This window comes from Strigops habroptila, chromosome 8, assembly GCF_004027225.2.
Source record: "Strigops habroptila isolate Jane chromosome 8, bStrHab1.2.pri, whole genome shotgun sequence".
Lineage (NCBI taxonomy): Eukaryota > Metazoa > Chordata > Aves > Psittaciformes > Psittacidae > Strigops > Strigops habroptila.
The window spans coordinates 14,502,512-14,631,481 of NC_044284.2; the positions used below are offsets into that span (position 1 = coordinate 14,502,512).

At 36.4% G+C, this 128,970-nt stretch overlaps 1 long non-coding RNA gene across 6 annotated transcripts; it reads left to right on the forward strand.

Moving 5' to 3' along the window:
• The first annotated feature begins 51,269 nt into the window (after positions 1-51,269).
• On the forward strand, positions 51,270-115,612 carry LOC115611449. 6 transcript variants are annotated; one of them, XR_003992589.1, is made up of 8 exons: positions 51,272-51,743; positions 82,255-82,368; positions 92,553-92,665; positions 102,079-102,189; positions 110,805-113,555; positions 114,212-114,285; positions 114,370-114,441; positions 114,526-115,612. It is a non-coding gene; the product is annotated as an uncharacterized LOC115611449 (long non-coding RNA). The 6 variants fall into 6 exon arrangements; XR_003992585.1 differs by having other exon boundaries at positions 51,271-51,743; positions 110,805-114,285; XR_003992588.1 differs by having other exon boundaries at positions 51,271-51,743; positions 114,212-114,441.
• The last annotated feature ends 13,358 nt before the right edge of the window (positions 115,613-128,970 follow it).

Here is a 128,970-nt window from a genome sequence, read left to right on the forward strand (position 1 = left end):
ACAGTGACCAGAAGTGCTAAATATTTTAAAATGCTTCAGAAAATTGTATGACGTGTCCCCTAAATGCCAAATAAAACCATATATGACTATGTATACCAAGAAAGTAAGGCACGTAGTCTTTAAAAGCCAGCAACAACAACAATAATAAAATGAGCTCTTCTATAGCAACAACTTAAACTGTGAGCTTTTTTGGCACTGAGCACATGAGAAAAAAATGAAGCTCAAGCATCTCTAGCAGTGTTAAGTTTTCACAATTTGGAAATGCAGTCATCAGTTCTGCTGAAAAACAGCCACCAAATCAGGCTGTGCAGAACAGCGCTTTTGTTGCAGTTGGTATGCACTGACAAAAGACTAATTCTTTGCATTGTTAGAAGGACTAGCTGCTTCAGAACAAAACACTACTATTCCAACTTCTCAGAATAAGCTTGGAGAAAACTAGATAAGAGCACTTGAGTGATCTGTACACAGAGACAATTGAACTGGAAGTGAAGTTACATACACGAATGAACTATTGTGTGGTACAGATTTAATTGTCTGAAACAATTCCTTGGTCTTGTTTGTAGCAATGATATTCTGTTTACTAAAGCTCTTATTTGATGGATGTTTCAGGGCATACAGCTTGAATGCTAGTGTTCTTTAACAAATAGTATGCTGGCAACGTGTGATGACAGGTACTTCACATACAGTATGGAAATATTCGTTTCTGAAATACGCAAGCTTGTTCGAATTTAGTTTAATATTAAATGTAGTAATTTATGATTTTAAATAACTGTGCCACACAATAATCCCTGCACAACACATGACATTCAGGAATGGCTACAGATGGAGCTTTCCCTTACAAAAACCAGATCATTATGTACTGCACCTGTTGCTACCAGCCGGACAATCTTGCACTGTAATTATTATGTTGCACTAATAATTGTCAGATTAGTATTTAACTGTTCTTCCCCAACAGTTGGTACAAAGTGAGGCACATACATCCTTCAGATTTGACCCAGCAACAGCCTAAGCACACGTGTTGCTGCATGCATACTTGTAGTCTTGCTGGGATGTCAAGCAAACTTTGAGCATAAAAGAAAAAGGTACATTCATGTAATGGGGAGCCACCTTTGTATGCCTGAAGGTCTGGCTGGAAGAGACTTCCAGGGAAAGTGAATTTTCTCCAAATGTAAGATAAGGGTGGAGATTTTTTTTTCAAGTGACACAGAAAGAAGGGAGGTGGGGGAACTCTATGACGATGCTGTGAATCTAGATTAGAAATTAAGATTTAGAAATAAAGCATAATGACATGCACACAATCAGCCAAACAGACTGACCCAGATAGCGTAGGTGAAAATGAACATACAGGATCAGATTAACAGAAGTGGTCTTTTGGGGGACAGCTTTCCAGTAAGAGGGCTCTAAAATGCATAATCAGAAATACCAATACTAAACAAATATGCTCCTTCTGGTATTGTCTATGTAGTTAATTCACTTCAGTAAAAATAATAGCTGTCTAATCCCATCCAATATTTTCTGATATCAAATCATTACCAGTTCTTCCTTTTTAGCAAGTACTAGCTCAATTAGTTTTATATTATGTGTATATATCTAACTCCGGTTCATATTTATCTGATTAACACTTATAATATTTTCTACTGTCCAGGTACTAACACACACAATTGGATCAAATAACAGATTTCATGCATCAGCACTTCCATACCAATAAGTACTTCATGCTTATTTTCATGCTTGGAAAAAGACTAAGAATGTCACTTGAACATCTGAAATGTTATGTCAGTAAACATCTGTAAATAAATACATAATACTGTATTATGGCCAAAATGGGCAAAGAGTGCTGCACAGAGAAGGGTGATAGAATTAAGTCTATTAGAAAGTACGTTCTGTGCTTGATGGTTTTACTCCAGCCTTAGGAAATAACATCAGACACTTGTTGGGTTTCTTAAGTTCTTCAGGAATTTTCATTTTAGTTATGAAAGGCTAATTCCCTTGCACAGTATTTCTTAGTATTTTTCTTACATGGTAGATCAATGACATAAATGCTGGGAGAACAGCATGATTAAGCAAATATATGTTTTTATCATTATAGCTATTTTCACGGAATTGTAGATGAATTATTATATTTTTAAGGGTAAAAAAAATACTCCTTGTGTAGAATTCCACATTCATAAGTGAGGTTTGCTTTACAGAACTCTAACACTAGTTGTGGTAGGGGTTTGTATCTTAACAGTTGACATGAATCTTCATCCAAATTAAATACTAATATGATTTAACAAAAATTAAACTCTGATCTTATGTTTTATGCCAATTCCTTTTGTGATTCTAATTTGCTTTTATCGTGGGAGCATAGTAGCTGACAGCTTATTCATGAATTAGGTCCTGCATACTGTTTGCGACAGCTGTAGACTTGAATCATTCCCTGTGTGAGCAAAACACAAATTTCCTAGACATGCATCAAACTGCGTTCAACCAAAATGTGAGACGACTGTTAAAACTACAGCCCCCAAGCCTTCAGCAAACATAAAGCCTGTCATGTGAAATTCAATGTGGATCTTAATGTGTGGTGTTCTATTGAGCTACTGTACTTGATTCGAAACTAAATTTAGGTATTAGAGAACAAAATTATAAATCACAAAACCTTAAGGGGAAAAGAGAGAACACAAGAAGAAAGCAATATTTTCTTAATGTAGTGGTAGTGAAGAAACATTCCATATAAAGATAATGCCTTTTTGTCTCTCCTCCATAAAAATCTATAGCCAAATTTATTCCAGATATTCTTCAATGACCTCGTTCTTGCTGCTCCTGTAGTCTTAGCTGACATTGCTAGCATTTACCACCTTTGAAAAAAACCAGCATCTTGGTTCATACATGAAATGAATAGACTTAGAAAGGGAATGAAAAAAACCAAACCCTACCTGAATTTAGTCATAGTGGACAAAAACCTCAGGGATCAAAATGTCTACTGAAAGGCAGGTTGGAAAAGTGTTAATGCACAAAAAGAAACCTGAGTCAACTTTCTGAAGAAACCCTGAGGGTTTCCAGAATATAACTCAAACCTGAGATACAATATACAATCGTAAGATATGGTATAAACTTTCATTGGTTTATGGCTATATTAAAGTGCACAAGAACTTTGCAAAAGTTTACTGAGGCTGGAAACAACTGAGCTTTCACAACTCTGATTCATTTACTCCGAACACTAATTTCAGATTAAAAACCCTGCATAAATTGTAAATATATTTCAGGTTTGCTTTGTATTTATGTGCTTTTAAAATTTTTGAGACATAAGCTTATACTATCATTTACACTATACCCATAGTTACCAAATGTATTAATAATTCTGCAGAATTATTTTCAGCCCAGCAAGTTTAAGAGACATGGAGATACCTGGCAGCATAGCAAAGGGACCAGGGATAACGATATAGGAAGCAGAGAAAGTGAAGGGATACAGAAGATAAGGGCAGAAGGAGTTCAGTGATGTGGGCTGTAAATCCACTGGATTTACAGGATCCACAAAACTGGACTCTGCTGTTCATAGAATGACTTGTTTGGGTTAGCCATATAATGGATGGCATAGCTTCAAATAAGTCAACAGGTATATATCCTGCAAAATGCACCAAACCACACTAGATCTATGCTAGCTATAACTTCTGCTCCAAAGCTATTTCCACCAAAACTCAAGAATCACTGTCTTTAGAAATGGAAAGCAGCCATTGTAAAATTAGAGTTGGGCGATGTTGGAGTCCAATCCCTTTCAAATCTTAGCATTTGGCCTTTTTTTCTACAGTGGGTGAGCTGAAATCCCAAATGGAGATAGCTTCTCACACACCGAAAGTCTGGAATCAGAGCTGACCTTTTGGGATCTTGATCTTACATAGTTTGTGAGCTGGTGTAGAAAGGATATAATATTATTTAAGACAAGGATCATAATGGTATTACTATTCTTTCCAGTGCTACTGAAACATTAATTGCTTAAGATAGTGATTAAAAAATTCCCGTTTGAATGTAAAACCATTGAGTTATATAGCAATTCATATGAGAGCTGAGAGGATTAAAGCCTGGAAAATGCCACAGTGAGATACCGACCCAAATGGATTCATGTAAAAGAACAACTCCTTTACCTAGCAATTCCATCACCCTCTGTCAGACAGTGCATTAGGAATGTTTTCCCATCACACTTCTGCAGGATGCTGTATCCCCTTAAGGTCTGAGGAACATTACTCGTAAGTTAGTCTGATTCAAGCTTCTCAGGCTGCCAAATCATGTTCACTCTCTGAGCATACACACAGAAACTCCTGTCTCAGTCCTCTGCTTAAGAATATACTAATGCTAGAATCCATATAAGGCTGGGATTAAGACAGTTGGATTAAACAGCAATATATCCATCAGAAACTGAAATTAAGCCTCTTCGAATATCTTAAGCAGAAAGGAAATGAGTCACTCAATTATCTATGCTTAAAATTGGGCATTTAACTAATATCAGCTTATATCGAATTCTTTAAATCATTCATGCAAATTCACCAGTAATTCAAGTTAAACATCTGAAGTAATGAGAATTAGGCGCCTAGAGACAGACATGAATCAAACACACATCGGTTAATAAACAGGTTTTGATTTAACAATCAAACATGCATCAGAATTTTTAAAGGTAAGTTCAAATTACCTGTGTTTTGAGAAGAAAGGAATAATGTCTTCTGTTTTTCTCAGACCTATGCAGCTGAGAGGATTAAAAACAGGCTCTCAGAGGAGAGCTAGGCTGTGTGGCACCATCACATTCTCAGCACCACATGTTAAGTTGTAACAGAGAAATGAGAATTCAAAGTGCCAGGTATTAAAAGGTGCTCAACTTTAGTGTTAATGCTACAAAGGTGTTGTTAATAAAAGCCTAATATATGACCTCATATTACTTTTCCTTAAAGTTCTGAGTAGCTTAAAAGACCAAAGCCAGGCTAACAGATATTAGTTTCAGTGAAGAAGTATCAATTAAAACAAGCCTATATGATTAACATATGTGGGATAAATAACCACCTTGGATAATTGTTTTGGTCAAACATTATTTACTCAGAAACAGGCTGCTCTCAAAGGAAAATACTTAATACTTACATACCTCAAATTTGCTGTTCACATTTATTTTTGGCATTTTTATTGCAAGAGTATTTTGGGAAATGTTTAATGAGGAGACTGTCCTAATGATACAAGTATTCTTGAATTCTGTGTTTTGCTTTATTCAACCATAACAGAAGTCAGCTGCTGATGTTAGATGGGGATTGGCTTTGATCTTTACCAAACAGGAGAAGAACCCTTTCTATATTTCTTTTTAGTTCTATACCTCACGGTCAACAAAACCCAGGGTGCCTCATGTGTCTGACCTAACTGGAAAGGGGTACAGAGCACATGAGGGGCAGTGCTCTGCAGACACAGAGCATAGGTATACCGAGTGAGGGTGGTAACAAGACGGGTCAAAAGGACATTTGCATTAAGCTTGTATGTATGCCCCTCTGCTTCAGCAATCTCACTGATTGCTGCAGGATCTAGCAGCTTTTCTTTCCATCACCTACTCTCCCCCAAGGTGACATATTAGCTAACTTCTGGGGTATTTTTCTGAGGAAACATAGCTGTAGTTAAAAATAGGAACAGAACACGTTGGCTGATATAAAAGTCCCTGAAGCTTGTGTGATGCTTGGCTCAAGCATTTAGAGATTGCCAGATTGCAGCCAGGAAGAAATTTCCCCCCAGGGCTGCCTGGCAGAAGTGCCTGGGCTGTTGGTCTCCCCTGCTAGCACAAACCCTGCCTTGCATCTGAGGCTCACCTGGAAATTTCACTTAGCAAGTTCCCTGCTACTGCCGTGTCCTGTGATACCTATAAAGCTTCTGAGGTCTCCTGCCTTCTTCCTATGGCACATTGTAATTGTGACCACAGATCTTTTATCATGGGTTTAAGCTTGTTACAGGGTATTAGAAGTGCTGCGCAGCCCCTGGGAGGAGGAGCAGATGATGTCCCCTGGGCCTGCCTGGATTAACTGCTTGTTACACAATTGTCAGTCTGACAGCCCAGTTGGTCCTTCTTGTGCTCAGGTTTCTAACATGTAAATGAGGAACCCACCCTAGTTGCAAGAAAAAAGTTGATTTTTTTGTTGATTTTGTTTTGTTTTCTCTTGGCAGTACCTTCTCTAGATCCACTTTCTTTTTTTTTTCCTCCTGCACAGCAGTTCTCTTCAGTGACAAGTCACAACCAAAATCAAGCTTAAGCCCCCCCCACCCCCAACCTGTTCTATTTAAACAGATAGCTTAAAAACTATGGCTTAAAATGTCTTATTAACCAATGTAAAACAACCTTTTTAAAAGGAAGAGATACATTTCATACCATTACACATATCTTGCAGAAGCACAGAAACTGAAGATGGAATCCCATCACATAAATTATTCATTCTCTGCCAAGACAGTTCCTTGTAAGGATTGAATAGATGAAAAGTTAAAAAGGTTTTAGAGTTAAAAAAGTTTAGAAGTTAGAAAGGTTTTAAATACTTGTAAATGGATGACAGAAATCAAGCATTCCCTAGCTTCTCAGCAAGATAAACCATATGGATATTAAAGCACTATTCTAGTCTCCCTGTTTATGTTTCTGTCTTGGACTGTTTATTTTTGCTAAAATATAGTCTTTACTCTGAAGAACTGAGATTATTTTTTGTTACTTTTCTCATAACGATATAAGTGAAACATTTGTATGCGATAAATTTATGCTGCCTTCTCAAAGGAGGGGTAGTTTGGACATAGAATTCAAGAAATGGAAAAAATACAAACTAAATTGCGGACTTCCCTATTTGTGATGAAACGACACACATCAGTAGACCAGACATGCAGTTTCCTATTTGTTTCATTTCAGAGGACAAGGAGATTGACGAACATGTTTGTAAATATAATAATACAATGTTAGTCATCTTCTATCATTGAATGTTTTCATTCAATATCATGTAACTATATAATGACAAAAAAATTCAGATCTGAATTTTAAGATCTTCAAATTAAGATCTTAATATTAAGATTTTAATAGTCAGAAGAAATGATACTGATATGACATTTGCTTGCTACCTGCATCCTTTGTATACATATCTATAACTTTTGCTCCATCTTTATAACATGCATTTCTGCATTGCAAAGACCATTTGCTTAATAAAATTCAAATTTCTGTTCAGTGAATAATAAAACTATATGTTCACACATTATGCAACACAGTGGCCAAACGAATCCAATTTGGATAGCACCATTACAAAAGACTAAATCACAGCTTTGCTAGTGGTCTGTGAAATTTTGTATATTAAGAATGTTTCTGAAAAGTTTCTGAGTGTAGATTTTGAAACTGTGCTGTAAAGAACCCGTTCCTCTGGTTAAGAACAAACAGTCTTAAGACAAAGCACAAATCATTTTTATTTGGCAAATATCACTTAGGGGTGCCGATGAACAATGTATACTTTATGTACTATTCTTTCAGCAGAGGCCATGCCTACTGCAGAGCAGTGCAGACTGCATAAGGATCTTCATTTCAGAAGCCAAAACGTTTCAGAAAATCATATCTTTGAGGCCATCTCTTTCTCCTCTAATTTCAATTAGAGGGAAAAAAAAAAAAAACCAACAGGATTTTCAGGGCAACAGAAAAGAAAGATTATTCCATTTCTTAAAAACTTCAGAGCCACACAGCTTTTTAACATCTCCCTACCTAGTGGGTGAGAAATCCTGAGCGACGCATAACAGTCAGCTTCTACTTGATCTGTACCTCAGTGCCTAACTAGACAGTTTCATTTTGGAAGAGCTTATGCAAAGACAGAGTAAAAACTATTGTGTTTGGTTTTCTTCACAACTACTGTAGCCAAACACGCTTCTCCCTTGTTTTCCATGCAGGGAAAACAAGTTTGATCTACCTGTCTCTCCTGATCTATACAAGTTGGAATCAAAATCCTCCCTTGATACCTTGTAAAACCTGGGAAATAAAGGGTGAGAAAAGAGCTGGTAGTACTGTACATTTCCCCCACTATTATATAGTGGGGGAATATTTCACATTCTGGTGAGGGTGAGGCTGCATGGCTGCCCCTCTGCCTCACTTCATGCATGGTCAACACTGAGCACCTCGTATCCTCTCCAGCAGTAAAGCAGTGACCACCTAGTGTCTTCCTACATCCTTAATTCTTCTGCTCTAAGCAGGAATTGAAAGTTTTCCTTCATTCAGTTTATGTAGGGTGATACCAAGGTTTGTTTGTTTGTGTTTGGTTTTTTTTTCTCTTCCCCGACTCTTTACTGCTCCATTTAGAATTGCAGCACAGAGACTGTATGTCTGATATTAATTATATAGTAGAATTTAATGCCCTTCCCAGACTTGTTACGTGACTGTTATCATGAAAGGGAACTTTATGTTTGCAGTCTTGTGAAGACTGAATAAAACTGCAGATTAGGTCAAAGAGAAGGCTTGTTTTAGATAAGTTCTGTCATTAATTCCCAGCAGCAGTGAGCATGCTCAAATATGTCAAGTAAATTCCCTTGAATTCTCAGTAGGGTAAAGAGGAGTCTCCATGCAATTGCAATGGTTAAAACACATAAAAGATGTTTGATGTCTGTTAGAAAAAAACAGTAAGTATCTTTCCTGGATTTTCTTTTTCAGGCTATTTATAATTCAAATACACTTTCCTTATTCACTTCTTTAAAAACAGGGGCTCCATCAAAAGGAAAAAACACACTAGGAAGAAGCACTGTGCTACATAATCAGAGTTCAGCTGAGACTTCATTTACCATACTGAACTAGTTTCACACAATAAGACAACCTTATGACCAAATGAGACAAAAGAAAATCCCTTGTGGGGATGTAGCACTGATCAAGGGAACTTCTTTTGCCAGAAAAGACAGTTTCATCATGGCAGTTAGGGGTTTTCTGACTAGAAAGAAAATTACGTTGGACAAACAATTCTGCTAGAATTGCATATACCACATTGTTATGACAGGGGCTTTAATGTATTTTGTGCTCTACTGTAGTGTAGCTCCACATAACAAAAGAAAATATTATGGGATATACTTATATTCTAATACTGAAAGGAAATGACATCTTTACATGAAATGCTTTTCAAGTTAAATATATATTTCGATTCCACTGTGATAAACACTATAAATTGTCCTTATATTTGAAATAGTCTTTCAGTTCTTCAACTTAAAAAGCTAGATTTAAATAGCTCCAGACACAAAGACCCACAAAAATCTAAGTGATCCCAAGTTTTGTGACAGAATCCTCCTTCACAGCATTCCCATGGTAGAAGACAGACACATGTTAGAGTTTATCATTTCAGACTGCTTCAACCTTTGCTGCAAATTTTAGTAAACATTCAGTTAAGTTGCTAAGGCTTTGCTGGTGGGGACAAACATTTACCATGCCCAATGGGGAACATTTCACTTTCTAATCTTAACAGAAACACTAGCCCGCACCACAAAATAAAACTCATAAAAAAAAAAAAAAAATACATATTTTATTGTAGGTTCCCATATTGTTTCTGTAGCTACATCACAACAATGAACTTTATATTCTTTCATCATAGCATATTATCATGCTGGTCCTAGCTCTTGGAAAAAGGGAAATACAGAATACACATGTGATATAAAAGAAAAGACGTATGCTTTAGATTAAGTCGATCTCAAGATGTTAAATCCCAGACCTGCTTCATAGAGAAGGAAAAATGGGTATTAGCACTGTATGATAAGCATTCAGTTTAGGACTAGACCATAAATTGTAACATGGCGTTTTTCCTAGATAGTGCATCCTAATTTGGTTCCATCTTACTTCTGAAACACACCATCTCGTCAACATTTATTCAGTTACATTCATTACACCAGTAAGAAGTGCAGCTATTTTTCTGGCAGTCTGCTGCTCCCTCCTTTTATCCAATGCTGAGTGAGATCATTGTTCTCATTTGTTGAGAGCCAAGCAGTGAGCTACTTATGTCTCTTGACATTAAATATTTACTGGGCTACAGAAGAAGCTGATTCTATAGACACCTTTGGTTTGGTGTAGATGTGGAAGGTTTAAATAATATTTGACATTTCTATAGGTAAAATTTTTGGTTTAAGTTTACTTTGCCCTATCTATTCTTCTACTTTGCTATAGCTGAAGAAATATGTTAGATTTTCATAACTTTTCTTACCATATGGATACCCAACCACAAAAAAAAAAAAAAAAATATTACCTTCATTAAAATTCTTCTGATAGGTTTTTATATTTTTAATTGAGACTGTAAACTGGCTAGATCACTACTATATTTATTAAATGCTCTTTGGAGCACTTCCCTCTCAGTCCAGCTTTGAGTGACTTATAAGATCTAATCTTCCTAAAATAGTTGTGAAACAATAGGTATATATGTATATCGTAAGAACTCATGTTGAAGTAACTAATAGATGTTCCTAATTAGAATGACATAATTTGCAAGAAATATCATTAAACGATTCACTAGCAAAGAAGAGGAGAGGAAAAGAAATAATAGGATTATATAAGATCTAATGTTTTCCCCTAACTAGGTCCAGTTGAATATGTCTGGCAAGAAACTAAGATTACCAGGTTTACAGGATTTTCTGATGTTCCATAATTTGTTTTGTTACACATCAAAATAAAACGGACCCTTCACAATCAATTAAAAATACAGGAAGTTGAAGAGAGTGGTTCACTTGTTTTCTGGATCAAAGCTTGGACCTTAACTTGTGTCACCACATGTCAGGCAATTAACCTAAATACCTGGGCCTTCTGGGCTCCTCTGTTGCCCTTTTCCTTATTTCCAGCATAAGTTCCACCAAAGTCAAGAGTTTCCCATGAGAAATTCTGTTTTCAAGTAACCAAGGCTTCTGGACAGGGGAATGTTTAGTTAAAATACTTCTGACATAGAACAGTTTAATTTGGAAAGATGCTCTGAAGATCCTCTGGTCCAATTCCCTGCTCAAAGCAAGGCCAATTTACAGCGGCTTGCCATCTTATTGGTTTAAATGTAAATGCTGGTAATCTTTATGCAGTCTTTTTACTTCCTCAGCTATGTTCGATAATTGTGTACACCCCTTGAAACTGTAATTATCAGAAATAGTCTGATGACTATCAGTAGGTCATTTCAAGACAATACCTACGCAGAAAATCAGTAGAAGAGATTATATTTCAGGTAACACTACATCACAAGTTTCCCCACCGAGTTTATTAGAATTATTGGTGCAGTCAGCACTTTTCAGTCACTCAGCAACTCTCCAACTGCTCCATCAGGGTACTGTAAGGAACAGTTTGTACTGTGTTCGAAGGGGTGTAAGAAGACACATTGGTGAAATTGGCCCCAACCTAATGTTACACACTCACCTTCTATCACAGAGCTGGCCCAACTTTTGGACAGTGCTCTACAACATTATTACTCCGCAATATTTATATAGCATTAAAATAAATTCAGCCCTTCAAAATGTGACTATTTTTCCTGGAAATGTTCAGAATTTTAGCGAGGTGTATATGTTTTCCAATAGATCCATGTGTGAAAGGGAACAACCACATAACAAATTGCACTGCCCAAAGTTTATGAACTGTTTGCAAACAATACAGCAAGAAAATTATTTACCCTATCTATTCAGTGAAATTAAGGAATAATAAATACATGTGCAGAAATAAAACTCCTTTCCAAGCAGGCCGTTTAATTTTTTTTTTTTTGATTAACGACTAACCAATTCTTCAGATAGTATAGTGACTTTAACAAATGAATATCAGCAGTTCAAACTGCTTGACAGCCTAGCTACTCAGACTTTGAGATTTAAACATGACCTGCCTAGAATTTAAAAAGATAGTAATAATTAAAAAAGCTTCAAGTACTAAAGCGTTGTTTTAAATGACAAATTAGTGGGATGGAATTCAAGACACTTAATTATCACATTAGTTAGCCAGATGGTTTATTTGAAATACCAGCCGATGAATATCTGATTTTTGCTTTAAGTTGGGCTCAACAACTCAGCAAAGGCAAAGGACAGCAATAGTATGTGACTTCCTTTTGCTTGCTTTAACAAATAAAATTTTGTCTGCTCATTCCCCTGAGCAATGTTTCAAAAAAAAAAAAAAAAAAAAAAAAAAAAATTTCATAGAAATAGTGGTAGCCAAAGAAATATGGATGTTCCATGACTTTTCAGATATCTTTGATCACTTAACAGTCTTGCTAGCTCTCTGACACAAACTTTCCACTAACTTTTTCAAAGAAAGGGATTTAAAAGAAGACTTCCATAACAGTGGAGGTATTTTTTTCTAAACCTGAAAAGTAGTTTAAATAGTCTACACCATCTTTTTAATCTCCCCTAAATGTTTTGGAAACAAATAAGATTCCTTGTTGGATGACTTCAGGGGTGGTGTGGAGGAGAGAAGTCATACATCAATAATCACAGACTAAGAACTGCTGGTATGACTTGGCTTAACTATGCTGTTTCAGCAGTTAGCTCTCTAGTGGCTTGTTCAAATGGTCTCAGCACATTCACAAGAGTTTCCATTAGTGTCTGCTCCAGACGTGAGAAGAATCCATCAATTTCATTTTCAAAATGTCATAGCATGTAATAACTGCCTTTGCTCAAACAGCTTCTCTTAATAGAGAATGTTGAATTCTGTCTGGTAACTACATCCTGAATAAGTTTGTCTTGGGGAACAAGTCATTATTCTTGGAAGAGTTTCAGAAGTTTTTTGGCTTTCACAGGCTGCCTGAACTATGGACGGATACCATCTGCTCTTATAACAATGTACATCTCTAGTGTATCATCATACTCATGTATGAAGTATATAGACACAGGAGGGCAACATCTTAAATCCCATCCCCACTGTGAAAGTAAATGGAAAAAATCTTGGTACTTGCTTTCTTTTAGTGGTTGAATTAGAGGAGTTGAGAAATTAACAGCAATTAAATGCCTCCAAAATATTTCTCAGATGACCCTTTAAGAACAGAAGTACCTGATGTACCTAGTTAGGTGCAGTCCTTTACCTAATCTCTTCTCTAAAGTTATAGTACTGGTACAATACGTGGGAACAGGATGTCTGGCAAATAACGCAAGCAAAGATATTTTGCATACAACCATAAATACAGTAGCCTCTGTAACGTGATATTTCCAAGTAGAGAAATATGACGACATGCCTTTCCTTAGTGGAGATGTGAAGAATAGAAATATTAAATGACTTTTTCAAAATGACATATGTCTCTGTGGCACAGAAAAGAATCATGCCTTGTTTCCCATGTTTCAGACCACATACCTTTGGGATATCTGCCCAAAGAAGTTAAAACTCTTGTTTTATGTATTGTTCTGATGTAGTAATTGGTGGAATTTGAAAAAAAAAAAAAGAAAACCCAAACAAAACAAAATAACCAACCTCAAAAATTCAAATCCCAGGGATTTTCAATGAGACTAAAATTTTTTAGTGATGAAATACAAGTACTTTGAGGTGTTGCCCAAGACGAACAGCACATGGAAATATTAACACAAGCAAAACATTAACTAGGATTTCCAGTAAAGACAGCACAGTCAATTCAGTTCTTGGTATCAAATAGCAACATCTGTACTATGGTAGGTGTATATTACCCCCAACACTTTTTTATTTCACATAGAATGCAGATTGCCAGTATGAGAGAGAGTACTTCTGGGCAGGACATTAAAGTCAAGCTAATGCATACCAAATGCATCATCTGTGCATTTTTATAGTCCTGGGGTTGCCTGCGTAGTGAAAAAGTTGTTTTTCCTAAGATTATTCTTGCAGAGGCTAGGTATCATGGAGAAGAACTGTAGACTATACCATGTCCCTTCTTCCAAAGGGGGAGTTCTTCTTTTCAGTTAACATACACGTGCTCAGTTTTGCCTAGTCACGACAAAGTTTTTTCGATTGCTATCACCCTTCAGGAGTTTTATTCTGAATGATTGCAGCATGCCCTCCCAACCCCAAAAAGACATATCCCTGTAAAAGCAGTATTACCTAAAACCCACATGTGCCTCACTTACTGTGAGCATAGTTTAGGAATAACCAAAGTAATCTACAGCAAAACTATAGATTATTTGCAAGCAAAGTTCCCTGAAAGGCCCCTGTCTATTATTGCCTTGAGATCCTGAATTCCAACAATGACCAAATTAATCCTGTATGCCATCGTTGGGTTTCCCTTTTTCAGATAGGCCCTCCAACTCCTGGCTGTAGCACAATTTGCAACTTTGCACCTGTCAACGTGTGTGAACTATCATGTCTCTACCTTCTTTTTCACCCTTTAGCATATGAAATTATGCAGCCTACTCCTAGCATGCAGATTACTCGTAGATAAAATCTATACCTGTTAAATTAGAAACGTGCATCAATAAGAGATGTCACAAGTATCTTGAAACAAAATATTCTAAATTAATTTATGGAAATATGCAACACAGAGAAACCTGAAGCTTGCAGTATAGAAGGAGGATAAAAAAAAAACCCAAAAAACCCAGTTTTGTTTAATATTTGAGACTGCTATAAATCTTAGACTATAGTTGATTAGTTTTTGGAGAATATTTTTGCACTGTGTTTTGCTTCAGAATGTCTCTACAAACACACTACCCAGATGCAGCCTGGTTTTGCTATCCATGAAGAGAAGCAGCTCTCCAATGTGTTTAAGAGACAACTTGATTTGGATGTCCCAAAGAACAACAGGACGTAGCTTCTACCTAGAGGTAGAGGGAAGACAGGCTGTTCTTTACAGAACAATGTCACTTTAAACTGTTCCTGAAAAACCTGTTTTTAAACCTGAAAAATAAGTGACCAAAAGTGGGACTGCAAGTCTTGCCATCACACATACACAAAGACACCTTCACTACACAAGACAATTTACTAAATGTTACTTCAAAATATACAGACTAAAAAAGCAGTGACCACCCTTGCCTTGGAAAAGACAAAAGCAGAGATTAAATGTCTTGTCTGTGATGATGTAACAGGTCAGTAACACAAGTAGGACTATAAAATGCACCATCAGTTAAGTGAATCATGCACTACTCCTATAAACTATCATATTGCTTCCCTTAAATCTTACTTGAAAGAAAAATACTAGTTTAAAGCACATGCTGGTCTGCTTTGTCTCCAAATACATACTTCAAAGAAAACTGGCAAATATTTATTCCAAGGGTGCTAGTGGGCAATATTTTTGAACCAGAATAGCTACCAACAATATGTCATGCGAAATAAGTGTTGAAATTACTTAATGGCAGAACACTGGACATTTATATGGGAAAAATAGTCTATCTAGTTTTTGAGACAGACTAGGGGGAAGAAAGCGGAACTCTGAGCTGTCAGCTCACAACCCTTCTACATAACTGAATGACTTGAAGTCAGAGGGAAATCTTGTCCAGTCCTTAAAGCAAAATGTAATAGCTGAAAGAGCATAGAAATCACATGACTGGGTGAAAAGGAGTTACTATCATAAATGGTTTTAAATGTCATTTTTGTACAAGTTTCACTGGCTGTTATTTTTTGGCAAACATGTTTGTAATAAATTATGGAGCTATGTTCTTTTTCAAAAATCAAGGATCCACTATTTATCTTTCACATTTTGTAATTTTCTTTGCAAAGCTTGAAGGCCGTCCTGTAGAAATTTGATTACGTATTTCCAATTTATTGTTTCCCTACTGTTAAACACATCTTTTCTGTGAAAATGCTGAGCCTTTGTGAGAGCTGTAAAAAGACTACAGCTAATCAGTCCTTTTTCTGGAAGGAGTCTCTCAGCTAGAAATGAGGTATAAGATCTGTGGCTTTCAAGTTCTACTGTCTAAATTGTTCTTCCGCAACAGCTGGTGAAAATGCTTTCAAGAGTTTTATGTTTCTTCCTGTGTGGTGATGCAGCTTTCCTCTAACGACTATTTCCCATCAATACCCACAGACACCTACCTTCTTAACCACTGGTTTAACGGTTTGTTACCACTTCCACCTTTCCGGAAAGAAAAAAAAAAAAGACAAAACTTGTTTGGGAGATGGTTTACAAATATCTGCACACCAGGCTGTTGAAGGAGATAATATCTCAAAGAACTTCAAATTAGGTATACAATTCTTGTCTGAAGAAAATAAACCAAAACTGTCCTGAATGTGTGCAGACAGCAGATGTGATCAAAATGATCAGTATATACTCTTTCCCATGCTAAGACTACAGCGGCCTTTACTGAAAACTTCACAGCAAGAAAAAAGAAGGGACCTTTTTCCATAAACGTAATTATAAGATAAATAGTTAATACAGCGAAGTCCGCTAGTCTGAATTTTCCCATATTCTTCTGAATTACAAGAAAGTTTAAAAAGTAAATCTTTCTCAAAAACAGCAAAACACGTCAAAGCTCTGTTTTTTTTCCAAAAGCCTCTTGGAAAGCTGCTACTGACTTGTCCGGGAAATCGAATGTTTGCTTCGTTTTCCAGAAGACTCTGGAGATCCACCCAATCGACTTCTTAAACTCACCCTGAATTTACAAACGTATATTTTAACCTTCTTAGGGTAAAATTTTCACCTACATGTTTATTAAAAATTGCAGTGAAATGTTTAGCTAGCTGCTGTTTCTTTAGATAGTAACTGTGTGTACCAAAACAGCCCCACAAATCGGTGTGTTTTAATACCAACATAAACAATATTTGTAATAATTAAGAGTATACTCTCACACATCTGGTTAACTTCTTTGTAATAAAGAAAAAAAATACACCTGCAGCAGAACAGCCTGTACATGACAGAGTCTGGTAACCGTTCATAAAGACCACTATTTCATGGAGCATGCCTAAACTTCATTTAGGGTCAAAGATGTTTACATGATTCAAAAATTGTAAACTATCATCTGTTTTTAGGCCTGCCTCTAGTGAAAATACAAACCATTTTCCATACACAATGCTAACAATTGCCCCCCTTTCAAAAAAGAGAAGCGTTTTTATTTAAATCAAAACCTGCAGACTAAGAGTGATGACAAAATGTCACAGAAAAGCTTTTATGCCTTTATAAAAACCAGTCAAGCAAAGGCTAATTAAAAAAAAAGAGTATAATATACAGTCACTGCTGATATCCTCTGATCTCATAAAACACAGGACTGTTGACATCACTAAGAGAATGGTGAGTAGACAGTAAAGACTAAAGCTGAAAAGTGCTAGTATTTTCTAAATAGTAGGGATATTTTCTGCAATCAAAGGGAAAATAAACATTAAAATATCTATTTAAAAACATTTTTCCAGCTGAAAGTAGAAGGTTGTTCACAACCAGAGGACTTCAGTCAGTCAAATTAATCATATAGAGGAGTGGATTAAATTTCAATTAAAAATAAATTCTTATTATCCAGGAAAGTCAGTTCTGAGACATTAATGAACAAGACAGCAAAATGAATGATCAGGGTTTACAGAGAATCTGTAAACATCTGATCTGTGCATCCACATCCAAATAGCCCAGTACTCTGGCATTAAAAATCATGCCCAATCCAGAACCTCAACTACAGCCCAGTGACTACTCAGCTACTGCCAGTATGACAGCTGGGAGCACTATCAAGATTGGTCTCTGTGGCTCTTACAAGACTTAAGGGGGAAAAGGGCATCCTAATCAGTTCATGTTTTTTAGCATCACTTGATTATGGAATGTTTGCGCTACTGCTTAAACACAACAGTCAGCATATCCTCTCCCTCCAACAAAAAGCATTACAGCAAAAGTTTTAAACAATGTATCTTAATATTAGAAAAAGATGCTGCAAATTCAGTTTGTCAGGCTAGAGCATGGATTCAAAATTATTAATTCCATTACTGTAAGAGCTTCTGTATTATAAGAATACAGGAAAAACAAAGAATGAAATTTATATAAAAGACAAGACCAAAAGTTAGGTGAACTGTTCAAATCTAAGTGGAACTTCACAATTAATTGAATTCTTAGAAAGATTTTTATGGCCTAAGAATGAGAACCATTTGTGCTTGCTTGCCTACTACAGCAGTTCAGAAAGGTGTGTTGGATACTGATTTGGGAGACTTAGAGAAAGGACTAAAAAACTTGTAGTAGGAGGAAAAGAAGAACAGTACCCAGAATCTCACAAAAAAGATTCAGCAAAGGTAATAATATACATAGGTGACTATTTTTATGCCCTCTACTTATTTAGGAGGGTATCTTGAAGAAAAATACTGAAATCCCAGGTTTGTATTTTTCACAAGAATTTTTATCATGCAAAAATCTGAAGATGATTAGCAGTAATGTTTTTATAGCACTTAGTGACAATAGCTTTACTTCTACTTCCAGTGCATAATTAGAATTATACAGTATGATGTCAAGATCGTTCAGCTACTCTAATGCTTGTGTTAAAACATCAGACAAGTTCATCTTATTGTTTATGTTTTCTTTTAACTTTTCTAATTCTTAAAACATCTCATTTATTGTTTTCATGCCAGAAATTCAGATGAGATATTTAGTAGAACTGATACAGAATTTTTCTATTGCAAAAATCTGTATAATTTTCTGCATTTACTACTCTCAAAGAATGCAGTTGATTATTTAATATTTGCCAGTTTTATATTTTTACATTAACTAAAGTTATGGGTATGACCTAAATTCAACAGAAAGTTTTAACTTAGACACTAAGACCTTGTTTGAACGGTTTTTTTAACTTAGAAATTTTATTTTATAATCTTTTTCAGTTAATGAGAGCATTTGCCACTTCTAAAAGACAGCAAAGATCAAAAAGACATTTTTTCTTGCAAAAATCTTAAAATTACCACATTTTAATCAAATTGTGCATGCAGCAAAGACTTGTAAAGAAACAGCCATTTTATACAGTTTAGTTTCATTTTTTAAATAATGAAGTTATAAAGCGCTAAAATTAGAAATAGCTCATCATTTTGTGTAGAAACCATACAGTTTTAACAAAATGAGAATCAGTTAACACACACATTCAACAGTAAGTAAATATACGCCCTTTTCAGAATCATTTGAAAGTTTAGCTTTATACATCGCTAAGAGCTTATTTGAAAATTTCTCATATACAGATATGCATATATTTGTCAGTGCAGACACTAAGCACCAGCTTCTTAGCTATCACTTTTCCCTGCCTTCATGACAAAATGTGTGCAGAAACAAATGGACTCTTTCGTCTCTCTAGCTCACCAATGATCTGCCACAACACACTTGTCAGAGCAAAAAATCTAGGTTTCATTCTGCATTTCCAGACTTCGTGTAAACTCATTTTGCAATGTTAAGATAGAGTTTAGATTTTGTAAACAAAATTAATACAAATAATGTTAAGATTACAAGAATGTAGAACAACCTTTTCTCATTTCTGTGCCAGCAACTGCAATAAGATGAGGAGCTTTCACTGACACTCCTTTCAGGCCTTGTTCACTGCTCCCATACACTGTGTTATTCACAATTTATCCCTGCTTTCATGGGTAACAATAGCATCAGCTGATAATATGCCAAACCAATGGAGTCTTATTTCATTTACTTTGGGGTAGCTTAAAGTCTTAACTGGTGGTTTTTTGGTTTGGGACTGAGAAAGTGGGGTGGAGGGGAAGGCTGGATTTTAGAATTCACATGCTTTCTTTTGTATAGGTGGTAGAGCATTAGCAGAAACCGAGCTGCAAGCATTTTTGGAAAGTAAAAAAATTAACATACATAATCCAAAGAGACAACACAATAACTTGAATAGCATCCATTCACACAGAAAACTGAGTAAAGATAATCTGCCTATACTGTAGATATTCTATGCCTCCATCTGTATCTGGTCTTTCTATAGATGGCTGATACACCAACTCCTATTTGCACTTCTCTAAAATCTCATGGCAGAGAGAAAACTTTATGATTTATTTTCAGCTCTCTCACTAAAGCAGTCTGGAGACAGCTCCATACCTTCGAAACTGTTAAAAGATACCTGTCAACATCACTGCAGTTTTAAGGTGATTTGTCCGAACGGTACCAGAAGGAACATCCATAAACAAGGTGTACAGCTGCCCAAGGTACAGGTGCGAATACATCTCATAAGCTTAGACTCCGCTAGGATACAAGCATGACAAATTACAAAATAACTTGCTGTTAAGCTTCCTTTGAATGTATAATTTCAAGTTGAAGCATTCAACCTTTGGTCATTCACACTGGCAGCTGCTACTTTCAGCTCTCACTGTATGAATCAAGTCAGGACTGAAACATTTCGTGTTACTGCCTGCCACCACAAGAAGGACTCAAATCCAGAGGCATGAAATTCCTAATAGGGAGGATCACAAGAGTTTCTGCTATTCTACTGTATATTTTACATTAAATTTTCTGCCTTAATTTATTCATCTTTGGTGAGACAAGAGGTTGGTGGTAACATTTCACGAATTCTCACAGGTCACCAGGTTGGCATATACAGCTGACAAAATACATAGTTGCCTTCCCCCCCTCCTCTCTTTTGAATATAAACCAAAAATATTACCTTTGTATTACACAAGCAATCCCTTTCCTGCACAGTCTAGAGCTGTAAGCCTTCCATCAGTCTTTTTCACCATACTTTTAAAGCCACTTCAACATCAAGGAGCTCCATAACTACATGGCAACTGGCTGGCTGCCAACCAGCTGCAAAACAAACGCCCCTTGTATTGACATTAGAGGTTGCTTGATCATATTCAATAAAGCACCTTTGATGTTAGCACTATTGGCTAATATCATCTTACGGTCTTGAGGGAGAGCTTATCGAGTCTGTAAGACAGATCATAAAGCCAGAAAGGACCCTCTAGTGTTAGATTAAAACAAAGTTTGTGTCTCGTGAGGTAAGAATAGTATTTATAGGTGAGAAAATGTCAAAACACACACATCACCTATTTTTTACGTAACATTTGGTGAACCACAGATCCCACCTTGTCTAACAAATACCAAGTCATTTTCTCTTGCTATCCAACCTTAACAGAGAACTCCCCACAGGACACTAAACAACCAGCCATGCTTGGGTGCCTTTCTGTCACTTCATATCCCTCCAACTGTCACCCCATATCCTCCTGACCTTCCCTTTGCTGTAGCAAGGCAGCTGCCTCTTTCTTCCCCTTGCTGGCACGCTCTCAGAGCAAAATCTGTCACCCTGCCCACAGTGTGGGACTTCAACACTTGGCAGACACAAAGCAAGATTTCTAGTGCTCTGGCACTGTGAGCTGTCCGATTTAGTGGCGCCTCTTTAAGTACGTGAAATTGTAAAAGCAGTAAGACTGACAAACCTCCTAAAAAGAACACTGGCCCAGGAAATAAACAGACACAGTGCCTTGCTTCAGAATTCTCTGTGTTGGGGAATGACCTCTGGAAGTGTAGATATCTTTTCTCATCATTTACTGAAATATGGAACCTAGAAGGTTTTGGTGGTGGCAGAGTTGGCTTTATTTCCCTCTTGTTTCATTACCTTGCATGCCCAGCCCTGTAGTAGAAATCATCTCTACTGACAACTCCATGAAATCATCATCTTTCCCTCTCATTTTCAGTTTTCTGTTCTGCTGTGGGAAACATCCCAAGGGTACAGGCTTCTTGTCCTCTTTTTCAGCTATTGCAAAATTCCACCTTTCCCAGCCCTCTAGACCTGGAACAGCACCTAGCTAAATGTTGTTATCTGGAAGATCCCTTCTAGTACTAAGCTGGAGAAAACAATTTCCCTAAGATACTAGCCATATAATTTTATTCTGGGCCAGGTCTGTTTTTAAGCAGATAAAATGACCGTAATGGAGGAAGCCAAAGAGTTGTGGCTTCAGGCCTGCCTCCAGTACTGCTATCAACAGATGTTAGTGAGCAAGTACCACAACTATAGTTTTTCTGTTATACACTTCTAGCTTGCAATAACCAGAGGTTTATTAGCTCACAGATATATTAAAAAAACCGAACGTCTTTTCCTTTTTGATAATAGAGGAAAAATTCAGAAAAAGGCGATCACAGATCATTTACATGGGAAAATAAGACATTCATTTTTGTGAAACTGCACAGACACAGATGGAGATCATCATCATCTATTAAATGCTGGATTATGCTCTCATATTGGCCTGATTTATTCAGCAATCCATAGTCATTCTCTGTCATTACACCTAGTCCCATATGAAAAAATTGACATTATTCTATTCCTTGGGCCAGTTCCTCCCTCTTTCTCCTCTGTCTTCCTAGCTTAAGGGCTGCTGCTTTTTCAGTCCCACCACCTGTGCACACTCAGTGATTTTTTCACAACAGGCTCAGCACCTTGTGCACATGTGGGTCCACTATACTTCTCATCCCAGGAACACTGATAGCACAATGCTGTTCACTTCTCAACAACGGTGAGTAAAACCCTGGGAACTGCATGCTCTGAAATATGACTCACTCTCATATGTCACAAAAACACTAGAAATGGACTTCCAATAATAAAAATATTTCCTTATAAATCTGCACACTGCGAGGGGCACCTGTGTATTTATTTACCAGCTTCCTAGATGAGATGTTTATCCTAATTGATTTCATGTTATCAGGCAGATATTGTAAAACAAATAGCAGATGTATACACTTCAGACATGAACTGTACAGGTTACCGCATTGCATCGAGCCAACATCCAAGCACTGTCCCATGAAATAATCTTACCAATGAGGAATTTCCCAGTGCTACAGTCTCCAAAAGAGGTTCAATATGTCTCATTCGTGCATTTTTGTATGATTGTGCTCCTTCTTCAGCTGCATTCTTCAAGTGAATATGGTTTTGTGAGTTATTTTACATTCACTTTGGTAAGATTTTCTTAACATGACATGCTTTCTTTGAAATAGAAAACTGCAGAATAAACAGAATAAACTATGACCATACTACAATTAAAAATACTTCTATACTGCAGAAAAAATAAATCTCATAAAAGAGTAAAGTTTCTAATTTCTGAAAGAACTGAGTAGGTACTCATCTCCACAAGGAAGTTAAAGTGTAAGATTACCCAAATTTTTTATACCATGGCTATGACTCAGTTGCCTTTTAACAGTGTGCATTCATTAAATCATTAAAAGTTGTCAGTTCTTATTAAAATTCTTCTCTTAAAAAAAAAAACCAAACAAACCAAAAAACCCACCAAAACAAACAAACAACAACCACAACAAACCCCCCACAACACTCAACAAACCAAAAGGAATAAAAATCTTCCTGAGATTCAAAAGCAAGTTTCTTTAGAGAAGGAAGAAAGGAGACATTAAGAGTAGCCAGCAAATTATATAGGTTAAAAGAAAATCAAGTAGTACACCCAACAGCATTAACCCAACTTTATAAATTAATTTTAACCACCGTTTCAAAATATTCACTTTAGAAGTGACTACTTGAGAGGAATGAATTCACTGAATGTTCTCAATAGCTAAGCACTTGGGTGTTGTTTTTTAAAAATTAATCTTAGATTTCGTCCATGTCCTCTTGGCAACCAGGTCCATGTAATAGTCTATGAGCCTTTAAGCTCAAATGCTTGTGGAAGAAAAGTTCAAAGGCACACATGTAAGTATTCAAGGAAGGTATTCAGGTTCAGCAAAAGTATTTGCAACACGAGTACTTATCCACTTGAAAAACAGAAGCTTTGTCACAAAGATTAGCTGACCATCCTAATTGCAACAGTACACACCAATTGCTTGAACAGAACACCTGATGGTTTATTCAGACAAACAGGATATTGCTCCTAAACAACTCTAATTCTCTCCCCAGAAATCCATACATTTTGGTAATTTTCTGAGCATTAGAAACACTTTTGGTAGAGAGGAAAACCCTTAGAAGAAGGGAGGGTTGTAGTTGAGATGTAGTGGAAAAAAAGGGTTAAAGAACAGGAACCTCTGGAATTGTCATTTTCACTATATTTAAGAAGGGGTACAGAGGCATAAAAAGGGGAAAATCCCATGACAGTATCAAATTACCCTGACCTGCAATAATCATTAATGATTTTAACTATAAAAAACTCAAACGCGCATATACAAAATAATCATGTCTCTAATAGTTGGTCCCCTTTCTAAAGTTAATCAAAGGTAAATAAATTGCATAGCTTAAAGAACATTGACTACTACTTCAATTGTGAAAGCTCTTTAGAGATCCAAATGAATAGATGAAAAGTCTAAAGAACCTAAAGAAAGGTATTTCCAAAGGCAGCCAGTTTCCAGGGGAATCAATGACAAAAGAAGTTTGGCGGAGTTGGAGTCCTGATACTTCTAAATAACTTGACAAATTTGAGTTGAGCCAAAATAGAGCAACCAGGGTGCTTTCAACATTGGGTGAATAAAATTAGATCTTTTAAAAATACTGAAAACGTTGCCTGCATTTTGAGCATTTCTAAATCTGATTTGTAGTATATACTAAGCTAATATTTTTATAATTCTGGCTTTACACACCTGATCCCCACTGCTGCTAAGACAGAAAGGAAACAAAAGGATCCTCCTCATGTTAGATAGGATTTGGGTAAAGGGTTAGGAGCAGAAAATTCATAAAAAATTAGTAAAATGGGATAACCGTTTTAAGCATTACTGTTCCAGGAAATTCACAGGTGTCTAGCTTATATGAGACTTGTCTGTCATTACAGGTATTACATGTTGAGGATAAGATGCCTACTCCCTGCTTTCCTTTTCCTATTCAAGTCTTTACGATTTATTTATATTTGTATTTTTTCTTTTGTTTTCTTTCAATAATCCTATAAATTCAAAGAGGTATCAGTGATTTAGCATATTGCTTATATCTAGCAAACTTTAATATGCAAGAAATAAATGGTATTTGAGAACTATTTGAGAACATTTTAACAGCTAGAAGGATCTGCAATGTGGACATTCAGTTCTTCACACTTTCGAGAACCAGTAAAATTCCTTTTTAGAATTACAATTTAGTATGACAGTCATATTCCTGTTTACAAACCACACTTAAATATTAAATACTAATGTCATTAATGGAATTTTAAAAGATAGCACACTTTTATTCACTTATGTAACTACATTAAAGGTGAAGATTTTTGCTTCTTTAGTGCAAGACGACTTTTTGGTTTGCAAAATAAAAGGCTGAAGCCAACAACCTGGGTTTTCTTTTCAAACCTACCATATGTTTTTCTAAAATAACAAATTTAACCTTCAAAGAAGAGTATGGCATGAAAGAGGCAGTCAACTGGTAGTTTACTTTGCTTTTTATAGACACATTACTCTCTATTTTCACTGAACAAGGCCACACAGCTATTTTAAAGCCTGATGACACTGTCTTTTTTAGTGAAAACCCTCAGCCCCTCCCTGCCTCCTCCCCAGATCCTCAGACTGTCTGGTGACTTGAACAAAGTATTACTTTTTCTGCACAAGCGTCTCTCTCCGAAGTCAACAGCTATATACTGATCCAAGCACCGCAGCCTAGCCTATACCCTGGTGAAGGTAGCTTGTCATTTCCTGTCATAGGATACCCACCTAAATTACCCTTTGCTTTTTAAGAGTTCAGAAAATTGTGCTTCAAGAAATGACCATTTGTATTTCCTTTTTGATTTAACATGTTAAAAACAAACACCAGCCATCCTTCTTGTTAAATCCAGAGCCAGATGAGGTTATTGTAGATCAAAAATAAGCACCAAATCATTTCTTCTCCCAGCTATAACAACTTACATTTGAAGTTGCAAAAGAATGCAATCTTTAGGCTGGATATTTTCAAAGGTATACAGAAAAGTAGAAATGGTATTTGAATAAATTGCAGCAAACTATTTCCCCTACTTTTAAGATTTTATGTTGGAGCATGCATTCTTGATTGATAAAAAACAAATGTCTACAAGAAAGCTTAATATACCTCAGTTTTAATCTTTAGTAATCCAAAAGGTGTTGAAAGTAAAAACAGTTAAAAGTTACAGGCTTTCACACCAAGATGTTTTGCCTTAGAGTTCACATGGTTTTAGACTCAGATGAGGAATTGCCACACATGCTGTACAGTTTTCACAATTTTCATCTCAGAGGAAAAGTTTCAGCCTCAAATTCCAAGCAATGAATTTGAGAACGGAACTTTGTGAAAAATGGCTCTCTCGGTAGGGTGGCCAAACCAAAAACTTTTAAGCAATAACAGATTTAGGCCAAATGGTAATAAAATATCTTCCTTTATTTGCAAATTAACTAACCTTTATTAAAACTTCATTTTGACTGTAGACAGTTTCAATCTATTAATGTCCTTTTTAAGCCTGCAAATACTTAAAAAAAAAAAAAATAAAAAACAATTCAAATCATTACAGCAAATCAGTTATTCTTTCACATTTTCCTTGACAGCAAAGTCAGGATACCTCTTGACCCATTTTATTACCAATTTACAGGTATCACCAATTCACAGGTAACAATGCCAGCTTGCTAGAAGACAGCTGGGTAGCGTGCTACCCGGCCAGGCAGACCCAGCTGCAGCAGAGCCAGCTGAACTTGTCAGGATAGGAGTTGGCCTGTGCCTCATAGTTTGGTGTGCAAACACTCATTTAGGACACATGCTTGGCCAGAAACAAGACATCTTATACAATCCTAAAAACATCAACACGGCAAATTGAGGACTTTGGTGCAAGTTTCCTATCTGTGCAGTTCTGGTCATGCAAATATGCTAACACATATTTAGCCTATTACTTATTTCTTAATTATTAGCCTCTTTTTTATTTCCAAAGTTAAGCACATGCAGATTCTGATCATCAGTTTCCATACACAGTTAATTTTATGTCTGTCGAGATAATTTTAGAAATATCTATGGTTTAAAGAAAGTCATTAGTAGACATCCACCCAAAATTACAGCTTTAAAATATTTGCTCTGAGGATTAAAATGAAAACAGAAAGTGTTCAAAGTTCTCCCATTTCTCAACTCTATCCAATGATGTAAAAATAATATTACAAAAGTTGTCTTTTTTTGTTTTCTAGCATCCCTAATTTCTGATTTTTTTTTTTTCATATCTGTTTTATATTGACCTTTCACTATGCTTGAGATTCAAGTGTGGTTGTGGGACTAAACAAATGGTCATTCTTTCTTCTCTAAATCATAAGGCAAAGTATTGACTCTGCATAAATTTTGTAGTCTGTTTGGGGGAAAAAGAAAGGACAATAGAAGTTCAAATCCCTCTACAATCTACTTCAGCACAACAGCATCAACATGAATAGTAAAATGTCTCATGCCAAAACAAATACATGTGTACATTTTAAAACAGAAATGTTTTCCACAGTCTCTAATGTACCTCATTAGCTCATCTAACTTTTACTGTTAAGCCTGCTTTAGTGCTTTGGTCAGTTTCTGAGGTGTCTAACAAGGTCTCCCACCACAAGAGTGGAATTTTTCTTAAATTTGTTGAAGGTTATTGAACGTTACTCTGACTGTGGGAAATTCCCTGTTGTAGAAAAGCAAGTGAACAATTTTCCAAAAGTAAGAAAAAGCATGGATTTACTACCTGTTGATTTAGGTTAAGGAAATCTGCAAACGTCCTAAAATCAGACCACGACTACAGTCGCGTTATCCACTTTTACTGGATCTCTCTGGGTCTCACACATGACAGATCTTCATTACATTGGCTACTCCTTTATTATTAATGAATGCTCCAGTTTTATCCTTGCTTGTATAAGAGAGGCTCATGAACTTGCAGAAACTGCTTTTCTTCCCTGAGATAACCAAGGTCATTACTAGCACACTCAGAGTAATGCAGTGCCCTGTATACTTACTGCCTTTGCTTATGTTTGGTGGTGTTGAGATTTCAGTAAAAGCATTATTGGTGCAACAGTAAACTCAGCATAGGAAAACATGATCATGGTGTTTCTTTTGATTACGAAGTGAAAGAAAGGCTTTAGGGTAAAATATAGCTTTTCCATTAAGCTCCTTTTCCAACTATTCAAAAATGATGCTGTAAAAGCTACAGTGGCTTTTGCTAATTCAGTGACTGTTAATTTACAATCAGACCAAAAGGTAAGACTAGGTGTTTGAACACTTTCTCTTTCCCCACTGCCATATCTTAACTAATTCCATCAAACGAAACATCAGCCTTACTTAGTTTAAAATAACCTCATAACTTGCTAAAAGAAAAATTGAGTAGTTTTCTATTTGGATCCAAAGTACGATGAGGTCAGTAAAAATACTCTCATTAAATTTAAACAGGTTCTGGTTCAGGCATTTGTATGGTAGCAACTGGACAACCAAGAAAGATGGATGTTTTCTATAAAGCTGAGAGCATTTTACATAAGCTTTTTGCCATTTAGCATGTTCACATATGGATATCAATGACTTGGAATACAAACAAGAGGCATCACAGTATTTCATTGAAGGGATTAATAGCTATTGAAGCTCTTAATTGATTTGATGAGGGGTCTGCATTTTTAAAACTCAGGAAACCTAAACAGATAAAAATCCTGTTGTAATATATGAATGAATATGGTCTTAAACTCAGAATAAGTGCAGAGACATTCACAGATGCCTTATATTTAACCATTATCTTTAACTGTACAAACCCCAAATGTTCTGCTGATTGTTTCTCTCCTTCCATGTTCTCAGCTTTTCCTCTACACCGAAAGTCAAGCGTTAATTTCAATAAGGTTTAATAAGTGAAAATTCATAACTTTGTTTTTTGTTTTGTTTTGTTTTTTGAAAATTCATGCCAGACTCAATCTGGATTACAGTAAATTTTAAAATGTTAGAAGATCTAGTTTTGTTTCTGAGCATACTTTATCTTTGATTTTTAATTTCTTCAAGAGAGAATTTTGTATTAATATTTAGACAAGTAAAAACTTGATGTGGTCCTTAATTTTAGATCATGAAAAATGCCTTTGACTTTAATAAAATCCCACATGCAATTAAGACAATAACTGTGCATTACACATCCTAGATTGTCACAAAGTTTCATCCTAATACTGCATGTTTGCAGTAAGCCACTTACCCACGTTGACAGATCAGGTTACTGTTGGCTTTTTTCTTTGTTCATGCATGCAAGTACGTAATTAATATCTTTAAATTAGTGCAATCTACAGTCATAAACACATAATGTTTTCCACACCTATATTACAGCAAAAGAAGCTGTCAATGCAATGTTAATGAATGCCTTCTAGTATGGCCAAAATAATTTCTGAAATTATGGAATGTGCGTTAATAGGTATCACTGTGATTTGCATAAAATGGCTATAGACACCAGCTAGAGTGAGCAGAGGGCTTGGACTATGATTCAGCGCAGCCCTGCGGAGAAGGACTTGGGGGTGTTGGTTGATAAGAAACTTTAAATGAGCCAGCTTCAGTGTGCACTCACAGCTCAGAAACAACCTTATCCTGAGCTGCATCAAAAGAAGTGTGACCAGCAGGTTGAAGGTGGTGATTCTTCCCCTCTACTCTGCTTTTGTGAGACCTCACTTGGAGTATTGTGTACAGTTCTGGTGCCCTCAACATAAAAAGGACATAGAGCTGTTGGAGCAAGTCCAGAGGAGGGCCACGAGGATGATTAGAGGGCTGGAGCACCTCCCGTAAGAAGACGGGCTGAGAAAGTTGGGGCTAATCAGCCTGGAGAAGAGAAGGCTGCGTGGAGACCTCAGAGCAGCCTTCCAGTATCTGAAGGCAGCCTACAAGGATGCTGGAGAGGGGCTCTTCATCAGGGACTGTAGCAATAGGACAAGGGGAAATGGGTGCAAACTTAAAAAGGGGAAGTTTAGGTTAGATATAAGGAAGAAGTTCTTTACTGTGAGGGTAGTGAGGCACTAGAAACAGGTTGCCCAAGGAAGTCATGAATGCTCCATCCCTGGTGGTGTTCAAGGCCAGGTTGGACGGAGTCTTGGGCAACATGGTCTAGTGCGAGGTGTCCCTGCCCACGGCAGGGGGCTTGAAACTAGATAATCTTAAGGTCCTTTCCAACCCTAACCATTCTATGATTCTATGATCTAACAGCATTTGCCATAGACTAATTCACCTGCTGCTAGCCACATACCAATAAAAGCACTAACATGGTAGCTAGACTTTCAAATCCATAGTTCTTCTGCATAATCCCCTCTTGCACTGCCAGCAGTGTGCAAAATAAATATATAAAAGCTTACTATGATTAATGCTAGTCAGAGGAAAAAGGATTTAAAAGAGTGGAAGGGCACAATCAACAAGCTTTAGACTTGAGGAAGTTACCTGCAATCTGCTAAGTGAACTTTTTATTTCAATTGTGATTTAAAATTATTGGTAATCAAAACACCAAGCTGCCAGTGTGCTCCTCTTCAAAGAGGTCCCAGAAAGCATATAAACACTTGCTCAAAAGCTTTCACTCACTGTCATCCAGATTTCCTTTTCCTGTCATACTCATTTTATACTACTCCTCCAGTTTTCAGGCCTCCCACTTTTCCTCCTTTATGGCTGTAAATCCTCAGTGTCCTGACATTTTCTTCCTAGTCATCACCCTTTTCTACTGAGAGGTTTCTCATTACCTGTAAGGCTCACTCTTTGCACAGATAGCTCCTGTGCCATCCCCCTCCCCCCCCCCCGCCCCAACCACAGTGCCAGTCATCTGTGCTAAATCCAGACATTCCAGATGCCACAGATACTTGTCCATTACATTATCCACCTTCAGCCCATCTGCTAAAATCAAATTTGCTGGATCGGGGACTAAATAAATGCTTCCCCTTCCCTGGCTTCTGGTAGTACTAAGCCAGTTTAGGGTCAGTAACAACAGCAGAACTTTAAACTCTGGGCTTTTGGTTTTGCCTGAAGATGACCAACTCAACAGATTAAAATTAAATGAAAAAAATGAGCTCTCTAGTCATTTTAAGTACTGTTATTTGTTGAAAAATATTTCCAAAACCTCATCCTTGCACTGTACTAGGATGTAAGAGGCCTAATGTTCAAGCCCTAGAATGGAATCAGAACTTGTTAACAAATAAATAGTGGCAGTATTTATCAATGCAGTCAACTTCATAGTCCTCAATAACCACACTGCTATTTTGTACACACATGCACTGCATACCATCTGCTGATGTTTATTTTAATTCACCAGGAAAGGCCTGTGTTTAAGTTGGAATTTAAGTGACAGAATCAGAACAAAAGGAAAAGGGCAGCAGAATAAACTGAATAAATTCCAAATATGACTTGTAAAGGCAGACAATATAAAAGCTATAATCTTAGTTTAATCCCCACACTTTTTAAACATAGTAATTACTAGACATCTGCTGGTAACACAGCCTCGCTATTGGATAACCTTAATTACCCTGTAATATTTCCTGACACTCCCCAAAATATGCCCTATGGATAATAATTCATTCACGGTTCAGCCCCATTATTAGCTACTAATTCAAACAATCAAGACAAAGACAACGAACAGATGACCTTGAACAATTACCCACTTACTGAACGGAATTTATTTCATGCTTTTCAAAGACTTTACTGCTTTCCCGGCTTCATAAGCAGCACTCAAAAATTAACAAAATGCAAGCAAGAAAAGAGCTGCAGAATGAAAGGAGATTTTCTGGGGTACCACAGTTCCCTTAAACATGATTTTCTTGCATTAACAACATAATGGCTACTGCAATAGATTTCATTTTCTAAGGTTAAATAGGGACCTAGGCAGACTAGGTGCAAAACCTAAAAATTGTTTTATTACACTGGATTTTTAAGCTGTTTAGTTATGTGCAAGAAAGGCATTGGGAAACTTGGAATTAAAAAAAAAAAAAAGGATTAAATGCATATAGGTAAAATGAATGGAATTCAAGCAACTGTTGCAGAAGCAGAAACAGTATCATTGACTTCAGTGCTGAAACAGACGGCTGCAAATGTATGAGGCTTCTCTGTGGGATGCCCAGGAAATATTTCAAGCCACAGATCACACTTTTTCCTCATTTGAGCTGCCACAACTTCATTCCCTTCTTTCTGATTGTATAGATAAAATCAAGTGCTGTTAATAGACCATTATTGCCAAATAAACCTAATCCCTAATATTTTGGATGATTGTCTAGTTTATTTTGAGAAATTATTGTTTTAATGAACATTGAAGGAGAAATGGCTTTAAAAATTATTATTATTGTAATCAGGTTTTGGACATTATTTCTTGAGATAAGGAGAAGGTATACCAAGGATTGTGAAAAGTGGTACTTTTCCCTGTACCTCAGTTCATTCTTTCTTTGAGACTTTAGGAGGTCCCTTGCAGTCCATCTGAAAGCCAAACATTCAGGTTCAGCTGGAAATAGGACTAGAATTACTGAACTGATAGGAAAATAAGGTTAAAGCAAAATCTAGGAAGAAAAGAAAAAGTAATTGAAAAGTCAAAGTCAAAATGACATCATGATTTTCTGAAGCGATTCTGAGAATGACATTGTCATTGTAGGAATATAGTTGAATTTCTTAAACACTTAAAGTGAATGGCAGAAAAAAGATATTAGAAATAAAATAAAAACATAGATGCTACAAAATTTCCCCTTGTTAAAATCAAAACTATGATAAAAAATAACTTCTAAAACCAATTTATTTATATGCACAATTCATGATTACTTTAAATGTAAGATTTTTTAAATGTAAAGTTCCTAAAACCAAACAACATTATGAAGCTTAGAGCAGCATAGCTAGTCCTAGTTCCAGCCAATCTGAAAGCCACAGGTAAAAGGACAGCTATAGTTCTCCTTGATCTTAAAAGTATGCAGTCTGCAAACATAAAGCACTCCAGGAAAGGTGTAGTGGAAAAGGATTTTCTTCTTCAATGAAAAACACGAGACTGCAGTATCTTCAAAGAAAAATATTTGTGTCCACATGGCTTTACAGACCACTTGAGGCTTCTTGTTGAAGTTATGGTCCCTGAGCATGCCTTGCTTATCAAGAGTGCCTAATAAAACTTCGCAGATTTAAAAGTCCACCTCCCAGAAATGAGGCACACGTGATGAAATTTCTCTTCTGGTTCCAAGCAGATTTGATTTTCAACTTTTCTACTACACATCTGAACATCCTTTTCAAGGATAGCATTGAATTGTTAGCACACCTCCCTACAATGTTGTACTTTTTTAGTGCAGTAAATATAAGAGTGCCTCCTTCATGAAATCCTCACTTCAGGATTAGACATTCTTCTAAATGATAGTCTTGGAAGCATTTTTAGTAGCAATACACTGGATTAAAATTGGTCTAACTGCTCCTGGCCTCAAAATTCATTAATTACATCAATGTTTCTCCTGAACTTCTTTTCTTTTGGTCATTACGTGATTCACATCCCAACATTTAGAATTTTCATTAGGAAGTACATATTTAATATCTAGAACTTCTCTAGAAATGCACATTTGACATTTCCTTTCTTAGATCAAGAGTAGCCTTTCAGGTCATAATCAAGCATCTAGGAAACAAACTTGTTATCAAGCCTCTGTAAGAACAGTATGCTCTGTTTATGTTTCAAAAATCACTCATGTAATAGATTGTCAACATAAAATATTTTCCTGTGGATAAGTCAACAAAATAATCTCTTGGCCATGGGTCAGGAATGGCCTTTTCTAATGCATAAATATTCAAATGATTATTTTTTATGGTAAAGTTTGAAGTACAGTTGTTATTAATTTCTATACACACCAAATTAATGCAACTTGCCTGAAGCTCATGTCCTTGTTCATTCAGGAACTGAAATGTCATGTACAGAAGATACTCTTTTCTTCTAATTAATGTGGTCATGAGACAAATGACACACAATATGCAAATAAGGGCTATGATGATTAAATAAAATGTTGTCCCTCCAGGAACAAAACACTCAAACTAGTTTCATATAGTTGGTTTTGAAAGGCCCATCTGTTAAAACTGAAAGTATTTTGCTTAAATTACATCTGGTTACTAATAGGTACTGTGTTCCAGTTATTTCAGGGAAACTTAAAAGACAAAAGTCTCTGCTAGAGCTCAGGTCCAGAACGAACTGCACAACTGGGTTCTTGTGTGTTTAGTCTTTGATGTTAGGCCAAGCTCAAAATTAAATTCACATTTCTGTTCACATCTAAAAATCCTCCTAGCAAGTCAATATCAATCTAGATAATTCCTCTAAACAAATGTTATGCAGCCAAAAGACACATTAAAGAATACAGAACCTCATTTTTAAACCCTTAATCTTATGATTGCCACAGAATGCCTGCCACAATACCAACACAAAACAACCAAACTTATTTACAGAGTGAAAGATCCTTGCAAAAATAGGATTCTAAGAAAAATTACCAGCTTGCTTCAGTGATTCCACTATTATTTAGCATGTTTGACCTAGTATTCTGGAGCACATAATAGTGAGCATCTTCACAATTATTTTAGAAAATACCTGTTTATTAATTAATGTTAGAAACAGGGCAGAGAAGTGACCAGATTCACAACCAAAGAATTCTGATTCAAGCATTTATTTAGCCAACTACTTCAACAAGTGATGGTGTCCCCTCAGACTGGACAAGGTCAAGCTAGTTACTAACATCTTCATATCAGAAATTAGACCTTCCTCCATGTTATCCAGTGTGAATTTTGATGATGGATCTGCAAGCAGTTTCACCTACTAAACCCTTCTGGGGTGGCACATCACATCCTTGATAAGTAATTATCTGCTCCTCACTAAAGTTTCAAAGAAAATGGCTCCTTCATCCTGTGACCCTGGAATTATTTATTTTTTTAAATATTCCATTTCAGTGATCCCTTGATGAAAACAAGACAATGGAGAAGGCAACCATTTCCTCCAGAAAATCTAGGAAGCCAGGCCAGTTGTCTGACATGTAGGAAACTAACATTTCCTGGAATGAATCAGGTACAATAAAACCTGGCATGCAACTTTCTCCATCATAATCATTTGTTGTTACGACCAAGCTGTGCTCTTAATTAGTTTCATCAATGTGGACACAAAGACCTTTTTGAATACAATCTCCATCAAAACTGTGATACTCCCATGAGAAGTATTAATGTCAACTTATTGGTATTTTTCAGTAACGTATACTTCTGCTTAACTGGATTTTTCAAATGAGAGTACAAAGCCCCTGGGAAAGTTACAGGTACAGAAAATAGTACTACTGAAGTGATAAATTAATCATCATCTCTATGGGCAAAGACGATATTCTAGCAAAGTACACCTTTTAGACACAAGAGAGCTGTCCAGACCCAGAAAATACTTTGAGAGCAGCACAGTTTCTTCTCAGCTGAACTGTGAAGCGATCAAGGCTTCAGACCCACTAAGGCCTAATCCACACAATTCAATGAAAGACCTGAACTTCAATTGCTACCACCTGCTTTTAATTTTTTGGTTTTGGGTTGTTTTTTTTTCCCCAGCTCTACTTCACATGAAAGCTTATTTTTCTTTCTTAGACTCAATGTTTTTTCCTGCTTATGTTTTGATTCTCCTTCCTGGAGTCATGACTGTCTGCTTTTATCTTCAATGTAGCCAATTCCTAGTTTATACATAAGGCTTCGACTACAATGTATCCTTTTTTAATGGATTTAAACAAACCTGTCTGCTTTTTCGCTTCTCCCTGCTTCCAATACCCCCTCAACAGTGCCCAATTCCTTCCTCTTTTCTTAATTTCTACATTTATATCCTGAAAAAGTCATTTGCTATATCATGTATACCTTTATTCCTTATTATCTCTATTACATTTTTCTCCCCACCTTTATTTTCATTGTTTCCAATGTCCAAATTTGTTTTAGATTTCAAAGCTGTTTGGTTTTTCATGTTTGTTCACATTTGTTTTTGTTTTGGTCTTGTTTTGTTTGTTTTCAAAAATAATACTTTCAATTCCTTGGCTTCATATTGAAGCAAAATATGTTTGGTTGTTTGAAATTAGCAAATATCATCCCACCTTCTGAATGGTGGATACCAGCCTGAATCATTCAATCTTTCCTCTCTGAAGCTGACTGCTAAAATTTCTGAAGCATATTTAGAAGTTGTATCTTTTAGTTTTGCCACAGATATATTACATCTGTGTTTTCTAGTTTTTTATTTGATATGAAGTCTCCTATATACCAAACATTCGTAATTTTAACCTATTGAAGTCTGACTTCAAACATTTCTTTCTGAAGATTTTTACATCTGCTCAGTGAAATATAACCTGTACCACTGCAAGGGACAGAAATTGACACTGTCAAATTTTTCTTTGATATATTTTCTATGTGAAGTAACAATTATAATCATGTATAAAAAGCCATTGCTGGTATAAGGAGGCAGTTTTAGCAAAACCAATGGTTTTTCCACTGCTATGTCACCCACTGAAGCTCAAACATTGTCTGGCAACTATCCTCAAGGGCAATTGTCTGGCCAACTTAACAGTGGGCCCCCTGCCATCCTAACAGATGGGCACCAAGTGTAAGTAGCTATAAGACCATATAAGTGCATTTAGTGTGAAACTTGGGGCATAATTCCCAGCCTTGATCACCATATGGCTTTTCCATACTGGGTTTGTGATAAATGGGATGTGCAGTGCTAACTTAACTTCAAACATGAACAGCATTAAGTAAAATAATAACAAGAATGGCTCCCACCATGTGATATGCAGGGACTAAGTTTGGAATTAGCAGGAGCAGTAGAAGACTAGGGTTATTATACACCAACATCTTTCCCCACCCTTTTATTTCTGTTGATCCGCTAAGCTTTCCATGAGAATCTCAACTTTTGAAAAGCAAGGGAATCTGCTCCTTCACTTCATCCATACTCCTTTTCAGGGAAAGATAATGCAAAATTGTGAAAACTAGTGCCTTCAAGAAAAAACCTTGAATTGATTCACTTAGTCTTGTAATTGAACTGAATCTACATTGCACGGTAACTCCAATCTTGAATTCTACAGGTCAGTTTTACAAGAGAGGCTCAGGATATCACAGAATCATCTACCATCCACATATTAATGCTTCTACCATGTACACTTATTGGATATGGAAACCCAATCACATCCCTTCAGCAAATGTTTTTTCCGATAACTGCCATGTCTGATGATCATGGAAAAAGGAAAGCCAGTATAACCTATGAGTATGTTTCTGCTCACCATCTTTATTCTAAGTAATTCCAAATTGTGTATGCCTCAGTGTGGATTTTAGTTACTGCAGCAAAATTCATTTGGGTTTGTTAGCAGGAAGGATTGAAAACAAACAGTAAGTAGTGAAACAGGCATTTAGGTCCAGGAATGTTAATCTTTTAAAATTTACACATTGGCTTTGAGTACTTTTAAGCAGCACTTCCGAGTTTCAGTTACTGTAAAAAAAAGATGCTGTTTGTGACCTTAGAAGAATGAAAATAATGTAATTATATCAAATCTTAAGAAAAGAATTGGAACTCTGATGAATGATTCATTCAGATTTAAGAGTTTAAATGAGAGGAAATCATATGAAAAAATTTATCTGTTTTTGTTCTTGCCTTTTCTCTCTATTACACTTTAGGGCAGAATTCATGGTTGATTTATGCCAATTCAAAACCTTGCTAGCAAAAGCAGAAGTCCCACTTCTCCCATCCCCAGTTACATATTTCTGATGGAAAGGTCAGTGCTGGCTTTCAGTGAGGCATGACTTGAGTAGCTTCAAGTATTTACAGAACTATTGCCTTAGATAAAAAAAGAGAGGGGTTTAATCTGGTATGCATTAATACAGATGGTGCTGGAAAGTTACAAATGTGCAGCTAAAGGTCTGATATATAACACAATATATCTCTCTAGGTTCAGTTCCTAGACCAGAAAGAACAACATCTTTCATGAATATTCATCTAAATTTACTTGCTTTCCAACTATATTCAAATAATCAACTCTGTCGGCATGAACACTTCCAGAAAGCAAATGTCAAAGTTGCTGATGTGAGCTTTTCTGGAATAAAAAAAAATAAATCTGGCCCTCCAAGAATGTTGGTTGAAGCATTTATCTAATTAGGAAGAGAGATAACTGACAGCCAGTATTTCATCAGAATCCTGAAGCAACCATAATAGACTATCAGTCTCATGCTTTTGGTTGACATATATGAACCCTTTCTGAATTAACTTCCTACTTACCTGAAAAAAAGAACTAAATTAGTGCCTATTAATGTACTAGTTACTTAGGCTAGCAATATTTTTTCTCTTATGTGGTTACATATGACTAGGGTTCATTATGTTAATTTCCTCTTAAGAAGATTGGATCTTTCCATTTTCTTTTTAACTATTAACATAGAAAGTCTGAAGCTGAATCAGGTTATGTTTTGAAAATCTGAGAACTAACTGGGCAGCATTAAATGGTATATTTTTGCAGACCTATGCATCAACAAGAGGCTTCAAATATTTATTCAATAGTTGAACGGGTGGGAGAGATGAAGCAACCATACCAACAGAATACGTCCTAGTCAGCATCAGAGTACAATTAATACTGTAATATCCCTTTGGAAATACAGAATCTGCAAGCACTGAGAGATCAAATTCACAACAAAGACAGTATTTTTGTGTTTCAGTTCTGGCTGTGTTGAGAAATGAGTCCAAAAGTGTCACTGCTTCCTGTTTATTATCTTTCAGAAACTTCCAGGTCTGATTCACTAAGTTTATCTGAAAAATATATTTCTCAGTTGTCAGCCCTTGAAGACTGACCTTAAATATGAGTCAAAGCATGGGCTGCTTCTGATGAGTGGAACTATGAATGCAGCACTGAAAACCATAGTTGGAATTACTATTAATCCCCTTTCATGATATTAATTACTCAATAATCTGTCCGTTGTGAAGACTTAAATATGTCAATTTTGTTATGCAGAAAGAACAACAGAAAAAGGACTTGACTAAGATCAAACTAGGCATGAGTGAAGTAAAAATAAACAGCAAGAAATGCTGTAATAGGCATTTATCATCCTATAAAAGCAGAAATACTGTACGTCCGATAAAACTGAAGTTACACAAGTTCTCTTGGTTACAAAGAGAGATACTTTTCTTACAGCATAACTAACCCGCAGAACTCACTACCTACAAGTGATTAGGCAAACCAAGAGTTTAACTTTTTAATGGCTCAGTTTCTTGTCTAGATAGTGAAATTAAAGAGGGTCTTTACAACAAGAGAAAAGTGCTCATCAACACGCTGCTTCATGCCATAAATCACAAGCTTGGGTGAGGCTAGGGCTGAGCATAAATTTCCCCAGTGGACAGCTGATATGCAGAATTTTCCAATGTTGGCAATTATAAGAGCAGTGAAAGCCACACACTTCTTGGCTGCATTTACAGAGTTTCAATTTCTTCATATTCCTCACTTAGCTGAGGTGTGCAGCTTCACTGCCAGCACAGGTCATGACACAGAGCAACCCAGGAGGTAGACAGTCCTCTGTCTGCACCCTGTTGGTCATTTGCAACCCAGCACAGGGCACCAGCATTTGCAAACCAGCACAGTGCATAGCTTTCCAATGTCCGTGTGACCTCAGGGGTCCAAAATCAGAATTAAAGTTACAAACCTACTACAAAATTAAATTATAAAATATTGTGTGCATCTTTAAAGGAAGTAGATTCTATTTTGCAGCAGGTACATTCAGAATATTACCCACATTTTCAGAATTAAGCAGCAACCAAAGTTCTTAGAGAAAGCAATACATCTTTGAATGAAATTGCATTGCACTCAAAACGATCAGAAACACATTCACAAACTTGTGGTAATTGTCTCAAAATTGCCTTATTTCTGCTTACGTTTGCTGGTGTGGTTTCAACCTTTGTCAGCCAAAACAGCGATGCATTGCAATTTAAGCCTTTAACTGCTGGGATCCCATCAATGGCCCGCTAACGCTGACTCGGCTGCTCAGTTTGCTCCCCCTCACGCCACAGCTGTATCGAGGGGCTCCTGAGCGCTGCTCGTCTGACCCTTGGCACAGCCGGGAGCTGCAGAGCAGGGGGGGCCCGAGGGGGCTGCGCTTGTCTGGCCGGTGGCAGTGCTGGGCCTGGGGCTTTCCCTCCCTCTGCTGCCCTCCTCCCTGCACCAGCGGTTCACAGGAGCACAATGTCTCCTATGCACGCCTACATCCAAAACGCTGTAGGTTGCTGCTATTCCTCACAGGTCTTCTGATACAAAACATAGTTTAACCCTCATCAGGCAAAACTAGATTCATAATGGAAAGAATAAGGGTATTCTAGTGTTTGTTTCCTTGTTTTGCAGTATTCATCTCAGGTCACGGTTTTACGTAGACTGCTGAATAAGCTGGTGTCCTCAGCCATAGAAAACAGGAATTAAACTTCCTAAAGCCCTTCTGAAAAATTAATTTAAGAACTAATACTTCCTTATTGCCCACCTTATACTAAATTGGCAACATTTTAAAATGTGTCCAGATTTTTCCCTAATAAGTTTTGGTGTAAAGTATTAAAGACACTGAAATGAGAAATTAATGCAATAGAAATAAGTCTTGTTTTGTTTTTTTAATTATGATTAAGTTTTTCTTCTTCTTTCCAAAATATTTTATTTTCAAAGGTATTGATCATTTTTTCAAAATTGCAAACTGGACAGTGTAGTGCCCCTTTCAGATTCCACTTTTATAATCCACAGAATCTTTGTGTTTAATCTTTTGTTAGACCCTAAAGTTCTTTGATGCATGCACATTATTTTCTAGTGATTGCCATCACATGAAAAGGGTGTTAATCCTCTGCTAATTAACAACTTGTTGAGGTCGACGGGGGTCAGCACTTTACATTTTTGGACTTGGTGAATTTTTCGTTCATTGGAACTTCTTGTTCTCATCAGTTCAGCTATTCCATCATTATTTTCTTGGTGTATTTTGTTCCACGTCAGTGATAACATCTGCCTGCGTTCTTAGCCCACTAAGAACATACTAAAAGCTTTCGGTTTGACATGGGATTCAGTTTCTTTTTTAACATTTGAGTAACCATAGTACCTATTCTACAACTACTTTGATTACAAAGCCTGTTGCTTCGTGCAGTTTAGGTGTTTTGTCTAGTTAGAAAATGGAGTTTCCACTGCTTTTAGTAGTCATACTATGGATACATTTCACTGCGTACAACATTTCTCAATAAAACTATAACAGAATACTTCCACAGAATCTTTAACATATTATAGAAAGCATAAAAAAAGTTCCCACTGATAGAACCAAAAAATTTAAAGGTCTTAGCTTTTTTATTTCTTCAGTGATATTTATTTATATAAATATTTATTACTTTATTAATCTGAATTCAGTTTAAGTAACTTCAGATTATTTCCTTTCACCATTGCCTTCACTGAGTGCAATGGCTTACACAGTTGAAATTCTATTAATCTGATTTCAAGAACAGACTTATTTCTCTTTTCACCTGTTATCAAGAACAAAAAAAATGCTGGCTTTCTTTATGGAAAAAATACATGGCAAAAGTGTTCTTATATAAGAAACATTAACAAGATCTACCTTTTTTTTTTTTCCATAACATGTCGGTGAATTGTGCTTGTTTTCTAAATGACCACATAACAACCTTTCAGAGTACTAGTGAAAAATAACTATGCTGCCCTGTCTGTGCATATTCTTAGAAAGATTCTGCAATTTGAAGAAGTGTAGATAGCAAGACAGTAGATGTTTTGTTTTGCATTCATTTCTCTCAAACTGGAAAAGATACGTGAGAAAAGGCATCATAGAAACAGATTAACAAAACTTGTTGGGAGTGGGAGAGACTATGAATGAATGAAGAACAAAATTATAGGACATCAAAACTATCCATATCTATACAGTAATGAAGAAACAGGTCTAGCCTTATTAATCTTGCCAGTGAGTTCCACAATTTAATCACACATTGTATGAAAGAAGAGTTCCTTTCCTAACAATAGATTTTGATTTTTCTATCTTCAGATTAGATGGAAGACCTCTCTCATCCCTTTGGAGAGAGACAAGGAACACAGGCATTCCCCATCTCTCTCCTCTACAAGCTTCAGTACTTTGCAATTTTATTTTCCTCATGACTCATTTTGATTCTTCTGTCTTCTTAAATAATAAATCATAATCTTTGCAGCCTCCTTCACCTAAACCCCCATCCCACCCACATTTACTCGATTGCTTTCATCACTCTTTGAATACGTATATTTCTAAAATACCCTAAAAAGGATCAGGAAATTCTCTTTGGAAACATTGTTTCTTGGTTTAGCTTAAAATAAACAGAAACTGCTTAGAAAGAAAAACAAACAAACAAACCAAAAACACCAAAACAAAACTCAACACAGCCCTATGGCTTTCACTCATAATGCCTTCAAAAATGCTTTAAAAAATACTAAAATGTCATCTAAAATTGAAGTACAGACATAGCCACATGCCTGCCTAGACACTGTGACTAATTACATGTTATGTAAACGGTATCTCACAGACAGCACTGTATAGATGATAGACCATTAAGACAGTTTACAAAGGGAAGTGAGTGATCTCACCCTTTAGAATCTTGATTAAAGGAAAAAGAAAATTGTATAAATTGCTTGGTTTAAAATGATTTTGTTATCTGAAGCTCAGTAAAATCTTAGCACAACAGAGGTGATTCATGATCCAGATTATGCCCTTTTCTGTTTTTTGACAAGAGAAATACCTCTGGGATGCTGAAGTTCTGTGACTCTTACTCAGGCATTTGAACAATGAGAGGATGAAGGTTTCCCTGAGGTACCTCTTACTGAGTGCACACCTTTGGCTCTTGTTACACCAAAGCACTGATTATCTCCATAATTACTTTTGAACAGTTATATTGACTGCTGAGAAGCAGCAACTTCTGAGATTCCATTTATGCAGATACATGTGAAAATGAAAACAGGTGAGGAAAACACACTTGTCTTCCTTTTAGTATTCTCTTTGCAGAACTTAAAGAATTTCCCCTTTTTATTATTAACATCACTTTTTATTTGTTCAGCTATTCATTTGTAGTAATAGATTTTCACACAATAAACTAGTAGTTCACTTGAAAGTTAATTCTTTCTTTTACCTGTTGACAAAGTAAGGAATTTCAGTGCAAATATTTGCATTAAAACAGTGCTATAATTTCAGCATTTTAGAAAGTTTCATTACTTGAGGAATTGAAGTATTAGATAAAGTTAAATTAGGCCACAAGAAAATATATATTTTTTTTTAAAAAAAGACGATGACCTAAATGGTGAATTGTGACAGCAGCCAAGTAAATAACTTAACAAGAAAAAGCTTTGCAGAATATTGATTTAATGCATCACTTACGCAACAGAATATCTCAAACCCGCATTATCCATGCTCTATTTCCCTGTACCTTTGACAGTTTATCTATTCACCTCTCTCAAAGGAACAAGCACATATTTCTACATGAATTGTTTGTCTACGATGTGCAGTTCTTAACAGTATGATAATCTTTAGTAGAATTCTACTTTTGTGAAGGATACTCCTTTATACCAATTTTAGCATACTGGAATTAAAAAAGCTACAGAAATTTAGCCAAGATACCTTATTATCATCTTTACTCTGTGAAAATTTATCACTGCAAAATAAGGATTTTCACTATGTCAAAGGACTGTAAATTGCATTTCAACTTCATTGCACAGAGTTTCTAAAAAGGCATTAAAAGAACGCCAAAAATCTGATACAAAATTACACTGATTTTAAATTATGGCTTGAAATGTTACATTCAGGGCAAAGACTGTAGGGGCTGCCTCACAGAAGGAGGGACAAAAAGCAGAAAAAAGTACTTACTGTTTTTTTTTTTGTTTGGTGGTTTTTTTTATTATTAAAGAATTTATTTTCTTTTTTAATAAGTCTGTTTTATTACCTAAAGTAAAATCTGTTTCTGTAAAGGTTTTTTCCAGCTGAAATTGCCTTTATCAGTGTTATGCCATTCAAAATGTATGAATGACAGCTTGATAGCTAGAGAGGCATCCGATCTGAACTCTCTGGTTTCCTTGCTGTGGCTACAGAGCTAAAGCTACTACTGCCTGGCTCCATGTCACCCAGCTGTCACATCAGGTTCTGCACGTAGACAGGACTGTTCTGTCATCATACACTTACATAGTTCCACCAAAGTCCTGTATGGATGATGAATGAGACCGTTTCCTACATGTGTGTCCTGAAGAAGCATTTAAACCACCTTTTATCCAATGGTTTCAGTTTTCCCTGATTAAGCACTCAATTTTATGGAAAAGGGGCTAAAAAGATAGAGTTACTCAGCAGGTGGTACAGGAATTGAACAGGGTAACAGAAACCCAAAGGAAACTATAATTTTCATGGCATTTTGCAAAACCATGAGCGGTCAGAACGTTTTCCTCAGAACAGGGTTTGACTCTCTATCTATTCATAACATCTTCAGTAATTTCCATCACTGTCACCTAGTCTCAAAGATTTCTCCACCAGAAACCAGCAAAGAATATGGAGGTAAAGTCAGTGCTGATGAAATGAAGAGCAACTCCCATTTCGCCAATAGAAAAACTGGTTTAAATTTTCAAGTCTCTTCTAACTCCTAGAGGAGGTACTCACAAGATCTTATTGATTTCCCTCCCCCTCTCCCTCCATGCTGTGGTAAAAAGCTCCCAAGCTATTTGTATTCTACCCTTTGTGATATCTGCAAAGTAGATTTAAGGAATTACAGAAGTTACCTCCTGGCCAGTTTTATTTATCTTTTACAGCTAAAGGATGCTCCAAGAGCATTGTTGGAGCCTATTTGACCACCCTTAGCGATTTCCCCAGCTGAGAAAGGCAGGGAATAAGACTCATCTGTTCACCTCATGTTGATTTGTCATTTGACATCTGTGTCAGAACAGCACCCTCTAAGAGCAGACACTTTGATGCCACTGCAGCTTTATCTCTGTCAGAACTAGAGCTGGGTGGACTGTTTACTGTGAATAATTTATTCAGCAGATTTCACCCTTTCTTCAGTTTAAGAGTTCTCTATACACATCCTAATTAAAAGAGATAATTGGCTTAATACTCAAGCACTTCATTCTTACTTGTTCTCTTTGTCCAGAGGTGTCCTGAATAAAGGCAGGGGTGAAATCCTGGAGCCACTTAAGACACTGAAACCCACTCTCCTCCTTGATTTCACTAAGGTCAGGATCTCAGTCAAGGTCCCTCAAGCTAGAAGCTTCCAGATTAGATTGTGATATGATAGAAATGAGGTCCATAATTAAACAGCGGGAAGGAACAAAAGAAATGGAGCAAGGGATGCAGTAATAGGATATTTAGATACCATCATGATGGCTATACTAAAAAAAAAAAAAAAAAAAAACTCAAACCCAAAAAACAACCAAAACCAAAAACACAACAACAAACAAACAAATAACAAAAAACCAAAACCAACCAAACAAAACCCAAACCCAACACTATAGAGATTACTTAAAGCAGGCAAGTAGGAGAACATTTAGGAGGGCTCAGGGTAGGATTTTACTCCCATACAAGAATCAGACAAATGTGTGAGAATACTTTGGCGACTGCAATTATTTGAACAAGTGCAGTTTGAATTGACTTCCACCTCTGCCTTCCCACCTTCCTTCCCTCTGCCTACAACTTACTTTTTAACTAAGATCAAAACATTCTTGCTAAAGGAATTCTGTGGTCTTTAGTATATAATAAATTCATTAATCAATATAGAATATATAATGTAATACATAATTAAAGATAAAAAGTCATTACTAGAGTAGCAGCTCTGTTCAACTATTCTGTTCAACTAATAATCTGTTTCTGAAAGCATCTCTACCCTGCATGCACCTAGCAATGATCAGTGCCTGAAGGCAGTATTGAACTATATTCTCTGAAATGTCTAGTGTTTTGCTAGCAATTTCAAACTCCTCTGTTCTTCAACATTCAGTCACTAAACTATTCTGCTTAAATTATTAAATCCTTTTAATTTAAATTTTCATAAGCTACTAGAGGAGAAATGCACATCCTTAAAGTAACAGGTCTGGCTTCTTGCAGGAAAACTATGGTATTAGTATTACATTTATGCAGTATTAACTCCCCTTAAGAACAAAATAAATTATTTCATTAAGGAGTAAAATGTGGAGGGCAGATGCTTAAAAAAAAAAAATAAAAAAAAATCTTTTTGAAACTATCTTGGTTTAGGACCACCCAAAATTGGAACAGAAATGGTACAAACTAGTTACTATCTAATCCCTAAAACACTGAGATATCAGACAAGAATTATGAATCAAAAAATGGCAGATCTCTTTAGATCAAAATTATTGAAAAAGAAGAAAAATAATTTCCGAGATGTATTATATTGGTCCCCAAGCAAAAGATGACTTTGAAAAAAAGTTGTAATATATTTTAGCTTTAATATATACCAAAGAAGATGTTGCAACTGCTAATGATGTGTTCCCTTGCAATGCTTGAATCTCACCTATAATACTGCACTTCTGTTGCGACAGTACTGTAGGGGTAGGACAATGGAAGGATTACTCTATTAAATTTTGTTACATATAGTGTGAAATACATTCATCTATTTCCTCAGTGAAGAGAGAGATGATTTATCTTATGGAATGATATATTCAATAAAAAAAAAAATCTTCAAAATAAGACCACCTATGGCTTTTGGGTCAAATGACTCCTCCATTTAAAACATGAACTGCTAAATACTGTAATTATTCACTAAATAGTGGATAACACAAAATATTGATATATTTCATATTTTGAATCCAAGAGAATATCTTACAACAGAAGAAAATTAGAATATAAAATGCCAGTTGCAGACTTCTATGAGGAAGTGGCAGTTTGATAATTTATAAAATATATACGTTTATGCATTATTATGGTTAAATTGGGAAAGAACTTACTTGAAAGAAGAAAAAGCTATGTAACCTGTAAAAGTAGTCTAAAGGAAAAAGACCTGTTATGGTCACCAAGTCAGACTGCCCCTACAAAGTCAGTTTTTTGTTGTTGTTGTGAAAATTGGGCCAACTGAGTTTCAGGCCTGTGTATTTTAGGGCAAACAGTTTGTTTATTGTGAAAGGAGTTATAAGAAAAAAGTGACCAAAGAAAAAGGAAAAATAAATAAATAAAAGGAGCATTATTTAAAAGAAATCATTAAACTTCCTGGAATATGCAGATGTGATATAAAAATTGTTCAAGTATCTTTCATTTCGATAGTACCTTAATGGTTACAAGGGATTTTATCTATCTTAAACTTGAGGTATGTCAGCTTAAAAGCATGGCTGATAACCAGCTTTACTGATCAGATCTTTCTGGACATCATAATTCCATGGCACCCTAAATTCAGCCAAGCTTTCAAATGTTTGTATCACAATTTCATCTGAGCAATATTGCAGTTACTAATCCACTATTTACATACCATTCTATCTAGAAATTTTCTCCTCAAATACAGTTGTTAACAGATTATTTTAATATTCACTTGTATAAACTTGTAAAAATTTTAGAATCAATTAGCTGAAAATCCTGGATTTTTCCTAGTGTTATCAGTTCATCTGAATGAGATGTTGATGAGATTTGAATTTGCCACCAACAGTCCCGTAACCAACACCAGATTTATAAATACAAAACAACTACTAGCTCAAAATATACATGAATTTTAATACATAAAAGTCAAGAACCCACTGAATCTGATACTTTTTTTGTAGTAGTTATATTACACCTAGATTACCTGAACTATCCACCAAAACTTGGCCCTAAACAGATGACACAGTGAAAATAGGAATGCGTTCTGACTTTCAATAGTAATAGGATACCAGCTTCCTCTCTACCTGCTGAAAATCTTCCCAGTATCTCATGTGGTTTCATTCGCTTTATCTACTGAAACGGAAGAGACAGAGGTATAAAAAAAGACTAGGTTGGAAAAAAACCCTACAAACAAAGCAAACATAAACCCCCAAAAGCCTCGTAAAATCAGTGATGATATTGACAGCTTTGCTGGTGATTTTTCTTTATGTAAATGGTTGATACTGCAACCTGGCCAGCTGGTTCATGTACAGCACAGATGACTTAGACAGCACTTCAGCTAGTTTCACCCCATTTGGTGCAAGACCAAACCTTCCTTAACAGCCCTCCCATACAAGATGAATTTTAAAGCCTCCTTGTGTTAGCTTAGGCCTGTTCTTCACTAGAGTATAAAACCATTTCCAGGACACATGCACACACTGCAAGTGATATGCATGTTCCCAGGCTCTGGTAATTCCCCTCCATGAAATGGCTTTTGGCTGCCCTTTGTCCACTTGCCTGCCCTCAAAGATTTTCAATGAGTTTGCTTCTTCTCTGTCTTTTTCCAGCTTCTCCAGTATCTTCTGGTTTGGTTTTTTTTTTTTTTTTTTTTTGACTGATTTCTTCCTTTCTTATGCATCACCAACATTGAGGGATTTTACTAGCCGTGACTAATATAAGATTTAAACTTTAGCAGATACCACCTACTGCTGAATTATAAAAAGCAAAGGTGTATAGAACAGCAAGAATTCTCTGGCAAAGTTGCAAGCAAATCTATACAGTAAAGTTCAATTATTTTCCACAGAAAGAAAAAATGGAAAGGCTTAAAAGTGCTGGGCAACATGAAATCTACATCACACACAATAGAATTGCATTTGATTTTCTAAGGAAACAGTTAAAATGCTTTCAGAAGAATCCATTTATATAATACAACACATCAACATGCAAGCTGCATAAGTGCCTTTATTCTAAGCAGTTTCTGAAATAAATTTATCTGATTTTTTGATTTTTGCGTTTCTAAATGTAGCACACATTTCTAAAAAGAAGCCAAGAGGCAAATCTCCTCCTCCCCCCAAATAGTCATTGAGCTTAGATTTACAAAAGAAAAAATCACTAGCTTTTTTGTAAAGTTGTTTGGGAATGCACCCCACATGAGAGGATCAAGGCCATCCTACTTTTGTCCCCTCACACAATATGCTCTCTAATAACTCCAAAGAGTTAAAAAGGACTATTGTAGTGACTACCATTTATAACTTGCTTCAGTTGTCTCTTTACTTTCCTAGAGTTCCTGGACAGGGACAGTGAAAATTCTTAGGAACAGGACCTCTATTAGACATAAGTTAAATGTCTACCACTCTTTGCTAGATCAGAGGAAAAAGCCCAAACCCCAAAAACCCCTAACCCAAACACAGAAATAGAAGTCTATTCTGTCAATGGACGGAATCACAGAGGACCACATAGCAGTAACAGTACGGTCTCCAGACTAAGCCAGCCCTGTTCTTACAGCAACATCTTGGATCATGTCTTAAGCGTCACCACAATGACAGAATTTGCAAATTAGTGATATTTTCCACACCATGGTAATTTTATGTTCTCATTCTTTGTCTCTTACATTTATGAATGCTTCTCTAGTAACCAATAACAGACAAAGCTGTAGTTTATTTTTCAAGGAGAGTGAACATGGCTCGTTTTAATTTCTTTTCAATGGAAATAATATGGAAAGTAAGATGCCCATTGAAATACATGAATACATGTAAATATGCACTTCTGCCTCTGCAGACAACAGCCATGCTAAGTATTAATTCGGACTCTTAAATACTATGAGTCACAAAAGCGTCTGCCTGTATCACCTAAGTCTTTGATTCATGGCTCAAGAAGCACAGGTAAATAATCATTTCTCCAGACTCCCTAAATTTTCCTGAAATTCACTTATGATTTGTTTGAGGAAAAAGCTAAACAATACTAAATATATTCAGATGTTTATTCCCTCTCTTTAAATAGCTTTTCAGCATTTTAAAATCAGAAACTGACATTCATGACAAAGATGCATTTAAGACAAGGCCATGTACTGGTCTTAAAACCAAAGAGTTTACAGCTCTCTGGAGTAAGGTTTCTTTTATTAGTATTTCTTCCCACTTTAATTGAACTAAACAAAAACAAACAAACAAAAAAAAAAAAAAGAAAAGTAACCAAAATTATGAAGACCACCAGTGCTGCAAAAAAAGAAAATGTCTCCCAGGGTTTCCAGTTCTCTCCCCTCAGTGTTCTGGAGTCCAGATGTGGAAAGCCCAGTGGAGCTGAAAGCATTTTTGGAGGGCGGAGAGAAAGTTTTGATGCTACTGCTGTAGCCTTATTTTATCCAAAACCTTTCTTCATCAAGATTAAAAAGCCAAACACCACCACCAAAAACAAACTCCACCTTTTGTATATTATTACTCAAAGTTATTGCTAATTGAGCCTGTTAAACAAAAATAAATGCTCTGCATCTTAACACTTGCAAGCAAAGAGGCCTTACAAGGCTGCTGCCTTAACTCATAACATATATAGTCTTCGAAATCCTGTCGGGTGTGCAAGTATGTTTTTAAGATACATATTTCTCCTGCTCCCATATTGTGCAAACACATATTGATTTGCTGCAGTGACACCAGGTCACAAGCTATGGCGGAACGTTCCCGTATCTTATGCAGCTACACCTGGAATATGGTGTTCAGCTAGGTGATGACAAGGGTGGTCAGTGAGGTGATGATAAAAGTCTATAAATAGCTTAAGAGGGTGAAGTCTAACGAGGAATAAGTATTGTTTTAAGGTGGTCTGAACAAGCCTGATTGGTAGAAACAAAAAGATGTCCTGACACCCAGAGCCAGGCATAAGTTGCTGAATAGGAGCTTGTACATAGTACAAATGACAGCAGTGCATTTGGGCTTGGCCTTAGATACACCACAGGCATACAAGGAATTTAATATTTCAGAAAAATTATTATGGTAAATTTCCAAGTATAGTTAAGCCTTTCAACTGCTAAATTAGGCCCTAAATTCAACAGTCCACCAACAGAAGCCACATGTTCAGAGTATTTAGAGCTACACTAGACAAAGCCCTAGAAAGAGAGCAGAGGAACTAAGCCTGCCCAGAGAGGAGGACAGACACAAATCCTGACAAATCTGTCATACCTCCACTCCCCGTGGTTCTGGAAAAACATGCATCTTTTTAGGGAAAGGTCATTTTAATAAGGGTTAATTGGAGAAGTATGTCACACATGACTAAGTACCGTTTCAAATTACTGCTCATGCTGGCATAACTAAATCAGGCAAATGACAGAACACCAAAATAGGGAACAGCCAATCTTCTTCCCTTCTATTTAATCTTCATAGTTTCATTATTCTCAAGATGCCCAAATATCAGCAATTATAAATTTTTATGTAATTTATAGCTCTTTTCAAAGTATTGTGACCACATCAGTATATTCCCCAGAGATCCAACAGTTGTGATAAATCTATTTTCTATTGTCATTCAAATTATTAGTCTAGGCTAATTGGAACTCCTGGATTTGTTTGTCTGGCTTGTGTGATGCAAAAGCTCCGGTTATGTGATCCTGATATAGCCCTTCCTGGGCTTAAAAAAAAAAAAAAAAAAAAAAAAAAAAAAAAAAAAAGAGAGAAACCTAGAAAGGAGAAAATAACCACACTTTAGCCAGCCAGAATAGAGTTATTCGTGTAAAAATCATTGTACAGCCTGTAACAGTGCATTACTTTAAAAGTCAAGTCCCTATCCCTGAACAGAGTCACTTCAGTTTCTCTGTGCTGCCCAAGTTAACTGCAAGCATTTCCTGACACACAGAGCGCAGGCAGAAAAAGGAAAAACGTCGACTTGAGAAAAGCACAGCTTCCAATCCCCACCCACCAGCTTCAGTCAAAGGGATGACTTCAGTCTCTTTCTTAACTAATCCTGTCACTGTAAAATCCTACAGTCATTCTTCCACACATAAAGGGAAAACGGACTCACTAGGAGGACCTAGACTCTTTCAGCTTGAACTGTTAGCCAATGGTGGAAATGCAAGAATGCTGAAGTTGTGCCTTCAGAGCCAATAGAGTGGATTTGTGTGTCCCACATGACTGTGTTTCCCCTGTCTTTCACATGGGCAGTATTTAGTTCAATTCAGAACTGCAGATAGTATAGCGTGCAGAGCAGCAATGGGATGTCTGAGCACAAGTGGCTGACTTCCAGGCGACTTCAGGAAGCACATTTGTAATATTTCTCCTGAAATAAACTGGGATTCTGCACCCTTGACATCCTCCGACCCTCCTTGTCTCTGCAGAAGGAGACAGCGACCTGCACAGCACAACAAAACTGTGAGTACGGAGTCTATTTTTATTTTCACCCAGAACAGTAAATCTCTTAAAAATTGTTAAAATGCTGCGTGCAACTAAATCGATGGTTACTTTTTCTTATGAGATGAACAAGTAGCTGAAGTGTTATTCAAATTCAGAAAGATTTCTTGCATTCTTCAATTAAAGAAATAAAGAAAAGAAAAAAGGGAAAAGAAAAAAAAAAGGGAAAAAAAAAGAAAGAGTTATGCTCCAGGGCAGTGCCTGCATGCACACTGCATGCCACACTGCTTCCTGACATAGCCAGCATGCTGCTTTGTTCATAAAGAAAAACAAAGACAAAAAGCCCAACACACGTATGTTGTTCACTTTTACTTGTACTCTGTGTCTAATCAGGCCTGATCTGTCCCCAAGGGGAAAAAAATAAAGGCAAACTTTAACTCTGCCAGAGTTAAAGGGCAGCCCAGACTTTCCAGACATCTGACAGTTATTATAATTAGCTATGAAAGACAGCGAAGACACTTTGGGGCAAATAGCTCTTACATTTGGAACAATGAAGTCGAGCAAGGTTCCCATCCCACCCCTTCCATGGGGGGAGGGGGAGAGGCGAGCCTACGGAGGGGAGTGTTAGGAAAGGGTTATGGCTGGACTGAAAAAACACAACTACTATAATATCTGGACTCACTCAGCACAAGGAGAGGCTTTTTGATAAGCAACTTTACCTCTTGATAGCAGCTTGCATTCACCCAGATTCCTGGCGGGGTGGGAAAGGGTGTGGGGTTCTTGGCAGCATAACGTCAGAAGGTCGGGGTGGAGGGGGCAGCGGGGGCAGAAAGAAGAGAATGTCTATAGCAAGAGACATTGCAATTGCTTCCCAGAGCTTTGCTGGCCAGATCTCCTTAAGCCCAAGTTGCTTTCTGGGCAAGATTTATGAGAGTTCTCAAACAGAAGCAACAGACAAAGCGGAGGTTTTTTGGTGGTTTTTTTTTTTCTTCTTCTCAGGAAAAGAAATTGAACCCAAATGGATAACTGTGTAATAAGCAGCACTGATTTGCATTTTTGTTCTCTTTCTCTGCCCCCACATGTTCATAAGACCTTTAATAAGATCTTTCCCCCCCCGCCTGCATGCTCCTTCCCACTCCACCTCCCCTACCAAAAGTTAAATTCTGAAAACTACGATCAGAAGGGAAAAAGCAAAGACAATGGAAATCTGACTCGGTCCTGGCTGGGCTGGATCTCTAATAAAGCATGAAGTGAAAACAGTTTCTAAGTGAAAGATGAGCAGAGTTCTTTAAAAAAAAATGTTAAAAAAATAAAAAAAATAAGTGCAATAAGGAGAAATTGTTGAAAGACTCCAGACGCTACTAATTATGGCTTAAATAAATCTTCCTGGACAGATGTTTGCTTGCTCCCACTGCGGGGAAAGGAACGTTAAAAGAAGCTTCTTTTTTATATTTTTTTTTGAATTTGACATGAATGTTTTACTTTTTTTTTGCCCCCTAAAAAATACACCATTTTATTCTTTGTCTGCCCTCCTGTTATCTCCCCCTCCCCCAACCGCCGCCCACTGTGAGCTGAGACACCTGAAGGCTAGACACAATGATCAACAGAGCACTGCGCTCGCCTGTCTGGATTCCAGCCAGATTTCTTTTTTTTTCCCCCTCCACAATCAAGGAGCCTGCACGCAATGCATGGCAAGCCCCTCGCTCTGCTATGTGCAGATCAGACAGAAGTCTGAACTGCGCTGCAGAAAGATTAAAAGCAAACACAAGCCTTTCCTCCTTATGTTGCCCAAGCTCGGTTTCAACTTCATTGTGATTTGCAAGAAATACGAAATAAGAAACTTTGCAAACATAGATATGCACCTTATTGTACAAAACATGCGCATGTGTGTGCACACTTTCTAACACAGTGTAAATAGGGGCATGCACTATTCCCCATTTTACAGTGGTTTCTACTCTAGCTGTACAGTCAATGCAGTATTTTATGTTAAGTTCATGCATCACTTACATAATTCGCCATGTAGCTCAAATACTATGAACAGATTTTGTATATGTATAGATTATACTAAAGGCAAATAGATGGTGTACAGAGACCTACATCTGAAAGGCAGTCAAACTGAAAGATTTAAATATATTTAGAGATACAGGGTTTAGAGAGATTAGCAAGATCTCCTAGGCAGTTTTGTGGCAGTTTTAAACAAGGCAGTAGTGAAATGCTTCACAAGTAGGTTGTCTTCAAACCGCAGAAGGGGAGCATGGCAGGGGACTAGCTAGCTGGCCTCACAAGCCTCCTCCGCCTTCCTGTTGCCACAGCCCAGAGAAATGCCGACTGGCCCAGTGACATCGTGCCAGAAAGTTGGTCTTGGGAATGCAGTACTCCCCAAAATAGTTGCTCTCCATTTGGTGTGGCTATGGGTGGGGTTAGCAGAGACATACAGGGAAAAGGGAGATTCAAAGCATTTATTCTATCTAATTTTTAAATGTATGCTGTGCACACCTATTTTCTAAAAGTTCTTTGGAATTGCAATGTCTTCTGGTCCAAAGTATGGCATGATACACATGGCAGTTATTTTCTGCTTTTCACTATGGATTTTGTGCAAAAAAGACTCAAAAGAAAATACATGTTTTAAACACATGTACACGTACATTGCTTCTAATTTAGTCCCAAAAAGGCTTAAACTATATTTTAGTCACATTAACAGGTATTGTAATAGAAAGATAGGCTTTCTTTTTAGCTTTTTTAATATTGCTAGTACGCAATATGAGAAAAGAAACCTGGCATAAGTATAGTCTTAAAAAAATATAAATTTAGTCTTAAAAAAAACTTCTCTTCCAAATAGCAGCAGAAACATACAAACAAATGGTTACATGTGGTGGTAACAATATCCACAGGCAAGGTAAAGATTCTAGAAAAGAGATTTCAGAAAAATGAATAGAATGAATTGAGAGCTGCTGTCAAATTTGTATTCATGGGTTGTTTGGGTTTTTTTAAACAACAGATTTATCACTTTTCTGAAGGAACGTTTATATACCTTGTATGAAACATACAAACAAACTCAACACAGGGTCATATGAGAAATATATACTTGTAAGTTACACGTATATGCACATACACATGTTCACTAGTATTAACATGCTAAATTCCTTTCTACTTTTCCTGGCATATTATGCTTGAAAAATAAAAATTGTCACTTATGTTTCACAAACGTGTTTTAAAATAATGCCTGCAGCTACATTTTGAAGTGCTGACTTTTATTTTCTTAAAGGTAATGACAATAACCAATCATATTTTTATCCATTTCCTAAAGACTGAAATCCTATGCAAATGAATTCCTCTAAACTTCAGAAGTGGTGTACATACTACCTTGTATTAAAAGGGATTTTCAACCGGCAACTTATTTGTTGTTTACCAGTGCAAAAGTAATGACTAATCACATAAGAGTTAAGTATTAAAATTGAGCAGACGAACATAGGGCCCTTGCCTACATGTTTAGTCCAACACTCTCCCCTTCTCCCAGTAAAGCCTCTTGGGTTTTGTGAATGCTGATTGTTCAACAGTTTTGGCTAAAGTAGATAGGAGATATAAATGCCCAGTGTTTTTTGCAAATAGGATATTATCCTCCAGCTGCCATTTTCCAGGCACTTGAGACTTGGAGCTAGGAGTTTTAGCTTTTTACAGAAAAACTTGATTTATTTAAATGTGAAAAATTCTGACTCCTGTTTTTTGCTGACTTATTTAAACTTTTAAATAGTTGATGTTGAAACAAAGAGATCATGGAAGCTTATGCATATTTTTGACTCCATTCCTTAAAAAAAATTATGTCTGTTATAGCTCATCTCTTAGTCTATGGCCTTCAACTGATCGTGCAAACTCCATGGTGCTACTTGCAGAAAACTTAAGTTCCAATTTCTTTTTCTAAACTCTCCTCTCCCCTCTTCCCCCATACTTCCTCTGTTGCATCTGCTTGTTTGAGCTTTTCCTAGTCTAAGCAGAAGTGTAACTTTTAGTCATAAGAATAAAGAGCTCAGGATTACTTCCAAAACTTTCAGAAGATTGGTTGTTTCACTTATACCTTTACACAGCAGAAGTAATTTGAGAGCCTACCAGAAACATCCTCAGTCTCAATAAGGTAACAGGGTCAAATGACCTCATGCAATTACAGATAGGAAGAGAACTGCACATTGCATTTTTATAGATAAAAAGCACAGAGTGTTTTAATGTAAACAGATTTCTGTGTGATATTTTGGCAAACTGCTGCAAAGCTCAAACTACAGTTGAGCCAAAATGACTTTCGGCATGGTACAGTTAGACCAGATGGCCACGTGTTCTTTTCTTATTTAGATGAGACTTTTCCTTTCAATAACATCTTTCTTCCTGACCTGCTTAAAAATTCCAGCGAATGAAATCAGCACAGGATTTTCAATTCTAATTGACCATGTGCAGAGGAAGGGCCAGTAGAGAAATCAGTAGGGCCATTGTAAGGCACACAGCATCAATCTCCCCTTTGTCCTGAATCTTTTCTAGCATGAGCTAAAATAATTAAGAATATTTAATTTATATTATTTGTACAGAAGCAAATCTAGTCTTGTTCAGGCAAAAATCATTGCAAATTCCTTTTTTACAAATGCATGTAACAAGGAATAGGTATGTCTATTACACACCAGACAAACAGGCACTCCGCGTCATTAATAACCAAATATTTTAAAAAAACCCCAAACCTCAAGAAAAGAATGAACAAAAAAAAGGAAAAGTGGTGTGGATGCATTAAAGCATGAACTGCTTTGTCTTTTCTAATGAAGTCAGAAAGTATGAAGGATTTAGTACTTCTGAAATAAATAAAAAAAATTAAAATCAGAATTATTTTTTTCACTGTCCAAAACGCTCACCCTTAAATTGTCTGTAATCTTCAATCTATTACTTTGCCAACATAGATTTTGCACAGACACACACCACCCACTCTATGTGGGATGGTGATCATGGTCTCACTTGTGTCTGTGTGATCTACATGCAAAGTACAGATTGTAAATACTGTATATATCACACACAAACATTATCTACACAAATATGTGCACAGATGACATCATTACAGTCTTACCTTACTATTTTATTTGGATTTAGTGAGATATCGGAGGAATAATCTAACAATGTTGAGATTTAACAAGTAGAATATGCAAAAGATGCACAAGGTCCTATCCATATGTTTACATCGCCCATGGATAAGGTAAGTGGACAAAATGAACCCTTTGAAAGAAAAGGAGTGCAGGGCGGAAAAACAAATCAATTGAAAGTAATACAGAGCAAGTTGGGTTGGTTTTGGCTTGATTTGAGTTTTTTGTGTTTTGGGCTTTTTGTTCAGCGGGGTTGGTTGTTGGTGAGTGGTTGTGGGGGTTTGTTTGCTTTTTTTTTTCTTTTTACACAAGGGAAAAACTTAATAAAAGATTTATTATTCCTGTACTATTTTGTACAAATTCCAGCTACTATTCACAGTGTAATATTAAGTTTGAGTGACTGATGGTTTCAGATTATCACTAGAAGCCTGAATCAAGAAAGAACCAGAGAGCTCTACAAAATGATTTCTAAAATATAATTATGAAAATGGTTTCAATAAGACAGCCTTCTTTTCAGTTGAATCAGGTTTTTATTAAAAACCCAATCACTTTTTAAATGTAAGGTAAAAAACAATCTAGGAGAAAATGCAGTGGGTAGCATGGCCTTTGCTGTATGTCAAGCATCCAGTCCAAGTAACATGTGCGTGAAGAAACATGCCTGAGAACATAAAACAAAGCACAGACTTTGGAACTGGCCAGGCAGACATGGTAAAAGGTCTGGTTTCAGCTCTCTAGCAAGATGCTTTGTTGCCTTGGGCAAATCATTTAACTGCCTGACTTCTCATCTATGTCATATTAGCACAATTCAAGTTTTGAATTTGTGATTATTATTGCGAGTTTAACATTGAAATACCACAGCAAAGGGTACTAGAGACACCTCAGATGCTTGAAAATACTATAAAATCCCAGATAGAACAATAGTATTTTTGTTGCTGCTGTTGCTATTAATCAGGTTATTTTTGGTGTGGTATTTCTATAACTAGACAAGATACAAAGACTTTCTCAAGAGGTTCATGTAACTCAGATCTAGCTTAATTTTCTCAAGTTTTTCCATGCACTTGAACACTGACTTTTAACTTCCTGATAACATGCAACAAAACATCAGAATCAGGATAAATGAAAGATACTACTCCATCTGTAATGGTGCTCTATATTCAACATTAAGGGCTAACACTAAGTCATGCAAGACCTAACACTAAGAGGCTAACTTCTGTAGAGTCATAGCTTGTTTAACAGACTGTTCCATGGTACCAGTGAGACTAACTGCAAACTGAAGTGATGCACTGCATGACCAGGAGCACCAAGCCTGAGCCCTACCTAGTATTTGTGCACTAAGGATCTGACCTTGCTAACGGCGCTAATCATATTCTTACTTCTAAAGCCTGAAGGCCACCTAGTGAATCAATTCCATGTTCAAAGTTCAGCACATGCGTAAAGCATCATGCTGAAATAGGTTTTTAATTTCTAGAGAATCCTTTGCTACAAGAAGTAGCTATATTTGCTGAGCTCTGCTCATTTCTCTGGTGGTCACTATATAGCACTCCCAGTTTCACCTTTCTGTTTCTATTGACAATTCTTTGATTCCCCCCATTGAACAGACTGAGTTGGAAACCCTGGGGCAGCACCTCTAAAAATCAGAGGAACAGAGACCGGTAGAGACCAGTGGGCCCGAAGTGATGAGGTTTCACAGAAGATTGAGGCCGCCATTTTGTGATTAAATGAAATGATAGCATCACACAAATGGAACCGAAAGCTTTGTTTTCCCTCCATGAGCAAATATTGAGGATTGCTGTGCAAAACAAAAAAATAATTTTCTGCTGAATGTTTCTATTAAACAATATTCATGCACAGTATGAAATAAGCGCTCAGACTCTCAGCTATCTTGTGCCAATGCTGTTCAGGAGCTCTGAAAATTAAGAAAAAAGCAGTGTGGCAGATCTGCTGGTCATCTTGGCAGGTTTGCAAGAGGGTTGGGGTAGTGAGAAGCAGGAAAAAGGGAAATATCCTCCGTGCAAGTGTGGCCTCATAGTGCTTCTCAGAACAAGGAGAGGAAGTCAGCAAAATGTGCACGGTTACGTGCAATTGATGGACTGTATTTCATCAGCCTATTTTTACTGTCAAGGCTCCAGAATATATTAGGACTCTATCCAGTCTCTTAAGCCATTGGATGTGGATGATGGGATCAGATAAAATGATTAAAATCAGCTTGGTTTCATGATTTCAGATACTAAGCATAATAGGTACAAAACAAACAGTTGCATGATAGAAGTACAAACATGTCTTTGTGTTTTACCTCTGCATTTTTCCAGTTTAGAGAAATTGATGAGTTTTGTTTGTTTGGGTTTATTAAACACAACCCCCCCCCCCCCCCCAAAATGGCAAGCAAGATTATTTTCTTGCAGCATCCCAGTTGAAAATGGTTTCATTTATCAAAAAAATAAGTTGAGAAGAGGTTGTAAAAACAAATTTTATACTGCTGCCTATGTGATATTATGCATAAAGTCTCTGGTTAAGCAGCTTTAAAAAAACCCTGATGCATTTAAGTCATTTACAGAGTCCGACGACTGCTTTTTATAAGAAAAAAAAAATCTGATAATTTCCCATAATATCTTATCCATACAATGAATTTGTGCTACTGCTTTCAAGCTTTATTTTTTAGTTGATGTGAAACCACTTTTCTAAGAGAATAATTTGCATAAAAGAATTTTAAAAGATGGAGAAGTCTGATGAGTGACAACAGTGAAGAAAAGCAGCCCCCAAGGTTGATTAAAAGGCAGAGAAAGGGTTAAAATTTCAGATCTTTATGTAAGAATTAAAAATGAAAGGAGAGTTAAAAAGGGGTTGGGGGGGTGGAGAGCTAAGCTGCTGATGACTTGAGTGTATTTATGGATTACTATGTCCTGAAAAGAAGAAAACCAGAGTTGTAAGATGACACTGCAGGGGTTGTCTGGACTTTTCACCGAGTGTAAAGTCTGTTTAGTCAGTGTCTTAATGCCTAATGCTGACCTTTGCCCTCTTCACTCCTCCCTGCTCCAGGTGCAACATTTTTTGCAAGTGCTTTAGCATTATTGGGAAGTTTGTGCAGGTTTCACATGCTGCAAAGTGCACAGAGCATTTTACACAACAGCATCCGTTACACCCACCCAATATCAAGGCTTAACACATTTTTCTTATCCTAAGTACACACAATGACTTGCTTTCCCCATTTTCCCTTATTAGTTATTACTCCGTTAAAGTAATAAAACCAAAAGATTCTTTGAAAGGGCATTTGATTGGCATAATTCTATAGGACAAGATACAAGATTAAGTTTAAGCTCATGTCGCATATTCCCCAGCGCTGTGAATTATAGCAGGAGTATGCAACGTGTGCCAGCAACTCTATTGATCTCTCAAATTAATTCTCTTTGCTATGGAAATGGGAGACAAAACCAGAACCCATTGCTACAAAACAGCCAAGAAATTTCAGCGCATTTTCCTCCAAAATAAATTTTTTTTTTGTACAGTTATTCATTATATTGGGGCTGATACAAATTCTAAAGCAAAACATAACAGTTTTACAGACTAATAATAAAAAGAGCTAAACTACATAATGTCTGTATAATTTCAATTTTGATTTATAAAAATAAGCTGTGTAGTAAAATGTATATTAAATATGAGATGCTGTAAATTCTCCAGTTGTCAGTGATGCAGATAATATAAAAGACGGCACATGCATATTTAACGTTTATTCATCCATGTCTTATATTTAGGAGATGGTTGCTAAGATTTCTGAGGGCTTGCAATTTGACTTTGCTGGGAAGAAAGTACTATCATCATTGAGACCATTTCAGGTTTCATGTTGTTTCCAAAAAGCCTACCATGGACATTTCTTGTTACTGTGGGCAAGGAACCCATTTTTCCTATTCATATTATGCTGCAGGACTGATGGCTTCTTCAGATGTGGACCCGGCACTAAACATCCATAAGCTCTCCACTGCATGATACAATGTACTAAAATGCACTCTGTACAACCGCGGTGTAAAGCTTACTGGAAATAGAAGACTGTCCAGTACCGCACTTTGTGATCTATTCCAGCTAAGTATGCCTTAAAAATATTTAGAAATTATGATTTTGACACTTAAAAGCTTAAAATAGCTGATGTCCCCACATTCCTTCCTCACTGAGCTATGCTGCAAAATGTTCGTTAAACTGAAGGAAAAGAACAGAGGAAAAGGAATGGTTTAAGAGGCGAATAGCAGCAGGAATAGGCACAAGTCAAGGGATCAAAATATTCTGGGAGGTGCCTTGAAACAGTTTTCTTATTTGATTTCATCTGCAACATTTGGACTACAAGAGAATAAAGAAAAGCCATACAAAAAGTTGTTTATTGCACAACAAACTATTTCTAGAGCTGGGTAGCTTTATCTCAGCACAAAGAGTGCTCCTGTTCACAGTGCAGCTGTTAAGAACTCATCAACACCCCTTGTTTAAGAGTAGGGTACATTAGAAGTCAAAACTTTAAAGCAACCTGAAATGTTATTATTGTAGTAAGCTATGCAACTGGATCTGATTTCTAGCCAGACTGTATCCCTTTGCTCCTGACACTGTTTACAAGACATATTTACTGCAGGTGGTACTCTCCTTAATTTCACTGAAGGTCAAGTGTACTTGTCATAACTGTATTTTTTGCACAGCTGAGAATTCAACTACTGTAGACTGAAAACAGACATTGTTTTTGTGAAGGAAACACATAGCACTGAAAAGCTGAACTTGAAATAAACAGAATGAAGTAATTTTTCACACGATTTTCTCCTCCTATCTCATCAAGATCATAACTTCCGAGCTTGCTGTGTACCAGTAGAAGCAGTCATTCGGGTACTTACACTTACAAAACTCTGGAATACTTTGCCAGGAAAAAGTGGTTTCATTTGTCTTGCTTTAGTCCTGAATCTTATTCAGGACTGCAATCTGAGATTAAATTCTTGCAATGTTTGTAAATGACTGATTTTACAATGATTTGCAAGTATAAAATTGAATAAACTTGAATTAGTGAAGTTTCTAATTTAAGTAGAGAAAAAAATAGATAAAAATATGAATTCATTTAATCTTCTGCTATTTTGGAACATCAAAGTCACGTCTTTCGGAGAAGACTCATGTAAAGCTTATTCTCTGTAAATTCTAAACTGATGTTACAATTGTTATACACCATACTAAATCTGCAGAAAAAATAGCATGGTAGAAGTAAAACACTATTCTTGTCTTGATTCATTTACCCTTAATAATTAACAGTCCACTTCTACATGCAGTAAGTGCACCTAAAATACAGGAAATTGTCCATGGAACCTGCTTTTTCTGTTAATACATATTTCCCTTTCTCTTCCCACTCACTATCATTCCTAATGCCTTCACTATTCATTTTACTTGAAGGAAGGAAAACTATCTTTGAATTGTGCTTGGTTTTAAAGGTTTTTTTTTTTCCATGTTAGTTGAAAAAAGCCGTTAAAAAAAACCCCAAATCCAGGTGTCTCCTGTAATTCTATACTACCTTGGTCTTGCATAACACAAATTTTCTTTCAATGAATGACTCCTAATATATCACAGATACGGAAGAGATGAAATCCTTCCTTCCAGACCTGTGGACCATCAGAATCAGCACTCGGGTGTGCTCCAAAGCATGAGTTCACCAAATTATAAAACTAGAGACAGATTCCCCTGTGAAATCCATTTTCTGGTGAGCTGCTGCTTACCTGTCTCCTCTACCCCCATCCAACCCATTTCAACCATTGTACCCTGGCATCACTGCATTCCTTTGCAAAGAGTAAGGTGTAAAGATGTAAAAATTGGAACTGCTTGCCATAAATATGAACAGTTACTCTAGATAGGATGAGGTAGCTTTTTTGGTTTTGGTTTTTTGTCGCCCCGTCCCACCCCCCCTCCCCTTTTTTTTCACTTACAAGCATAAATGCAAGCAAAATGCAAGTAAAATAGTGCCTTCTGTAGGGCAGTTAATTTTCAGAGATAAGTATTTTTACTCAGTTAACACAATAAAATGCAAATTCAAAGTCCTAATCTTTCCTGTTAGTGGAAACCTCAAATAACTAACTTGCAATCTGATTAGCATCATAGTTTTCCTACTTGCAAAATTAGAGCCAAGTTTCCTCAAAACACAGAATTTTACTGTAAAGCAAGTATTGGCTCATGAAATTTCATGAAGAGAAAACATGGGACACCGTTATTTCAATTTGTGGGATTCACTGAACATTTGTTTCTAAACCCAAGCTTCCCCTTTCCTCACTTGATTAGTGACTCATGAACTTTATTTTTTACTTGAATTTGTTGAAGTTTTATGGTTATTTTATGGTTAAATCCACATTTCAATTCTGCAAATCATAATATAAACAAAAAAAAAAAAAAAAAAAAAAAGGAAAAAATCCCCCGCTAACCATTATTCTCTGCCAGTTTTGTACTTACATTCAGGGAGTAAAGTTTACATAACTTAATTTAGAGAATCACTCACCATGATTATTCTATCAGCACCAATATTCTAGCTGAATTTTCCAGGCTCAGTGGCAAAATTTTGGTAAATTAAGACCTTTTCCATGAAAAAAAAAAAAAAAAAGAATTAAAATCTATTGGTCATGTTAATGAAGGAAGTGAAACCTGAATTACTGAAAAAGCTGATAAAGTTCATGTCCTTTTCAAAGAGGAATTCAGAAGTATTTTTCAGAAAGACTGGTTGAAGTTTGTACAAAACAAATTCCTGAACTTTAAGAAAGTAACAGGTCAAAGGAAACAGGGACAAACACTGAAGTATCAAGTTCATTAATATATTTCTTGGTTGCATAACAGTTTAAGTTGGTTCTACAAGGGAGATAGCAACACCCCTGTACCCATGCATGTCATTTTGGAGCAACTAGCACAGGGGATCACATTTAGCATCATCCTATCAGGCTTAGGACTCCACCATTTGTTTCCAGCACGCTCCTGGTGGAAGGAGACTGATGCCTTGCAAACACAGGCTGAGAATATGAGAACATCAAGGCCATTGAAATCACTTTGCTGAATTCACAAACTATTTGCTGTACTAAGACCTAGCTCTCTACTTTGTTCTCCTCCAGTGCCTCTCATTACGCGGTGCTTATGTCCAGTCCTTTACTTCCCTTCTTTGGGATTTACGCAGAACAGACAGCAATAATTTCCTGCTGGATGCCCTCAGGATTCACTGCATGTTTTGGACTTTGCAAAGGGAGAGCAGACAGTCAAGAAAACTTGAGACTTTTATAGGAGAGGGAGTTGTGGCCTTTGGCTACAAGATCTTAATGAGCTTCCCGCTCCTTTTTTCTTTAGCTCTCTACAACAGGAGGTGGCAAGCATAACGAAGACTAGACTTGTGCATCTCTCTTTGCCAAAGATTTGTCATCCATTATTTTTAAATTTAGAAACTTAACTTGGCTGGCATTTCTTTTACCGCACAAATGTAAAATAAGTGAGGTTAACATAGCATGAAGGAGAAATGTGGGGGAGACCTACTTCTCAATTGTTCTGTTTGAAAACTCATACTTCATTTCGTGATGAGCAAAAGGATTCACTGAAAAAAGGCATTCTGCATTGAAAGATATTGGGTATTCTTCATTATATGAGAATATTTCTGAATGAAGACCTCCTGTATTGTTTTCCATTTCCTTAAGAAGACCTCAGACTGTACCAGCTGTCTAAACATATTTACAGTCTCTCCAAACTGCTGCAAGCCCACTGTAGTGGAATTTGTGCAAGGGTCAAAGGCAGCATAACTGAAGAGGTTTTCGTTTGGTTTGTTTTTAAGACACAACAAGATAGCCATGCATTTTCTGCAAACATAGCTACACATATAGCTGGTTCGCTATAGAAACATTTGTTCATCTAATTTAGAGATAAAACCTCTCTGAATGACGGCTAACCATTTGGCATACCTTTTTTTTTTTATTATTCTGTGCTGCATTCTGCAGCTTGTATGTAACTGACTTTGTTCTCTACGGCTCTATTTTTCTTTTTTTTTTTTTTCCTTCAGATGCTATTTGAGCCACAAAAGCAAACCCTGCATCTCCCAGGGTAGTTGCCCAGTTAAATTTACTTTTACTTACTCATTTAAGTTTGGGGGGAAAAAAAGAAATAAATATTTTGATCAGATGACACATCCACATCTGAAGCCAGAAGTTCAGATCAGATCAAGCTTACCTAAAAGCAGATAAGTAATTACTGAATAACCAATGAAGTATATTTATCACTTGAATCAATTTCTCAAAGTTTGACAGTTCATATCTTTTCTGAAATTGCTATTTGGAGGATCCCTCCCCCATCCTCCAGAAAAGACATCTGGATAGCACTGAACGGAGTTTAGTGTTTGAACATCCCATCTGGTTTCATCATGTTAACACATGATTCCAAGGTGTTCAAGGCCAGGGTGGACAGAGCCTTGAGCCACGTGGTTTAGGGCAAGGTGTCCCTGCCCATGGCAGGGGGGTTGGAACTAGATGATCTTAAGGTCCTTTCCAACCCTTACGATTCTATGATTCTATGATTCTATGATTCAAGAAGTATGAACAATGGATATTGTATCCCATACAGTGCCATGTGGATTTAATCTTTAAAAGATGGTGGCAATGTAGAATCTAACCTTTTAGTTAAAAGTCAAAACATTTCACATACTGAAAACTTATTTCTCCTAGCCTCAGAAACATCTCACATATTATCCTATCCAAGCACAACAAGCCAACGTCTCTCTCACACAGTGCCATTTCCATTCTTACCTGTCATAGTACCTACCTTGATAAATCAAGAACACATTTCCTAAACATCGCAGTGAAAAGCAACATTAAGACAGACTTTTTAATGAGAATACTATTTTCATCCTCAAATTACTTCCAGATTGCTGAAAAACATACTCAGAATTTTGCTGTGAGACAAATGGAAGTTGGGCACCTTTGCCTTCCAGAGGTGGCAACTCGGCCTTTCACTGAGATTAACAAAATCTATAGTCACTCTTCAAAATAAATGTTAAGTAAGCATTTTCTTCAACAGACCATCACTAATCTGTCTTAATGATGCTGAAAGAACATTTAATTTCTCTATCCTCTTGAATAAAATGATCAAATTTCAGTTAATAACACTTCCTATTCAAACATTTCTTTTAAATTTATTTCTTCATAAGGGTTATTGACCCATTGAGCTGTAACACTGATCTTAACAGGTATTTATTTAATGAATGATCCCTAGTAGGAACAAATATTCAATAAGTAGCTTGTTAAGAAAAGTTAATAATACTGATTTCAGACTGAAAGAGAATCATAGAAACTTCAAATGTAGAGCAGGTATTTAAGTATTTTCGAGCTGTCCTTTAAGCCACTTACTAAAATTTTATTGTTTCATTTGAGCACTTGGGAAAGCAAATGGATTTTACCAGCTGGGGCAAGAAGGTGGGAAAATAAATACAGAGGTTTGCATGCTTTTAGTGGAACAAAGCAGGGCAAACATACTTTAAAATTTATACACATGTGATCATGTCATTTTGCTGAATCTCACATTTTAATTTTGGAGTTACGATTCTAAAAGATCTGATTTCTCAGAAACCCCTGAAACTGGTCCAGAAAGAGGGACTAGTTTATCCTCAAAATTGTGAAGCCAAGAATAAGACCTGTGCAACAAGACATTGTAGATTTGTCTGATGAAAAAAAGACAAAGAATTCTGTGGAGACTGATAAAGGAGATTGAATTACACCATCCAACTTTTTCTGAACTCTGTTGAAATCTATCCTTTCTTTAGTGTCACCTTAATTACCAGCCAGCTCACAGGGCAAGAAAAAGCAAAGTGGATCTCATGACATCAGTATTTTCACACCAGCACCTATATCAAACATATTTAAGAGGCTACTGATGAAGCTTAAAAGCTCACTTTGCATTGTCTGGAAAACTCGTTTACCTACTGTGTTGCTTCAGTTGACAAAATCTATCTAGACGATCAGGGCTACTGTATTGGGAAACAGAAGGTACAAAGGAGGAAGAAATGTACTCCAGTTTATGGAATCAAATGAGTTTCTTGTGGGAGGAACTGAATATGTTCATGGCAAAGCTGGGTTGAACGTTAGCTGTACCAGTTGAAGATACTATTTAAACTCATGGAGATCATATAGACTGTTAAATCAGTGGATTATAAGGATTTGGCAGTGCCACCTCTAGCTGATTGCAGCAGGGAAGATACTGAACTCCCTAGCTTGTAAAGAACTATAAACTGCAAGATTGGAATAGAGATGACCCAACTTTTCTTTTTTTAGTAACATCCCACTGTTCCTATCATCTCTAGTGATTAAATCATAAATAAATTAGCAACTATGTTCATTCAGTACCACCTTGGATTTAGAGAACTGAGAATTGTTCATTTCATTTGGCAATACTTCTATCAACACTTTTCAAGTAATACTGGTTGAGTACTCATTCAGTAGATTTATGCAAGCTACAGCAGACAGCCTGTGTTAGAAAGTCTTGAGAGTCTGTTTGCTTAATTCAAGTACTCTGTCTAGAAAGACATTGCTTTAGAGTACTCAAAAGCTATTCATTCAGTTCCTTCCAGGCACAGAGCCCCCAAAATACACAGTACTTTTCTGTCTGTCATTATTAAGATCGAAAATATTAGCTACCTTCATTATCTAGAATACCTGAATTACTATAAGCACTTGTCCTGCACTAAACAAAAAAAGGCACTGAAAAAAGGGACCTCAGGAAACTGAAGTCCTAAACTGAGTCTGCCTGAATGTACTTTTAAAGGATTTTATGTTTCTGTAGCCTTAAGACATGAAAAGCATGATTTTGCTTGGAAAAAGGAAAGAGGGGAAAAAAAAAAAAAAAAAAAAAAAAAAGTCCTGTGTTCTGGAATTTAGGCAGTTGGTTAAATCTTGTTGGCTTCATACAAGCATTTTGCACAACTTGACTTTTTATAGTGGAAATGCTTGACTTCTCAAACAAGATTTAGATTTACAGTTGGTTCTACTCATGATCAGTTTCACTTAGGATGTAGCAAGAAAAATTTGAAGAGGTAACAAGAATTTCCAAAGGAGATAGAATTCATTCAAATGCTTTATTGAAAGTTAGACTGTGCTGGCCTAGATAGTCAACACAAACTTGGTGCCAAATGATCATCAAGAAGATTAGCAATACATCCATTTAAAAGGGGAGTAATATAGGGCCTGCTAGAACTCTTGTCACTACATTAGTTCTCTGATTTGTGAGAAAGTGTGAGATATTAACAGTAATTTTTAGTTCTTAAATGAAGTATTTCTTTTCTAGAACACTGCATTTAATCATCTTGCTCCTAGCTATGATCTTTTAACTTCATAAGAAATAGAATGCCTTCACAATTCTATTACGCATTTGGGAGGAGGAGTATCTCAGCAGTTTAAGTTTCAGCATCAAGACAAAAATAAATGGCTTTATTGAATGCATCTACTCCTGCTGGATATCTACATAGAGCTACCACCACTAAGTGAAACTAGAGGGTGGTCCTAACATCAAGTGTTGCAAGGTTAGTCTGAGTTCTAACCTGGACTTTAATAATTTGTAACTCATGGCCAGCCTTATGGAGGCTTTAAGTGTGTTATGATCCAAATCACTAAATTCAAACTTAAATCTATTTTCCCTTCATTAATGTAACTAAGATATTTGTGCACTGCAGAAATTTAATATCTCAGTCTCTCCTTCTTGCTAATACAATCTTGTTTTCCACATATAAATGGCAAGCTGCCAATTAGAGAAGTACACATGCTGTAACGCAAAGAAAAATAAGTAGATATGTCTATATGTATTAGCTACCACTCAGAGTATTGTCTAGTGCAGCTGGAGTGAAAAAAACACTCCAAAAAGCAAATTACAACTTCAATCTTTATATTATAAGCAAAAGCTTTTGTGAGCTAGAGTTACATTCCTAACTGCATCTTATTTCTTGGTCTTAAGCCTTACTTTGTTTTTCTTCCTCTGAATCAAACACTTGAACATAAATTTCTGTCAAAGCTATTAAAACACCACCAAAAATATTATAAGGCAATTTACTGAATTATAGAACAAAGAACAAAATTGTCTTCATACATTCCATTACCTCTGTAGTTTAACCTTTTAGTTGCTTTTAGCCATATGTAGAACAATTCCAATATAGACACTGGAATGCCATTAAAATGTCTAATAAACAAAACCTATTGGTATTGATTGAAGCATTTTTATAAAGCTTTCTTGTCCCCTTCTTAGGGAAGGAAAGAGCAAGTTACTGGTGAAGCCAGTAGGAGACCCAGATTCATCTGGGCTCCTGTTCCATATTCAGAATGATATAACACGAGAAACTCCACTTATTCCCCAATTGCCAGGCTATGGGAAGGTATATTAAGATTATTTCTCTTTATTAATTCTACTACAAAACAAAGTAAATTGAGATCATTTTTGACCCTGCTATACAGTAACAAACATAGAGGCAATTCTATATGATGTATCATACACACAGCTGTACATCACCCTCAAAACCTAGCAGTACCAATCTAGATCAGGATACTGATCAACACATATGAAGATAACAAAACTAAAAAAACCCCTATATATTATCTATCTGTATTTACTGGCCAAGTACTGTAAGCATCTTTACCATCTACAAGGTCACCATATTAGCTGGGCCTGCTAAAGTATAAAAATAACAATTATTTTATTTTATTAATCCTCCTCTCTAGTTAAAGAGAGACCTAGCATAACTATTTTATGGGCTCTATAATCTCCACTTGACTGTGCTGCATTCTCTCTTCATAAAATACTTGGCATCTTCTCGTGCTACACTGCTCAGCATAAGCTGCTTTTCTGTAATTCATAGACCACTTCTGTACAGGACTGTTGCCATTTTTCATTTGCAAAAGCAACTATATGAAGTGATAGAAGTTTCAGAAATGGAAAAAAAACCCATGTCTTAACTTAACAGAAAGTGGCATTTCATCTTCTAGCCTTGCCAGTGTGCTCGTTAGTAATGTGATGTGTCATGTAGGTTGAAGCGAATTTGTTTGCCTCAAGGATCAAATGCCACTTCTCACCAAAACTTAAGAAGATTTCACTTCATGTTTAACTCCTAATTCACAAGCAGTGGAGCCTTTGAATATCAGCTTTTCTGTCAAGTTGAAAAATAGTGATTCACAAAGTTTAACTTGATGTGGGTTTGTACCATTTTTAAAGAAAACTCCTTCGGAAAACATTTAAGGATTAAAAGGGAATTTATAGTCAAAAACAGAAACACTGACTCCAAAATAGCTGTTTCCAATTCAGCCACAAATTGACTGTTTTAGACAGATCTCTTCATTCTTCCTAAATTTCACTGAAATCTAACACAGAACTAGTTTTGAAGTTTTGTGGGATGGAAAAAGGGAGTTTTCTGCTTACCTGTGGTCATGAAATATTTATCAGTTTGCCAGTTAAAAAAAAAAAAAAAGTAATGAATGGCATACAGTGATTCATTCCTATATCTGAAGCACTTCACATAAATTAGCAATCTAGCATTCAGTAATCACACGTATTCAGAGTCATGTTACTTTATCTCACTCTCATACAAGCATAACAACATGGCCTCCCACTAAGTTTAGTCTTTAATGTAATGGCCTGGAAGTACTTCAAAGTTGCTTGACATAAGTAACAACCCAAAACAGAACTAAATACACAATTTTTGGGGAACTTCTACAAGACATCCTACCTGCAACCATACCTATGGCATAATTTCTAACTAAAGAGCTTTTAGTCCATTTTGGACAAGTGCAAGCACTTATGCAAACTTTTCAAATTAAATATCCAGTAAAACCATTTAATAAAGCATAAAAATGTCCTAACCAGTCCCTCTAGGTAGTTAATTTTAATAATGGAACTATTACAATCCCAGATCCAAATCCACTTTAGTTATTTAAAAAGAGAATTGCCATTGTTAAGGGGTATGCACATTTATTTGGGGGAGAAGAACAATGACTTTTGCACTGCTTAGTGTAATTTTGGGGGTAAGAGCAAAAGGAATGAGAGAGTCAGCTTTGCATTTACAATAATTCTTTTGCTGTCAGAAGATTCTGCCATCACAAAATAGGTGACACCTAGAACAAACCAGGCATGATAAATATCTCAGCCTCTGCTCGTGACCAGAGCTAAGCAAATGCCTAGTTGACAAAGTACAATTGATAACCTTTTCCCAGGTCTTTGAAATCTTCATCACAGTATTATATGTAACAAGGCTTAAGAGATACTACTTTCGTTGAAAAGCATCTTCAACAATCATCGAAATTATGGCAGGCTGCAGTTACAGTACTGTGCTGTTTGGATGTCAGGCATTGCAGGAGACTTCACACAGAAACCCCCAGGTTTCACAGGAATTCAGCAGGATAGCCTAGCTATTACCAGATCCACTGCCTTCTATTTTAAATCTTTTAGAAGGGCTAGGTATACACACTTGCAAAATAAAAAAAAAGTAAATGGAGAATGTTTGAGGTGTTTGAGGAAAGTTTGATCTGTTTGAGGTGTGGAACGAAGAAATAAATTCTACTAAGTACAAAACCTGTAGCTCTTTTGAACTATCTTAATATTTAAGAAAAACCCCGTAACAGAAATTTCTCACAGAATCATGTACTCGACTTGTTTTCATTGGTTTTTAACAAAAGAATGTTGCCTCACAAAAAAAAAAAAAAAAAAAAAAAGCTGGTTGTTTATTAGAGTGACAAAGAATATTTTCTAACAAAAGATATAGTTATTTCTTTACAAAGACAAAACCCCATTAAATTAGAAAGGTTTCTGTGATTACAAGTGAGCTATAAAAATATTTAACAAATCTCTATCTTCCTCTATTAAGTGGAAGCCAAGCATATGGCACTATGCTTGGAAATAAAAGGTGGAGATAGTATAAAATTTCTTCTGGGCTCTGATTTGATGGGAGTCTCATCGAGGTTAGACATCTTCAGATTAAAAAAGATTCAGTAAAAATCAGTAAAACTTGAATGCACCTTTTATATACTTCAAAACATTGTGGTAATTTAGTTTTTTTTTGTGACATGGGTTTTTATAGAAGGTTCTCTATGCTCTTTAAGGCAGAAGTATCAGTATAACAATTTTAAAAAATAATCACTAAAAAGGTATATAATTACACATTTAAGAGGAAAAGTGCTATTAACAGTCAATCAAAGCAACAAAAGGAACACAGAGCAGGTCTCAGTTCACTAAGTACTACTTGTGTTTGCAGAGAGAAATTTTGTCTAGTAACAGGCAAAATGCAAAGAGTCACAGTGCTCTTCTGCGATGTCAAAACTCAGTGTCATGAGGTACACTGTTTTTACTGGATATAGATTTAAAACTTTTTTTCTAATTAAAAGAATTAAGATGAACTGTTACTATCTCTTCACTGAAAAATATTGCTACAGCAGCAGTAATATTTGCCAGGGCGCATGTTGTTTTCCCACCACTGGAGCAACTTGTGATGGAGGAACAGAACCAAAGGCCAAATTCTTTCAACCAACCAAAACTCAGTGTACAACAATATATGCCCCCCATAGGTTTTTGTTCCATTCCCAACAGTGACCCTATTGCAGGCAAAGAGCAGATTTAAATTCTGGAAGTAAAACAAGGTGAAGAAAAAACTGAAAATTGTTTCATATCCTTTCAGGCATGGAACATTTACATGGTAATGTCCATATATGCTAATTTAGTTAGTAAAATCAAGGTATTATATACTATATTACTCCAAAGCAAGACTCAGTGCATGCACCAAAATATTTGACATACTGCGAAGAAAATTATTTACTAAAAATTTCTTGTTGAATATTACAATTTGTGTACTTATCAAACAAGTTTGCCATATCGGTCCCACTTCCTATATTATCTTCACTCCAGGAAGAAGTATTCTACAGAGCTTGAATTAAACGAAAAAAAAAAAGTAAAATCCTGGTTTTGTTCAAGAGGCCTCCCTTCCTGTATCATAAATGAAGGCTTCTACTACATCTACCAAGTATACAAGCTAATAAAAGATGAGAACTGTACCAGCTACTTACAAAGAAGAAGAAAACTTACTGTTTGTGAGAATGGAAAATCATACCCATTCAGGTAAAAAAAAAAAAAAAACCAAACCAAAAAAAAAAAAAAAAAAAACCCAACCAAAAACCAACCCAAAAAAACCAAGCCAAAAAAACCCCCCGAAACTCCCCCAAACAAACAAACAAAACCCACCAACAACAAAACAACCAAAAAACAAACCACACAACAGTGGAAAGGGAAAGTATCCTTGACCCTTATTTTGTCTCCCTGTATTTTGTACTACAGAAAGAAAAAATCCACTTATTTATGTAGGCACATATTTAGGTTACCTGGGAGAAATAATGTTTCCAGAAAGAAGAAGCCTAAACTAGTTATAAAAACCTTTGAAAACATTTAAGCAAAAACCCCCCAAAATCCAGTTTCTTCATCACATATTCACAAAAATCCCAGGTGTTTAAAGGTGTAAGAACATCATACACATTGATTTGATGAGTCTGAGCTTAAACTAGGACATCAAGAAATAATATCAGTAACAGGTATTCCCTTACTCTGCTGCAAATAAAGATGCAACTCCTTACTACACCTTATTACTTCCTCCAGCTGGCAGTGGTACATGTCAGATTGAGTCTCTGATGGTTGAAATGGGGATCATAAAAAGTTTTTCTTTTATTTTTATATTATTGCTATATGTAAAGCAAAAGTTGTTCCTTCCATTATCAGCACTTGGAGTACTGGTATTTTTCTCTTTGTTGGACGCTACTACTAATATCATGACAGAGAGCACAGTGAGGACTCCCAGGACATTGCTCCTTCTTAACCCCTTCTAGGTTGTACAACAGAGAGAAAGATTTTAGAAAAGCCAGGGGCCTTCTCCACTCTATAGCATCAGCTATCTCTTTCTGCTGAAGTAAATACAGCAATAAGTGTCTGCCACTTTACAGAAAATGAATTAAAAAAAGCAAACAAGAAACCAAACCAAACCAAAACAACCCCCAAAACTTTTAATGTTAGCAGGTATCTTCTGTTCCGTGTTTTACAAACAAGAAAATAAAAGTTTAAAGCTTTTTTTTAATCTCTGAAGAGACGACCTTTGAATATTAAATGCCAGAACTCACATATCTTATTGGCAATCCACGTTTTTTATAACTTACTGGTAGCTCGGCACATTTTTTACTTTGCACTGCTTACTGGCAAGCCTGGAGAGCTCCTGCACACAGTAGGGTGAACTTTCCAAAGGCACATTAAAAGTAACATTTTAGGTAAGTTTTTTGAGCCCTAATCCATTTACATGCATATACTTCCACACATTCACAGTAATTTACACTATTTTCACCTATACAATCATCATTTCACTTAAAAGGAAGATGAATGGAAATATCTTCTTTAAATTGTGTGCTAAATTTAGCTTTTTTCTTAAAAGAAATAAGCAGAGCTTCCCAACTTCTGTCAATTAAAGGGATTTGCAAAAGAGTTCCTACCTGGATGTGAAACTCCATAGAAATAAACTCTTAGAATACTTAAATAACAGCCTGGAATGTCACTGGAAACTTCAATATTTGAAATTGAATGCAAATGCATTTTCCTTCTCTTTATTCTAGCTCAGATAAGGAGTCTACCACAGAAATAAAACTGTCTTTACCCTTGAGTAAATTAGAAAATCAAAAATATTTAAAACTGGTGCTGAAGGAATGCATCAGGTCCAATCACAAACACACTCAATGAAAAATATGCTCAAAGTAATAAAAAATCCTGGAGAACAAAAGAAATTCTTTGTTAAAAGGTGTGGTATAATGACAGTACCTACAGTTACTTTGAACCCATGACTTCAACAGAGTGGGCTTTGGATAATACCCTATTAAAAAAACCAACAAACACAAAACCAAACAAACCAAACCAGCCTTCCTCCTTCCAGAAGAATTCACAAGATACTTCCAATTCCACATTAAAGAAACAGAAATCTAGGTAACATCTTGGGAACTGCTGGTTATCCAAAGAGTTCCACTCAGAAACTATGTACCTATAAGGTTTAAGATTCTGCTACCAATACCCTGTGCTGTTACAACTGTAGTTTTTCATATTAGAATCTTTTAGATTAAACTGGGTCTATATTATGAACCTTATCTTAGATTATACTATTTACTATACTTGCTAGCCTCTGAAATATGTATTTAATCAACCTGCATGCATTGGTGCACACAGCACCAGTCACATATAATCTGACAATTCAAAGAATTCAAACTGTCCATCGATGGATCACCTTTCTTCCTAAAAGAAACACTCCTCAGTTATGCAAAATGGACATTGAAAGCCAAATACAAAGATTAGGCTTGATATGAAAATTCTCTCTGGGATGTGTAATTGAAGATACTCAATATGTTTATTAAAAAAGTCTTGCATATGGTTTTCTTACTAGAGAAATTTCTTACCTTAGATCTCTTCTGTGCAGCATATAAACACCTAATTTTCAAAGGCCCCAAAGAAGTGAAAAATTCATACAATTTTCTTGAAAGCTTTGCTGTGCAATGTAACTTTTTTGTGGTAAAGAAAATGCAGCTTCTCCACATTAAACTTCCCTCAGAAACTGACTAGCTGTTGCAATTCTGAACTAGAGAAATAACTTGACATACCTTATAGTTATCCCAAAGCGCACCTTCAATAATTGTCTTTTTTTGTTTTCCCTATTACAATAGTCATTTGAAGTGACATCTGAGATATTTATTTGCAGTAAGAACCCCAGCATTTGTGTCAAGTAACACCGTATTCCATAAGCTGCCTCATTAAGACCTGCAAGTCTAGCTGGATACGGGTGTGTGTGATTCAGGGTGACAGAACTCAGTGCTTAGGAGGGAAAGGAAATGCATTTACAAAATAACAAGTCCAATTCTAAACTATGAAAATACATAATCTCATGGAGTTGAATAGAAAAAGCCTATGCTTAAAGTTAGGTACCTGTGCTGAAATCTCTCATTTAATCAGTCAACAATAAAAGAACACCTGCATGTAAATATTTTAACCTGACAAAGTATTGTAAATGCTGTGTCTTTTCTTTGGATATAGTCTGTTTCTTTCGTAGTATTAGTTACAGTCAGTGGAAAAAAATAAAGTTATGGAATACAGTGTTGGGATATCATCTTCGAATTCACTGAATTCCTTCCAAAATGCCTTACGGATGGACTATTTAGTATTCACTGCCATGCTCTTGTACAGCAACGGCTGTTAATCTTCTAAAATGTACAGAAAAGGAAAAACATTAGGTCTACAAACAGGCTTATTTTGGCCTACCCTGTCAGTTTTAGTAGACAAGCTGTTGGGCTTTCTGCAGGGGGGAAAGAAAATAAATTCCTGTAGTTAACTGCAAACTAAACAGCTAAAGTAGGAATTTAGTATCTAGTGTAGCTAAGAATCAGTGAAACAAATTCACTTTTCTCTTTTCAAGGTCAGCACTAAGGTGACATGTTGTCTGAATTACACAGTTGTGTCATAGTCAATGCCAGACAATGAACCGTAATTCAACATGCTCAGACCTAAGGTCCAGCTCAAACATGGAGATAAACGTGCTTCTGGTATTGCATTCAGTCATTGCTGCTCCCTTGGAAAACAACTGCCCCCCAGCCACACACAGAAACCTCCTCCTTCTCCTCCTCCTTCAACTTTTCCACCTGCAGTGTAACCTAAAAACCAAAGAAAGTCATAAGTATGGCAGGCAAGGGCAAGACTGATTTTTTGTCATCACAATGTGGAGTTGCTGAAATGCCCTTAACAGCTCAGTGAGATAAATAGCACTGCTCTGGTTTTACACTAGTAAAGATGGGGATCTAACTTCCCTTTTGTTGTTTAACTGATTTTAACAAGATGAATTGGGAAGGGGGAGGGAAGGGTTTCCATCTACTTTCTGAAAAGCTATCCTTGGAGGGAAAATACAATCTTCAACAAGAAGGCAGAAAATTAAAGGCTTTTCCTCAAGTTTCCTTTCATTTCTTATCTTCCTAAAATACATATATACAGTTTGTTCCAGGAAATGTCTGAAATGCCTTCTGGTAGCTTTTAAATAAACATGAAAATCTCCTTTTGAGTTCCAAGAGTTTCCAATAATGATGGGGGAAAAGTTCTTGGACTATAACACAGATGTAAACAAAGGTCAGAAATCGCTCTCAATAATTAAAATACATTATCGTTACTTTTGGACTTTTAGTCTGCCATCACATAAGTGAATTAGACTTGAGCAAAGCTCTAATGTGCTTTCACAGCAATCTTTTCCTGTACACTAAAACCAACAGACCTCAGCTACATTTCTCAGCTAGGAGCTAATGTTTCTGGGTACATGTTACTGTTGCAGTTTCATTTGTCAGTAAAGCCTTATTTACTTGCTTCCTGTTATTAATTATGGGAAACAGGATCCCTTCAAACTGTAGGAGAGGCTCTTTTAACTCCTGTCTAGACTTTTCAAGACAAAATATTGATGAGCCCTTTAATGTTTGTGCAGAGACACAAACTGAGCAAAAAACCCACATTACCTCAAACAGCTTAAGACTTATTATCACACATTCACCAAAAAAAAAAAAAAAAAAAAAATCCTTTAAATCACTTGGGCTCACATTCTAATTGTTAGCCACTGAAGTAAGGTTTTCTTTCATAGTTGGATACTTTCTTCATCTGTCACACTGATTAATTAACAGCTCACAGTATGAGCCCTGAGCTTAAATAGCCTACTAAAACGAGAAGGAGAGATCAATGTTAATATTCCATAAAAAGCTGAAGAGGAAAAATGCTTTCTTTAGTATGAAGGGATCTGTCTTCTAATAAAAAAACCCAACGAATTTCTGTTTGGTTACATTTCACAAGGAGATGAAAGCACACAGTTTGCAAAGGAAGATTGCAGCAGAGGATTAGGACTAAAGTTAGAGAAGACTTTAAATGTTTTAAATTAAGCTGTTGGTTGGAAACAAAAAAGTCTTGAATACCAGTGAAATATTTTCATCACCATTAAAAAAAGCTCATTTATCAACACACAATAAACTGGTCTATAAACACAGTACCATTCCTGTACATATATATGGGGAAAAGGCATGCAATTACATGAAACAGAGAGTTGTTAAAACCTTAAACCTAAAGCTGGTTTTAGCCAAAACATGTGTAGTCCATTCTGCTCCCTCACCCCTGCAAACACACCTTTCCCAGACTGTTACAGTCCAGCAAATATTTCAAGAGTTTGACTTTCAACAACTACAAGCTCTCCCCCTTTTTTAAGCCCCTCCAGTACTGCTGAGTGGACGAAAATTACAGATGCAAGAAAAGCTGACAAATGAGTGCAAGGCCCCTCCTCTCCAGTGCCTCGACAGCCAGAGCTCCTGCCAAAACATGCCTGAAAGCTAGTGAGGAGACAAAGACACAAAGATTCCATTTTCTCAGGGAAAATACGTTTCATGTAGAAACTACCAGGCAAAAGAATAGCACACTGGCACACGTGTTGTTTCAAAAGTGGATCAGGAATGAATGTTTTCAAGAAAAAAAAATTAAATCATATTTGATTATTCAGTAAGCTCAAACACTGTTTTAACACAGCTCTTTTTAAGTGCTAAGTGCCACAGGGGGTGAGAGGGGGGGGAAGCTCCCATAAAGCTGGAAAAACATTTTCAGTCATGGAAAACCTTCAGTTCAACACAGTCCAAGCAAGGAGTTCACGGCTGTTGCTCTAAATCAACTCCTGATAACACTGTAGTATACATGCAACCAAAACAAAGTAAATCCAGCTTTTTTAGTTCAAATCTATTTCAGAGTGTTAACTATTAAAAGATTCTTCCCGCAGGGTGTCATTAATAAAGTTTCAATGAGTTTAAAACCCTGGCACCTAAGCACTTCCAAGTTTGCAAGCTTTTCATATCAAGTTTACTACTACTGGCTTGTTACACTATCGTGACTGGCATTCATCACTGAGCTGTAACGGGACTGCCTGTGAGTAGGGAGATCAGCAGCAAGGTGAACACAGGCAAGCAGAGCAGAAGCAGCAGCAAGACCATGATTTCTCTGGAACTAGTCAGAAAGTTAGGAAAAAGTGAAACTTATGGTGGGAAGATTTGGGATGATTCAAGTTCCTCACTAATTTAAAAATAAAAAAGATATTGACAACAGCAGCATATAAGATTAAAAACTATCAATTACTTGAAGTATGATTCCAATCCATGAAGACTCAGTGGCAAAAGTAGCTACTGGTAAAAATAACATCAGCTTCTGCTTGACTGGGAATTTGGAAAGGAGAGGTGTAACATGGAGGCTTAGTCATAAAACACTCCCAGCTCTGATAATTACTGCTCATCAACATGTAACGTTCTTAGAAATTCTTTGCTTATAAAAGCCCTTTTTTCTTTCACATGGGGCTGCTTCTACATATCTGGCGGCAGACCCACCCAAATTCAGCCAAAGTCTTCCAGTCTTTCAGCAGAAACACTAATGCAGCATAAATAGAACATAGAAAACACTACATAATGAAAATACTGAAAAATGTGATTGGCAGGCTTGTGACTGAGGATAAAATACAACTGCTGAGAGCTCTGTACAACAGGACTCCCAGGAATCCCCTGCCCTGCAGAGAACACTGCAGGCAGTGAGCCCAGCTCTCTACCATCTCTTCATCCTCACATTGCCCTCCCTTCAGCCCTGCCACACACTGTGGCATCTCCTCTTGCCCAGCCAGATCCAGGCCATGAGCTTGTGGCTGGTCATCACACTGCACCCACATGCTGCCTCACACTCCTGAAGACTGCTCTGACAGTAGGCTTAAGAAAGGGCTGGCGATCCTTAGACTAACTAATAAAACCATTTCAGGAGATCAACACTGGGCATTGTACAGGGATTGAGATAATCAAGACAATACATGAAAAAGAAAGACTGTGCTGAAAAACAATCTCATTCTCCTTATGACATTTGAGGAGAATCTTTTATTTTCTTTTTTTCCATTAGATTTCTTCACATCCTTTGGCTGATTCCACTGTTCTTCCACTTGCTAAGTCTATACATATTTTCCAAGTCTTCATAGCCAAACTGTATCCAAATACATTTTGGTTTGTTTTTTGGTTGCGGTTTTTGGGGGGGGGGGTTTTGTTGGTTGGGTTTTTTGGGGGGTTTTTCCTTTGTTTTGTTTCTAAATCCATTTTACCATCCAACCACCACTCAAGCCCCTCCTCATCTCATGTTCTTGCTGTCACAAAATCCTCTTTTCTACTCTGAGAAAATGCCATCCTTTTCATGCACAGCTATCCACATTTGTTCTCCATTCTCAACCAGACCAAACCACCATCACATTTTTGTTTCATTACTACAACAGGATCCTAAATTTTAGCTCACAATAGATGTGGAAGAAGTCTGCATCTACCAGTTTGATCCTCCAACACATTTTCTTTCCCCCCTTCAAAATTCTCATCAAATGGATCCCAACCTTCTCCTGTACTCAACCCATAGAAAGCAGAACTGCTGCACTGTAACACAGACATCAAGAGTGATTTGATTGCCTGATTTCCAGAACCACTGTAAGAGAAGAAGACTTAGTTCTAGGGTCAAACTCTAGAAGGACTACTAATAGCAGAGCTATATTTTAAAAAAAGAGGAAAAAAAAAAACCAAACCAAACACCAAAAAAACCACAAACCCAAAAACCCCAAACAAAACCAAAACAACAAAAACCCGAAGAAAAGGGCCGTAGTTATTGAGTAGGTGAGAGATAAAGAACAGAAAATCAAATAAGGATCAAGATTCATGAATAAAGTTACAAACATGCTTTCTCTTGTGCAGTTGGTAAACTCATTTTTCAGACTGCCATTACAAAAGAATCTTTTGAGAAAACTCAAGTCATACCAGACTATAGAAACACTGCAGCAGTTGAAAAAAATCATCACTTGATTTCACATATCTAGTGGCCTGTTCTCTCACTCAGCTAACACTTCCTATTTGAATGTTTTTAGAGATTATTTCAAGATCAAATCCTAGAATTATTTCAACCTATAAAAGGTACTGAAAATCAAAATGAAACCTTGCATCTTTGTCTAATTTCTGTTGTTGCAACCTAGTTCATTTTAATGACCGCATGTCCAGGCAGTATGTGGCACAGGGTTTGAAAAGGATGGAGACTTATGTTTTAGTTGGCACTGGTACAGCATAGGTCTTTCGCATAAAATTTATTAGCATTAATGGGCATTATGTAATTAAAGCACTGTACTTTAATTCCCTGAGGGGTGGCAGGTTTTTTTCATGTCCTATAAAATAGGCAAATAAATGTGAGATTTTTCAAAAGGTATTAAAAGATTTCCAACTTGTACTTTTCTCCATTGATCATAATGGAGAAGGTGTAGCTAAACAAGATGGATCCAAAATTCTGAAAATGTCTTCCGTGAAACTACATGAAGGTTAATACTACAGAACAGTCTTTTTAAGCAGATGCTGTGTAATTACAGTATTTTTCAGACCACAGGCTCTTCAAAAAGTCATCATTAGACCACTGAAAACCATAAAATTGAAAATATTTCTTTTTAGATTTAATATACCATACTTACTCGATACTAGACTTATTTAGATGAGTCCAATTTAATAGAGTCACTTCAACAAGCAACTGAAATATTTGTTACTTGAGCCCTGGCATTTTCAACCCTGAATGCCAAGAATTTAAAAGACTTTGGGAATCCCATCTAACCCACCGCACTTAAGGGACAGGGGATAGTCATTTATGTAGTTCCTCAGGTGCATTTGAACATTGCAGGCTAAGGCTGGAAAACAATTTTCAGAGCTGATTTTTACAGATTTTAATCAGGATTGGTGCATGGTACCAATAAAGATCAGACTATTACCAAGACCTGTATTTGAGTATTTAAGTGGGATTTGTTTTTCTTTTGGACAGAAAACGAATTTAAAACTATATTGTGGAAAAAAACTGATGCACACAGGTTTAATATTTGAGCTTTCGGAGACAGATCTTATCAACACTAATCTGCAACTCAGAAAAGTAAGCCTAGATCTTGTTTTTTGGTAATTTTTTGTTTGTTTCATATTTCTGAATAATCTCACAAGAATAGCAAATCAGAACAGCATGAAACAAAATATCAGACCTATGTATTTATGATGTTTAAATTATTGAAAATAAGGCTTATTCACAGTATTATGTCTTAATTTAGTATGCTAAATAATCTAATTTCAGTCAGAGCTAACTTGAAACAACATATTTTACCAAGGAAAAGAAAAAAAAGAAAAAGAAAACCACAAAGAAAAGAATTAGTACAAATAGTACAAAAACACTCAGACCTTTATAACGACACTAGCAATTTTTCCTTGGGTAATGTCAAGACCAATTATCAGCTGATCTACTGAGCTTACCCTAAACTATCACACCAAATCATTTATTTCTTTGTCTTCTAGACAAATCACCGCAGAGCTGCAGACCAGCAAAGGAAGTGAACTGAGGGCAATTTGACCGACATCGTCTGTGTCAGTTCCCCAGAGGTCGATGAAACATGTTATCAGGTCTCCAAGGTACATCCCAGAGATTAGTTGGTTGTGCCATACAATTAGTAAATGATTAAAACAAGCTGTTTTCTTAATTACATTAAGATACTTGCAACAGTGAGAACTATTATCTTCCACAGAAGAATGAACCTTCACATACTATGTTGTTTATTAGCACTGCATTAACAGTGTGCCACCTCAGCCAAATGGTCAGGCAGCACTGTGGTCTCAAGTACAAAGAAAAGATCATTATGAAACTCCACCTGCCTCATTTGTGCAAATTAAGTGAGTGCTTACTTGATACAAATCACTGATTGAACAGGAATACTTGAATGCTAGTTTTCATCTCAGGCTTTCTGTATATTTAGTGCCAAAGCCATAAGCCTTCCTCAGAGGAATCAAGAGAACAGTGTAGAGACTGAATTAAACAGATGAGTTTTTAACTGGCTAAACTTTTTTTTCTTTTCATGAGAACAGGACCGCAGGTAAATGGTGCCTTCTAATATAGCACAAGAAAATCTCAATTATAGAAATCATTATTCTAGGCACTATGTGCCATTTTATATTCCCAGCAGGATGTTTTTCATCTCATCAAGAGTTTCCAATGCTGTTTAGCGTCTCTGTATATGCAAAACATATTTAAGGCCTCCCATCCAAAAGATCTGCTAATTAAAAAGCCTAGTCAAGTGGTCAGACAGACTGGAACTTGAGGATTATAGGTAAGAGGGATAAAATGAAGGCTTGGAAACTATAATTTCTCTTTCTGTGGTAGCAGCAGAAGCAGCTGTTATAGACCAGGCAAATTAAAGATGTGGCTGACTAAGCCAGCAGTCTGGAAACAAGACATTGCAAAAACATAACAGCAAGTCATCTGCACCCCACTTTTAAGAAGCCAAAAGTGCTGACCATTTCTTTTTTTCTCTCTCTCTCTTCCTGCTATTCTTATCTGTCACAAATATCCTCCAGCTGGTATACTTCCAAGCCCTTGTTCACCAGTTCTAATTTCCCACCCCCATCTTGGGGAGTTAATAGTAATTCTTAGAACTGTGGACAAGTGCTCCATAGTGGGAGTTGTCAGCAAACAAGAAAGGACACTTCTAAAAGAAGAACAGGTGAAATAACAGAGTTACAGTTCTAGTCTTTCTTTTTTTCTTTTCCATGAATGTTGTTCATCAAACATGTAAAAACAATCTTCCCACACCAAACAATATTTGCCAATCCTTGAAAGTAGTTTCATCTGTCCTGTAAAATCAGCATCTAGATAAAGAACGTTGTTTAAAAAACAGACAGACTGCCACCACATTTTTCAGATACTTTGATTAAGTGTCTTGTAATTTACTATTTTCAGAAAAAAAGCTTCTCTTCAGTTTTGGTCTGCTTACCCTGAATCTTCTAAAAATAAGTTAAAAAAATCATTGTGCCATGAACTAATGAGGCTGTATATTGTTTTCCATATCAAAGAGTGATGAAAGATCTATGAATTATTGAAAAAATTACTTAAAAACCACTCTAAAAAACCCCTTTGTTTCCTCGACAGCAGGTATAGGCTTCCTATTAGAAGTAGAAGCAGCATTAGCAGCCTTACTCAAACAGCTTTTAGGTCAAACAGTGTGGCAGACCTAGAATTTGTCTCAATTTATATTAGCATAAACCTGTGGACTGTTTTTGATTTCAGTTTATACATCATGAATGCATATGACCCAATCTATTTCCACTATGTATATTTGTACTCAGAACAGCTCATAATTTCAGATTTGTGGTAGATACTTTTTTTTCAGTGTTACCATTTCAGTACTCTCTAACAATTTTGTTAATAATGTTGCCATATTGAAATACTGCATCTGATCTCGGGCACGCTCAAGCTCGTTGCAAACAATTATTCATCAAATACATCTCAAATCTTTGAGATCCATACCATAAATCATTAACAGATGAAACTGATACAGGCAAATTAAGTGCCCCATTTTTAATTGGAAGTTTATTTCGGATAGCATAGGGTCTTTATCCAATACCTTTACCTGAAGCAAATCAATTCGTAGTTTGCATTTTCATAGAAGTCAAGAATATGAGCGAACAGCAAAAGAATTCTAAAGGTTAAAACCCATAATCAGTACTGTCTCCCCCGCTGTCCCTCTGTTAGAGTGGGTATTTGAGGAGATTCTTTACATCTCCTCCCACACAGTTTCTCTGCTTCATAAGCAGAAGCCAGCTGCTGGTTCTTTCAAGTCTAGCGGTTAGTTGACATTTACCATTAGTTTATGGTTTGTATTCTATCTTAGCAAGGAAAATAGCTAGAAATCTTCACTCTTTAAAAGTAATTAACTCTTCATATTTTTAATTCTCCCCAAACTGGAGGGTCCTGCAGCCAAGGTTTTTTTGGTGGGACATAAGGAAGGGATAAAAAGACAATGCTGTGCCCCAGCACAGAGAATAAGACTGACGAGTGCTGGCTTTATGGTTACTATTCTTTCCCCTGGAAAATACCTCGTTGCAACTCTTGACCAGCAGTGCTAATTTTGTTATTTATTTCCTTTTCAATCTCAGTCTCTAAAAATGCTGTGCAGAGTGATTACATTTCTGACTCTGCAAACTGGGCAGCATTACTTAGCAACTGCCATAAAAAGAAAAAGGCCGACATACACACCTATGATATGGTGATTTGAAGGAAGAGGTGAGAGAAAGGAGAAAAAGGTCTAGGAGGTCTAGAAAACACTTTACTTTTTCTAAAGAGAACATCAAATCCAGCTCAAACTTATATGAAATAAGATATCAAATCCTGCATAACACACCCATGGGAAAGAATGCTGCTACACTTTAACTCCCCCCTCCAGACATGCACGTACACACATACTGTGATACAACTCTAACGTCCATCTTAGTTCCAAGATAAGTGCACTGACACAGGTCTGCAAGGTTTTTCTTTCTGAAATTAACCTTGAAAAGAAACTCAATTATGAATTTTATGTATATGAAATTCTGATACCAAAGTACAAATAGACATGACTGCTATTTCAACAGTTGACTGTTGAAATAATATATTATTTCAACATATATTATACTTAGATATATAATATCTAAAATTATTTTCAGATTAATAGATGTTTCAAACTCATAATGAAGAAAATATTTAGAGATTGTTCTCCTTTAAGACAAGCTCATACATGAAGGAATCAGGAAAACAAGTGATCTGATAAGAAAAATTCCCCCCAAATTAGGAAGTCAAAAATGCCATATCTGTAGTTGTTAATAGCCCGCTATAACCCTCAGTAAAACTAAGCTCAGAAGTAAGTCAGCCTGTAATACTGTGTTTCATGGACTTTTACAGAACAGAAATCCAGAGTACATAGCCTTTTATCTGATGATATGTACTAACAAAGAGCTTTAAAAGAGGTAACGTTAACAGGATTGCTGTAGATATGGAAAGGAACTTGGAACATACAATTACTGGATGGCTCCAAACTTTATCTAATGTGTTTAGGAGTCACAGAAGAAAGCCATCCAAGAGCTCAGTACACAGAGTGCCAGAAAATACCATACTGTGTTTCTGTAGGTTTAGGTCAGGACATTTGAAGACTTCCATGACTTAATACAATTTTTGTTTCCTAAATCAAGGTTTCCATGACTGACCATCATAGAGGTAGTTATAAAAGTCATACTGGCTCTCAACATCTGCAGGAACTCAGTAGTGCAGCTGTTCATTGCACACGTGTTAGAAAGCTCTAAACACTGTAAAATCAGGTCAAAGTGAAACAAAAAAAGGACCCAAAATTAAGAGTTTCAGATAGGTAACTAGAATAAAATGTAGAAACAACCTTTTCTCCAGGTCAGCAAGCTGAAAGCATTAAGAGCAAAAGCAGTTTGCGGCAATCCACACACAATAGGTCTTGAACATTACTTCCTTTTATTGTGTATTGCACTTATGGGGCACTAGATTTTTCTAAACACTATCTAAAGCATACTTTCAAGTCCAGCCAACAAATATCTGAATGTCACAGCAGCCTTTCAAGAGAAAGTTATAGCTCTGAGTTTTTTAAAAGACAAGATGAAATATTTCAAAGAGATCAAATATACCCCAATGCTATCTCCTCTTGTTCCCTTGGATTAAAAATGAGGATCAGCTTATCTGGAAGGCAGAATCTAACTAAAAATTATCTTTTCTAAAGAATAAAGGAGAAAAGCACCAATCTTTTAACAAGGTGGAAACCCATCTGGAGATGGACAGAAATGTCTGTTTCTTTTTGTAGAGTAATGATTCAGAAGCACACCTGAAAACACATTGAGTGATGAACATTAAACATTAAGTACTAAAAAATGAGGTGCATCCTGTGGAAGCATGATCCAACCATCACCTTTCTTTCCCCACTGATTGAAACTTTAAAGCAAACCAAACATACCTGTGTTCAAGTATATACAAAAATAATTTGCAGTATCTTACCATGCATGCTGAACTTATTGAAAGACATTTCCCTAATTTCAGTTAGCATTTGCACTTCAAAAGAGCTGCTGTGATAATCAACAATAAAAGTAAGCTAAAGTTTTGCATGGTTTTGTATGAATGAAAGAGAGATTTAGATATATCAGACTGACTATTTTTTACTCTTCCACAAAGAGTCACTTCAGCTTTGTCACCAGGAATTTCCCCCCCACACACACTTTTTTCTGGTTAGTTTTGTATTTTAAAGCAGTCCTCACATTAACAGCACTAGTTCTAGCGTTTGTTTTCTAGTTTATTGTAGTAAATAAAATGAAATATTACGTACAAATACAAGTGCACAGACAGCAAGATGGTTCTTTGCAAGACTCAGTGGAATAAATACAAGAATTTTTAATTGCTCCAAACAGAGCTCTTCAGCCACAGCTACAGTGTCTTTCTCTCCATACATGTATGGCTGTTTCATATCATTGCAAAGGGAACACTATATCACTATAATTTTTTCTTTACTAGGCAACATGAACATTGGATCACTGCATTACTGTTAAAGACTGGTTAGAAAAGAATACCTATTTCTCAAAGAGAGAAAAACATTTTTATCATCCTCCCCCCGTTAAGGAGAGGTATGACTAAATGATTTTAATTTTTTTTTTTTTTTTCAGGAAAGGAGATCATAATAAAGGAATGAGAAGGAGAAAAACTAGGCAGTGTGATTGCTTTCCAGATAGATAGCAGTCTGATCATTAAGACTTTCACACAGAGTATCGGAAACCCAGGTTTCCAGGCCCCTCTCCAACAACAACAGAGCTCTGACATTCCAGAGGCACACCAAAACCACCAGGCTATCAACCATTCCAGGGCAGCAAGGGGTCTTCTTGCTTCTCCTCACATAAAAGGCCTTCCCAGAAAAAAGTCCAGTGAAAAATATATTTCTTCAAAACATCTTGCGTTTTCCCCACAGGAGAAAAAAAAAGAGATTAAATTTTCAGCCAATGTAGCTAGTTTTGTATACATCTGCATTTGCACAGAAAAACTCCTAACAGAATGAGAAAAAACATTCTTTCTATAAAGTTCCAGTAATACCTTTAATCATATTACAAGCTTAATACATTACGTTAATTTGTTAAATTAACACAGTTGGACTTTTAGATCAAACAGGAGAGAGAGAAGATTGTGATCCAACAAAAGCATGTTTTAAAAACACTGCTGTTCAAAACAGGCCAAGTATTTTCTTGTGCTTGAACTCTAACAAAGGGGATTTTCTTTCAAGCACTTACTAGGTGTTTTATCTTCAATTTTGTTACATTTTTTTCCTTTTTAATGGTAATGTATTTCATACTGCTTTGTTAAATACACTCTAATCTGTTCTTATTCCTGTGAATAGCAATTTTCTTAGGACACTTTTCTGGTATTAGTAATAGTTGTGGTAGGATTGCTTTCTCCCAAGTTTGCATTTTACAGAAGACCACAAGCCTCAGAAGACTGCTGTGTGGAAGAAACACATTGGGCCAACCTATCATGTCGATAGTACACAATGAATAGCCCAGTTTGGTATTCTTTCTACTCTGAAGGAGTCTCATGTCAGGGAGTGGAAGCTAACTCACTTATTTCTTTACTGTTGAATGTTTATTGGTTTTCCCCAGCACCTTCCCCTTTAAGAACAATTTACATTTTAAGATTCTGGAGAGGTACCTGCTGCTGCGTAAGGGCCACATAAAATGCAGCCATTCCACCACAATATGGGGAAAGAGGCACTGATTACGAGGTCCCCACACCTCTCCTTTTTCACATAGCCAAGTAAACTCGATTGTAATTGATGCAGTATGTAGAAAACAGAAGAGGGCTAATTGAGTTTAAAAGCTATACAGTTGCAGCCTCATTTAGGAAATGCCTTCAGGCTTGCTTGAGCATTTAGCAATAAACCTAGACAACAAAGAAAAGCGAGTGTTCAACTATACATGCCCAGAAGGAGAGAAGATCCTTTTCTCCATACTCTTAAAACCATGTTAGCCCTCCAGTCTTTCTCCAGCCAAGCAGGATTCTAGGAATCCACGAGTTATCATCTCCATATTTTCATCCTGAAGGCAGAGCTTGATTTGTAATCTTGATTACAAATTTCTATTACAATAGTACATCAGCATCACCACCTGGAACCAGGATCAAGGCCCTGTTTTGCTACATCTTGTAAAAAAACCACAAACAAAAAAAAAACTAAATCAACCAAAAAAACAAGCAAACAAAAACCCCCAAAACAAACAAAACGCCTTTTTCAGGCTAAACAAATTAGGCAAGTAGAAATAGCCACACAGAGTTTTGGGACAGAACAGAAATTCATAGGCTTTCCTCCTCTTCCACAAGTGTCAGTTATAGTTAGCAGTCAAGAAGCTTTCTTCCCTTGATTAACTGCTCACTAAGGCATTTAAAATTATTTACGTGATGTGTAGTGATGATTTAAACCAAGATAATCCACAACCAGAATATCTGCAGCATTTAATGGAATAATTAGGTGTGAAAGGAATTCAGGATCAGCCCTGACCCAGTCATGAGCATGTTCAAGAAATTTTAACTCATGCACATTCAACCATGGTAGAACATATTCTAAAATACCCTAGAACTGTAAGCACTAGATACTACTCAATTATCTATCTATTCTGTGTGAAGTATGTGCGCACCATCCTAGCATCTCCAAATGCTCTTAACTAAATTGTTAGTTAATCCTTGAGCTTTTTGGTTTCTTTGTATTTATTTTTCCATTTGTCAGCAACTGATTATTTTTTCCAGTGATTATGTTGTTGAAAGTTTCCAGAGTACAGAAAAGGAGCAGAGGCAACATTAGTTTAAAGACTATAATTCCTTCTTTGATTCAGTCTTTGAGGTAATATCAGCAATCGTATTGCATTTAAGAGATCAGTACCCAGTCCGTTGCCATGAAGTATATATTGTCTGATCCTGAGGGCAGAAGTTACACTGATACAAAAAAAAAAAAAAAAAAAAAAAAATCAGAATCCTGCTTCTGTGCTATTCAGGCTAACAGTTTCAAAGCTGTTAATAATATAACATGGACAAATATATGACTATTTCAGAAATATTTAAAAGAATTGTAATTTCAAAGTTTCTTCCATTCTGAAAAATCATCTAGTAGTTATGCCCAATCCCTTGAGCATTATGAAGAACATTAAGGTCAAGTGAGGGAAGCGGATGCAAATATACTGCAAATTTTTCTAGCATTTCTCCTAAATTTCCTACTAGAACATGTTGCAACTGTTGAAGATTATGGATATAATATTAAAACATCAGATTTTTTTCCAAAGTCTGTGACCCATCACAGTTAGCAATTTGGTTTGTGAGCACCTGTTACAACACCATTAAGCTCTTCCTGACTCTTACTATTCTTAAAAACACTTCCACTAACTTTAAGGAGATTCTAGCATAGGTGATGAAGCACTACATAAATTCTAGCTTTCTATGGGTTTCAAAAACTAGAGAAAAGAATTCTAGCCTTCCTGGCCAAGCCTTTGTGACAAGGATGCTAAGAAAGAAATCATTATTTGTCAAAAGTCACAAGCAAACCTGTAAGAATTTTGGAAGTAGATAGTGCCCTTCAATGCTACTTTCAGCAATTGACTTCTGTAAATTCTACATTTACAATAGAAGCATTTCTCATAATTTTAATCTTACATGGAAAGACACAATGGAAATAAAAGAAGCAGAAGTCTACCCGAAATTCACACTTGCAGGTTGCACATCTGTGTAAATAGTACACGAAAAACCATGAGCTACTTGCAGACACACACAGGTCTGCAAAACACTGAATTTGGAAAGTTCAGCACTAAGTCAAAGGCCTCTAGGTATTTGAACTACTGTGCTGGGTTCCCCCCCCCCCAATAGTGTGCACACTGTAGGTTGATTTAATCACTGTGACTAGCCATAGCAAGTAATTCAGTCACGCTAAGTCAAAGGATTTTGTAAATAATGATTCCATTGAGATAGCAAGAAAAAAAAAAAAGTAAAGCAGGAACCAAAAATACAAGAAATCTCATTTCTGTCTGTGTGATTCCTGCTATGCAGAAAAAAATACAAAAAAAAGAGGTATCAGTACACTGGCAGGACAGTGAAAGAAGAAACTAGCAATAAATATAGGAAGAAGAAATGAAGGAAAGACAGGTTTTCAATACTTATACCTCGATATTGGGAATTTTGATACTCTATGACACTTCCAAATAACAGTAAGAAAGAAAACAATTATCACTACAAAAGAAAAGCTAGAAGTGGTGAGGTTCCCTAACATACTCCAAGGTTATATCTGTTACATTTGCTGTTAGAAGTTGAGAAAACTTAACCTTATGAAATTTACAACTTGCAGACACTATTTCTAAAGTCTTGGACTGCCTGTCATTAAGCTTTATTTAGAGCCACTAAACACTTCTGCCCCCTCTGTCCCCTGTCAAAACTAAAAACTACTGACTGTAGTAGCCATGCATTGGTGTTTAAACAAACTTTCTCTTCATTAATATTCAGAAAGGAATAAAACAATAGATAACTACTTTCACTTGGCCAATGCATCTTTTTGTATTTTATTTACAGTCTGCTTCAAAGAGGTAGCTACACATGACAGAAACCAGATAAAGATATTTCTCAATAAAAAACTTCTGCTAAGATACTGGTAACTTAATGCAGTAGCTTTATTTTTCTTTACTTCTCTTTACCGTCAGTAAAAAGCAGATCTACGTAATTTTTTAGCAGAGAAATATGTATTGAATTTTAGGTATAATTTGTTTTAAAGTAAGAAAAGAAAGGCATACATACATGCAATATTTACCACACTTAGTACTTGGGGCTTATGCTATAAAGAGACAACTTTTCTGAAACCCCCTAATTATCCCTTTAGCAACTATTACTATTGTAGCTAACTTTGTAAGCACTGCATGAATATTTTGAGTCCATTGACTTAGCTAAAAATTGAAACAGCTAGCATATATGTGGTATCGCACCAGATTTATATAGAAGGAAAGAGTTTAAAGAAAAAAAAAATGCCTAAGTGCAATTTACAAACAGTACATTCTTCTGTTTGCATTCTATCAGTATAAAGAAATAATGCAACTATTATGACAGTCTCCTGCTAGAAATGGCAAAGCACTTTAAATGAGTTTCACTTACATGGCGTTTTTTTCTCCCTTTTGAAATACATGCTTAAAGAAAGCTTTACAATTAACATATTGTGCACATTTTGCAAGGTCCTCAAAAATCAGGAACTGTTTCTGGAAAGACTCACTCCAATTTGGCAAACAATTACAGCATACATTACACTAAGGTGCATTAAATGTTTGGCTTCTGTGAGGGTACGGAAACGTGCTTACCCACACAGTTAGGCTCAATAAGCAAAATAAAGTAAGTTATAATTTAAAATAGAGTTAAAGAAAAAAGGTAGAGAAAGGGAAGGAACAAAGGCAGAGAATGTTACAGCAGCCGAGTGGAAACAAATGAGATATTATAACCAGAATGCAGTCACAGGACTATGTGTAACTCTGTTACATCTAAACACCAATAGCTTCTGGTGAAATTAGTTCTGTGGGCTACTTTAGTAAAAGTATAAAGAAGCATATTCAAAAGCCAACAAGCACAAAGAAAACATAGTCATGACTATTCACAATAGCGAATTCTGTACTGAATGTGTGAACGGGACATGAGTTAGGCAAAATACAAGCTGCCTCCCTTTGCCTGGGATCTTTGTAGTGATACAAGCCAAGCAATCTGAACAGAAAATGTCTGTCTGTGCTAGGAGGAGGGGAAGAAATAAACCACCACAAAAACAAAATCTGCTTTCCTCATGGAAGAATGGTAACTTGGACAACATTCGGCACCACAGGTTCGAAGGGCTATTTCATCTGCATTGTAAGTACATACCTAGAGATTTTACAGTATTTCTGTCTCCGTACTATTGCTTTTTGTGTGGCATTTAAATTACAGACCTGCTGCAGCCATGTAGTCAAAACACCACATCACCCGATGAGACACTGTATCATAATGTCAGTGTCTGTTTTAACTGTTCTTTCATATACTGTACTTCTCATCAATCACCCTTTTTCTCTCCCAAAGAATAGATACAAGAGACAAGCCTATCTTTAGACTCCACTGAAATTTCTTAGTCAGCTGCCACACACTTCATTCATCACATAGTCAAGACTCCTGTTCAGACCAACAAAATTTTTAGAGGAACAAGTAGTACAGAGCCAGATAAACATTCATTAACAATTTAAAATAAAAATATAGAATATGGTTAGGGAGACAGACAGAAATCAAGTGCTTTAAAACAAACTAACACCTAAACTGTATCAGGTGGCATTTCTTCATTTCTTTGGGTTTTGGGTTTTTTTTTTTAAGTATTACATACTTTTTGTTTCCACTTTCAGTAAAATAGTCCAGAGGTACTTTAACACTGTTTTCCAGAAAGAGGTATTTATTGACGTGTACAATATGTACAGTTATTCACAATGGCAAATATTGATTAAACAACAACTTTCACATTGACAGCATCTTGAAAAAATAAATTCAAATTTCTAAACAATTGCATGACAAAATCTGAGGCATTCCTGTTTCCAAATTATTCTAATAACAATGTTAAAGTGGTCATACGAAGTCACTAATAGAGCTAGGTACTCAATTCAGACTTTTGGTCTACATTGAAAACCTTTTCTCCACCTCAAAAGACCAAGGAAAGCTTGTTTCAAGGTTACAAAACCTTTTGGGGGGCAGGTCTGCTCCTATAAGTTCTATAAGTTCTTCTGCTGCTTACAGCTCTCAAACAGCCATATCCACTTAGGGTGAAAGGATTTATCTAATGACGAATTTTTAGGATTCCATAATTCCCTATTTTCTGCAATGTAAATTACATGCAGTTCATCAGTTTGAACACTCAAACTCTCAAGTTACAGTTTCACAGTATTCACACTAAGAAAAAAAACTAATTTTGTTAAACTACAGTCAGCCAATTTTCTTCGGTATTGGCTTATTTCTTATGCCCTACGCAAAATATGAGTGATTTTTGCTTAATAAAGGCATAATCTCAACTCAGAAGAGCTAAATATCAAGAATCCACAAAGTTTTTTAAGCATGTTCTAAACTTGGCAAGGTTATCTAGGGCAAATGAATATATTCAACAGTTTAATTGAACTTTTAAAATTGTTTCCACCACACAAAGAGGGGTTGGGGTGGGGGAGGGAGAGAAATGAGCCTACAATTTTCTTTTCAAATATTGAAATAAGTTTACTTTTTTTCTAAAGGAAACCAGTATAATTTAAGAGTGACCTTAAAGAGTGAGCTGCTTTCTTTCATTTCACCCCTCCAATGTCATGTCCCATTTTATGCCCATTTATGTCCATAAAATTTTCTCTATTTTGTGTCATCCAAACCTACAATGATTTGGCATTGGATAGAGTATGCAAACAGAACAAAACTTCCCCCAGCTATTCACCCACCCCTTCTCACAGGCAAACTACTACAACAAATACCCACCACACTGTAGGCATTGGAGAAAGTCATGCACACATATCAAGATCAATAACGTTGGGTGGTTTTGTTTGTTTGTTTCCAAGTGTCAGTAGTCAAAAAGATGTATTTATTATTCCTGACCTTTATTTAGAAAGGTCAGGGCACCCTTTGGATATACAAGTTTTTCTCAAACAGCTGACAAAAACATATAGAATCAGGTCTAGTCTTCAACTGTCTGAAATATCTTTATCAATGAAAGTGCCTCTGAAGCAGTTCTATCAAGCCACATCAATATATACTGAAAATGACTGAAATCAGAGAAACTCTTGAAATAAGTGAGGTCAGAAGGGACCTGTCCCTCACCTAGCCCAGTGCCCTCCTCAAACCAGTGCAGGACCTGGCATTAACCTGTGCTGGGTGTCTTGTCCAACCAATTTTTAAATATCAGCAAGAATGCAGATAGCAGCCTCTGCTGACATGTCAGTAATAATATGAGGCAAAACCTTAAACATTTAATAACTCCACATACAGGTTTACATCATCAGCCAATGACTAAAGTGGAAGAACATCTATGTCTTAGCTATAGCCTTTAACTGTTCTTCATGAATTATGGTCTCCTTTGTAAACAGAAATAGCTGCAGTATGTCACATACTACCCCCATGGTAACTCCTGGTAAATGCCCTCAATTTAATTTAGACCACTGCATAAGAGTGTATTAAATGATTAATTAATGATCACTGTATCTAGCCACAGATGATCCTTTGAAGATACTTTCAGTTTTTGCATTGTTTTAATCTAACTACATTCATTAATGCCTTACTAATACTTAGTTATTTTAAATTGTCATCCATTAGAATTGCCTCAAAGATTCTTCATAACTTCGTGCAGTCAGCCTGGACCCGATTCATTCCAAGTACTGATGGTTAGTTCTGACAATTTGATCTGAAAAATCCTCCTAAAACAGAAGTTCTTAGCCTAGCCCAAGTTCAACTCTAAAAGTCAGCATACAAATTCCCATTTGTCTTGATTGAGAGCAAAGTGAAGTAACATTGGTCTTTCTCAAAACCTACTCTGAGGACATACTGTTCAGGCCAAAGCTACCCCTGGAATAACTCACTATTTATATGTGAATATGACAACACCCCCCCAAAATATCTATTAAAAAGAAACTAGGTTTGAGGACTTAAGAACTTGTGATCTTCTGCATAAAGTTTACCTCCTTTAGTTGTTTCAATAAAGATTTTGATCTCTGGCCTTTAAGAGTAAAAATACTAGGTACTCTCTTCAGACACCTACTTGAGAAGATACGGTTTTATGTGACAGATTTAATTCATGCTTGACCAATACCTGGCTGTAAATTGTGTTTCAGGTATAAAATGAAAGAGCTTACTGGGGAAACACTAGAATACCTTCCCCTCTATCTCTGCTCTGAACTGAGAAATCAGGTTCTTCTTCAAACTTACTGACACATCCCTGTTGACCTCGTCTATAGAAATTCACTGGTTATTATGATGACAGGAAGAGAACTTCACTTAATCACAAACCAAAACTAAGTGAGAACGATCTGTACCCTCTATATCCCTTCTTGCAGATTACAAGTTTCAAGTTAAACTATATATTTTCATGATTGCCAGGGATATTAATGATTAAACACATTCTGGTTTATACCTGGTTGTATATCTTGTTTTTAAATTCAAGGAAAATGTCATTTATTATTCAATTTAGGATGTATCAAAATGAAATAGGTATACTACTTTTCCAACACATGTATTCTTCAATATTTGTACAGAAAGACACAAAATTAAAAGCTTAAGTCAATACATTTTCAATCAGATATTTATGGAGTGCTGATGGAAACAAGCCCTTACAAAAACAATGCAAAAATATTTTGGTTTGCTTCTCAACTCCATATAAAGTTTTTACTCTGGGAGGTCCAGCAACCAGAAAAATATTTGATGCTGTAAAATCCTTTTTTACTCTTTACCATCAAAAAGGTCTGTTATGGTTTTGTCTCAAAGATGCCCTTTTATTCAGACCTGTTTACATTTAGTCTTGTTCAGTGACCAAATTTTTAATTTCCTGATAAAATACCTTTGTGTTCATTTGTTTTAAGTATTTCAGGCCTGTTTGCCTGTTTTCCCTAAATTCCTCACCTTGTTCCATTTTTCAACTTGTGTGCAAGGGTAGCATGACCACTTGTAATACCCAATTTGTATATTCAAAAATCCAGCCATACATATTTAATCATTTCCTTGCATAGTCAATTAGCAAGTGCCAGTGTTCAGAGACATGTGATGGGACTGAAGGGGACAATAACATAGAAGCTATCTGTCCACTCTGGGATTTCAATTGCTTATCATCACCCAAATGCAAAGGACTGTAAAGAAACTTGTAGCAGGCCTACTGTAACTATGGCTTTTTTTTTTTTTTTTGTTGTAAATTTAATGATATGAAAATCATATTATTTTTTAAAAAATTAGAATAAAATTTAAGCTACCACAGTAAAGAGTTTCCATATCAGTTTAATAATTACTTTTATAATCAGAAAATCTGCCATATATACTTCTCTGAAGTGAACACGAATTAACATAACCTGTGACCTATTTTGCTGAGCTCATCCACACACCTCTTTTCAAGCTGCAAATTTTAATTTTTAATTAAATTAATTGCACATTTTTAATCCTGTGCCTGGCAGATAAAACATTATTTATTTTCATTATTATTTGGAAGAAATACGGAGAGCCATACTTCAGGAGGAAAGAAATCAAAAGCAACCCCAAACAACTTCCCAAACCCATAAAAACATCTATGCCTGCATTCTGGTCCTGAGAAAAATGCCTGTATTTCCTGGCCTAGGACAAGCTTTCTAATTCCTCTCCTCATCCCCAAACTTAAGAAAACCAGGAAGCAATGTGAATGGAGTATGATGAAACAGACAGATCTAAATAGAATCACACCTCAAGTGAATATCCATGACAAGTTTAACAAGAAATTATATAAACAGTGCACTAAGTTATCCTCAGTTTATAATTACCAACTTGTCAGAAGTCACAGACATGTAACCCCTTGCGATGCAATCTATATTGCCACAGCTTACAACAGAAGGGTAGCTCCCAAGGCTATTATTTCCCTTTTTTCCTTCTTGCAGTATATTTCTGCAACTTATTTCTGTGTTCTATCATTAGAGTCCAGCTGGAAGCATGCTTCTGTTGCCAACTAGTATTCCCCCATAAACTTTTCCTCCCCCATGAAGGGAAAACGTAGGACTGTACTGCAGTGGCAGGAGAAGAACCAGGGAATATGAAGGGAAGAAATATGCAATCAGAAACAGTAGCTCTACCAGACCTGTATTAGGTAGGATCCATCTTAGTCATAACAGCTCTTCAACTGCACCGCATCATAAGCTATTGCACACCACACCTTTCACAAGAATAGGCATGTTTTCCACGTTTCTGCATTCATTTTACATAAGCAACATTTGTTCTCCTTCATTTTCTCTAATTAACGAATGCAAAATCAAATGCAAGACAAGATTCATACTATAGTACTTTTTTACAATTAATTTTTCCAAGTACCCCCAAAGGCAATTAGAGAGAACTAACTAGATTATTTTCAGTTGCCTGATCTTCTGATTAATAAAAACTAAAAAAAAAAAAAAAAAAAAAAAAAAAAAAAATCAGCAAAAAGTTTCTAAAGTAGTCTAACAAGATATTTAAGCAGGTGAACATGGATAAGGAAGCTCAAAATACACAGTTAACTACTTCTGAAGTCAATTAAAAGGAAAATCCTTTCTTAGAAAGTTCCCATGTAAAAAGGAAAATCACACTTTTTAAGACAGACTCTAGCTGGCATACTCAGAGCAGAAAAAAACCCCCTAGTACATTTTAAGGTTCGACTTTGTAGGTAAGCAAAGCTGAAGACTCCAATACAGTGAAGGTCAGTCATAACATTATCAAAATAAGGGTTATCAAATCCTTTTTTTTTTTTTTTAAACACACAGAAAAGAAACTGCCTTGAATGTGACAGGTTGCACACACTAATCATTCTCCACATTAACATCTTACAACAAGAAATCTCTCAGAGCTGTTTCCCATCATTTTATCTCCAGAAAAGAACATGTAACATATAATGAGACTTCTGTTTTCACCTGGGCCATCCAGCTACTTGCTGGCAGGGTAGTAAACAGAAATAAACTCTACAATTTAGTACATATTAATATTATTTTCTTTTATCTTCTCAAATTTACTTTCAGTGTGGCTTAGCTAAAAGTTAATTTGCATTCTAAAAATCCTTCAAATTCATATGGCAACATTGTCAGTTATCAAAGTCACATGCATAAATACTGGGTTTATACATTGGAGTTCCAGAATTAGCAGCTGAAGCTAAATCTTCTGATAATGGAAACAGATTTTGTGGCTCTGGCTTACCTGCTAAACCTCTTCGTGGAGAGTTATCAAGCTGGAGAAGACATATCCTACGTAGAGATTTCCTCTGTGTTACTCATCATGCAGGAGCTGTCACTTCAGCAGAAGGAGCAATAGCATTAGGCCTAGGAAGAAAGCAGAGCATCCAGCAAAGAATATATCAGCCTTTTAGTTAAAAATAAGAGGAGTCAACCAAAACCCACAATCATGACATCCATTTCCTAATTGAGGATGGGGGGGGGGAAGGGAAATAGGGACAAGCCCTAAAGGTAGATCAGGGCAACCAAAGGGCCAAAGTCATAGAAATGATAAATGTTGACATAATCTTCCAAGGGTCTATACCCAAAATATCTGAAGATTTATATCTAGGCAGCTATAAGATATACTTTTTTATATATATATTGCTTAAAAAACTATGCATGTAAAAGGACTGTCAGAAGTTCACAGGTTGGAGAGAATGCTCCTGAATCAGGTGGGGGAATAGTTAGAGTTACAGGCCTGGAACAGCATCCTTGAAACTTTGGATTTAATGTTGTTGCCAGTACAGCAATATGACCAGGAACTGTCTCCTGGCAGTGAAAATACTCCTCTCCTGACTGACAAGGTCACAGGCATTTTTATTGCCTTCCTCTCCTGGAATAGCTTACTACTCAGGGTATGGAAGACCTGGATTCAAATTCCAACTTTACCAATGGGATTTTGAACACAAACCTCCCCCCTATTTATGACCAGATATCCTGATTGCAAAATGTTCTCAAACATCTCCTCAATAAGCTTTCACAATTTGCAAAGAGCAATTAAATATTCAAGTGGCAATAGAGAATATGCTCAGCCACAGCCTGTTAATTGAGACACCAGCTTCCCTCGTCTTTAGGATTTGCTCCAATGACTGCCCACAGAAGCAGAAAGCACAAGGGAAGGGAACCGCATGCTTCTTCAGCGTGTTGTGCAAGACATGCTGAAATAAGGCCAGCCTGGCCTAAGCATCTGGCAAATATTTTGGTCACTGGGGGCTTTGGGCACTTCCATAGTGAGGTGAGCACTGAATAAAATGTTTTGAGGATTAAAATTTTAAATGTAGGTACTATGTGCTTGTTAAGCACCTAAGCCAGCTGTGGAACACATTTAAGTAAAATGATGCAGCTTGATCTCATTTACACTAGGCTAATTTTGTAATGATTGGTTTAAATGCCTACTAAAAGTTATTTGTATATTGAAAGGGTGATTGTAAAATTAATTCTATTCTTTCTTATACAATCAAATGGCTCTTGGTATTTTTGGAAAGGTCCCTGGATTCTATAAAAACTGGAAATGCCATGAAGACGCATTTACAATTCTGAAAGGATTTGTTTGCACATTAGCTTTAGCATTACTTTTTCCAAGTTTAGTTTTAACATTATACCATTTGAATTTTCAGTGTGCCAATTCTGTACAGGCATCATGTGGGTGGTGAAAGCTGGGAGGTAGCTAAACCGCTTTATAGGTATTCTCCTGGCTGGCCTTCTGTGCATGTCCAAGGCAGTTTGATATTGATATTTAGACTTGATTGGCAGCAAAACACTTTGTTTAAAATAGAAGAATTTCTAAATTGACTAAACTGAAGTCTTGGCAAGTGAAGAACTGAATGACAAATACACAGTAGCTGCGCATCAAAGCATTCCATGTAATATAAGATACCAAAAGGAAACAAAATAGGGCCTTGCTACCACTTGAGACTAGAGACCAATTTAACTCCTTAACAACGCAGGATAGCAAGACATTTGTTACATAACAGCAGCTTCAGATGGTGTTTTTAAATCCTGCCATCTTTTCTCTGAAGAACAGAAGATTAGACTTCTACAGACTCTGAGAGACAGGGAGTGGAGCCAGCAGCAATATTTAGCACAGAATGACTGATTTCTGGCACCATCTAGCTTCTCTGCATCAGGAGTCTGGCAGTCTGGTAGGTGCTTTTCAAAGACGCTGATTGAATAGTTGATACTAGTGCTACGGAAAGCACAAGAATGAGAAAGAGTAAGTCCTAAGCCCCAGCACTACATTATTCCCTCCCCCCACACCTTTTTTTTTTTAACTTTTTCCTTTAAAAGAAAAAAAAAAAAAAGAAAAAAAAAAAAAAAAGAAAAGTAGTGATGAATAAAACCTGGGCTGAATGCCAAAGTCAAGAGAATGCAGACCCTGTTCATCATTCAGTTTCTGACTATGCATCTCTGACAAACATCTATAATAAATATCAAACATGTCAGGCACAAAGAAGCCTGCAGAAAGACTGTTAATTTTCATGAGACACTATAATCTGTGAAGTTCAGATTTTTTTTTACCAATAAAACTATCCATATTTTCACTCAGAACTGTAAAACTCCAATGAGTCTGTGTACTTACAAAAATAGTGAATATATACTCATTCATTACACTTAAGGAGGTTTGAACTATAGAAACATCCAGTTCATCAACTACCTACCAGCTCTGTAGGGAAAACTGCTGAGTTTGAGAATAGCAGCCATGTTTTGCTGCTAAATGCCAAAATGGAATCAATCGATGAGATGTACAAACTTTGAATGCTCATGCACTGTAAAGTTTTCCAGAAACATATTTACTCATCGGCATAAAGACATATTTACAGACTTACACCTTGGGAAAGCAAAAAGGAAGACAAATAATGTTGGTTTATGTCATCAGTAGAGAAGGAAAGGGTAGAGAAAAGAGGAAAAGGGGGGAAAAAAAAAATAAATCTTAGGACTATATGAAGCAAGCAAGCATACTCTCCAATTTGGAACTTTTTTCAATTTGCACAGTGAAACTTTCCATTTGTCTGAAATCACCTGTAACGTGCCTCAGGAGCTAATCCCTTCACATTTGGTTTACTCAGCATAGGCCCAATCAAAGAAAGGATTCTCAAATGCATGACCAATCCAACCCACTTTCTCATTTACTTGGTCTTTTCAATTACATGCATGCACAGCTACTGAAATAGAAAGTTAGCTATGTTTACACACAACTAATACACAGGAGTTTCCTCATGGAAAGAGTGGAACATAGTTACATGCTTTTTCCCTAAAAGTGATCCTTTAAGTGATGTTTCTCTGCCTCTCTCTTGGTGTCTTGACTTAACGTACTCAGCCTGTATAGACACATTTTCTCAGGAAGGAGGGCTAGGTTTATTCTGCTGTTAATTCATTCATGCTCCACTTTTGCATTTTGTGATTTCATCCAATAACTGAAGCTTAAATGCAAGGCAGACATAGTTGCCTATTTGTTTTAATTGCTTTGCAAAGGTGTTTTGTTTTGGTTTTTTTTGGTTTTGTGTATTTTTTTTTTTTTTTTTTTTTTTTTTTTTTTTTTTTTTTTTTTTTTTTTTTTTTTTTAAGAAGAGTCTTACATTCTCTTCTCTCCAGGTATTTACATTTCTTTAAACTACATATTTTCCACTTCTTTTGATTATGCAAGACTACAAAGGACCATATATTTCCATGGCAAAGGGACAGCTGGTATCTGAATATTAACAGGTCAGTATTTGGTGTGACACGAATAAAAGTGTCCAAGTGGGAAAGAATTTCAGGATTTAGATCTAAGAACTCAAATGATCACAATCTGAACTGCAGGTAGAAGTCCAAACTGAAGTTTGAAACTACTCTCTAGAGTCAACACCAGTTATTTGAAGACACATTAAACTCATTGCACAGTTACAGATCAAAATGGAAAAGCAAGTAAAACAAAATTAGGTAACAAGGGCAAACCAGAGAACATGTTCAAAAAAGAGAAAGGAAAATTGATACATCTGTCAACAGCCTATAACTTGGATGTCTGTTAATGGTTTTATATTCAGTTACATGTTATTCAACTGTAATTACTACAAAGTGTGAGCGTCTACGTAGTTTGGATGAGCCACAGATACAAAAAGAATCTCAGGCTATTGCATAGTTTTCATCTCAAACATACACTGCATTGAATTAAATACATTTCTATGACACTCCTGCACTCAGATTGCATTTTTCACAGTGATGGACAAAAACAACTGAAATTTTTAGCAGAAATTCCACTGATTGTCATGGGAGGGGATCTTTCAAAATTCCTTGGTCCTTTTGAAGATCCCTGCATGAAGTTTCAGGGTAACATACTGGTTTAAAAAGCCTGGTAGGTAGTTTCCTAGAAAAAAGTAAAAAAACTTTCAGTAAGTCCTCACTTTCTTTTTCCTGATGAGCTCTTATGCACAGCTATCCTGAAGCAGAGTGACTTGCACGTGTAAACACACACATAAATGCTCACAAGCTCTTGCCTGCCTATGTTTGTGACAATTTGTTATAGTGGCAGCATGCCCGATCTGAAGTTGCTTGCCCTAGAGCTCAAGAATCTTTGAGCTATAAGAATCACGTCCTCTTTCTAGAGGGCTGAGGGCTGCTCTGCTTTCTTTTCCACATGAAATTAGATTTCCTGGCATGCATATATGTAAACCTTTCCTCCAACCTCCTCGCCCCCTCCCCTCCCAAAACATTCAGATGTGACCTTCCTCTCTCCTGTATTCTCATATACCTATAAAATAAATTTTAAAACTAGGAAGAAAAAAAAAAACCCACCAAAAAAAAAAAAAAAAAAGGTTGGGGGAGGACACAACCCACATCCAGCAAGTACTGGGTTTGTGTGAATATTTTCAGAAGATACTTACACTATGCAGATAATCCAGTATAATCATAAACAGCTGAATGAGATTCTGATCCTAACCTTCAGGTACCCAAAATAGGGGCTTAAGTGTAAGCATTGGAAAGAAGGCAAAGAACAGAAGAGAGGGGAAAAAGAGTTAAAAGTATTATAGGACTGGGGTAGTGCTACCCTTACTTTTTATATTCAGGAAGAGTTTGTCATGACTACAGTAGCCCACTCCCTTTTTGCACTGAATAATCCCCAGCATTTTTGCATCAGCACATCTTAGATACATGTATCAAAGAATTAACTTTCTAATCTTGGAAGTTGGGCAGAGAGAAGGCAGGTCAGACCCTATTAAATACCAATAAGCTTTTTCTCCCCTTTGCTCTCATGTTACTGAACGTTACTCTTTTTTGTCCAAATACTTGAAGAACTCACTGCTTCTGCAATAGAGAAGACTGAAAGGTGGTAACTGATTTATACATGCATGATGCTACATTATCAAAGTATATTTTATATGCATATTTCTCCAATAGCAGGGGTGAAATTGCAATTCCAGAGAAAAAAAGTGACCAGGATTCGTCACTCTTATTGCCTTATTAAATAGATTTTGTATATTAGAAAAGAATCTAGATCTCAAACAATCGGTTTTCAATTTCCTTCCAGTTTTTGCCCTAGGAAAGATGGGGCAAAACGCTCAGTATTTTAGTTCCCCTTTATTCTCCTTCCTCACTTCATTGTGTCTCACATTATATTAGCAGTGCTGTGAAAAGCATATGACAGTAATACTGAGCTCTTATGCAAGACACTCAGACTAGACCCTCATATGCTAATTAAGCATGATCCACATTTCACAACAAGAAAAATAACTTCCAGAGACATGAACAGACTGGTTAAATCCTTTCTTTGGTCATATTATATTCTTACTTCCTTCCAATTCATGAATGTATTTCTTCCTCAGTTTCATTCTGTCTCCCACAGCCTTAAGGACAGCATTTGGAACCTTAAACCAGTTTCAGTCAATGGGATGAGATCAGCCATCAGATCCATGAGACCAGCAAGATTAGAACATATTCCTCCCAAGTTCAAGTGCAGTGCCCTATTCAGACAACTATGCTGCTTGCTAGTTACCAGGTTGAATTGAAAACAAAAGTTATATTAAAAGACAGCGGGATCATTATTTCTTCCTTCTGCCCACCTCCTCAAGAGCCTGAGGTTATTTTCCACAACAAAAATGAAAGCCCTTCTTGGAAGTGTTTTTGTGCTAAACAGCAGTGGTTAATTTCTTGCGACTAATTAGTTATTCAAGTGAAAGTGTAATGATCCTCCAACATGATTGAAAGTGCTTCAACTGAGTTTCCTGCTAACAGCATACTTCTAGAAAAGATGCTATAAATCAGCGGGGTTATGGAAATCTTTAAACAAAGCAAGTCTACGACAGGAACCCATTAAAGATATAGCCATGTAATATTTATGTACCTAGCTGACTTGTGCTTTTAACCTAGCACTTTCGGCTATAGCTTTTTAGCACCTGGGTCGTATTCACTAAGAATGAAATTCACCCTATCTGCTAAAAGCCAGCATAATGTCTCCACATTAGGTGTTCAGAGTAGAGTTACCACAGGCCTTATGCAATGAAACCTTCCCACCAAATAAAATTTCATTCAGATTTTTCTAAAGACAAGTACAAGTAGAACACCTTTAAGCAGCACAGAAGTTTTAATCCGAGAGCCTCAAACTGACTGCTTACCTTTAGCAAGAAAAATTTGTGGGTACCTAAAGAAAGGCTTACTAAATGCAAGGAGGTACTGATGCAGAAACAAAACTTCTCACAATACCCAAACACCTATACTTGTTGATATTAAGATTTGTTGATTAGGAGTGGTTACTGAGATAGCAGATCTCTAGAGATTTTTAGAGAAAGTAATGACTACAGAAAATGTCATCCAGTTACTCCATATCTATGAATTCATTACAGGTTGGGTATTTAAATGTATTAGGCATTACTGGAGAAAGGCAAGACCCAGTGGTGTCTTTTTTATTTTGTTTGAGCCATCTGGATGTTAGAGATTCAAATAGGATTCCTTTAAATCTCCAAATCAAAGACATTTCTCTATCTTCCATCACATTTAATTACATCTGCATGTGTGTTTATATGTATTTTTAGCACACAAACATACATGAAGGAAAAGGAATGGTTTAATAATCACCACTTTTGCTCTACATGCTTTCCCTCATCCCATTCATTCATTTACTTTATTGCCAATGTCTCAGTCAGTCTTCCCACAGCTTTGGGGCACAGAACATGAACTCACAAGCCAGTTTCAGTAGAGGTCCCAAGCATTATTTCTTGGCCTGCCCTTCCTTATTGCAGCAGATGGCTGCAAAAAGGGAACCCCTGCTGCTGTGCGGCTGGAAAAGGGAAACTTCAGAGAGGGATGTAGGAACTACAGTTTCCAGGAACCCTAGAGGAAGCAAGAGGGTTATAAGATAACAAGAGAAGGGGATTGAAGGACAGAGAAAAGGAGACCAAACATCACACCCCCTTCCCAATAAAACCACCTTTGCTCTCACCATAGGTTTTTGGGCCAATGACCACTTTCAACTCACACTTTCTACTGGAAAAATAAATTAGGAGTCCAGCTTAATTTTGTCAATAGAAAGCTTAAAGTGGTCACTGGAGCACAAAGAGCTTTTCAAAGGGAAGCTGAGCTCAACAGGGACAAGGAAGAGGATGTTGAGAGCACCACAAAAATAGAGACAGATTAAAAACATTAAGGGTGCACCATTTTTGAAGAATAAATATAAGGCTATAAGGCTTTTATAACAGTTCCTACAATTTTGCTGTTTTTCTTTAGAATAATGTATATTACTTAAAAAGAACTGTGGCAGCGAAGAAAATAAGTAGTTCGTGTTGGTCTTCATAAAGAAAAAAAACCCACAACAGAAAACAGTAAAAGAACTAGGCATTTTCTCCCTGAATACACGGGATTATGCTTCACGCTTATGCTGTAAAACATTGGATCCAGTACAAGCGATTGTACTGCAATGGGTTTTGCTATGCTAAATATTTAAACTGTGTGCCCAGTCCTTCAAAGTCTGAGCTTATTCTTTCTTCAGAGCTTTGTAGGGTTGAGTCAATAGCGTATTTGTTTTGAATGGTTGTTCCTAGATAACAGTAACAAAAATGAAAAACTTGTTTACAGCATTTAACATGTCTAAAAGCTTAGCTCAGGACACTAAAAAAAAAACAAAACAAAAAACAAGCAAGCAGAAAAATGCAGTTCTTTAGAGTGGTCTCTGCTATTGGAAAGAAGTTACACCAGGAAAAAGAATGTTTTGCCAACACTGAACCAAAACCAGTCTTATTTTTAAACTGGAGCAATGACTGGCATAAAAAGATTTTAAGGAATTTCCTCTTCTCCCTGAAGATATCCATAAGCCTTTCTACTACCCCAGACTGCACGTTGTAGTGATTGAAAGATGGGTCCTAAGCAGCAGCCTTTATTTATCAACGCATACAGAATGTGCAATAGAGTCAAAACAAAGTAAATCAGACAATTCCAAAAAACTTATGAAAAGATTTTCCCCTATCTGAGCAGTATACCTTCAGATTTAATAGATGTTACATCAGCCATTTAGCAAGTACCCCTCTACTAATTACTTAACTTGTATTAATACATCTTAACAAGATTTCACCAACATTTATACAGAGACATCCATGAAGTGTTCAACATTCTCAAATTGCATTTGTGGTTTAACTTCTGTAAAGTATGGTGATATTTTTAGGAACAAAGAGGAGGCATAATCTCTCATCTGTTTCAAGTTACACATGAAAAATACTGGGTATGTTAGCAACAAGTAGAATTGCATGCAGAAATTTCACAAAGGAAAAATGCAAGAACGCTAAAATACAATTAGAGCAAAGGAAATAATGCAAACAGGCAATGATTTACCATCCTTACATTTCCAGAATCACAGTTCTGTCTACCTTCATTTAGTATCTGTTACTGAGTAATAAGCACAGTATTTGAAAAAACATACATCTTCATATTTACATGCTACCTAGAAAGCTCCTGATACTTAATCTGGAAGCAGAGAGAACTCAAAAAGGTGTCTCTTTTCCAGTGAGGACGTGATTTCCCCTCTAAGGGCCTGGGGCAGTGTGCCTCAAATGCTAATAGCTTGAGTTGTGTGCAATAGCCCTATATTGTTTATATAGCACTTCACATGTTCAAAGCACTATGAGATATCAGCCATCACTACACTTTTATGAGGCTGTAAGTATTACCCACTAAACATTAGAGTTCAAATGACTTGCTCTTGATCAAAAGAAACTTTGTGCGGCAGGACTATAATTATTTGAATTTGGCAATTCTTGCAGTCCGTTCCTATGGTGACTCAGAAGAGGGGAGTGGGATATTGAAGCCAGTTGCTACTGCACTCTGCTCTGGCAGTGATATATAGACACACATGGAATCCCCTAAGGTATCTTGTGCTCAAGCAGCGCCTTTTCTGGTAACTTCCAAAAAATAATTTTAGAAAATCAAAAGCACAAATCAATATGTGTTAAAAGCCCCCAAATATGTTTTTCTGAATATATGTATTTCATATAGTCACTGTGAAGAACATATAAGACAACATACATACTGTACCGAAATACTCCAGAAATCCTCAGATAGGGATCTCCATTCATGCCGAAACAGTTTGAGGTTTGTTTTTTTGTGGGGTTTTTGGGTTTTGTTTGTTTGTTTTTTTAACAAAAAGGATTAGTAGAAAAGGTACAAGTAATCAGCCCATTTTCTGCGGGTAAAGAACTGCATTTTGTTGTTGAACACTTGACTATAGTAGGATCCAATAACTTAGAAATACAGAATAATTTTAATCCCCATTTTTATAGGTACTTTCATTCTATGAAAATTCAGTTGTCATGCTAACATTTATAAATCTAAGCTCATAATAGCAAGTCTCTATTCCCATAGAATGAATACAAAGACAAAAAGAAATGTTGAAAAATAACCAATGGATGCAGTCTTAGTACATGACAACCAAATAAATGCTTGACAAGCACTAAACAGGAAACATGCTGAAGATTCTTCTCTTTATAGCTGAAAACACTTCGTGTAAGAATACAAACACTGAGTTTGAAGACAGAATAAGAGAACTCTTATCCTCTGCCTTTCCATCTAGCACCCGTCCTATCATACAATATTGTCTTTGCTACATCTTACATTAACTTGTATGCAAGTCTTGGTTTCCACAAGTACCATATGTTTTCTGAGCATAGCTTCAGTTATTGGGCTTTAGAATCTTGCCTGTGGGATCACATGGGAAATAGATCATAATACTAAGACAAAAATGTAGACCACTACACACAATCCAGATTCGTCAAATAAGTAATGGATGCCCGTTCAAGGCTATCACAGGAAGGGTTAGGGTAAGAAATACCCTTAAAAGGTATTAATAAGTACAGAGAATTACTAACAGAATCTCTTGTGTTTTAGCATAATTGATCATGTTGCTCTTAATATTTACACTCCTCTATCATACAACTTCTATTTGATATTTTTTGGGTACAGGCCACACAGTACTCCATGCCAGACTGTGTTTGCAATTTCTACTGGTTTGACTTACAGTGACTGAAAAGTTAAATTACTGAAATGTTTGCTAAAATATTAAAGTTTAAGCATAATGTCAGTAGGTGAGCATTACTTCATGGATATTAATGTAAAAAGCACTTACCATACTCCATCTACTGATCTAAAGAACAGATGTTTGCATATGATTTATGGACACTGAAATATGTGCATATCTTCCATAAATAGTAATGTGTTCCAGTTACAAAGAGTGGAGAATTGTCATCCAAAAGGCTGGGAAACTGCAGGCAGTATTAGAATTTATTCACCAATTTCTTGGCTTTAAATAAAAAGCAAAGCTTACAGGTCCAGTGCTGCAATCCTGTGTGTTGGAAAAGCTCTTACAATTTCAAACAGGACTAACAACATGAAATAATAAAATGCAGAGTCAAGATCAATAGGTCAGGTATAAAATTATATTTAGAACACATGAATGCAACTATGATTTGTTAAATAAGAGTAACAATTTATATTGATTGAGGTACATAAGCCTAAAGCAGTAAGCAAAAAGCCAGTATTGCCTTGGATATTTTTACATTAAATTTTATTTCGGAAGTGTCTTTAATATCAAAATTTAGCAAAATACTAATCAAGTAAATTTCTAATGGGCAAAGCATAGTTTTGAACTCTGCAATTAAATTATTTCTGGAAGTGCAATCAAATATTTGATTGAACTGATATCATTGCTTCTCACATTTGTTCTTTTCCTAAATTAGCTTGGCTAATCAGCATCCCACCTCATAGCCTGTGTTGTAAACATGTAATATTATCTGATGAGTTAAATTTCAAGAGCACAGTAAATTTTTGGACAGCAGACTTACTAAAAAACTTAGTCAAAAGCTACAAACACATAAACTAGCATACTTGGAGATGTACTGGTTTCTGGGCCAGCAGATCTCTGATAGGACTCAATAAACTGCAGATTGCTGTGCCATGGCTGTATCAAACAAGTTTTAATTTCCTTTAAAACGCAGTCTTGTGTTCATTATTTCACCTAAAAACTGTTCTATCGTGTGCCAACATATTCCACCCCCTCATGCCACCCCCTTGCCTTATTTCATGAGCAAAAACTAAGATGATTCTGTATAACTTTAGATTTCTTAATACCATAATGTACAAAAAAGCAGTCTTGTAGAAAGCAGAATTTAAACAAGGCAATCACAGTTTTCCTCTTGTCTCAGGCTGGCATGCACTATTGCTTCAAGATGTTATGCAGCTGCTACTTTTCTTCAGAGATGGCCATACTCCAGTAAATGGTGAAATATTCCCTAAAACATCATTTTTTTTCCAGCAGAGGTTTACAGTGATGTTTCCATAGGTGGAAGTTAACATGAAAACATTGTGATTAGTGTCTAGATGGATTTCTTGAAAAACGTTGGCCTTAGAGTTACTGCATTAGTAATTAAGAGCCAGTGCACTCCAATGCACTGTGGAAATAACTGCAGTTAGTGTTTGTAGAATACAGTAGCCTTGGATTAAAGGTTATTTGATTCTGTTCTTGCCAGATTTAGGACCACAAAAAAATTAACACATCTCATTGTCAGAAAAATTACTTCCTCTTGATAGCTGCACAGGAATTTTTACTTCCAACATATAACTCAAAGTCATCCAAGAATAAATTGAATCCCTAATAACTGCAGTCAGCTGGATTTAATTCCTTTTGGTGGAAGCACAGCAGTGTCAATACTTACTGAGATTTAGTATTACTGCTAATTTATTGCAGGTGAAATGCCAATACAACATGGAAATTTGTCACCTGAGAAAGGTTCAATAAAAAAGATGAACACAACACAGAATAGAAAAGGTGATAAGAACTCATAACTGATCATTCTATTTTTTTCCAGATGAGCAGCCAGGTGCCAGCTGGTGTAAAGGCAGATGCCACTGACGTCAATGGAGCAGTGCCAGTTTACACTAGCTGAGGATCTGATCCCAAGTGTGTTAGAGCCATTTTTAGACGCTGTCACTGGAATTCACTTTTGCAACACAATTAAAAATACATCCATGTATTGCATTTCTTCCTGTCCCCAAGTGTATAACTGGAAGCCTGTTGACAGACTGTGGGAGAGGGCAAGTAGGAGGTGGAAGTAGCCAACAGCTGTATCCATGAGATAACTTTGCAATACAAGTATTAATACCATCACTCTGTTGTCTGTTATACAAATGAATATTTGCCTTCAAAAAGCCTGAACTCCACCATCCAGAAGCAATTCAATGCTAAAAGAAAAAAGATGTTGTAAGCCACACAGACTATCTACCATATAAATACATTAATATAGTTTTAATCAGTGTGCAAACTGAATAGACTGTTTTAATGCATCATGAGGCAAACTATCTAAAGCCATAAGTAACTCCCCAAACCTGATCTCTGTGTATTCACCTAAGTATTTTTCCTAAGCAATCTCATGGCTTTATAAACAGTAATATTGTTAAAAGTACTAAAACAGCTGTTTGAAGTAGCCTGCAAGCCAGATCTGTCTGACATCTGTCGTTTATATTTCATCAAGCATTTATGTGGCAGAGGGAGAAGGAAGGAAGAGAGGAAGAGGAAGGGCGATAAGCAGGGCACAGTACTACTTCATAGCTCCAGCCACCATCCTTGGATTATTATTTTACACAAAGCAGGCATTAAACATGTGTACCATATGACAGTTGTCAGTATTAATCAGCACAATGAAGTAGAACATTGGACTTTAGATTCGAGATATCAAGGTCAAAATGGAAAAGCTAACCAATTAGAGTTGAAGATGCAATTCACATAGCATTGAAGTAATTGTCTGTTTGTGCAGCACAACACCCGTATCTTCAATTTAGGTCAGGTCATCAAAAGGAAGAAGAGGACTGAAGACTGAAGATGAGATGCTCTACTTCACACAGTTGCCCTCTGGAAGGACTGGCAAAGGCAGTCACTTAAATTAAGTACAGGTCATCAGACAAGATATCTAATCTATTCCGAAGACAGGCGGCTCTAGCAATCCAAATCCCTATGGCCTTTACAGCGACACAATGAACTACTTCCTCATGTACCTCTGTCAATTCATGTTAGGTTCCAATTTTTTTAAAGCGATATTTCATGTACACCATGACCCTATTGCTCATAGCAAGGAAAGTGATTTGGTTTATTTATGACCTACTAACCTTAAATAAAAAAAACAACCCATACATCCAATCTGAATGTTCACATAAGCCTGCAGATCTGAAATGAAATTTAAAATAAAGCTGGCATTTGTAACAGCTAGCTAAGTCCAGTAAGGGATTAAAAAAAAAATAATACATGGAAACCAGATGAGAGAAGATGAAAGCATTTTTACCCTACATAACCTGCACACATCGGGAATCAGGCTGAAGGCTGGAGCTCAGGAGTACTTTTTTGTGGTTTTGTACTTATAAGTTTCATCCTGTTTGAAGAGAAGCTAGGTAACTAAGGAAATACTAAGGTTTTTCCACTGGGGGGGATGTGGGGAGAGAATAGTAACAACCTGTGAAAGTAATTCCCTAAAATGCAATCTACCCTGCCTCAAGCTCTACATCATTACTCTCCTTCCCGTGTTCCCCATCCTAATTGCCAGGTATCAGCCAGGCAAGACCCCATACTGAAATATGAAGTGACAGGTGGAAGCAGGGAAGAACATAGGAATAAGTACTGAAAGAAATGGCATACAGAAAGAAAACTTATAATAGGGCAAATGTTAAATAGGAATGACCCTAAACCGTAAAGTCTATTTATTTGACTGGAACAATGTTGAACAGATGCACAATAGACTGCTGAGTTGGAGAGCTTTATTCTCTCATTACTCTTGCTGGTGTAAGGAACTCCTTTCTTAATATCCATGGAATTAAACTGTGAAAAAGCCAGTAAAAATAAAAGGAGGATAAAAAAAATAATAAATAAAAATCAAACTTCAGAGCTGCTGCTGTATCAAAGAAAAAAACAAACCAACCAACCAAAACAAAAAACCACAACCACAAAGGGTTGACTTTCGCATTTGGTTTGAATTCAGGGATATTCCAGATCACAGTGGCCTTTATAAACAAAATACATCTAATCTACCATAAAGGAGAAAATCAGTTGATTCCTGTCTAGTTCTTCAATAGGCTATATTAATGACTCTGTCCTTTAGACATATTTGACAGAAAATTCCATTAAGTGATGTAATAAATACCTCTACATGCAGAGCAATTAGTTGAAAGAAACAGCTAGGACAGTCCCCATCATGGTTTGTTTACAAAACACGTTTGTTTACGAAACAGCACACTTACAACCTGCAGTCTTTTGGTGCACATTTCCTTTATCGAAGTACAAAAAAAAAAAAAAAACCCAAAAAAAAAAAACCAACACCAAAAAAAAAAAAAAAAAAAACCCAAAAAAAAACACCTGTTTTTATAAAGATCTTTAAAATAACCAGAAATGGATGAGAAAGAGTAAAAGACAACTATGACGAAATGTAAGCAAACAACAATTCAAAGAAACCAATGAATCAGTTGCATAATTTCAGTGCAGAAAGCTAAGAGTGGACCTGCCAAAAAGGAATTCTGACCAGCTGAGCTGCGAGACCACCTTCTGCAGGAGAAGTCTGCTCCCAAGTGTAAATCAGGTAAAATTCCTCTTACCATGTTTTGCCTTCTGATCCAGCTTCCAAAATCCTTCTCCTATAATGTAAAAACTGCAACTGTATATTTTATTTATTTATTGTAAGAATTAGGACAATTGAGTCAGAAAACTCAGAAGATTGGAAAAAATTGTTGTACTACCATGGAAATATTTAGGGATAAGCTCTTTGCTGTGCAGTGATCAAGTTATGGATATATACAGCATGCTGCCACCTAGAAAATGTGTGTAAAGAAATTTAAGTCATCAAGCCTTGATGTTCATTTGCCTTTTTTCTTCCTGAAAACTATCATAAGAAGTTCTGCATGTATAAATCTGTAAGGAAAAAAGGCCTTCTGTCCAAGACATTCATTGAGAAATTAAGACTTCTTCAAATAAAACTGTAGTTTTCATCAATCCTAGGCAAGTTTAAATCTGATTGAACCATGTCAGCAAAAGAAGAGATTTTACTCGGTAATCTATAATTGGCAACACAGATTCATAAAACCCTTAGCCAGCTCTGTTCATACACAGGATCCTGTGTTTTGGTTTGCTATGATATTTGGCTCTGTGAAATAACAGACAACATTAACCCACTTGTACCTGGATCGCTAACATATATTGTCAAAGCCTGAATAAGTGACATATCTTTTCTTTTCATAGAAAGAAGTTTGGAAAACTGTCAGCTCCTTTCACAGAGGCTGAAATAGGATGGCCAGAGAAGGGTGTTGGTGTTGGTAAGAGAAAAATGAGTGAAGTTGCATCATTTGTATGATTAAAATCACTGTGTGAATTTTGATTTCCCCCCACCCTCCTTTCAGACATTTGAGGATGCTGTCAAGTCAATGGAGTTCTGTTGTAGTGGTTGCTTCAGTGAACATTCAACGCTGTCGGTGAGTTTGGAATTAAAGTGAAAACCATCGACCGTTGATTGTACCCTCCAGCTAACCATCCTCCTCCTTACTTCATGCTTTCAGGCCTTAACATCGAAGATAGCAACCTAACCACCACATGATGTTTCTCCCCCACCCTGCCAAGCTTTACAAAAAAGGTCACAATCAACATTCATTGCTGTCGGTGGGTTTAACTATGTGGACAAGCTCACTGAACAATGAATGCAACTGTGGCCCCACATTTTGCAGTTGCCGTTGAGAGGAACATCAGCTCTGAAAGCAGTAGTGAGAAGCAAACACTTCTAAGCTACAATTTTCTTGTCAAAAAAAGTAGTTTGGATATCCACTTTTTGCTTGCTTGTTTTTAAGCATGTTTAAGTTGGCTGACTAGATAAGAAAATCTGTATTTTTCTGGAATATTGTCCTCCCAGAATTCAGCATCATTGAAGCCATAAAAATTCTTATTCAGTATGTATGTGGAAATATATAAAAATATGGGGAACTTAGTATGTATCCACTCCTGCAGTCTCTGAGCACAAGAGGAAAGAATATTTAAATCTTGCTTTAAGTAGGCATTGTGGAATAGTTCAAAAGTTTCTTCTATACTTGTCATGACAAATACAAATGAGAGGCTGAGTTCAAAGATACAGATAGAATGTTATATCAAATATTAATTTTATGTGAAACTGATTTTCAGCACCTAAATACTATTAGTAATAAATATTATTACATTTGCCTTTTTTAGGGATCTGAATGATGATAAATGTATATCCAGAAATAATAATGGCACAGTAGTTAAACTGTAAAGCACTGTAAACTTTAGTTACCTATGTCACATTCAGTATTGCTGATAGTAATAAGAAAATAAAAGTGTAAATAAAGCTCACAATTTGTCTTTATTTCCTTATAACCCTTTGTTAACCTGGTCAGACACACAGAAGGACCAGGCTATGTTTCTCACATCACAAAGTTATCCAAGGTAAGTTCAGTCTTTAGATTTAATACAACTCAGATATTCCACAGCAGGAATTGCTTCCAAAAGTTAGGTAATCACACAGCATTCATATTGTCATAATGTGGGGTCTGTGCATGATACTTTAGTCTGATGATTTACAAAGTTTCCTCAGCACATCAGTTAAACAGTTGTCTTGTGTACTGTATTTGTTTGATTTATCCATGTGTCACAATGTAGCTACTGAACAGGATACAAGCATCAAGGCTATCATAGGAAGATACATCTCTAGTTGCTTCTTGAACTTTGTGTCACCAGACTACTTAAATTATAAAAATATATTTTCATCATGAAAGAGATCAGTCCTCAATCTTATGAGAGACTTATGTTTATAGAAATAAAAAAGTCAGTTCCTCAAAAACATCATCACACTAACAAATTAACACGTGGCATTCTGGAATTGTTTGGACATTATTTAAATTGATGTTTGGGAAGATTATATTTTTTTGTTGTTATAATATTTACTAAAGAACAACCCACAGGGTCTATTGCTCACTGAATATTATTATTATGGTCAGAGACAGAAGAGTAAAGTATTAAAAGGAAGGGTTGCTATGGATGTATACATACATATGCAGTGTCAGCCACACTGTTCAAAGGTAATTCAGTAAGTTTACACATTTCTACAAAAATGTGAATTTGAATTACTACTGACATATATTGCAGACAAAGATCATATTAAAAGCAGGACTTGAAGGTATATACTTTATCCGGAAGGAAAAGTTTTCCAATTAAGCTGCTCTTGCAACAGTCTCTGTCAAGGTTTGTTATTGGAACCTAAAAACTGGGTCTTGTTTCTGCCATATATTTATGAATGTTATAATTGTGTTACGTATTTTTAACAAAGAAAATGCTTATGAAAATGGAAGATACTGGAACTTGGCAGCAAAAGAAAGAACAAATGTCCTAGACCATGAGTGGTTTCTGTATATATGTTTTCTATGATTACAATGTCTGAACAATTAGCATCAGGGGGGACAGATTCCAGTGCAGGAAAAAGTTAAAGTTTCACCCTTTTCTAAGATAGTGGTTTTCCCTGATTTCTATCAATTTTTGTACATTCAGTAATATTGAACAGTAACAACTCAAACCCTACTAGAACAGGGTGCAGAAGCCTCAGCCAGCATTGACCTGGGCACAGATAATCAGTTGACACTCGTTATAAATATAAAACAAATAGTCTCACCTGGACTGCAATTTTTTACTGGCTTCTGAAGAACAGACTCTGCAACAATGATCTTTTTTAGTGATGCCTTGTTTAAGTTTTATCAGTGGTTTTAGTGACATTGTTTTCATATAGTGATAGAAAAATGCCCTCTTAGCGTACGCATATATAATTTCTTACAACACTAGAAGTCAACTTCTACAGACTAGTAATTTACAGAATGTTCATTGGCAAAACAATACCATTATTCCACACCCCTCTAGAGGTGCTGGCTCACACACATCTTTGTTTATGCTGTTAAGCCACAGAACAATGCCAATTTGGTAGTGGTAGCTGTGAAATACTGCAGAAAGGTTTCATGGTCATTATCACGTTTTTTGTTAATATGATACATATGTACCCGGCACAATGCCCACGGGCCATAGAGACATTCTAGAAAATTGGTCTTCAGTGTCATTGTAAATAATGCACTTGCAGCAATATTTTTAGGTCGAGCCTATCAAAGTCGCAGTAAATGCGATGGACCTTGACATAATAGGAGCACTAGCTTTACAGCAGCAGAAGAGGAGAAGAAATATATTTTCTATACACCACAGATCAGTTGCTGCTCCCCTTTGCATACAGTACTGTGCTTGAAGACAGTGGAGTTGGTACTAAGGCCTTGTTATAGAGTTTGGAGTTGCTGGGTTTTTATTTACCTCTAAATGTTGGTTTTTTGTTGTTGTTCTTGCCCAACTTCTGGCATAACATCTAATCCAACAGTTTCTACATCAAGTCTATAACTTCTGTTTAGCAAGTACAGAAAGACACTTGGTTTCACCTCTGAAACTACAAGTTAAAGAATTCCTGGGATAGAAATAGTCTGATATTCAGGACTATGGTAGGATGAATACACTAGATTCACTTTCTGGCACAGGCTAACACCACCACAGTAACATCTCTTGCTTTACAGATGGTGAAGTGACATATAGCAAGTTAAAGAGTCAAATATAGTAGTAGTCTACAACTGAACCAGAAACAGTATGTATATGATCTTGGACTCTAATCATGTGTCTTTCAGGGGGATGGGGCGGAGAATGACCCTGTAATCCTGACTTTTCCCTAATGTGAACACCATGTTTTTCTTGCTGACCAACTCCCTTTCTCTTTTCTTTTGATGTATATCATTGTTACTTGAAAGAGCTACATGAAAATGAATTTTAAGCACTTGCATGCTGACACCCACTCCAGATTAATTTTCATATCTTGCCCTTTATTTAGATCTGTGTAACTTTTTCTTAACTTCTCCTTTTTTTTTTATTAGTCTTTCTATGCATCTTCCTTAAGTGTGAGTGCCAGAAATGCAGACCACATTCCAAACTGCCCAGCCAAGCCTAGCTGAAATAGTCTGATGTCTCCTTATTTTACAAGCAATCACTGGTCCTTTTCAGCCAAAAATAGCATTTGTAATGGTACCACACAGTTAACACATTTAAATCTAACATTATTCCATAGATACATAAACCTCCAGAAGTTACTTCCTAGTTTGAAACAGGTCATTCCATCCCCTTGAAATGCAGCATTTATAATTTTTTGAACGAAGATTTATTTTTCAAAATACAGCTTCTCCTCTCCCCCCAGAAAATTCACTAAGGTTTTGAAGCTTAGAAACCATGGCGCATTTAGTAGTAGGAATGAGTTTTGAATATCTTCAAGGTGCACGGCCATAAGAGAACCATTAACACATTTGCAATTTGTCACTTTTGGGAGATACTGTGAATATTGTCATACAATTTAAACAATTTCTGGAATACAATTACAAAATTTAACTACATTTCAATAAGAAATGTATTAGAAGTAACAGGATAGTGCTATTTTACATTATTGCACCCTCATTCTTTGTTCATATAGTAAGCGTAATGGTTAACTACTCTCTCCTGATATCTGCAACCAAAGTGTATTTACAAGCTCAGTATTTTACCTTTACCTTCTGGAAAAAAAAAAAAAGAAAAAAAAATATAAAGAAAACCCAACACAGAAACAAAACTGTTCAGATACCAGATTGGCCAAAGAGGCAAGATAGCTGCAAAACATTCACCTGGCCATTAAGATAGTTTATCTTGAGCGCAAAGTGAAACTTCCACTACGATATACAGAAACTATTTATCTAAACTAAAATACCCACAGGTAATGGCAGGTTATCCCAATAATCATGCTATTAAGCTGATTGATTGCATGGCTCTATTATTTAGTGATTAATCTTACCATTTTGTCATATGCATTCTGAAACACTGAAAAAAATAGCAAAAATATTAATTTTAGCTAGGGAGAGCTGAGCCCAGGTGGTTTCCCTCAAAAGTCAACACCACCATCTGATGTGTAAAATGTTCTTAATTATCATAAAGTACACCCCATGATAATTATTGTGTTTGTCTCAAAATAACGAGCCATGATAAGCCTAGAGTTCATGACAATAGATTTACAATTAAATGTCATTCAATTCATTGTCTCAGTATCAATATGCTGCTGGGTACCACACTGATAGACATGATGAAATTACTGCATCCACTGTACCACAGTGGGAGGCCACAAACTGCTAGACGAATACCAAAACTAAAAGAACTTTCAGACAGACATTCAGGATATAATTGTAGAAGACAACAGGAAAAAAAGACAGTACTTTGAAGACAGCAGCCAGCTGTGGCCTACAAAAGATCTTAAAGTCTTTGCAGCCTCTACAGGAAGATCTCTGTATATCCCCAAAACAATTGTGAGAGGTCATTCCAGAAGTTCACATGGATCATGGTCTGCAAACTAATGAGTTCAGATTCTCTACTGGTTTTAATCAACATACTTTTATTGATTTCAGTGGAATTATGCCAATCTGTACAAGCTGAGGATTTGGCAAGTCAACACAAGAAAAATGTGAAAGAAGTATGGTCCCAGACATCCTACACTAAATAAAAATGCAGTTTGAAGTAGATGTCATTCTTGAGAGGGCAGAGAAAGAAACAAAAGAACATGCACTTGAAAAACACATGTTCTCACCTACAGAGAGCGCATTTCTGCCCACAGATAAACTGTGGGTGGCCCTGGACACACAGCACTTGGACACGTAACTACTCCATTTGTGCAGATTACTGCTTTGCAGGTACAAATAAGGAACTCTGGAACACAACAGGCAGGAGAGTATTTTGGGGCAGAAACATCACACCCACATTATGATAATCTGGCCTTTGCCACCACATGACAGTCTTTGCTTCATGAAGCTTTAGGTATGTGGGTGGAAAGAGCTCACAGCATATTTTTGTCTGATGATGGCTCCCACAGCACAAGTGCACATACTTGAAGCAATGGTAGCTTGTTTCCTCTCTCTCCCTTCATATTGTGCACTTTACATCATTTCCGATTATTTTGACACAGAGTTAGTAGAACTTTGCCATTCATTGGTTGCATTTGAGGAAAAAAAAGAAGTTGAAGGAAAACATTACCACATCATTTAAAATACCTTCTGTCACAATATCCAGGAGCACCTTCATTTGCTGTGCCTATTGGCACCCATCTCTGGACTAGAACTATGTACTGACTTCAGATTTATATCAGCCTTTACAAAAGATGATTTATGTTCTGCAAAATTTTAGACATTGGCAGGTATATGTACAAATGCTGTAACTGCTGACTGGAAGTGCCTTCTGGAACCATATGACATGCATCAAGTGTAAGATAACCAAACCACAGGTCTGTTCAAAGCGAATACCACAAACTGACTGTTAAGAGTCAAAGACCCAAAACACCAAAACTTGATATCTTTGTGGATGCAGAGAGGCCTCTAAGACACTGCATACTTCAAGAAAAAAAATTAGCTTTCCTTCCTCCTTATAGAGACAGTTACTGCGTGGGAATGCAACTTCTGCTTTAAACCTTGTACTGAGACTTTGGGCTACGACTGTACCGATTGTTAGTCAGGAGCAGTCTGAGACATACATACCTGAACAGATTTTTTTTTGCTAGAACTTAGGTACATACATTTCCAGCTGGTATTGACCAGTCAATGTCTACTGCTAGTGGTTCCTCTCTATTTAGATGAGGTACCTTAGGTAGATTTTCCTGAATGAGAAGTCTTCCTGCCTTATTCATTTTATGAGGACACTATGAGATTAGCTCAGAATAGCTATCATAAAATTATTTGCCAGGAGGATATACTAGCTTTTGCTGAAAAACTGAAAGATAATTCAATAAAGTGCCTACAAATAATAGACCATGCTTTAAGGACTCCTTGTAGTCATTGAAATTAAATAGGCTTTTCTTTTGCCACCTTTCTAACCACAAATGAATTGATGCAGGTCACACCTACAAAGAAATTCTGACCTGGACACCCAGATCAACCATATTAGTAGCTTGCTGTGCTTGAACTGACAGGGGACTGGTGTCGCTATCCTCCTCATAAGAGGAAGAGCCACAATTTTAACAGGCCCCCTAAGTCATTGAGCAGTGAAGTTGGTATCTCTGCATTGCACAGACAAGACTGGTAGGTTCCTGAGCTGACTGCAGTTTATGTACCTTTATTATCATCAGGAACTGTAACAGTCAGTGTTAAACTGAACACAGAGCCTGCATAGTTACAGGCACAGAATACTGCAATATGTGCTAAAGCTCTATGTTCACTTTAAGACTGTTGGCTGCTACATTTTATCAGCTCTTTTTAAAATAAGGTTGCTCACTAACTGCTTTCCAAGCTTTCGCATATGTACAATTTGCATCAGCTACAAGTGTAAATTTGCAAGCAATTGGAACACAGGCACTCGCACAGGCTGATGGAATCTGTATAGAAGGTAAAGCTGTCACCAGATGGCATTTTTAAGTTTTGTGCAGCCAGATATTCAGATGCAGCATCTGAATTTTGAATGCTTCATTTTTTTTTTATATTCCCAAAACACAACATTTGCTCCTAGAAATAACGCTTGTGATATTTTGTGGATAAACCTCTAACAGTTCATTTTGCATGACTGCATACCTAAACTATAGGAGCCCTAAATTAGTACTTGGGCAGAGACCACTCAAAAATTCAGTCCGTAATGGCAGTAAATAAAGTTTTTATGAATACAATTTTGAGCCAGCCCTAACAGTAGCAAAAATAAGTAGCTTGCGTGTTCCTTTCCTACAGGGAAATGTTGCCAAAAATATATAACTGTCACTTTTCATCTTCAGAATAATGTTAGCTACTGGAAAAAGAAGATTCACAATGAGCAATTATGTCTTCATCTTTCATGTCATTTTACATCATTTCACTATCAGCCATGCTCAAAAGCTGAGAGGCAACATTCTAGGTCAGTGACTTTTGCAGACAGTGTATTTGCTGTTTAGTAATTGATTTAGATACACTTTAAATAGCAGATTCTGAAACAGACAGGCACTTACTAACACACAACCAAATGTATCACTGGCACTGTTGATATTGCACGATGAAAATTATACATGTTAGCAATCATTAACTATCACTGAGGATTATAAATTTAAGGATTATGATATTAAGAATAACTGGATCAGAAAATCACTGCAGAGAAAAATCTTTAAGATGTAGCTAAAAGCCAGACTGAAGGACTGACCTACTTTTCATCACCAAGTTTTATTTATACATGTATAGAATTTTCTTATGATTATCAAAATAGCTTCTATCAAAAAAGCTCTCAACTATTAATAAAACTAAATAGAGAATGAAATACTGCAGTGGGTGTTCAGATTTAATAAGGTTTTAGCTTGAATCTCATGCAAATAACTCCTAGTTCTGTCTCGGATAAAACTTTAAACAGCAAAAGAGACATTAATTTTCACTTTATATAGAAATTTTTGTACATAAATTATTAACTCTTAAGATAAAACTTAAAATTGGAATTGTAAAAACTCTTTCATATCAAACATGGCTCAGAGGCTTCTACTGTGTAAAAAGTATAAAGGTTTATTTTTTAAACCTTGCATTTGGAAATGAACATTAAAAAGTCAGAAAAAGATCTGATGAGTGCTATAAGATGTGCTTTTTGTAAGAGCATTTCTCATAACTCTTCAAGAGACAAAATAAAGACACCCCCCTTCAAAAAACAAAAAGACCAAACCAAACCCAAAACCACAAAACCACGCAATTTAGAGAGGTACTATTAAAAAAAAAAAATAAAAAAATTATTTGTCCTTAATTTTGTGTGTTTAATGAGTGATTTTAATGGATTAAGCCATGCAGATGATAACAGAGCACCAAAAGAATACAACTTCAAGCTGGTAAGTCATGGAAGCGGTTCCACAGCAGAGGCTATTGGGGTTCCACTGTTGTGTGTGCTTTCTTGGGCCTTTTATTTCCAGATAGACACAAGCTACAAAGACTCAATCCACAGTCACAGATTATTAGAATATCCTGTCCACTTAACTGTGCCTGCAAACCATTGTAAGGACATTGAAGCCAGTCCCACAAGCTAAAGATGACACAGTATGATTATAGCTTTGCCATAGTTAAAAAAAAAAAAAAAAAAAAAAAAAGGGCACCAAGCTCGAAAATTAGTCTTAATGTTTGCAGGTATTGCTTTGGCTCAAACACATGGAAAAACCGGCTTCAAGAATGAGGAAAACTCAACCCACCACATGTATATTTCTGACTATTATAAAACATGAGACAGAACAAGGGGTTTTCTGTGTCCCTTCCTGTGCCACGGGTAGAGTTTTGCAGTGGTGTCACACTCAGCTGCCAGCAGGTGTTGCAATGGGCAGCCATGTAAAGCACCTATTCACTGAACTCTGTCACTCCAGTTATGTGCTCCTTATGGCAAGGAAAACAGAGAAAACAAAGAGGCTGTTATGTTTTAACTTCAAAGCCTTCCTACCCCCAAGCTTCAGCTCTGCACCTCAGGCAGTGCAGCCCAGAAGAGAGGCAACACAGTCTCAGGTAAAGATATTTTTCTGCTCCAATAACCTACTCTCAGCAGTACTTACAAAAGATTAGATAAAAAGTGATAGCAGAAGGTCGTCGGACATTTGTCATTTCACTGAAAAGAAACTTTTATTCTTAAGCTTTTCAAGTTCACGGGAAGGTTTTTACTGAAAGGTCATAGAGGAATGGTAAGTTTATCCATAAGTGCACAAGAATCAATGCACAAGAAGTTAGGAGATCTTGATCTTCCAAGTTTACAGTTCCTGTTGGAGTTATCATTCTCCAGTTGCACCAATTTTCTCTTCATCACAGGTAAAGATTTTATGAGATCCCTTAAGCCTGTGTGCAATATTTATTCTGTTAGCCTAATTAAAGGTATTACTATGTACATAGTTACTGGATCTGTCCCCAGTGGTACTTCACATCATAAATAACAGATGTGAAAAGTACTCCTATTGGGACAAGCACCAGTATCAGTTCTTCTTATGCTATCTCTTTAACCATTACATCACCTAACAATTCTTTAGGATTTTTCCTTTGAGGAAAAAATGTTATTAAGATAATATTAATTTGGGATAATTAAATTTACTAAATCTTCATGGGTCCATAAGAAGAAATACTCATTTTGAACTTTATTCACTTTACCATAATGTAAAATCAAATAGTTATACAATGCATAAGCCAGCAGTACCAAATCTCTGATGTTTAATTACACGGGACTGGCCCAAGATAAAATTACAACTTTAAGCATGCTTTCAAAAGTTCAAAAAGGCTTTAATGCTAGTCCATGAAAGATTTGGGTAAAAACCTAACAGTTTGGTCTTCCACTCCAAACTTCAGAGATATAGATTTGGATTGATCCACCTACTTTAGAAAAGTAAGCATATACTCCTTCAGTGGGAAAGAGAGAGATTGTGATTATACACTTGAATTCTCTTTTCAGATCCATACAGATGTTAAACAGAAAGGTCAACATATATGTGTGCTTAAAACATTAATTCAGCTGCCTAAGACTAAAGCAGTTGCCTAATATATCTAAGCTGCAGATCATCAATTGCAACATGTATGTCCAGCTATACTCCTCACTCACGAGGGTTCAGTAGCATTAATGAGGTATGGTCCAGTATGACAATCATATCATCAACAACAAAAAAAAAATCTAATAAGTTTTCCTTATTCTGTACAAATATATAGTTGTGCTTTCATCTAAAACAATTCTGCTTTACCCTATATCTTTAAAAGCATATGGCATTTTGAAACCTTAAGGGAATTTGAGAAGTCACATCAAGTCCATCTTATTTCTTACGCTACAATTAAGCCTGTAATATCTTTGAGAGCAAATTTTTCTTCCTACATGGAGGAAGTTTTTATATCTTCAACATTCTCCTTAGTTTTCTTGTATTATGCCAAAGCACTCAGACTCTTCCACCGTTGCTATCGGATAATTTTCAATGATTCCTATTTCTGGAAGTGGCACATACAAGAATTTATGAAGTAACTTGAATAATGCTTTCCTACTGCTGAGTACAGTAGATATATTTTCCAACCATTTCTTCGATTTCCCCAACATACTTGCAGCTGCAGCTCCCCTTTTCCCAATTTGATTCTAATCTACAAAGGTGGTGAAGATGCTCATGTTCAAAACCAGGTTCTCAGTGACGCTGTTGAATAGTCCTGAACTTGGGACAGAACCTCACATACCACCATTCAATAACTTTTCATTTTGAAAACAAATAAGTAACAACTACCTTTAACCCTACTAATACAAGTCCTGGTATTCCATTGTAATGGAAACAAATTTGACTGTTTGCTCCTTACATATCCAGGGTGACTCTCATTCTCTTCACATTAAGAGTTTTTAAGAAGCTGGACAATTTATTCCAATATTAATTAAAGGAATTTAACTTCAGCCAGCAGACCGACAATTCTGTCACTCCACTTAACCTGTTCCCAATTCTTAAAGATGGGAAAGATTCCTTTTTTTTTTTTTCCTACCCATCATCTGTCCTCCACAAAGCTTTTAGATCTTTCCTTGGAAACACATTTTTCAGGCGTTTTTTCAGGGGAAAAAAAAATGGGAAAGAAACTAGAAAGTTTTACAGATGATTGACACTGTAAGCACAGGACACTTGGCAGTAAAAGAGAAAAACTACTTAAGCAGAAGTATACCAGAACTGAAGAAAAACTTGTAGACAAAAATACATAACCCAGTTTCTCACTACAGACCAATAGTAAAATGGAACAAGTGACATTTATTATGGTACAAGCCTGAAGGCAGGCACCACTGCTGGTCTTAGGTAGCCTTGTTTTGGGACAACACAGAGGTGACTGAGTGACTTGGGCACTGTGGACATCACTGGCACAGCTGGATGACAGAGGGGATTAAGTCAGGAGGGAATGGTAGGAGGAGGCACATGATCAGGATGTAGTAGCACTGGCAGATAAAGAGCACTTCATAGATTCTAACGAGGAAAAGTTTGGAAAGGTTGTGCGAAATGAAATCTTTAAAAAGCCATGAGAATACAGAAGCATCAGATGGTATCTCAGTATAGATCAAAATATAATTCAGAGACATTTTGCAGGTATGGGGAAAACAAGTCAACAAATGTATCAGGAAAAGGAGCACAGAGGGACATGCAATAAAAAGCACGCAGCTATCGTACCCTTCTTGCTCACCTCCATATTTGAGAACACCTCTCTGCAGTCATTAATCCCTTTGATAGTTTAAAAACTATGACATATTGGCAGCCAGCTGGACTTACCGCTGCATGGTTAGGTATACAAAACTAGATATCTACCTTTTTGAGACCACCTTATTTTCTGAGTTAACAATCTGGCTGAGCTACCTTGCTGTGACTCTACAAGTCAGACGCTGGAATGGAGTCCACTGCAAAGGTAGGTTTATACTGGAATACAGACTGGTAATATCTAGCACATTAGTGGCATTATTCCCCTACTCACAGCTAATGAGGTCTGTCCCCTGCTCCCAGCATAAGATATTATTTGGTAACACAGCACATAGAATCCTTGCTAACTCACTTTCAAAATAAGCTTTCCTATTTCTAGTATCACAATAGCAACTGAGAGTTAGAAGGATCAAAAATATGATTAAAGTTTGCATGTATAACTACCAGGTTTTGCCTCTTTGTGAGCATTTTTCAGATTGAAGAATTTATCTGTTTTGAAGGAAAATAGTGTTTCAGAAATGCATTGCAAATTCAGGTAAATAAATATTAGCCCTTTTGTAGCCAGACCCAGGATAAAAATCCTTAAACATTTCATTGCTCTATTGAAAATAATATTTTGTTTCTGGGTGGATTTTTTTGAGCATCCCATTCCTGCCAGTGTGCTCAGACAGCTATGCCCATGCACAGCTGCTTATTCAATGCCTTCCAGTGCAGTTGTCTGCATTGCCACATCAAAACAAGCCATCAACATTTTTCTTCCCCAATTTGTTTAATCAACATTTTCTCATTTCTTCTGTTTTAAGAAATAAGTAACTTTTTGGACTATGTCTGTAGTAATTACCAGTGTTCACAAGTTAGACTTCTCTTATAGCAAATCTCTGTGATCTTTTCATATACACAAGAGGATTGGCCTCATCCAGACAGTATACCCTGTGAAAACCCATTGGCTTTCAACAAGCTGCAGCAGTACCTAGCTAAATTCTTTCATCCTCTTGAAATAATATTTTCAAGTTCTTCTGTCCTAAGACATTAGAAGCGAGACTGCTGTTGCTTTCAACTTCAAAACTTAGCAAGAACATAGAAACACATGAACAACGGAGGCATTTGTGATATTCTTGCAAGTGACAAAAACTGTTTACCAGGAGTTAATTCTTTTCATCTCATTTTCCTTTTCTGTGAGCCAACTTTTTTTCCCCCCCCCAGACTGTTAAGAGTTCATAAAAAGAGTCTTCTGGCTTCCAGCAAACTTATGTTCTACTTTCATCTAGAAAGGCATAAATGTGTTGAGCCAAAACCACGGTATTCACCGCTCTTTGAAACAATCTGTGTAGCTCTTTTACATCCTGATTTGCAGAGTCCCCTACAAAATTCTGTACAGTAACCACAGCACTAACCTTTCCAATTGTCCACACACATCCTCTAGGTAAACAGAATAACATATAGCATAAGTCTGTGGAGTCCTTTATGACTGAGATAAAAATAGCTCCAACTAGCACGTGTGAATATTTCTTTTATCATCTAACCAAGTGAGATTCCAAAATTATAATTACAATGGGTATTTCTGCTGATCTGAAAGACTTAACATCTCTTTTCTCATCAAAAATTCTATTTGAAATAAAAAATTAATGCTTCCAAATCTAGTATTACTGTACACAATATAGGGAATTGGCACTAATTTGGTATTTCAATAAATTTTTAAAAAGAATGTTGAGCCAAAAATCTCAATTCCCACCAATAAGACATTGGGGAAAATTAAAATAAGGTTGTATGGCAGGTTCATTTCTGTATCATTTGATATGAACAGACCTGACATTCAGTACAACTCCAGCTTAGAAATCATTTTTCTCTCAGATCACAGTCTTTAGGAACATATAACAGCAGTTAAACAAGCCTTTAGTATAACAATTGGACTTCCCGCCCCCCTCCCCCCCAATAAAATAATGAATTAACCATAAGACACATTTGCTCAAAAGAACAAGCATTTTGTGATTTCCAAACTGGATCAATGTAAACCGAAACAGACAGGAAAAATCAGGAACTCAGAGCAATCTGTTTCAGTATTTTCAAGCAAAAACATCGCTAGTTTTTCATCTAAAAGAATAACCTATCTTTTAATATAGATTAAGCAATATAAAATAATTCCTATGTTAAAACAATTTCAGACTGTAAATTTGGGTTCACCTAAAATAAACTGATGGGAAAGCTATCCTCCGCCTTCTCCCATCTGGTTTGGTTTGTCCTGAAACCATTTCCCGTCTCCTTTCAAATGCATTAATTCAATCACTGAACTGAAAAAGTCCAGCTTTATTTAACATCTGTGCTTTGATGCATGTATAACTGGAAGATTGCAAAGCCTTTTGCTAATCACTATTTAATTGTATTGCAAGGAACATCTTTAAATTTGTTAGGATTTTACTAGATGTTGTCAGAGGTCATTCACCAAACTGGGGACAGAATGTGGGCTAATTTTCTCTGGACATCAGTAAAGAAAATTTGGCAGTGGAAAAACTGACACTTCAGAGAGCCTGCTGCACAATAAATTCAGACAAAACTAAGTCATTTGCTCCCTTCACAGTCCCTTCACTTCAGTAGGCTTTACTGGAGTGAAGGAAGAAGCCCTTGCTGCTACCATAACAGTTCTAAACCCCAAAACCTTTTTCACCCAAGGAGAGATGCACTACCCCCAAAAGCACAAGAACAAACATCCACATTTAAAGGCAGAAGTATTCTTATTTCAACAAATTAAATATTGCATGGCAAAAGCTGGTTCAGT